This window comes from Notothenia rossii, assembly GCF_949606895.1.
Source record: "Notothenia rossii genome assembly, chromosome: 5".
In the NCBI taxonomy this organism is placed as follows: Eukaryota; Metazoa; Chordata; class Actinopteri; order Perciformes; family Nototheniidae; genus Notothenia; species Notothenia rossii.
Genome location: NC_136903.1, coordinates 12,355,260 through 12,494,750, shown reverse-complemented (window position 1 = coordinate 12,494,750; position 139,491 = coordinate 12,355,260). Strand labels below are relative to the sequence as shown.

General features: G+C 41.4%; 3 protein-coding genes across 13 annotated transcripts in view; all 3 read left to right on the top strand.

Annotated features, from left to right (window-relative positions):
- The window catches only part of LOC307041284 (calcium-independent phospholipase A2-gamma-like), a 21,137-nt gene extending 7,726 nt beyond the window's left edge, over positions 1 to 13,411 (top strand). Inside the window, exons 7-9 of the mRNA XM_079684592.1 lie at positions 3,000 to 3,159; positions 8,447 to 8,642; positions 11,308 to 13,411. Coding sequence (XP_079540718.1) covers positions 3,000 to 3,159; positions 8,447 to 8,642; positions 11,308 to 11,585 — 634 coding nt within the window. The 3' untranslated portion in view covers positions 11,586 to 13,411. The remainder of the gene's footprint in view (positions 1 to 2,999; positions 3,160 to 8,446; positions 8,643 to 11,307) is intronic.
- A 4,952-nt stretch (positions 13,412 to 18,363) lies between these two features.
- On the top strand, positions 18,364 to 94,421 carry LOC307038488 (neuronal cell adhesion molecule-like). 11 transcript variants are annotated; one of them, XM_079679906.1, is made up of 32 exons: positions 18,365 to 18,558; positions 49,421 to 49,508; positions 67,049 to 67,224; positions 68,730 to 68,835; positions 69,637 to 69,830; positions 70,202 to 70,324; positions 71,016 to 71,186; positions 71,951 to 72,007; positions 73,127 to 73,238; positions 73,341 to 73,525; positions 73,715 to 73,849; positions 74,971 to 75,114; positions 75,219 to 75,330; positions 75,409 to 75,575; positions 77,506 to 77,653; positions 79,221 to 79,345; positions 79,639 to 79,668; positions 80,423 to 80,524; positions 81,339 to 81,536; positions 81,745 to 81,815; positions 82,462 to 82,687; positions 82,810 to 82,925; positions 83,019 to 83,223; positions 83,735 to 83,857; positions 84,281 to 84,457; positions 85,515 to 85,550; positions 86,012 to 86,071; positions 86,322 to 86,441; positions 87,566 to 87,727; positions 88,351 to 88,482; positions 89,801 to 89,879; positions 92,372 to 94,421. In XM_079679906.1, exons 3-32 carry the CDS (start codon positions 67,140 to 67,142, stop codon positions 92,616 to 92,618), a joined length of 3,948 nt encoding a protein of 1,315 aa, XP_079536032.1. In that variant the 5' UTR covers positions 18,365 to 18,558; positions 49,421 to 49,508; positions 67,049 to 67,139; the 3' UTR covers positions 92,619 to 94,421. The 11 variants fall into 11 exon arrangements, with proteins under 11 accessions (XP_079536037.1, XP_079536034.1, XP_079536032.1 ...); XM_079679909.1 differs by lacking the exon at positions 18,365 to 18,558 and adding an exon at positions 44,883 to 44,993; XM_079679911.1 differs by lacking the exon at positions 79,639 to 79,668 and having other exon boundaries at positions 18,364 to 18,558.
- A 6,924-nt stretch (positions 94,422 to 101,345) lies between these two features.
- cntn1a (contactin 1a) overlaps positions 101,346 to 139,491 on the top strand; it is a 65,493-nt gene continuing 27,347 nt past the window's right edge. Inside the window, exons 1-3 of the mRNA XM_079682765.1 lie at positions 101,346 to 101,488; positions 131,311 to 131,445; positions 133,308 to 133,346. Of these exons, the coding sequence (XP_079538891.1) occupies positions 131,391 to 131,445; positions 133,308 to 133,346 (94 nt within the window). The 5' untranslated portion in view covers positions 101,346 to 101,488; positions 131,311 to 131,390. The remainder of the gene's footprint in view (positions 101,489 to 131,310; positions 131,446 to 133,307; positions 133,347 to 139,491) is intronic.

The following is a 139,491-nucleotide window of genomic DNA, read 5'->3' as shown; positions in this document are numbered from 1 at the left end:
AAGAGTGCATTGTGAAAAAAGAGATAAGAAAGCACAAAAGAACAATATTGCAAGTCACTATGCTCCACCTGTTTTATTATTCAGTCTAAGTAGCCTGTGTTTGACCTGTCACTTAAGGAATTCAATATCCACTTCAAGCAACATTCATAACACATACGGGGTGTAGAGACTGACGACTTAGACACATTACATGAGTGAATGAGCATGTGTTTGCATCAAAGGTAATATCCCATGTCGGCACGCTCCCACACTCTTAATTGGAAACTGTGTTAGTTACGTAGGTGAGTGGTGGGGGCTTCAGGGGGGAGGAGAATGAAAGAGACTGTGATGAAAAGCCACCTGTAGTGGGATTTCCCCAGCTTGTCGTCTAGCAGGTCTCCCCTTATACTCCGGGATGCATACATTAACGCAGTGCAGCGTTTCCCCTCATCACACACGATTGTTTGGGTGCCACATCCGCCTCGTTAGAATGAGACGACAGACAACCTTTTTATGGAACTGCTATTCCAAAATCTGTTAGCTGCTAGCAGGGAAACCTCATACTGTGAGAGGATGAGACACCATCAGGAGCTAAATATGTTATACATTTGATGTGAAATGTTTCACTATCATTTCATATCTGCGATAAAGAAACTTCTGAATAACAAAATAAATATGAAATGAGAGAAAGAGAGCTTCTGTCCTGATTTACTAACACGTTTTGTTGCTTTGTTCTTGTTTTTCTCCGGCTAGAGAGTATTTTAGGAGGTGTTTTGCCTTGACTGGTAAATCCTGTGTGATTTGTGCTTTTGCTCGTTTGTTCCACTTTCTATCCTTTTGATTTCGTTAAAATGTTTTACTCATGTGTTCACCATGACTGAAGGTATTCTACTAGCATTTGTTTTGCTATGCTTTGCTTTTCCAAAAGAGATTTGAACGTCAAAACATCAATATGAGGCCTTGAACCACTAAATTTGGAAAAAAGCTGAATTCCCACTCGAGGTGAAGTTATGTAGAAAAAGTGCAGCTTACAGTAATTGCGCTTCCTTCAAATATGTTTCAGTGAGTAGTCTTCACATATTACTCTACCTCCACAGCCTTTCCTTCTATCAGCCATAGCTGAAAAACATGATCTCATGTTTTAAGATCTTGTTTTGAAAACATTTCACAACCAGAAAAGCAATGGAAAACAGTATATAGAGATGTAAATGAAAAGAATAAAACAACTTGCAGAAGCATCCATTGTGTCTTTAGCGGCACCAAGAGATATAAAGAGACTCTATCAGTTTTGTATTCGTTAAAACTCGCTTAAACCAGGATGAAAATACTTAAGATATCATTTTTTTAAACTGGACTGAACAGTGTCATCTTGTGAAAGTCAAAGTAGAGCAGTTGTCATAACTTTCCTTCTAAAATACGTTTTCGCAGCGCTGTCAGCCAATTTCATTTCCATGTGAACTTCGGCAGCTTCAGACGGCCACCCAGCCTGATGGCTTTCTTTATTGGCTACTTGAGCCACTGAAGCCAGCCATGAGCATAACATGCTGTCTGTGTGATGTCAGGATTCCCTAGAGAGAGAGTCATCTCGCTCTTTTCCACAAACGCCCACAGAGTTTTCCACTTAATTCAAGCCCTAAACAATCATCCTTTTGTACGGTGAGCGCAGGAGAGTCGCGGCGCCATGTGCTGAACGAATGCTGGAATTCACAAGCAGCGTTTCGAGAAGGTTGTGATTGTTTCGTTGATGTTTTTGTGATTCCGCGGGCTGTAAATGAAAACGTACAATCATATCTTAAGATTCAAACTGGTAAACGGAGGGGAAAATGTGACTTGTAGCAAGACCTTTTGAAGCAGAACAGTCACAGTGTTATCAAAGCCTCACACTTGCTACCACAGCCATGAAGAAGAAGACTTAGCGAGGGGGAACAAGGGGAAAGGAGCAGCAAAATGAAGGAGAGATGAAGGGAGGGTGGTTCCACATTAAAGCTCAGTTATCTCTGCTTTAAAGAACACAGAAGAAGAAGACTTCAGACGTTTCACAATGGATGCCAGAGCATGCGTAGAATGGCGAGGAGGACCCAATGTTTACGCCTAGTTGCCATGGCGCCCCCTGAGTGGATGTGGAGGAATGGGAGCATGTTTTGTGCCCACCTCTGCCAGCATTTGATGGGAGGCATGGGATCAGTGGGCCACCACCCTCAGTGTGAGCTCTTGAGGGCTTTAACATGGCACAACGCTCAGCAGAAAGACTTCACACAGCCTTAAAATGGAGTAGGTCACATCGGCACTCCCATATTTGTGTTGCTTATAAATGGCAGAGGGATTGACAAGGGGTGGTGGTGGCGAAGTCCATAGGGACAAGTCCCAGAAAGACCAAGTGCTACCGAGATGTCCCCGAGCAAGGCACCGTTCCCTACACTGCTCCCCGGGCGCCGTACATAATGGCAGCCCACTTCTCCTAACACTAGGATGGGTCAAATGCAGAGAAACCGTTTTGTTACATAGTGCCTGTTAGGGCTGCTCGATTATGGCAAAAATCATAATCTCGATTATTTGGGTCAATAATTGATATCACGATTATTAAAAACGATTATCCATTTACTTTGAAAACATCCATTTATTGGAGAGAAATGTTTTGAACAGTATGATTTTAACAGTTGATTACCCTGAACTTTAAGTATAATTCAACTGAAAACCCCCCCAAAAAAAAAAGTATAAAAAAAAAAGTAATAATACGAAAATAATCGTTTTATTTCGATTACTTTGTTTTCGTAATTGTTGCAACCCATAATCGTAATTGCGATTTAAAATAGGATGAATTGAGCAGCCCTAGTACCTGTACTACATAATGACAATAAGTTCAATCTAATCTAAGAGTCTAAGGGTCTCAGAATGTTTTGATTCTGTGTGAGAAAAAAGAGGAGAAAGACGGTCTCACTTAATTGCCATTCCAAAAGTGCCATTCAAGAAGACATAACCTTTGGATCACCTTTTCTCAATTCCCTCTCTCTCTTGTAAAGGCCACTGGAGGCAAAGTTATTGCTCATAAATGACATGCTCAGCACCAAAGAGGAGGAGAGCTGGTGGATTCTGGGAGGCGAAAGAGAGTATCCATCTAAGCTTTTAGCCTCTTCCTCATCCCAGTCTTCCCCTCCCGTGTTAAGCCCAAAGAGCTCGGCTGTTGGAGGATGAAGCTCAGACTTTGAGCCTTGCTGCAGACATTTCGCTCCTCCCAGAAACACTCAGAATTGTTGTCCTTTAAGTATAAACAGTGATTCTCTCGATGTCACTCTGTTTCCTCCTCTGACTGCTCTTTTTGTTCTGTTGTATTCATGTGTTTTCAGTCATGCACAAACATTGCCACACTTGGCCAGTCCCCTAATTATGTTGCCCACATCTTCCTCTGTCCCTAAACCTTTTGTATTCCCACAATGCACCACACTTAGCAAGCATCTCACTGCAGCAGCTCCCAATGAGATTCCTTGGTATACATCACAGCTTTGAATCCTGCATTCAAATGCATTGATATGCAAGAGTGTGTGCGCAGCAGCCTCTCCTGTGTGCAGCAGGGAAATTAGCCTTACATTGTTCACTAGATGATGGACAGAAACATCATTCTTTCTAATATGAAGTTGTCAAATATACATTAAAGAGCCCTCAAGGAGATCTAAACTGAGTAAATATGAGAGCGGTGTTCCGACTGCACCCATTTATATCAATGCAGGAATTGTCACAGTTTAATCTGAATGGCTACAGCCGACAGGGATGATTCATTGTTTCAATACTGGATGCACATGTGTGGGCATGTATTCGCCGAATGTGTGGGAAAAGCTAACTGTGCACAGTAGATCTCAATTTCTTTGCCTGCCCGGGGCAAAGTTGGCCCTCACACATGGGGCTCTTCTTTATTGACAGCTTGGGAAGATGACTTGAACCTCCATGTGACCCTATGGGACCTATAAAGCAGAGAAGAACCGGTCGGTAATTGCATAATATGGCATGAAGACCTCTGACTCGACCTTAAGAGTCACCACACCGACTGTGTTGTCATTCTCATCTTCCCCGGTGACAATGGTATCCTTTGTGTGGATTGGATGCCATTTAAGCAATTCACTTTCTTCAATGAGCAGATTTATTTGACTGATTACATAGAGTGAGAGAACACTTTCTTTTATGTGCAAACTGCGAGGATTGATTTGAAAGACTTGTGCAAAGTATTGAGAGTTTTTCATAGCCGCCTAATTCTAGTTTATCGATTGAATGACCATCTCTGGGAAAACAGTGTGGTTATTGTCTCATAATCAGAAGTCCTGGTCTTATGTAATGCTTCCCTAATTAATCACTTCAGAGAATGGAGCCTCGTTGGCAGGGCCTCATAATAAATCACGACAGAGCTCAGTGCCCCTCAGTCCAGCTCGGTCACTGAAGCCGAAGAAGAGATCTTAATGACTACAGCTGCTCATTGGGACTGTGATGTGAACGCCTCCCCAGATGTATGTCCAAGGTTCACCTCATTTAGATTTGAGCAGGCACTCTGTTCTCTCCTGTGTTGGGGCCGCTCATTATGACCCTCACACAAGACGGCATTGAAGCCTTCCCTGGGTGAGAGAGGCCGGGAGAGACACAGAGGCACACGGTCTGAATGAAGAGGAAGAAGGTTGCTGTCCCACTTAATGGGGGCTGACATACACTGGTGCATGAAATGACTTTTACTGATCCTGGCGATAGCACCTCTTTCCTATTCAAATCAGCACTCACTCTCAAGACAGCTTAAACTGGCACAATGAAGATAAGCTCCCAAAAGTTAATGACTGCGGTGCAATTTTCCAACAGCAATGCAAGGGGACCTCATGGCTCGTATCATCTCGGTAGTTTTATTTGACAACACGCTGCAAGAACGGTTTCTTTTTAAAGCAATATTTCAGTTTAGTTCGTCATCTCACGCCTAGAATACTGCAACTCCCTCCTGGCTGGTCTACCTGCATGTGCCATCCGACCTCTGCAGCTCATCCAGAATGCAGCGGCTCGTCTGGTCTTCAACCTTCCTAAATGTTCCCACACCACGCCGCTCCTCCGCTCCCTTCACTGGCTTCCAGTAACTGCTAGAATCCACTTCAAGACACTGGTACTTGCGTACCATGCTGTGAATGGATCTGGCCCTTCCTACATCCAGGACATGGTTAAACCGTACACCCCAGCACGTGCACTCCGCTCTGCATCAGCCAAACAGCTCGCTGCACCCGCACTGCGAGGAGGACCCAAGTTCCCATCAACAAAAACACGTCAGTTTGCTATCCTGACTCCAAAGTGGTGGAATGAGCTCCCAATTGACATCAGGACAGCAGATAGCTTACACATCTTCCGGCACAGACTGAAAACTCATCTCTTTAGACTCCACTTCGAGCGATATAATTACTAACAAAGAACTGCTAACAGAGCACTTATATACTAATAAAGGACTGGCTTATCTAAAGCCAGTTGAGTAGCACTTGAAATGTTTTAGCTCTATGAAACCTGACGTACTTATTTAATGATGTCTTCTTCAAAGTTTGTATCTTCCTGGTCGAATTCACTTATTGTAAGTCGCTTTGGGTAAAAGCATCAGCTAAATGTAATGTCACGTAATGTAATTGGCCAATCGGAAAATACGAAACATGTTCCAGAAGGTGTCCTAATCATGGTCCTAATGAGTTGAATAGATGCTTTATACTAGCTACAGGAAAATGCGGAGCTGATTTGTGATTCAGCCATTAGAGCCTGAAGGGCAAAGGCGAGGCCAGAGGAACTGCGATCCTCTGGAGCATCAACAATCAGCCCCCGCCGGAATTAAGGAACGCTGTCAAAGGAAATCATTAAGCCTTTCAGGAAGACAGGATTCAAACTCGACTTACACTTTCCAGTCAGACTCTGACGTATAACTTCCGTCAGATGGTCTCCACTTTAAGGGATTGCTCTCCGAGGACATCAATTTGTTGAAACGTTCTTTTATTAGCATTATTACAGCTATAAATCCACATAAATGGAAGTGACCTTTGCCTTGCGTCATGCTGCGTGTTTGACAGGCAGCTTGTGTTTGGTCATTTTCTATGCAAAGCTTATTTGCAGCTTGTCCTAAGTAGATCATTGTTTCTAACTTAAATCTGTGTCCAAATATGCCTTGGCCTCATAAACCCCTTGTGTGAGAACGTGGCACCGGGCCAAGTGTGGAAATCTCAGCTTTAGCACTGCAGCTTCAGCATCTCAGTGTATGTTGAGACTAGTACGATTTCTTCATGACAGCTGTGGAAAGAGATGACGGATGCAAATGATCTTCTAAATTATTGATTCTTCGTAAAACTCCACTGACAAATAAAACCTACCTTCCAGTGGCACCACAAACTTCCTCACTGCCAAAGGATATGACTTTTCTTACATTTCTTCACAACTCTCTGAAGTGCTCTAGCAGGTGCACTGTAATGGAAACAAGTTATTGCATTCAAGTCCCCGCTCACAGCAGCATTGTGCACTTGGCTTCTAACGTTACATGCCTTTGCTCTGTGTGCAAGGCCGGCCACTTTGCTTGTGAAACTTGCCCCGAGCTATCGGCACAAAGAACCCGTGACTGGACCCAGACTGTTGCCATAATTGCCTCTGAGTTCAGAAAATGGAGCCTCTGACAGGGTGTGAGTGATAAGAAACTGCTTAGTTGTTTTGTTTCCAGCTGGGTTCGTCTGGTGTCTTCCACAGTCCAAGTCCCTCTTAAGTCTTCGTTAGGAGCAACTCCAATGCAGGCATTTTCTCCCTCTTCTGTGATTCAGTTCTTGCTCTGCCAGACCCCCCACCGGTTCATAATGACATGCTTTGGTCAAACAGCTGCCTCAGCAGTTCTCCTTGCTTTGTGGCCGAGTGAAACCCTCTTTGTGTGACTTCCATCTCAGCCTGTGAGCTGGGTGCTCTCTGAGGCTCACACAGGACATTCATTAAATAACTTACTATAAGGTTTTAAATGATTCATGCAGTTCATTATCATACCATTACTTCTTTGAAATTATTGAAAGCTTCCTCTATCGGAAAGTGTCTCCCAGAGGGACTGGAAGTATTTCCCTTTGTCATTTTTCCCATTTATTCATTTTTGCGACGCTTGTAGTTCCAGACTAAAATGTTATATATTTAGTTCAGACATTCATGGTTCTGAGGGGATGAATGTAGTAATTGTTTTAATACTTGGTCTTTTAATGTTTCAAACATTGGATGGTTTTTCATGAAAAAGAGATAGATACCGCTCTGCCAGCACTACATTGGTTTATGACCAAATTCCTGCAACACTAAGGGCATTTTCTTCAGGCCAAACTGCACTTTGTGTCTGTAAGATGCTGAAGATGGTTAACATACCTTCTAAAAATCAGCATCTTTTTATTGTCATTGTGAGCATGTTGGCATGCTGACTGTAGCGTTTAGCCCAGAGACCACTGCTCCAATCCTAATCGATCAGTAAATCTTAACAGAGAAACACGCTTCTTTAGACTTAGATTTGTCTTTATTGGCCTGCTTTGATGAATTCCTTGGTATTTCTTGATGTAACACAACATTGTTCTAAGCATCTGCTATCATGGGAGCTATTATTTGATGCAGTGCCCCCAGTCTAAATACAACATCCATCTCCCTTTGCAATTCTATGTTCCTGGTCTTCAGATTGATGATGCAATTCCTCAGTCAAGGTTCCCGGATGATTAGCAGACCTTTGCCTTTACACAGTATTCCCCATCACAACCTTGGCTTTGACGCGACTGTGTGTGCTGAAAAGATGTTCCCTCCCCTCTCGTCCCCAAGGCCCTATGTGTGTGCATCCATGTGACATATGCTGTCAGAGACACGTACCCACATTATTATATGCATTGACTCTAAGCAGTCTCTCGATCAAACATGCACATGCATACAGTCGTAAAAACAAGCACTCTTCCCTCCAGTGTGTCCCAAGACAATTGGGGCCCTGCGGCTCCCACCCCCCAGCCTGGCCTCTTTAATGAGGACTGGCCCCTGTGTGTTTGATCCTGCTGCCAGCCCACAGCCCTGCGGCCCCTCAGCCTCATGCCTATTCAACAATCCCCACAGCCTCTCCAGTTACCCCCCCCCCCCACCATCACACCACCCCTCTGCCTCGAGTACACTATGGATCCAAAGCAAAAGCACTCCTGGGCGGTTGTTCGATATCAAAGCGAGTTTGACTGAAACTGTGATGAAAAAGGAGGGGGAAAAAATGTAGCTCGTTCCTTGTACTGTTACAAGCAGCTCTGGAACTGCACATTGATTGGTTAATTTTGTATTGTCAAGGGTTCTTCTAAAACTTCATCTATTGACTGGTTAAAATCCATGAAGGTTTTTTGAGGTTTCAAATGCTAATGAATTACTGACTGTGGTCCGGGCACAAACACATTCACAGTTTCTATGAGAATTCTCTAACATGGCACTTCTTGTGTTTTGTGCACAGGATGGAGGTCTGCTGATTAACAACCCCACAGCCCTGGCTATCCATGAGAGTAAGTGTTTGTGGCCCAACACGCCTCTGGAGTGTGTGGTCTCACTCGGTACGGGCCGCGCCTTTGATACTCCTGGCAAGGGAACCACCTCCACGAGCCTCAAGACCAAACTCAACAATATCATCAGCAGCGCCACAGACACTGAGGGTAAGGGACCGTTAATGCAATATGATAAATATTATTATATATTATATTATATTATATTATATGATATTGTCATTTAGAGTTGGTTTTTCTGACTTATTGGACTGTAAATGTAAACATCATTCAAATGAACTGTATATTTCTTGTTTCTTTATCAATATAACGTGTATGTTTCTAAAGTCGCTCTACAGTACGTAGTAAACCTTGAAACTACTAAATAAACGTACTGTAATTTAGGGATATTCCACCAATTGTATAATCTCCTCTGTGGATATGAAGTTAGCTTTCATGTAGTTCATTTTTAAACAAATGCGTCTCTCATCCCACTTCTGAGTAGTGGAAGTGGGATAATAAATATTCACATTCCCCCTTTTGATCCCAATTATTAACACTACAGCAAAAATGGTTACATATTGTTGATTTGATTAACTATTAAAGAGGTCTGGCTCTCAACATTTCATTTGGGAACATTCGAAGCAACAAATGCCAGCTGGCACAGTGTCAACAACGTCTGCTTATTTTTGTCCAACATGTGGAAAAACTACTTAATATGCCCCAAAAATGATGACGCAACGTGCCAAATACAGACAAGCTGCGTCAACAAAGGCGCACACTGTTCAAAATATCAAACTTGCCAGCATGCATACCATCAATTTTGGCATTGGTTGCATTGCTGATTTAGTTACCTTCATTTTGATTTGGTCTGCACATGAAGATTAAATGAATACAGACTATAATCAGAATGTACAAAGACTTAAATGAATTATGCCCTTTGTCTCTGTCTGTTCTGAGAGAAGGAGCTGGGCTTTGATGTGTAGCACACACTGCACTGCAGCTTGACTTTGTTCTGGATACGTCCCATCCTGGCCCCCTGTAGCAGCCCCCTTCCGTCTCCTTATCACCTTTGGGCATGGGCACCTCTGCTGAGACTAAATTTGGCTTGGTCCCCCCCTGTTGCTGCTCCGTGGTGCTGAGGGTGACCTAGATGCCTCTCTGCACTTGTTCCTTCTGTATTTGGGATTAAGCTCCACACAGCTCTCCAACAGGCTTTGTTATTAAGAAACAGCAGATTAGCAAGAGTGTTTATCTCATATTTACTTTTTTTCAAAAGCTTCCCTCCTGTCTCAGTGTTCACAAACCTCCTGCTTTGTCATCGCTGTATCAGTAAAGCTTGTTGTTGTAAACAGATAAAGCTGATCTAATGGGGTTTTTGGATGTGTAAACAAAACTCCTGATGGAACTGGCTTGTTCTCGTTCACAAACTCGATCGGTGGAAAAATGAGATACTCCATAAGGTGGAGCTGCAGTCTAGACTTCCTGAACTAAAATGGAACAAATATGTTTTATAATTTGAATCTCTGTGTTTCACAAAGTTATTTATTGGCAATTTTTGTTTTTTTGTGGAAACATGCAATACCTGTAAACTATTTGCTTACATATTGGGATGCTCAGAGTGTTACGAGCCTGCAAAATAAATGCTAGCCTGTGGTAAAAGTCCATGGCAGTGAGCTAGTTGAACCCATAGATGCTCTGTAAATCAAAATGCAGGCTTTCTGCACATGTCTGTTTGTGCTCTAAACTCTTATGGAGTAGTAATTAAGTATCTAGAGTAGTTTTCCTGAAGTACAATATTTCTGAAGTCTGTTTGAATATTCTTACGATACAAAGCATGGCATTTTCTTCATGATTTATTTCATCAGGATAAAATAACCTAGCATTAGAAGGTGACTCACCTGTTCACTATGTAAACTGTAACTTTGATTCATTAAGTGAATATACAAGTGTCAAATCTGTGATGTAAGTGTTTTAAACAGCTGTGGAAATTGAGAGACTGCTGCCAACATGGTCATTTCTTTAGGCGACAGGGGAAATCAGACTCTTTAACAGTTGTCACCTAACTTGTTACGCTGATCAGTCTTGAGTTTCACACTGTGAGCTGAAAAGCAGGGACAAACTTTGGGTAGTACATTTAGAAAAACAGTGAATAATAATTGGATAGAAAACATATTACATCTCTAGATTAGACAAATGATGTTGCGTCATTTCAGAATTTAGTAAATGCTTATCTTATTTTTACTCTTCAGAACATATTCTTTCAAAATGCAATAATGTAATATAGTACGTGGAGCAAATAAAATAAGCAAGTCAAGAAATAAAAGTCCATAAAACCTTCTGTATATAACCTTTTAAATAAAACACTCTGTGTAGACTTATGCTCCTCCTCAGACTGAAAGGCAGCTAGTTCTGACTGAATCTGTGTCTGAACTTCTGCACTGCTGTGGGAACACAGACAGAAAAACAACCTCCGTCACCTTTATTGGATCCTTCAGGCATATTTACTCTGTTATTGCTACTCGCAGCCTGTTAGCATGCATTTGCATCTTGTTGATTTGAACCTCTCAGACGTAGCATTTGGAAACCACCGTGACTGACAAGCCAGACATTTTCACTTGGTATTAGCTCGCCATCTCAGCCTTGAGTGATTACTCTGCAACACATGTAAAGCAGACACGTTTTTACTTTCTCACTCGTTACTAAATATTTGAGTGCTTGTACATATTGAGACTATTAGGGACATAATCGTTTGTTTATAATCTTTTGTCTCGCTTTCAAATTGTATGTTTGTTTTTTCGTGTGAACTCACTCTCACCTCTCTTCCTCCCTCCAGAGGTTCACGTCATGCTTGATGCTTTCCTCCCCAACGGCACTTATTTCCGCTTCAACCCCTACATGAGTGAGGACATCTCGATGGATGAGAACCGGCAAGAGAAGCTCAATCTGCTGCAGACTGAGGGCCTTCGTTATCTGGAGAGGAACGAGGAGAAGCTGAAGAAAGTTGCTCGCATCCTCACCCGGGAGAAAGGCTCCGTGCAGAAGATGACAGAGTGGGCCCAGCTCAGGGCTGACATGTACAAAGGGGTGTCCTTTAAATCCTCCAAGGTGTAGATCCAACACAGGCCACCTTTTACTTCACATGGAAACTCTTTGCCTAAAATAAGTCATATAGTTCCATTATTGGTGTGTCAAAATCGTTAAGATCTTCACCTGTATCTTTTCAGAACATATAAGCATGTGGCCAACATGCCCAACACTACTTTCCGCTTCTATCATACTTCACACTTTGATTGTGAGTTTAGTGTTTAAGGGATGCAATTTGCATGACAATGAATCTGGTGGCCATTCTTGTTGGAAGCACTCAATTTATCACTGTGTTGCATTCAAGGACGTGTCTAATGACGTGGATTTGGGGGCTCCGGTAACAGGGATTCACTCTCAGCTTGCTAGCAAATGCAGCTTGTACATTTAAAGGTAGAGCTCAACCTTTTGGGAAAAAAGGCTTATCTGCTTTCTTGCCAGAATAATCTGCAACAAATGAAATGGTAGCGATTTTCTCATTTAACGAGGAAAGCTACCATCTAATTCTGTACGGTAAATATAAAGATATTTAGTGGTTGCTTAGTAAAAAGACTGAAAATAAATTGCATGTTCTCTTTAACTATTTATCATTTCTAGACTTTTTGATAAACTAAGCTAACTAGCTGTTGTCTCTAGCTAACCTTTTCATAGAGATATGAGAATGGTATCAATCTTCCCATCTAACTTTTTTCAAGTAAATATTGCTCTATAAAAATACTGTACACGTTCACAGTAGCCAGTAACAGACTGTTGAACCAAGTGATCCATTTTTAACCACTTGCTTTCTTTTATAAAGATTTGTTATGACCACTAGCATATCCTCCAAAAGTTGTTTTTTCAGAAAACGTGTAGATGGGATATATGTGGTATTGTGCAGTATTTGTCAAGCTAAGCTAGCAATCTGTAACACCGTAAAACTTAGATGTCAAGTAATGACAGAAAAAAAAGTATTCTTATTTTTGTAAATGGTAAAATCAAGGCCAATTTGAACACTTATTGCTAGAGACATTTATCAGAATCTAAATGTGCACCTTTAACAATGCAGCTATTGATCAAATGTGTAATTCCATACTGTTTAAAGTAACATTGGTACATGTGGGCCTACTTTATGCAATACAGTATGGTGTATCCTGTATGTAAATGCATGTTATATTTAAGATGTATGCACAAAGACAGTTTATATGGTTGAAAAATGCTAAGAAGTACGTTATATGTTGCAAAGATTTAGCCCAGTGTATAATCTACAAAATACCTTTAATAATGAATAAAATAGCAGATGTGTATATGTATATATATATATATAAGTATCCAACTGGAAGCTCGCTGTCAACAGGATGTACTTTTATGTGTTATTTTAAACCCCGGGTATTTTAGGTTCATTTGTTTCAAACGCTTTTATCATCGTGTGCTTGATTGTTTGGTTTTATGGATCCCCCACAGGCGATACACATTTTCTGCTCTGTCTTCAGTGTGCCCTCTTTCCCTTTGATGCCTCTTCTCAAAGCCTCTTCCTCCCTTTTTACCTTGAAGTGCTGTGTGTGTCGTCGTCCCTTCCCCGACTCTGCTGCACCATAACTTCTGTTTAAATCATGCAGGTCACAGCTGAGCGACTGCTTTAAACCTGATTGCTGCTTATTGATTTGTCATGGCTTAAAATCATTTTCATGACATGTACAGCATAAAAAATGCACTGCGGACATTCATGCCTAGACCCTGGTCAAGTACTGTAAAACCGATGCAGCAATGTGTCGGTCACTCCCAGAGGACCTGAGGATGTTACCCAGATGAATATAATTCCACTGTTGATCTTGTGTAAAACAGTTTGAGAGAGTATGTAATTAAAACCCATCACTGAACCTCGCTGCATCTCGCCTCCTCATTATATGAAGATTAGCTGATTGTGATCTGCGTAAATCTGCTGTTTCTCTCACAGCCTGAGGATCAAGGATATTCAGTCAGTAACATGTACTCTGCCTCATCATTCCAACACAGATCTGGACTGATATGCACCTACACTGCTCAATTTCCAAGACTTGATTAGCAGCAAATTCTGATTAGTAAAATTGCCAGTACGCCCTTTATCTTAACCTAAAACCGGTTCCTATGGGTGTATTATTTCTGTGTAACTGCATTCGTACAGCGGTGTATTTTTCAGGGGATGGTAATTTCAAGGTCCTTCCCTGAGCTGCCTGTCATAAAAGAAGGAAAGGGTGACATGAGATGACTGTGCAAGGCTGTGCTCAGGCACCTGGGAAACAACCCCGGCTGTGATGGATCACGCTTCCCTCCAGCATAAAAACCCTGCACTGACCCAGCTCTCCACCAACTGCTTTCACGCATGAACACACAGCGATGGCCACAGAAGGCAGAGGACACAACAAACAGCATCACCGAGGTCTGAGGGGGAAATAATGGAGGTCATTCGTGTAACACTGTTTTACCTGGAATTTAGAAAGTATTACAGAGAAAATGACAAGAGCAACATGTGTAAACTGGTGTATCCTAGATATTTTAAGTACTATAGCAGCATCTCTTGTTTTCCTGATAAAAATCACCAAACAATTAAGTGAATTAAGATACAATTGACTTATGTGTGGCAAATGCATGATCACAAATGACCTCAGAACAGCATTACCTGAGGGGGGAATTGATACAGGATGGAGGTCATTCACATATATTGATTTTCCTGGAGTTTTAAAGGTGTTACCAAGCAAATCGCTAGAGCTACATGCACAAGGTGGACTTTGTCTTTATATAGAATACAAATAAAGTATCCTAAATATGTTAAGTACCAACAGATGGAATATGATTACAAATATGTCGCTTTGTAGATTACAATACTAGCCTCATTCGAAAATGAAGTCATACTGTGTTGCGCCTGCAGTGAAAGTTGTTTTACACTCCTAAAATATCAGCATTTGGCTCATTGGGTTTAAAGACAAGGACCAAATAACAGAGAAAGCACTTTTATTGCTGGATGAAGAGCCTCTTCTCACAGAGATTCCTCAAGGGTCCTTTTGAACCTATAGTATGAGCCTATAAAAGCAGAAACCCTCAGACAAAGAGGGAGCTGTTATTTCCCTGATTTGGTGCTGATTTTTCCTGATTACTAAAAGTGGGATAATCAACAAACAGTCATCAAGTGCTTCTGTTGCTCATCATGACATCTTTCACCAGAGAGATATTAGGAGAAATACCTCTTCTCTCAATCAATCTGTCACTAGTATGGCATCTCAGTGGAATTGCTTTAACCTGAAGAACAATTCATTTGACTTTATTTCAAAGGGATGATCCATTCAGCATCAATATAGTCGGTGCAGTCTGTTTATCAAGGGTACTGGTGTTCATTTTCCTGTAAAGTCGTTTTATTCCTGTGTTTATTCCAGTTAGTGGCACAATAATACTGAATGCTCTTGAATGCAGCATTCCTGGCTCCAGGGATTTACTGGAGATGTTGGTCACACCTCTTAGTGGCTCAACTTGTGCCTCCATTAGGGGATGGTGGTGAATCCCACTAAGACAGCTTTCAAGCATGTGTTCCACAATGTGGCGCATTCATGTAGAAATCACTGACAATAGAGTTTCTTTAATTCTACCACACCGCATGACAGCCAGACTGTTCCAGTTATTTAAGAGTAAAAAGAAGATTATTGCAAATATTGACGAGGACTTTACTTTATACAAAAGTCTTTGCTTTGCTCATTTCTTACTTTTTGATCACTTCGTTGACCTTCCACTCAGTGAGGCCATTTATTAAAGGGAAATTATCAACAAGTTTCAGTATATCTTATATTTTTGAAAGACCATGGATTTTTGTGTTTGAGGGTTAAGAGACTAAATAACATGTCATGTTTTCTCACATACTCTTTAGTTTGGAGTTCATACTGTATCTTGACCTAACACTAAATAGCAATGTAAATGACCATATTTGCTTTTCTCACTCAGACACTGAAACGGAATTATCGACCTCTCAATGTTTGCCTTTAAATGTTGCCTTTATTTAAGACACATTGTCAGGGTCAAATGAAGAACTGCTCTGAGTGAATGGTGTCATATAAACACAGTCATTGGCCAACATATGAAAACATACAAATAATGATCCTTAACCAATTTGACAGTGATTCATATATTACTTTTGAATATGTTTTGAAAACATATGAAAAGCAGTTATAATCCACATACTAATCAAAAGAATTGCACAAATCAAACTATAAAATATATGCCTGGGTTTAACATAAATAATGATTGTACAGCAACCAACAACACATAATCTACGGAAACACAGGTGCTCCAAATTAGCTTATCATGTTGTATTTAGTGGATTTGTGCCTTGTTTTTGCCCCCTGTGTGTTAACACGGTTAAGCAGCCAGTAAAGGCTGCTCCCACTCAATATAGAGAAGTCATAATGTAATTACACAGCAGGCTGAGAGGAAATGCATCTCCCCCTGATGTAAACAGATCCTGACTCATGAACTTGTCCCCCAGCAGTAATCACTTCAATAATTTGATTTATTTTGCACCTTTGGCCAAACCTCCAGACTCTGAGTATTAAGACGTATCTCCAGTCCATGTTGGGAACATACTGTATCTCTGAGATGTCTTGACAGGTTGTGTGTTCTCCCATCTTTGTTGTCATGTCAGCTCTTATCCTGGAGCTGGCTGCTTCTCAATTACACATCACATTTAGCTGCTGAAAATACACCCAACTTATTAGCACGCAATTAGTTTTAGAGCGAGCGGCAGATACTGTGATAAGATGTGAAGAGTTTAATTGCAAAATATGATTGCCTCTCATGGAGAAAGGGACAAAGAACAAGTAGAAAAACAAACCCAGTCAGATGGAAGAGAAATATATTGTGACTTACCATCTGAATAAACTTCAACATAACAAATACACCACGTTGATATTGTTCATAATCATTGCATGTTATTCTGAATATCCGGTTCATTTAAAGATGTCAAGGTGTGAAAGTAGGTGATGTTGTTTGCGACTGCTGTGTTTTGATTTAAGTTCTGACTATGAGCTTGCTGATCTGTGTTGTATCTGTGTTAAATAATCATCACCTCTGTTGGGAGTCATTTAATGGTTGGCTTGCTGGTTCTGCATCTGTTATTAAGTTTGCTCTAAAAAAAGAATCAGACCAAATAACAATGAATCATTGAAGAAAACAGGCCGAGCAATGACTGTGTCCTACAAAACAGCCGTGCTATGTGTGAGTTTTTTTTACATTTCAGTAAGTAGAGGACTTCAATTATCCACTTCAATAATGGCCACGATAATTGGAGTTACCAGTGAGGCGGAGAGGAAGTCTTCTCTGGTGGGTTTGTGCATTTCAACACGAAGACCTTACAAGATTCACTATGCAACTTTGCTTTGTCCCCGTGGTGCTGTATCCTTGAACTTGTGAAAATCCCTCAGAGTATTTTATGGATAATATGCATGAGGGAAATTAAGAGAATATTTTAATGAGATTCAAGAGGTATGCAGACATATCTGGAGGCGGTCTGAAATGAGAGGCGAGGCAAGGAAAATTACAATACTTCCCAGTATGGCACTGATGTGGGTAAGAATCCCCTCGTCCCCTTCATGATGATGAGGGAAACTGGTTCCATTGGCGCTGGGGAATTAAACCCGGAAATTGACCTTGAACGTGTGTTAGCACTTTTTCTTTTTCAGATTTCAGTCACATATTAGAATGTAATGTCAAGCGAAGTCTTACAGAATTCTTGATAAATATGATGTGAAGAGAGATGAATAATTGTCGGTGTAGGGTTGGGGATTTTACTCTTTAAATAGATAATTTCTTCAGGCTTCTCATGATGAATTTTGGCTGATTTCCAAATGATTATTATCTAAAAACCCACTTTCATCTTGCCTCAAATCCGTGCTACAACCTAATTTCTGCTAATCTCTGTCAACCAGCCTCTGTATGGCAACTCAAACCAAATACTTGTCTACTTGCCAAACCAGGCTTATCACAGAAATAACTGCGTCACTTGCTCTCAATGTTTGATTCTTTAGCTGCAGATGGCTAAGCCTGAGATAATGCATGTGTGTAACATGCACTGAGAGAAGAGAGCATGGCTGGTTGACTGATTTACAGCAGATTGAACTAAGAGGAAATGTCGCTTTTAAGTCACGTGAGCTCATCCAGTACTCTTGGATGATCCCATAGGCTACTGTGTGGTTATTAGTGCAATCCTGCTCTCAGGGCAAACCGCTGGAGTGTATCAGGACAGGCAAATGGCTCCAAGTATATAAGGTCCAGAACAGCTGGAATGAAGTTCAGTCACAAAAGGTGAAAGCATTCACATTCGACAAATGGTTTACTGTGGATTTGACGTTTTATTTTTTTTACATTTTGTTTTAATTTCATCTCTCTCATTTTGCAGGCCTGATTAATAGAAATATACAGGATTATTAATCATGTAGGCTGGGAATTTGCTTAGTAGGCTACTAAACATTATTCCTGCTTGTGCAGTAGCATTTTCGTGATTTAATTTAACGATTACACTGTAGCTAAATACATTTAAAATAAAAACAGCTCCCTGCTGGTAAATAACACTAAATGGAATTGCTAAGAATTAAGAGACAACTTTTTGATTTTTTCCCCTCTTTATCCCTAAACCTCACCCAGCTGTTGTCCATCTGTGGATTAGAGCCGGTAGGGGGTAAAGTACATTTAATGTGTCTATTTGGTTAACATTTTTGCTAGAGTCGTTCAGTGCCTTGAGGCCACCATCCATCGGTAGCGGCGCTGCAGTGCGCGCAATGGGCGTGCGCACGCCCCGGAGTGCTGCTGCGCGCCCCCGCCTGTTGTGTTGGAGAGCTGGTGGGGAGAGGAAGAGAGGACCAGAAAGGCAGAGGAGGAGACAAGTGCGAAGAGGCTCGGCAGTGAACGGGACTCCACGTAAATAAACAGCAGACGGTATCGCTGTGTCGCAGGGGACTGAAGATAGAGAACAGGCTCCGTGTTTCCCACCGCCGAGGAAGCAGATAAGGTGAGCTAATTGATGCCATTCATAATAAACACGTGTCGTAGCTCTCAGTTCTGTCAGGAGTTTGTGGGAGAAAAGCAGTGAGTTGGATGCTGCAAGGCTGTCAATGAAAGCACTGTGCTCTTCAATGCATAAGGTTAAAGACCCGAAGGTTGTTGACAAGCTACATCTGGGACATCATTTTAAAGACACATTAACGCGTTAGCCTCCTGCGTGTGTTCTTTAGAGAGAGAGCAGGTGCATGTGTGCATATTACGGAGTGCGACTGTCAATCAAATGTGTGCTGCTTTGAAAGACGGTGGGAGAAATCATTGTCACCTGTCTTCCGGTTTGAACCTTGGATATGATCTGTGCCTTTGACTCATGGTGCTCACATTACACGTGATGAGTACATATAGATTGATGGATAACACGATGGATAGATCTGTTGTATTTGTCAGTTGTTGTTTTGCCCTGTTATGATAAAAAAAGCTGTCCTCTTACAGAAATCCCTCATGTCCTAAGCTGATTTGCTCCCCTCATGTTTCATTCCCTTCATATTCATTCTCAGTCTTGTTTTGACTGACCAGTCAGTTTGTTTAGTCTAATTTCCCCTCATCAGACTCAATCTGATTAGATAGCCCCCCGAGATTCTCCCATTACATCCCATGCCATTTATTATACTAGCCAAACAATTGCTTTCCTGAACAGAAACCCACACATTCCCACCCAAATCCTCTGCTTACTCCCCCCCCTCCCTTTTCTGTCTCCCCTTGGTCAAAGCTTTACTCAAGGGGGGGACTCACCATCACGCAACAACACCCCCCACCCCTCTTGCTCCAGACACTCTCACTCATACACACAACCAGACACACATGTCCCAGCTACACACTTTCACTGCCTGCTCTGATAGCCGTATTAATACAATGCTAATGACCCCTGCTTTATTGTCTTGTTCTAACTTTCTCTCTGAAAGGGTTGACACACTTTCTAGTGATGTTTATTCACTGCGGGCAGACTATTGTTAATCTGTCTAAGAAGATAACAATATCCCCCTATCCCTGCCTTATGTCTCGTTTGCATTCATTTACAAACAGGCGGCAAAATCTGTGATACCACTTTACGTACGCATATCGAGGACTGTGTGTTCACATATCTTCATCAGGGTACGTCAGGATGTTGCTGGAGCTGATTTTATACAGTCAATGCTTGAGTCAAGAGAGCCAATTCTCAGCGGCTACTGGAACTATTCTGACAGGACATTTCAGGCTCATTTGACCAATGTGGAGAAATGTAGAACAAGATATTGACCTACATTGTGCTGCCATCTTTACTTTCACCCTCAGCACAAACGCCACTAGGCGGGGAGATTTGCATAACTAAGGGATTATCATGACACACGTTGCTGGAGTTATTGTGAGAGCACCAGTCGGTCACATTGCTGACCTGAAACCAGTGGCGGGTAGCCCTGCTGCGGGGGCTATGGGAAAAGCTTGGGTGTTGGAGGGAAAATGCCACTTATTTCACTCTGTGGGCAGCATGAAACACGCAGACTATTCTGTGAGAAGTGATCAACGTTCCTTCTGTAAGCGGCCGTCTGTGGCATTATGAACTCCGCCAACCGCATGATGGGACAAAGTGTCTCATAGAAAGAAAGACTTGTTCTGTGTCACTTGTGTTGATCATGATGACATCATTTTTGAAAAGGAACTGAGCTGAACCTGAGTGCCTTTCTCTTTGTGATTGGTTTCTCCAAGGACAGACTTCATTCATGTCTTAGAAATGATGTTTCAAAGGTGTGAATTTTAGATCGATCTCCAACTGCAGCTGAAGTCAGAGTAGCAGACAGTAGTATTGTAGACTTTTGGAAACAAGGACCTCAAAGTCCTCTGTATTCTAAAGGATACTTCTGGATAATGACAACTTGGTCCTACTTTTGTATTTTTCACTGTGTTTTCTACTGTTTTTTGTTGTTGATTTGTTTGTACTTGTAACCTTATTGCTGATATCTGGGGAAATGACAACATTGCAGAGATTACAGGCAATAATTAAATATAGTGGATTGACATTAAATGAATATGCAACTATTACGTTTTATTCAGTCATTTTAAAATATTTCTCTGATTATCTGGTCCTTTTTTTTCGTTGGAGCTTCTGAAATATGACAACTTGATGCCCTCAATAATTGTAACTTGAAGTTTAAATGAGTCTAGCAATTTGCTGACATTATCTTGAGATCTTGGACATTGTAACAGGCAGTTTTCAATATTTTCTGACATTTTATAGACAAAAAGGATTTATTAATTGTTTGACAAAACGGAGAAACAGAGTTTCAGTACTGGATCAGACAACCAGACAGTTTTTAAACAAGACAGCAGGTTATTTAAACCACATTGTATGGAGTTAAGATTATGAACACCTGTATGCAAGTAGTATTCCTTTTATCCCCCAGAAAACTGTATGTGACTCCAATAAGTACAGTAGTGTTTTCGTCTGTTACATTTACTGGAAGTTTACAATGTATTGTTAGAGAAACAACATTACAATTAGCCTTTGTTTTATCTGCTTAAAGGTAGGGTAGGTAAGAATGGAGAAACCAGCTCGAGTGTGGTAGAATTTTAAAGTACACAACCGAAAAAAATCTGCCCCTTCCTTCAGACTTCCTTACAGAGCCCCTTCTCCAACACACAAACGCGCACATGACCAATGAGGGCATGAGATAAGTTTGTGCACAGATGGAAGACTGACAGGCAGGTAGGCCATCCAATTATCTGCCGCGGGCTGGGTCTAGCTTTGGTCTAGCTTTTTACAGCGCCACGGCTTCCACAGATAAAATATTTGTATATATTTATTGTCAAAGCATTTGATTTATTCATTGCTATCAGGATGTTAAGAGCATTCCATGGAATATAACAAAAAGGGTTTCTGAAGTGAATTACCTACACTACCTTTTAATGAATATGTCCAACCTTGTGGTTTGTTTACAACCTGTATGGTCATCTAACTTCTTGTGTTTCCTGCCCTGTTTGGCTTCTTTAAGCGCTGGTGCCATGCCCTGGTGCCATGCCCTCAGATCCCATCAGTTAAATGTGATCACTACCCTGTAACAGCTAGGACCAAAACTATAAAACGTATGCCCAAGTTGAAAAAAAACAAAAATTATTGATAAAATGTTGTTTAAAATGTGCTGTGATCATTTATTTTCCATTGAGAGTAGCACAGGCACAGTTAGGTTATGGATCATCATACAGTAGTTCACTCACTTATTGACTGGATGATTGACTGTGTCCTGGAGACACGTGTCGTGCCCTGAGCGCATTCGATCCACCAGCCGCTGTTAATAAAAGGCTGTGCTGCTCAGCTGTGATGGGGCTACATCTCCAGGGACCAACAGAGGCCTATGCCTGTCCATTAGTGTCACTGAGGTGTGGGTGTTTCTTCCCAGTGGGCCAGTCACACACAGAAGCCCAGCACACTGACATCGCCTGGACCTCCTTGTCAGAAGCATGTTCGTCTCAGTTTGGGACTGATGAGCGCCTCATTAGGGGACCACAGAGGGAATGCTGACTCCCCCAATCCCCCGGTTCACGGCTGCTTGAACACTTGCCTTGGCTGTAATTTGGACAAATCTATGCAGGGGTAAATGAGTACATGCAAAGAAGGACATGCATGTTCATCACACACACACTTTCCCTCTCCCTCTGTGTGTGTGTGGCCTGTATGGTTGCAAGCTGGTCGGTGCAATTAGAGTTTCACACTCAGTTAGGCAGCAGTCTCTAATGGGGATTGACGCGTTACTGCGAATCCTCTCCACACAGCTGCAACTGTTGATGTTTATGTACTAGACCTTTATTATAATTCCAGGAGTGGATGGTGATAGATGACTAAGGAACATTGATATTTATGGAGATTTATGTGGTGCTCATAGCCCAACTCAGACTGGTTTTCTGAGTAATTGGATCAAAAGATGCGGAGGTACTTCATACTGAGTTTTTGCTCAAATGATTAGTGAGTAGATTGCAGATAAAAATCTGTAATTTATTAAGAAAACATTATTAAGCTGTAATTCCCCAATGTGAGGATGTTCTGCTTTTTCCTGTTTTGTTAGTTTTTAATTAAACATCTAGTAGTTTGAGAGTTTTAGTTCAACATAACAAGCAGTCTGAACATGTCAAATTTGGAAAATCTTTACCAGCAGAATCATCAGTAATGAAAGATGTTTTAATTTGCAGTTCTTACCTAAAGCGTTGTCCTTACTATTACATAAGGATGCATTTTTTGGAGCAGGTAATTTGCACAGATGGTGGATAAGTAGCGGTCAGTGCGGATGTCCCTGTACGGCCCTCTGTGACGGAGTCGTTACACCAGAGCTTTTCACCATGACAGTCATCGAGCCTGATCACTCAAGGTTGCCCAGGGAACGCTGTTATCGCCTTGTCAGGTTATAACACCCCTTAGTGAGAACAAAGCGTTTAGAGATGCTCTTTTCTGTCCAAACCAACTGCCAGGGAGTGACAGCAATAAAGCCTCCTTTTGAAGTTGGGGTAATGGGATGTAATGTTGTGGGTTTTATGTTCCCTCGCCTCCCCCAGTAGAGCGCCTGACAGGTTAACTAGATCTGACTCCGAGTCAACCTTGAGTTTACTTGCTATGAACAGATGAAAATCAGACTTGAAATGTGCACTCGGGGTATATTATCTAAATGCCCATAAGATGACCTGCTATCTTGCCACCCAGTAGAAGAATTGGAGGGAGGGAAAGTAAAAGTGGGCGTGTTTTTAAGGCTATGAGGGTTGCAGGAGGGAGGAGGGGTGGATCATGTACCTCGGTCGACGCTGAGAAGGGGCAGGGGGAACAAAGGGGGTCTGTTTTCTCTGTCTGTACTGGCGGGGCGGTTGTCCTTGCCTCTTTTCTTGCAGTATAGGGGGGTGATGGAGGGTTATGCCTGAGAAGATCCACAAAAGAAACTTGGGTGTTGGAGCCTCGGTTTCAACACAGTTGTTCCTGCTGAAGAGGACTGGAGAGGCAGTCATTGCTACCGGCAGCATTGGGCCTGTTTTAAGCTCTGGCCAACTTTAGATGGGCAGCAGATGATAGAGAGGTAGTTGGTGGCCCGGTGGCATCACATAACAAGGAGCACTGCTTCCCTTTCCCGTCCTGAACACAACAGGAGGTGGGCATTGCTCCACCGGCAGGGAGTAGGCTCGCCAAAATAACAGAGAATTCAGGACGAGTGTGCACTTGAATGCTTTCTAGTCTGTTCTAGAGGCTCCATCCTCCTCCTATTTGCATAGAGCTTAAGAGTAACTCGGCCGCACATCCCACTCTCTGTTGGCACACCAATTCAGCCCACTTGTCTTAAGCAAATACATCGCCACTGCTCCTATTCTATTTGGAGATTTGAATAGTGGGCCCTGCCAGGAAATCCACCATAACCCTCAAATCTCTCACCAGCCTGTTGTTGAACGTTACATCCTATACACTTGTAGAAGCAGGAATCTTCAGAAATGGGTGTAGTGAAGGTGTAGATTATCTTTGTCTCCCAAGCACATGATGCAACAGTGATTGAATCAACAGGAAAGACAGGGACACTTAGGTGTCAGCCCATGAATAAAGTTGACATGGAAACACAAAGTGGCTTTTCCATGGTTCAGGAGTTTCGCTGACCTCAAGGTCTTATTTAGGCCAGACCTTCTAATGCTTACCCTCTGTTCAAACCTCTACCCCCTCCAACACCCCGGCCGAGGGTAAGACACCATGTTAGCTGCTCAGCAGCCACCACTGAAGGGCCCTTAATCCAAGTGGGATGACAGCTTGGCTCTGGATGCTGTTGCTGTGGCGCTGAGACCAATGGGCTTTTCTTTCCCTCTTTTTCATCTCTTAAACCCCCCAAACACAGCCACAGGAATCCTGGGAAAAAAATTCTCCCGGGGAAGACAAAAGAATGGGATGGTAAACAAATCCAAGTGTAGATCTGAGATTCATCCATTCATCAGAAGTTAATGTGCATATCCTTTTGAGATAGCGAAGGCAAACAAAGATACAATGATAGCTTGGGATGTTTTGTTGTTGAATTTTTGTTTTTGTCCTGGTGTTATGTAAAAACATAATCTATGCCCAGATAATCTTTGTCCAGGCTTCAAAATGATTAGGGAAGATTGAGGTCAGAAAAAACCATTAGTGTCATAGAATTTGGTGCCGTGGTCAAACCAGATCCCTTTTCCTTCCTGTACACCAATCAGAGCTGACCAGAGATCACGTGGAAAGCCAACCATTGGTAAAACAATGGCATCATTAGACAGTAGTGATCTGCCAGGCTGATACTACAAATTGTCCTTTTCAGGGCATTATTTATTTTGTCTCTTTGTTCAATTGTGAAAACTGTCAATTGTTCTGTTCAGGCGATTGACATTCTACAAGGGACAATGGCAAACATTTAAAGGTGCAGCTTCTCAAATGCGAGGATTTGCTGCTTTTCTCTGTTTTATATGAATGTATTTTGACTGTTGGTTTTACAAAATATCATCAATAATCTCGGACTGGATCTTGGATATCTGTTTGTATTAATTCCTGATATTCCTCTAATAATCAACAGTGGAATTAATCTTTACATAAAGCCCTAGACATCTGGGTTTAAAAGATTATTAATTGTATATCTATGATTGATAAAACAGATTTAACATTGAAACTGACATTCATAGTGTATACTTTAGCATTTTTCAAGATTCATAATAACATCACAGACAACATCTAAAAAAAGACAATTGGTTTCTAATTAGATTTATCAACAAAACTCAAGGACATCCACCGTGGAAATGACTGTGCTCAGGCCCTGTGCCAGAGCAATTTAGGATCAATCGTTGGCAATGGAATAGCAATCAGTATAATCTCCTTGTGGTCAGTCCTTTGCTGGTCTCTCAGTGCCGGGCGTCTTTAGGAGCTGGAAGAATGTAATTGTCACTGAGATAATTCCTTGCTGTGGGCTAGCTGAGCCCGGTGTGAGGATGGGAGGACGGACAAATGGCAACTTCATTTATCAGGATCTTGTCTAAGGCTGGCTGGCCTGATAACCCAATCAAACGTCGAGTGTGGCTGAAGCCTGTCTGGGCCAACACTGGGCTTTTTCATCTCTTTGTTTGTCTCTATGTGGAAATATCAATGAGTCTTTGTCAGTGTGCCATGGTTTATAGCCAAAGCCCAACAGTGGTATGAGCCTAAAGTCTCTCAAAGCAGAAATGACACTAACAATCTTTACGTTTCAAAGCAGAAATGGTCTTTTCCATGAGCTTCATTTCCTGTCTTCACACAATTACACCATTGTACAGTTGGACCTTGGTAATGAATGACGTTCTTTATGATGATTTTAGTTGGTATTGTCCTGGCAAAGGTTGAAAAGACTATTCTGAGTCAGACCTAATGCTCCGGTCTTCAAGGTTGGCTGGTTTTGGGCCTCTCTGGGCTCAAGTCACAATGACCACGTCTCTGTATGAGTGGAGCTATGGTGGACATGTTACTCAAAGGGGTTACTGCATGACAGAGTGTACGCCTCCACAGACCCTGTGAGAGGAAAATAGGACACTTTCACTCACTGGTCATTTGTGATGTGTCACTGAGGTGGAATTCATCTAGCTCTCGGTTCTGAAATGAGTATCTTGATTGTAGCTGACATTGGGTGGTATGTAGAAGGCTCAGCTCAGAGGCGAAGGGGCACTCTTTAGATGTGCTTTCATGAAATGTGATTGGTGTGGAATAATAGATGACATTGTTAACGTACTGAGGGGCTGCAGTGAGCTGCTGTACTCACTCTTCTGGGTTATGCATCTTTTTTAGCTTTTTGAGCTTTAATTTAAGTGCCAAGCTGAGGCTTTTTACATGATTGTCAAAACCGCCATCTCCATAAAAATGTGAGTTCCCTTTTTTTAAACGATAATGATTCAAATTGTAGTTTTATTTTTAGAGCCAGCCTTTCAGATCATGATATGAATAGTGCACTTATGGAATTATTAAAACCTGGCTCATAATCTCAGCCATGTGATTTAAATAAAAGAGCAGTCGCTGCCCTGAGAGCAGATTATGCTCTGATGCTCTGACTCTGTTCCTTTGTGTATTCCCTTTCCTTTCTAAAGCTTATCACTTTCAGAGTATATTTCACATGCTTTTCAGCCACTTGTAAATCCATCACCCTTTGCCATTCAGACTGCTTTTGATACATCTATATATCTTCTATTTAGCAATTAGATTAGCAAAGACATAGCATTACGCCAATGGCTTCAAGCAATGCATGAAAAGGTCAACATAATAAGTGTTGAATGTTTGTCCTTTTTTCTTTTTTTCCTTTTTTTAAGTGACATTTAATCATGCAACTCAGTGTTACTCACTCATTAGGGAATTTGATATAAAAAATATGTTTTTTCCCCCCCCAAAAAAATAGATAATCTGGCTTCCTGTTATTATAATTCTGGGGTCTTGCATGTGTCTACTGTCATGTTCAGAAGCCTAAGGAAAACTGGTAGCATTAATTATATCCATGCATATTTTATGAATTTAAAGATTTCCCTATTTTCAACATTGCTTTTAAATGTAGGCGTTGTTCACTGATATAGTGCCTAATCAGACTAGAATTGGGAAACCACACAGAGGTCGGACTGATTGGATTCTCCACGGTCATCGAAAGTGGAAAAAATCTAATTATGCCTTAGGCGTCCCAAGTCAAACTCCCCAGGATTACCCTGGCCCTGCACCCAAAACCCAACCCTGGGAGAGAGTGATAACTAGACTCCCATAATCTGAAGCTACGGCTGACTAGAGGGGGGGTGGGGTTGGTGATGAAATCCCTGCAAAACCTACCAACACAACTGCAAGGATGGCTGTCAACTCCACATGCTCAGTAGTATGTCAGTCACGTTGTCTAACGTCTAGAATCAGTGAAACATCAGGTAAATAAAGTTTAAATCACAATTTGAGAAAGTGCAGTCTGTGTTAATGGGCAACTCCACAGCAGGAAATAGCCGTATAGCTCCAGTCACATCGACATGTTTTGGGGAGATAATGATATAAAAACTGATTTCATGCGGAGTGTTATCCTTGTAGCTCGCAATCCCCAACGCTTTGAAGTCAAATTAGAAGTGTGTCTGTTTGGGTGGAAACCAGAGACAGATTAGAGAACAGAAAACATGCTTTGAAAGAGCATTCAACCCCCCCTCTCATCCACCTCTTTAAATCTTTTGAGACTATATAAAGCCCTGCAAAGTATCTTCCCTTTTGTCCCAACTATAGGATGTGGGTTGATTTTAAACTCTGCATTTTAGGGTTTGCTTTTCACTCGCTCCTTTGTTTTAGTGTCCGTTGAGTGAAGTACATGTTTACAGTGGTCATTGCTTTTTAACAGTCCCTGAAAAGAGTCTGTTTGTGAGGAGATTGACCCAAAACAGGAGCCCACTATTGATCAGGTGTTTGCCTAAAGAAAGTAGGGATGAAGGGAGGAAGAGGTGAGGAGTGTAAGGGGGTCAGGATGGAGTGAGGGAGAAGGGGAAGAGCCAGGGACCAGGATGTGCTCTCCCCCTCAGCAGGATGCCGCCTAGTCTGAAATATGGCTCCTTTCTTTTGATCAGGGAAACAATGCACCTGCTGGAGCCCTGAGAATATGTCCTCTCCTCATGTGTCCTTTCCCATGTCTCCAAGGTATCACTGACCTGTACCCATGTGAATAAGGTTTCTGATTTCCTATTATCGCTATATCAATGACTTTACTTGGAGAAAAAAAGCTAAAAAGCTGTTTGTCGCCTATTCTTGCCTTCTCAGGGGATTGTGTTTTATCCAGTCTAGCATCAAAATTCAGCCAGAGTGAGCGCTATTTTCTGCTCCAAACAAAAGTACCCACATTTGTATCACTTGCTCAGCTTTGATTCAACAGAAATGCGACTTTGGGTATGAATTTCAAGTAGAAGTAGAGCATCAGCAGTAGCGGCAGGGCCACGTCCTTGACAGCCCTATTGAATTAATTCCTTCCAAATGGCTGGTTTAAAGGAATGCAGGAGGTTTGAATAAAACCTACTACTGATCTAATGCAACACTATGATGGAGGTCCATTTCTACCCATATTGTCTCGTGAAACCATCCCTTTTTATCCCTTTGACTCCTATTGTGTGGAATTAAAGCATAATAGAGTAGGTGGCCACAGAGAAAACACCCCGGGGCAGCTCGTCATAGCTCTTCAGTTTGATTGACATAGAACTTCTTCTTTCACATCAGACATGGTAAAATAGTATAAAAGTGGCTCTTTTACATAACATTGGACAGTTGCATGGCTAACCTCCTTCATTCACCACTGGGCCTCTGTGAATTCAAACTGGAGCAACCTCAACATATCTGTGTTTTCTAATGCTAAAATTAGCAGAATTTGAGGCATGTGCTTGATATGGTAATAGGGCCGAACAACTCTGTTTGAGTAATAGCTTTCCATTTTATCATGGATATTTCACAGAATTGGCTTTAAGTTAGACTGTACTTTGTTGTTTTAGTTTGAAATGTAACATCAAATGTGACACTTTATATGAATGCATTGAGATTGAGTACTTTTTCTGGATTACAAATGAATATCATTTGGCATGAGGGTTCATTCAAGGTTGTTGTGGATACAATAACACAATCACATCTCTTTAGCTGCTTCATGTATTGTCTGCTTTCTCCTGAGATGATTTTACTTTTAATGGATAATTGAATACAATGTTGATCATTGTAAATGTAAACTGACAGGGATAATAATGCACATTGTCAAGTAAGCAAGTAACTAATTACATTTTTAAATCACTTTGTTTGAAGTAAAAAGTTAAACATGTATTTTCGTTGTTTTACCAAATCCAAGTCAGATTTAATGCTCATATTTACTTAAAGAGACAGTCTGAAATATTGCCTAGCATGTGGCGTTCTACATTGCTACTTCAAGCTTCTGGCGTTGCAACATAGCAGACTCTGTGGAACACTCCCTATGTAGATATTATGGGCATATGCTAAACTAATGAAACACAGCAAGTCTTAGTTGAACGTTAAAAAACGCTAATTAAACACAATGATGGATAATTGGATACATTTCTGCTAATAGATCCTCCTAAATGCTAAAAACTGTGCCTTTTTAACTGTTAATTTAAATGTATATGAGACATTTAAATAACAGCTCTAGCTGTAACTTAATCTGACACGCAATCTTTTCACACGCTACTTGATCCAAATACTGAAGTTCCTGTTTCATGTTATGTTATTTAAAAGTTTAACAGAGAATTAAACTTTCTCTGTAAATTCCTGCAGACGTGACCTGCTACGGATTAGATTTATAACTGGATTCGTTCCAATGAAAGAAACACTTGGGATTGTACATTGTTGTAACTGAGTATATGTTTTCCCCACCAACTACAACAACCCAACAACCCAAATTTAATGTATTTCTGAACCGATCAGAAACATTTAAGTGGGAAATTTGCTCAGCGTTAAACATGGATCCCATATGATTACCGGTACCTTATTCTGACCACATCAATTAAAGTGTGAGGATTAAACACAAGATAACATCTGAATAATCCTCATGAAGGCTCTGTTATGGTACTATGGAGAAATACTAACCAAAACATAACACAGAATAGTGCTTTTTGCCAGATGATATCTGATAGTCTCAGTAGATGTGGAATAAATGAACACTTTTGTGACACTCAGATGTGTTCACACAGACTCACAGTCGCAGCTCTCAGCTGTGCCGAGAGCAGCTCTAAATGTTTAATGGAGAGTTAAGGAATAAGGGGCATCTTCTGTCTCCGTCTGCATAGTATCTCATTCCCACCTGGCCAAGCTCCAGTGCTCACTGCAGCATTCTGACCCACAACGCTGCTGCATTGAGACCGGATACAAAGCCTCATTGGAGACTTTTTAGCTCCACTGAAGTTATGCAGTATATTGACTTGTTTTTGCAGCATAGGCTTCTGTTCTAAAAGTTGGAAAGGTTATAAAGTTCCTACTTCACTTGGCTCTTGTGCACCTTATTTTATGTCCTGGTCGCCTCTTCACAGCCTGGGTGTCAGAGTAGTATGCAGGTCGTCAGGCCGGTGGGTGGTGGTCAGTGTCACGGTCACAGCCTCGGCATTGGGGCGAAGTGTAGGCTGTCCTTCAATGGCTCTTTCACTACTGCCTGGTGACAATGCATTTTTTCCATGCCATAAAGCAGATGCTGTATTATAGCCGCACAATGCTGGGCCATCTGAAACTGTTTACCATGTGAAAGGCACACCGGGATCAGGATGCCTGCCACTGTGTGGGGCTTTTTGACTTGCCACTCTATAATGAGTATGCACTGGAAGGAAAAGGAGCAGGCAGCTTTAACTGGCATTGTGGTCACTGCATAGAGAGAGGAAATGCGGCAGAAAGTGCTGATCCAGGCTATTCTTCCAAGGCCGGGACTGCTTATACTTACTAGAATACAGAGATTACTGTGACATCAAATGAGCTTGTCAGCAGTTAAACCCACAACAGATAAAGAGGCCGGAAACCTGAAGTGTCAGTGTTTGCCCACCTAAAAAAAAGAATATCTTCCAAATGATTTAGTGCTAAATAAATATTTTTGGTGCATCTTTCATCACTGACCTGAGTTCTGCAGGAGGTTAATGCAGCTGCGGCATGTGGCCTCTGGATCAGGACACTGATCTTTTAAGACCTCTTTCACTTAAAGTCAACAAATCAAGAACTAAGAAGTGAAGTGAAAACAGCTTGACTACAGAGGCTTAACCAACTGCAAAGAAAAGCCCTGCAGTTAAATGTTTAGCCTCCCTTGTGTGACTAGTACCTGTCTTCTCTTGTCTTGCTGTTTGTTGTCGGAGAGTTGAAGAGGCCACCCCTTGATCCGACTTGTCTGCCCTCGGGTCTGGATTTAGTTCCCTACCAAACCACCTGCTAAAAACAACAAAAACAGTGTTGAACCAGCATTGCAGTTGGACTTACTGGTAGTCTGTCAGCAAGGCTCTTAGTCACTAATTGAGCACTCAAGCAGAGAGCGACCTTGAAAGGCCCGAGGTATCCGACAGGCTGCCCGGTCACTCAGACTGGTCTCCGCCCAAGACGGGATTTCAGGACCCTAGAAGGTCCTACTGGAGACAGGCAGCACTCAGACGCCCTCCTGAAGCTGAGGTCGCCTTGGCCCCCCAGCGCCTCTCACAGGGCTTATCCTCCCTGGAAAGAGCTCTCCATGGTCTCTAGTCCTAAACTGGCCATCAGTCATGTCAAGGACACACATCTATCATGTCAAGAGCCTTGAGAAATAAGAGCAGCACTGCACACATAAAAGCCCAGACGGGGACACATTTAAGTACATTAACCCAACCCTGGTCCCTCCTCAGAAGACAGATGTCACTAAATAAAGAAGTGACTGTGGGAGTATAAACCAATTGTTTGAATAGATTTCTTCCTGTGGGGCAGGTTGATCGCACAGCAGTTGGATTAATGTACTGCTGCCTCCAAAACATATTTGAGCAGAGTCGGGCCTTTCCACAAAAGACTATATATATTGGAAAATGTTACCAGTGTAGTGACAGAATGATAATGTCTTACAGTTGGTTGGTCCAGGCTGAAATAGCTCAACAACTTTGATGCATTGCCGTGAAGGTTCGTACACGTCGTCGTATGGTCTTTAGACATCTATTTATACTTTGGGGATCATTTGACATTTTCTCATTCTCCATCATGAGATTCACCTTGTAATTTTGAGTAATATACAATATATTCCCACAACTACTGGATAATGTGCCATGAAATTGGGTACAAAGATTTATATTTCCTGCCAGTTTAAATGTTACAACTTTAGTGACGCTTTTACATTTCTTTATATATTTGTTGAAAATACAGTATGTGATTAGTTGCGTTTTATCCCGTGTCTCGGTCAACTTAAAGCAGTAAGCAGGCCATTGTGTCACTTCAATGTGCTAAACTGCATCTTTGAGAGCATTTTTTGAATACCAATTCACAATTCGTCTGCCCAATCTGTCCATAAAGGGAATCTGCTGTGGATAAATACGTTTGGAGACACTTTTGAGAATGCTTCCAAAACATCAAGCTCGCAAAGAATTCCATAACTTTTCTTGTCATTCAGCTGTCTATGCTGTTATCGAAGTTGTTTCAGCGGTGAGAATCCGTCCCATTTCACTGTATCATTTCCCAGAAGAGTAAAAGGTGTCTTGTCACAACTGCAGCAATGTTAGTTTTGCTTATCAAGAATGATGCAGAGGGAAAACAGACCTCAGAGACTAACACACACACAAGCTGTGTTCACCATGGTTGTGAATGACTCAGCTTGCAGCACAGATACTAAAGAAATCATATCACTGAGAAAACTTGGTCCACAGTGCTTGTAAATGACAAGGATGTTGTTTCAAGCAAATCAAGTGGAGGCATTTTTTATTTGCAGCTTCTTCCTATCTTTTTTTCTGACATGGCGCATTCAGGCAGAGATTTGTCTGTCAGCTTCGTTTTGTTATTAATTGATTCATTCAAGCAGTGGCAGCCGCATTCAAAGACAATGGTGCTCAAGCTCTGCGTTGAATTAACCTCAATAATTATGCAGATTTGGGGAAAGAAAAGCCCAATTGTTACAAACTCCTCAAAATTCCTGCCCCCTCCTGTGCTTGGCATTCAAGTGAATAAATTACTAGACTCAAGAAAATGTTCAAACTTCCCCCTTAAGAATCCACTGCATTATTTTTGTAAGATTATTTAGATTGTACCCTCAAGATCAGCCAGTATGTGACCGTTTTCACATAGTCTTCAGTCTAATGGAAACCATGTGTCCATTATGAGTGCATTATCTCATGTCGCTAGTGCCAAAGATCAATTTTCGCAAAAACATTTAAAGGAATCCACTTTAAGTGTTTCCAATAACAACCTGGTTCACCGTGCTAATGGGTCATCTGATCAATACATGAGCCCTTCCACTGTAAATACCAAAATTGAAGCATTAGAATCCATTAAGTGTTCGCTTGAATCCAGGCGCCATTTGAGCTGCGATCTGATATTTATGGATGTTCTATATTTTGAGCTGAGATCATATCATAATGTATGCTCATCATGACATTTCATTGTTAAAAATCCTTATATTTTAGATGTACAAACATTAAAAGAAATGCGCTTTTAGGGGTCAAATGTACAGAATACCTTAAGGCATTGACAACATTCGATATTTCACATCATTGACATCAGCAGCAAATGTGCTCCCATACGACTTACCATCCATCCTAAATGTCAACGGTTGTGGTTTCTCCATATATCATCGCCACACTTTTTATTTACACAGCAAACAGAGATTCTCCTGCCATACGTATGTTGACCTTTCATTAGTAAAAATAGCGAACCAGCCCAGTGTTGTTAAGCAAATGGTGTACTAATCGCTGACTGATTTGTTTACCCTGAATAAATAAAGTCAGCCTACTGTCTTCCATACCAATTGAGCATTTTGAAGCTGCACATATCTTCCAGCAAACCTTGGCATGGTTCCCATCCTATGTACCACCATTTTGGTGCACATGTGTCCTTCGTAAACTACTGACTGATACTTTAAATTCATTAATCAATTTGTTGATCAGCTGAAAGTGAATTGGCAATTATTTTGGGTATCATTTAGTTATTTATCAAGAACAAATTCCAAACATTTGCTTTTCTCAGCAGCTCAAATGTTAGAATTTGCTTCCTTACCCTGTTTTAAAAATGTATAAAAATGTTCTTGGATGTTGGATTGTAAGCTGAAAGCAAGAAGCAATTTGAAAACATAAATGTTGTCCCTGATACTTAACTAAAATAGTTGTTACTCTTCCTAAAATTCAAAGAGATTATATTCAAAACTCAGCCGAAGTGCAGGAAGATGCTTCAGTGACGACACCTTGCTATATTCATTCACAGTTGAGATATAATAAGGTATTGGACAAATGGAAAAACAACAGACCAAAACAACAATATCAGGGCAGCTGTAATTCTGCCGGATGCACAACACAGCCAGGCAGATGAAAGCGTCTCCAGCAGCGTGTCTGGTACTCGGCCTGTCTCCGATGAAATGTAATGACGGGTCTGGAGAATAGGAAGCCCAGGGATGTTGTTTTTATTCTGGTGTTTCCAAGAATAGGACAGCTTGCTTCCAAAAAAAGTTTCCTCTTTGTCTGTGTTTACACAGCTCATAATTGGCTTAATTTCGGAGGTAATTTGTGCAGTTATGACGCAGGATCAGTCAGTGGGTCACGTGTTGACCTCTAACCACAGTTATCCCTTGCTTCCCTCAGTATAATTGTGCATTTGTTACCACTGCCGCCTCTAAATGCTATCGGTTACTCAAAGACAACCAGCGTCGAGTTTGTGTGTGTTTTTGTGTTTGTGCGTTTTGGGATATGTGAGGGTGAATTATTGATGCAATGTAAATCCAATCTGCCTCATGGCAGGTGCGCTGTTTGTGTGTGCTGTTTGCTGTGTGTGTGTGTGTGTGTGTGTATATGTATGTGTGTGAGATGTTAGAGAGGAGGAGGGAGCAGTGCTGTAATTAAAAGGCAGCACAGTCTGCAGTCCTGCCCACACAGCAACATGCACACAGGCAATAAGCTCAGTGTAGTTTGCATACACACATGACCACCAGTGTTCATACACACGCTGATGCTACAGATATCTTCCCTCCCTTCTCCTCCCTTCATCCTCTGATGAGCCGTACAGTTTGCTTCTCTTTCCTTACTCTCTGTCTCCCACTCTCTTTATACTCCTTCCTCTCTCCCACAAACTCCACAATGTGCCACACTGGAGCTGCAGCAGTCTGTTATTGTGCTGCATGCAGACAAGCTGCTAAGAGCCGACCAATGATATCATCCCATTGTCTCTGCGCTGTCACCTGCATCAGAGAGCATGGAGTCTGGGAAGACGGGAGGGAAGGAGGTGGAAGGAGAAGGGAGTGGGAGAAAATAGGCTGAGGGTGAGGAGTCCTGAGAGATGGTCAGCAGCTGAGTGGTCTTCCTCCAGTGGGCCAGTCAGAAACTGCAAAGACAGTCCTTTGGGGAAAACAATAGAGACGGTCAAGGCAAAATAATATGGAACACAGGGCCTGTATATTTATTTATATTTGTAACGTACTATAGACTAGAGATGCCACAGAATGTTTTCAACTATTTAATTATTGACATTATTGGTTGAATTTATTGAGGGAAAAAGTCTACCTTTTGACAGTTTATAGACAGGGGTGCACATAACTGGTACGCAGGTACGCATGAGCGGCAACAATCCGAAATGCGTACCGTCTCTTGTGTCACAAAGCGCATTTGCGTACCAAACGTACTTGTGAAGCTTTTCCAGAAGGCGGTTAGATCACCGGACGACAGAGTCGGTCTCCGTGTGCACAGACAGAGCTGCTGTTAACGTTGGTCTGTACAACGGAATTGTGCCAAAACTACGCCAACCGGCTGTGGAGGGAGACTCCCCCCCTTCACTGGAGAACTGCGCTAAAACAGCCGATCACAACGGTCACACTCTGTGGTCACAGAGTACTAGCCCCCCCGTCCCCGTCGACTTTCCTGAAGTACTCCACAACCACCGCCCCCCCCCCCCCCCCGTTGACGTTCGTGATACAGAGGGCTTCATCAAATAACTTTGAGTGGAGCCAGAAGTTGGAGTACCAAACACTAACTCCAGGTACTCATCTGAGTACCTCACTGAGAAAGTTATGTGCACCCCTGTTTATAGACCAAATGATTATTCACTTTATTGAGAAAATAATTGACGGATTAGTTCACAGTTAGTGGCGGCCTAATTAGAGAGAGGCACTTTTTAAATCCCATCAATGCCTTTTGTGTCAGCCTGTGTTTGTTTGTTCAGGCCATTTACCCGGCTGTTATTTGAGAATTGACAGTACACACACACAGATACACACTCACAGGGGGGATTCATGTTTCAGTGAGGTACTTGTATGACAAACAGACACACATCTTCACTCTTGCGGGTGTACAAACACAAACATTTGCGGACTCATGTTGCAGAAACATACACACTCATCTCCCTTCCCTCTAACAGTCACATATATATTGTTCATTCTTCAAACATAGCAGCTAACTAGCCGACACTTCTGCTTCTCTCAGTTGTTCCTTCTTTCTGTCCTATATTTCACGCTGTCTCCTTACCTCTGCATTTCTGTCGCAGCACCTGCAGTGTGTGTGTGTGTGTGTGTGTGTGTGTGTGTGTGTGTGTGTGTGTGTGTGTGTGTGTGTGTGTGTGTGTGTGTGTGTGTGTGTGTGTGTGTGTGTGTGTGTGTGTGTGTGTGTGTGTGTGTGTGTGTGTGTGTGTGTGTGTGTGTGTGTGTGTGTGTGTGTGTGTGTGTGTGTGTGTGTGTGTGTGTGTGTGTGTGTGTGTGTGTGTGTGTGTGTGTGTGTGTGTGTGTGTGTGTGTGTGTGTGTGTGTGTGTGTGTGTGTGTGTGTGTGTGTGTGTGTGTGTGTGTGTGTGAGTGAGAGAGTGTGAGACACCCTTCAGCGCTGTCTCCTTCACCACTGGCTCAGCACAGCTCAACATAATGCCACGTCACTGACACTCCCACACTGCCAGCTGTCTGCGGTTATCTGTTTTTATAGGAATATCTGTCAACTGTATTTGTGCTAAAGGAGAGAACATAAGTCAATTGTACCCTTGCTTTGTTTAAATTGAACGCAATAGGGATTTCAAATCAGACCAGGGGTAGGTGAAAGATACTATTTTAAGTTTTTGGTCTCATTAATAAGCAACCTATTTTGAAGGCCGAACGTATCCGTTGTCTGTGATGCAGGTGCTTCAAAGTTTCACCATTGCTTTGTCTTTCCACCTGTTTTTCTCAGTAGTTCCATCTCATGTGGTTATGTATTATTAAAGGTATTACAAAATGCTTTATTTGTATAGCACTTTTCATACACCAGGTGCAGCTCAAAGTGCTTTCACAACATGGCGCACATCACAAATGAAGTCTTGCAGTGAACATCATAGAAAGTAAACAGTTCCCTGCTCATTCAGTACGCTGCAGGTGTATTACTGCTTTTGTTGCCAAATGCTACATATTCAAATACCTGATGGAAACAAATTGGGGTTTCTTTTGCACTTATTGGTGGTTTTGTTTCCACACTGTTGACGATTGATCCACCACTATGGTCCAGAGTGAAATATCTTTGCATCTTTCAGAAGAATTGTCATCAACTTGCTTAAAGACATTTGGGATAACCAGAGAATGAATCCCAATGACTTCGGGGATCCCCTGAATTTCTTCTAGCGCCACTATAAGGTTGACATCTGTTGTTTTATGTTAAACATTTTTGACAATTGTTGGATCCATTGCCATAGAATTGAAAAACATTCATGTTCCCCTGTGGGTGAATTCACTTTTTATGTTGTGGCATCTTCAGGTCTGTATAATACATTCTTGACGTTCCCATCAGCCTCAGCCTTACTGTAGTAAAAAAAATATGCTCAACTAAGAAGGCAAACATTACAGTTGCAAAACATAAATGAATGCTAGTGCATGCTGATCATGCTGTCAGCATTTACCTCAAAGCCTTGCTGTGCTTAGATTCCTCCAGAGCTTCTTGTGTGGCTTTAGAGTCTCCATCTTATTTTTGCACTGAATACCTGACAGCTTGCTATGTCACTTCTGTAGGACTGTGTTTGTGTTTGTGTGCATATTATATGTGTCGTATGATCTTGGGAGGCTATGGATGTGCTGAGGAGACAGGTGGTGTGAGAGCTTATCACACAGTGTGGGTGAGGATGGAAAGAAGGAGGGGAGAATAGGAATCTCATTCCCCTCCTGCTGCCACAAACATGCACTTCAAAGATGACGCCAGGCTCCCTCAGCTGTTGTTATGGATTGCTAATGAAAGTAATGACAACTAAAGAAATGAATATCAGAAATGATAGTCGAGCAGCAAACTCAAGGTCTACTTTGTCTGTAGTAAAGGGTTAATGCTTTAGCACAGCGTTACATATAACTGATGTCCGGCGATTCGTGCGGCCTTGGCTGTTGTGCAATGCATCAGTGGGGCAGGTTGTTTATGCCTATGGCTGCAGTGTTGCCAACAGTAATGAACAGCCTGGATGACGCGCCCCGCGCAGCATCGATTGCGCACTCTCACACAGACGGCGGATGGAAATTGGTCCTGGTGGGGAAGCAAAGGAGGCGCACACATGCCTGCACCTTCTGTGGGCACATATGGATGCAGGGATCAGCACACATGTACACACTGAGAGGGAAAGAGTGGGTGTGTGTCTGCGCGCGTGTGGTGTAGTGTGTGTTTATTGAAGGCCGCGGGTGCTCGCTGGACCGAGAATGATCTTCTTATTGGTGACAGTATGGAGCATATAGAGGAAGAGGCCCCTTTCTCTCCCTCTGCTGCAGAAAGCTTTGGATCTCTTCCACCTCCCCTCACGTCCTCAGCTGGTGCTCTCTGCAGTTGGAGGCAAGCCCCACACACAGGCCGAATCAAACCAGGCTGCAGTGCTTCCTCTTCTGCTTCATTACCACATGAATGGCTGCCATATTGCCATATATTGTATGAGTATTGTTGGCAAGTCACTCAAAGTCATTGGTTTGAACATGGTGAGCTAACAATATCCGAGGAGGAGGGGTTCCTACTTCAGTTGGTTCCAAAACAGTAATGGTGGTCTATCATTAAAGCAACACTTTGATTCATTAGGTTTTTTTTATAAAATTTGTTACAATATTTTATAATTTATGGTGTGTAGTCATCAAGTACATTTTTGAAATAAGGGATCATAACCATGCTGATTATAAGACATGTTGTAAGGAAGAAAACAATCTAAATCAATTCATAGTTTAAACTAAACTAGCTGAAAATATCAGTGATAATTTATTCCCTGTGCAGAAAAACTAACAAGAGGGAAACGAACAATATACACAAACCTAAAGAGCCCTCCTGGGAACAATACAGTCAAAGTAAACAATATAGTTAACAAATGTATTTGCTTTTTTGTTCTTCTGAGATACAAGGCGCATGACATGGAAAACCATGGTTTACAGCAATTGTTTATTTTATTTATTAACTCCATTAGTTTCGATGGTCTTTCACAGCATTGTACTCACCATACTAATGACTGAGATCCAGGAACACAGAAGTATTGCCACAAGTAGAGAGGGGAAACAAACACAAGCACTCAGATAATCGTACAAGTTGGTAAAAAATCCCCAGTAACTTATTAGAAAAATATAGCGAAGGAGAACAGAAATATTATTTTTTAACTACTTGAAAAACATCTAGTTAAACTGCAATTTAGTCTTAAACTGGGCCAGAGGCTTTCTCTTGCTACTGATGAGTTAAACAACCTCATCAGTAGCAAGAGAACATGGAATTGGCTCCTATTAACCCAATGACAGGCTAAATGAATGAAGTGGGAAAAAAATGGAAATGTAATCTGAACAGGCTAAAAGGCAATGGAGCAAGCTACAAAATGGAACCACAGTTGTGATTGCAAGGCAAGTTTATTTATACAGCACCTTTCAGCACACGGCAACCCAAAGTGCTTTACACAATAAAATAAACAACATTTAAGAATAAATACAGTGGAAGCACATTATAAAAAGGCATTTAAAAACAGGCATTTTAAAAAGTCAAGGTAATAAAATAAACACAACAGGTATAAAATACATGGATAAAAGCCAAACTGCAGTTTGAATTTGAACAACTCATCCAAATGCAGCGTCAAAAAGATACGTTTTTAATCTCGATTTAAAAGTATCAACAGTTGCAGCTGACCTGCAGGATTCAGGGAGTTTGTTCCAGATGGTCGGGCATTAAAACTAAAGAAATATGCTATATGCCCATTCCTATTAGCGATTAACTTGGTGATTTATATTGTTTTAAAAATGATAGGAATTGCAGCCGAAACAACAAGAATAAATACAGTGTAATTATCCCACAATGCTCTAAATCACAGACACATAATTTATGGTTTTTACGGTTAGGGGAAAGAAAAAAAGAGACGAGTGCTGCTCTGGCTTCTGTTAAGTTGGACTATTGTGTGTTTCAAACTGTGTCAGTGAGGGTCTTCCCGTTAAAGAGAAATACGATACACAACACTACAGGTCCTTAACCTCCGGGACGGTCTGCTGCCTGTGTGGTAAATCTCTCCTATTCTACTCTTTCTTTGTTTTTCTTTTACTGCGCTCCTCTCTGCCTCTCTCTCTCTCTCCCTCTGTCCTTGCCTTTTTCCCTCCATCATCCTCTCTGTTGTCCGTGAGCATGTTAACACTCCAGCCCTGTCAGTGAGCCTCATGGCTCCATGGTAACCAGTCACACCATTCTCCACCAGTGTGTGTGTGTGTGTGTGTGTGTGTGTGTGTGTGTGTGTGTGTTTCTGTGTGTAGTTGTGTGTTGATGGGCGGGATCAGGGTCTTGTTTAGTTTCAAAAAGCTGAGGAGAGGTCGCGGCCGTTCCTACGGGCCTCTTTCTGTAATTCATGTAAATTCCCTTAAGACCTCTGCCGCTTTGTTTTCCTCATTGTCAGATCAGCTGCCCGTGTCATCAATGCAGCTTGATAGAAAACCTTTATTTGTTTGGTATTTAATGAGAATTTCCTTCACCTAGCTCCTTTGATAGTTAACCAGATACCTCAAGTCATCATGATAGTCTTGCTACACAATACCTCTGACAAATGATTATTGTGTTGTAATGAGTTCAGCCAGAGTTAACAAGGTGAACATTGATACAGACATGGACGAGGACAAAATGAAGCGGTTTCCAGAGGACAGTGCTGTTCTGCGTTATCAGGTTTATTGTCACGGTTTATTACTTTATAGAGAATCCCATTTAAACAATTACTGATTCGATGTGACCCGAAAACGTGTTTGCAGTACTCTAACAAACAAGCGTGAAAAATGACTTGTAGGTATGGGAGTGTTAGGAGTAATCTTAAAAGGGGTAAATCATCTATATGTGTCTGAAGTATTTCACATGCGCCCCCCTCCCCCCCCCCCCCACCCTGCCACGATAGCCTTCTGAACCCAGCCCTTCATGCTCTCCAGAGCCAATCATTTTTCACTCCCATTCACATTTCTGAAAAGGAAACTCGAAAGGATTCCTCACCATGAACACCCACTGATAGACAAATGAACACACACACACACACACACACACACACACACACACACACACACACACACACACACACACACACACACACACACACACACACACACACACACACACACACACACACACACACACACACACACAGCTCTAGTTAGGAGGGCTTGGTCTAGACCGCAGCATGAACTTTGTTCTGTTAAAAGTTGCCATTGAAATATTGTTATTCTATTGGTGTTGTGACAAAGAGCAGGGAGGGTGCCGGTCCTATCTCAGTGTGAGTCGGAGGGAGCAATGGGTCGGCGGGGTTCGCCCAATGTCTCTGCTCAACAGAGTCAGTGTGCAGAAATAATGCCCATTAGACTTGGTCAATCACGCCCCTCGCTCAATGAAATATAGCCCTTTCACTCCGCTCGTACCATAATGCATACACCTCGCCGCTATCCATCATCTCTCTGAGAGATGTCTGCCACCATGAATACTTTTATTTATGATACATTTTTTAAATGACTGGCTTCTCATGCAGTGACGTGAGATGCTGAGAAAGCTCACCGAGATGAGTTATGTGTCCACAGAAAACTACTGAAGCCGTTCATTAGTGAATTAGAGGTGGATTTCCAGCGCAGTGGTTTCAGGTCTCTTGACCACCAATGACGCTCTGATGCTGTGTAGGCTGAAAGTTTCATCATGGTAAGTGGGTGGAAATTATATACTCGCAGTTGCATGCAACAATGACCATGTTGTGAAGCCATTGAGCATGTCCCCCATTGGTGCAGACAGAATTCATATGCCTTTGTGGGATTATTAAGCGGCTATTCCCTAACCTGCAAGGAACACTAAACCAGTGAAAACAACTGAGCAGCGGTTGAAGAGGTTCTCAGATGAAAGGCGCCCTGTGGGGTTTTCTTGTCAACAAATAAAAGTTGTGTTTCACATTCAGTGTCACGCATAAAAAAGGGATTTTGTGTATCCTTGAGCATGAACAATTGTGTTCAGTGTATTTCCTTCTCCATTAAAACAAAGCAAAGCACAATCCAGCTAATCAATGTTTACATGCTTGCAGTCTTCCCTGCCTTTCCTGGCTCATTGGTGCAGATCCTGGTGCGTTTCTGCTTCGTGTAGTTCAGTGGAATTGTGTGAAACATTGAGCCGAAATGTGCATCATCAAGTGCATGGGGGGAAACAAAGAGGGCACCCATAGGTAAACATCTCCACAGCACTAGTAGAGGTTATAAACTCCATAGGGAACTTTTAAGTAATGGCCACACTCTCCAATGCAAGTGAAAGTAATGTATTCCAAATCCTTTTTAGGTAAAAGTTAAGAAACTACAGAAGAATTATCAGCAAAATGTGCTATTACTGGCTCAGCATTAACATTTCCTCAGTAACTGATCACTGCTTACACTGCATTAATATGAAAGCAGGATTTTACAGTTGAAGCAGGTGAAGGTGGAGCTAGATTCAAACACTTCATATATAGCATCAGTCCAGCGCCGCCTAATCTAGGGGTCAGGGCTCTCAAATGTGACCCTGAGGCGGGCAGGGAAGATAGTGGCCGACCCCTCCCACCCTGGACACAAACTGTTCGCCCCCCTCCCCTCTGGCAGGAGGCTGCGCTCCGTCGGGACCAGAACCTCTCGCCACCTGAACAGTTTCTTCCCCTCCGCTACCAGCCTCTTAAACAAGGCCCGGCCCCCCCGCTGACACTTTACCTCTGCCACATCATAGACTATTATGCCTTACATTAATGTACACAATGTCATACTCCTTTCTGCACATATTCTGATTTCACACTTCATAGTTTATATGCAAAAATTCATTCCATCATTCTATTTCCATGTAAATTACTGCTTTATTTAATTTTAATTTTATTGCTATTTAACTGTATTTTATTACGGTGTAAAAGATGTTGTGTTTTATATTAGATTTCTTGTTTTTTATATTTTATGTATGCACCATGACATCAAGTCAAATTCCTAGTATGTGCGAACCTACCTGGCAATAAACCTGTTTCTGATTCTGATTCTGAAAAGAAATGGTTATGGAAAGGGTTAAAAACTAACTTTTCTGTAATCATTGCTTTATTGTAAATGTTGGATAGGAATGAATTTATCACAAACCAAAAACATTGGGAACCCCTGGTTAGTCTTTTCAAAGCTCATGATATGTTTTTGTTTGTAAAAGTTTAACCGAGAAGCAATAATACCTGTTAAACAAAAGTAGTGGGGTAACAAATACATGACCTCCCACTGAAAGTAGAAACGGTGTAATGCAACACAAAATGGAAATACTAAAGTCAAATACCCCAGAATTGTACTCAAGTACAATACATGAATACATTTACTTTATTTACAGTTACTGACTGGGTAAATAAGTGTTTTAAAAATGTTTTTTAACCTCGATGGCAGTGCGCTTTGAGCCAGCTAATGTTACATTTTGTGTGCTTTTGTAATGAGAGGAGCATTATTTAGGGCCGGGCTGGGAGAATAGTGACTCTCTCAAAGGGATAGCTCCCACCATTGTTGCCCTCTGCAACCATAGCTAACGCACGTCAAAAGACCTTTTTCACATCTATTCTTTAAACAAGGGTGGCAATAATACCGGTGAGGAGTCGGCAATAAATAAGCTTCCCCTCGCCGAGTCAACTAGATTAGATTGCATGGGGACATCTGTTGAATGTAGGTGAGCACTTTCTCTCTCGCTGTATGGGAAAGGAAGTCCTTAGGATGTGCCTTGAGGCTTTTTCTTTTATAAACATAGCTCTGCTGGTTTACCACCACCTCCACCCTCTATTGAACATCCAGTAACGCTGCATTGACTCGAGCACAATCTACGCAGCTGACAGTTATTCCAGTGTACACCGGTACCATTTGATTGAACATGCAATTACACTGTCAATGGTGCTTTAATGCTGTGCCAAATTCATACCGCAGGATGTTATGCTCTCTCAAATCCCCTCATCCTGATGTCTGATACAAAACAAATAACTTGTTGAATATTTAACGCGTCTGAACAAATGTGTTTTAAAAACCCACCCGGTAATTTTGTTGATTTTGATAGCTTGTTCATGTGATACCAGGAAATGTTTAACCTCTATTGTAGAGAGACAAAAGGTTGTTTTAATCCCACTGTGAGAGGGGAGGGAGGGTCAGGGGAGGGACGTGGGAGGAGGGGGGGAGGGGTTGTGGGTGTGTTGTAGGGGGTGGGTGGGGGGTGATTTTGTGAGGGAATCGGCTCGTCTCTCTTACTGTCACTCAGTCCCAGCAGACACGTCGAGGAGTACAGCCACTGGGATTATGACAGCTCAACTCTCACACTGAAGGGATTAATGCTTAATGCAGATTCAGATAAAGGTGATGTATTCTCTCTATTGTTGATAGATGTTATATACCGTATAGTAACCTGATGTAACCTGTTGTGTAGAAAGTGCAGCTTGTGACGCTCTTGATCTGCAGGTGATATTTGATTTAGGTAAAATGAAAATCAGGAAAATGTTAAATATTGAATGGAAGAAGCCTCCTAAAGATGAGGATTCGCTGATGTTATTTCTTTTTTCATTTAAAATACAATATGGAGTTCTTCACTGCTGGCAATGGACAAACAATTTGAAAAAACTGAAGTAAGAAAAATGTAATCAGCAGCTAATATGATATTATTGTGCAAACCATTCCCTAGTTTAAACTTCTCAATTTTCATATTTTGCTGCTTTTGTTGGTTGTATGGAAAAGTACCTCTAATATATATGATTTGTTATGTATGTTGGTTAAGAGGAGATATTTTGAGGGTGTTAGGGAGCTAAAGAAAGTGTTATGACATGTATCACTATTTTTGGACATTCTACATTTCACAATGACTAGAATCATTAAGAAAAGTGTTGGTAGATGAATCAATAAGGTATACAATTGTCAGTTGCAGCGCTAGATGATAACCAAAATGTTTAATAAAACAGCAAACATGGTTGGTTTCGACCTCTAATTGCAGCCTATGACACATTGGTGCAGATGTGAGGATTTTTCTTGCAGGGTGGTATACATATTCATTATAACAGTCTTTCCCCTGAGTCTTCTATAAGAGCTGGCTTTCTCTAACAATCAGCAGTCCTATTTACATTTTCAAGGGTATCGTGTACTTTTTCTGCACTTGCATATCATCACATCATCTTTCATCTGTTGAATCATGTCTTTATTGTAATGGCATAAGCGCACATCTCTGCCAGCCGAAATGTAAATTCATCATATGGGGAGAGTGTTTGTTCCAGCTCTAATTATTTCTCCCCTCTTTGGCTGTAATGATGCTTCATGGGGAGAGCCGTATCGTATGCATGCACGCTCTTCCTCTCATTAGGGAGGACTACAATTAAACCCACAGGCTGCTATGCCAGTGCTGAACTTCCTTTTCCCCTGTCTACATGTGCCATATACACACACACACACACACACACACACACACACACACACACACACACACACACACACACACACACACACACACACACACACACACACACACACACACACACACACACACACACACACACACACACACACACACACACGCACACAGAGTCTCATTAGATAAATGTGTGACACTTCACCACTGTTACCTTATCAGCTGTTAGCAATTCTTATCCAACCTTAAGATTATCTCACTTTGCTGGACAGTCATATTTTGTGTGATGTGAAAATGAAAACATAAATCATTTCATTGGAGGGAAGTTATCATTTGCATTTACCAAGTCTTATAGGCAGCCTTACAGTAAAGTGAATGCTGTGGTTGAATGAAATCAACAACATTAATTCAGCTATGTGTCAACTCAGCACATCCTCATTACTACATACTAAATATTAATATAGTATTTATATTCATAGAGTTGTATTTCTTTGAAAATATTGTAGTAGTTAACCCCAGGATGAGCTATTTATGTTTCAATTGTATCGCATCCACATGGGGGCAGCGCAACAGGCTGTAAACACAGCACTGATAGATGATCTCCTTTTAAGTTAATATTTCTAACATGTTACCAAATATTTGCTTATTTACATAACTTGCAGTCATTTAGGGTCCTGTTCCTGGCCCTTTAATGAATATAAGCTAAATATCTTGATATGCTCTTACTCCTAAAGTAAATATGTGTGTCTATCTTTGTGTGCTACTACTGTTGGTGGGAAGGTAGTGTTCCGTGGATCCATCTGACCTTTTGCTGGAAACCCCGCCCTTATTGCTGCTGGTAACCACTGTTTGTGGTGTGAGAGTGCAATGAAACAGTGAAGTAGGCTGTAAAAACCAAAAACAGTGAAGTGAAGCCACTACGACAAAAACACTCAGTAGACCTGAGAGGAAGTGTAGGGTTGGGATTTATCCCTATGTTATAAATAGGAATTTATTAAATTGATCCATTGTAATGTAAAAATATGGCTTGGAGGAGCTTTCTTATAAGGATACATGAGACACATTTTCTCTGATAACTCTTGTTTATTCTCCTTGTAATTTATTTTGTGTTATCTATATTCATAAAAGACTTAGCGGTCTGTTTTGTTTGACAGCACTTGTGACACGAGAGTGCTCCCCGAGGCATTGAGGGCGCCGTGCCTCTCTTGCTGTGACATGTTTTGTAGTCCTGCTTGTTGCCCACTGTCGGCATCCGAGCTCAGGCTATTTTCAGTCTCGCTTCTCCGACCCTCTTCATATCACCATGGCAGCTGAGCTGGACTGAGCTGGACTCTGTGGGGTCTCAGAGGTGGGAAGGCTGGATGTCTGGCTCCATGTCATAGAGGGAGTTCGCTTTTGATGGGATCAGCCTTCAGCTCATTCAAACCGGATGTGGAAAGGTCATTTTGTTGTTGTGTTTTATTCATAGCTTTTGGCTGTCGTGAGACGTTTCTCTGCTGTCTAGTAAATGCACAGGGGGCAGAAATGATCCTGAGCTGAAAGAGATGATAGCTGAACTGTAGTTATGTGCACAGGTATGGTGTCAGCACAGGTGTCAGCAACAATACAGTGTTATGCTGTGAGTAAATAACACGTGTCAGTGTTTTCCAAAATCTGGGTCAAATCCAGGGCTGTGGAAAGACCAGGATTTCTATTGTCAGATTCTGTAAGAAGTATTATATTATTGACTGTCGGGGCTACGGCTCTCTGAATCCTTGAACTGTAAGAAAGCTGGAACTGGAAAAGTGTTTTTTTGGAGAATATCATGAGAGAAATAAACTCAAATGTTTTTAGACAAGCTTACTGAATTGAATTCCGTGTTGTGGCATCTTAAGAGAAACCACATCTGTTATTTGTGTGAAACAGACTTCACATAAACCCGTAGTCCGCAATTGTATCTGCGTAGCGGTGCAGAAAGCAGTGTTTGTATTTAACCGAGTGGAAACGGCGGCGTCTCTCAGTGGGGCTTCCACACTGTTATTCGGAGCAGCAGACTGAAGTCGATAAGCCTTTGCGAGAAGTAAATTGGATTGGCTTCTTCAATCATTTTGCCCATCGATTCACGTATTTGTCTGTATTTTCTGTGACAGTGAATAAGGAGAAGAGAGAATCAGGCAAGAAATGAAGGCAGGAAGGACATAATGGGAAGGTAGGGCGAGAATGGAAAGGTTAAGAGGGGATATCTGAGCCTTACCTGGCGTGTGACCCTATGTGAGGACAAAACCAGAGATGAGAATAAAAGGGAAAAAGTATTTAACCTCTAATGACCTTTAACCAATCCGAATTTCCGTTATCATAGTAAGTTGTCGTGTAAATCACACTTTATCACTTTGTTTCAACAGCATGTTTTATGGATTATTGTAAAGAAAATCCTTACTTTTTTACCTTATGTCAAGAAGATCGTTTAAAATACCTTTCTGCATGGGAGGTCTTCATCTTAGGGCTTACAAACTGTGCACTGAAAGACTGGAGGAGATTTAAGGAGAGGATTTGGTTTTGACTCCTGTTCTGAATGTAAGGAACCAAACTCTTAAGATATAAGAAGGGGAAGAATTGAAAAAAAGACATTAAAGACGAAAAGCAGATTTAGTTATAGCAAGTTAGAAGGCAAGAGATAATACATGGGGGGTGAGGAGACAAAAAGAAAATCAAGATGCTATTGAAGCGAGGAGAAGACAGAGAAGCAAATGTGGTGAGAGGGAAGAGGACAGGAGTGTGGCCGACGTAAGATAATAGGAGAAGAAGGAGAGAAAATAGAAGAATAGATAGAAGGAGATCAGGGCGATGAGGCAACGGGAGGAGGTGTGCCTCTTCATTTCTCAGCAACAGGCATTTGTGTCTATCAGTTTGGACCACACGTCCATGTTAACGTTGGGTTGCACAGCCTGAATGTTTGCTTTCTCTTCCCTATCAAAACATCTCCCGGTACGAAGTGATTTAAGTGAATTTTCGCACAGTCAACACACTCAAGGATGATTATGCATTAAAAAATAAATTGTTCTTTTCAGAAGAAGCGTTTGATAAGCAGGAGAGATTTCATGTCAGAACATCCTGCTGTGTAATCTGTGGCGTGACTGTGACAGGGCAGGAGACTTCCAATATAAAAAAAGGATTTTAGCAGATTATAATAAAATCAAACGTGGAGTAGTCGGCACATTGTGAAGTCAAATGATGTAGTGGGTGTTGGAAAATATGCATACTACAGCTGTCCTCCCCAGAAACGTGTTAAGACGGATTTTATTTTCCTTTCTGGTTGGTTAAAAGTCTCAGGTTGTTTCCATGAAGGGGGGGCTGTGAAATCTGAATTTTAAGCACTAAAATATATATTTCTCTGTCATTTTTGTTTATCCAGATTGAAGAAAACCACAGAAGAAGAAGAAGAAGAAGCAGCAGGGGACGAGCCAGGGCTGAGGAGGAGAGAGGATATTTGAGTTTCTCTGGTAAGTCGGAAACTTTTCCTTCAGGCTTTGAATCCATTTCTGTTCTCATCCCATCATCTCCACCAACATCATCATTTTCCAAAACAGTGTGAGCTTCCTGCCTCTCAGAATCAAACGTTCTTGTTCTTCTCAAAGGCCTTTCCCCTCCAGTAGGATGTGAACACACACAAATGTCAGTCTATTTGCCATGCCTGGCAAGTGTCTCCAGTCCAAATATCTCCATGCTGCTGCCAGAGCGTGAATGTATTAATATCAACACTCTCTGTAGACCTCTAACGTCCGTAACAACTTCCAGCGCTACGCTCCCTTTCTGTCTCTGCTGTGTGAAGCCTGCTCCTCTGCTCTAGCTGTAAGGCAAAGGTCACCGCTAGCTCCACTGGCATTTGTCCACTGGGAAAGGCTCTTTTTTGTTTTTGGCCTCCATTTTGGCCGCGAGGATTGGCAGGGAATTAAAAACTCTTGTGTTTCTAATGTCCGACTGTCTGTTTGATGCATATGGTTGTCAAGGCAACACACCCTCTCATCCTCGCCCACTGCTGTGACGGTGGGCGTCGATACTTAGAGATCACAAAATAGCACTTAGAGGCTATATATTGCTCAGTGCCTCTCTCTTATTGACACATTATGTGTAGTAATGGAGCACACAGAGGTAGAGAAAAGTTCTCTAATGGCAGTTCCACAATTAACAGTTAAAGTAGCGTCCCATAAGCACGGGGTATCGGCGTGCTTTAGAGCCCGGGGGATTGACTTGTTTTTAGTCAGAAACCTTTGGGCTCATCACATCGTTCTGCGGTGCTGAAAGTGTGTTTGGGATTCAGCGAGGAGTTGATCTAATGCTCTGGGATTGGAGGTGACACGGTGTGATGTGTGTCCACCACCCAGTGGAGCGTGAAGGAAGGATCCCACCTCGAATCAACCGCCTCACACCACTGTGTCGCGCGGGAAGGGAGTCACGCACAGCCGAGTGCAGAGCTGAGGGACTCTGACGGCTCGGAGCTCATCTCCCTCTGCTGCTGCTGCTATGCTTGTTTTATTTTGGGGATTGCGGGGTGGGCTCACTATCTCTCTCTGTGTTTATCCATTTATGTGCCTATTTCAATCTTTGCCTCTGCCTGTCTGTCAGTCTGTTTGCCTCTGAATCTCTCATTCTTTCCGTTTCCCTCTTGTCATCCCGCTGCGGCAGTAATGTTGTTGTGAATGTGTGCTGCAGGCCAGAGAGACTGAGTCCATGTTTTTCAATGAACGAGTCACACAGGGTCACACTTAGGAGCTGCAGACCATATTTTCGGTTTGAAACACAGTGAGCCGTGAAGCGCCTTTTGTGAGCAGCTGCATTCGGGTCCCATGCCCTTCAATAGAAGGCCGCTGAGGTTTCTGTTTACCTCCATAGTGCTGTCTTTCACCGGTTTCTCTCACACGGCCGTCAGGGAGTGGGGTGTTATTGTTTGTGTTTGTCTGTTTTAGTGCCAAGAAAAAGATTGGGGATCAGACAGACGATAGCTTAGCCTCTTTAGAAATTGCTACAATTGAGTTAACTCCACATAAGGTTATCTTTTAAATCAGTAGATAACACAGTCTTTTCATAAACAGTGCAGTTTTTTCATTCCAATTTTCCATTTCACTATACTCCGACACATTTGATATGAAATCAAAACATAACTATTTGATCAATCTGTGGTATGAAATTGGATGGTGCTAAGCCCACATTGTTGAAGGACAACAACCCTCCAAACACAGAGGAGGCAACCAGAGAGTTTTATGGCCAAACTCTAGATTGTCCACCGGACCTCAGGCCAACTTGTCATGCGTTTTACTTTTTCAATACCAGACTAAAGCCCCTGAAACCAGCAATAAGTGCAGATGGCTGCAGTGAAGGCCTGCAGCAGCAACACTGCCAATACTCTATTGTGGGTTGTGGCATCCAGCATTTTCTGCAACAACAACCATTTAAAAAAATGATGATTTTAAAGAATTAAAGTAGAGTGTAATGTAATTGAGGATCACGCCAACATTACCACAGAGACAGTTCTGGCTGTCATGAGTACTTTTTGACCTTGGCTAACCTTGTTCATACCTTTATGATCATCTGACTTCTCCTGTTTCTTACCCTTTCTGACTCTTCTTTAACTATATTAGGTGAGTACAATGTTGTAAAGTACAAGACTAGATTTCCCCCTTTTTTAATTGTCCAACTATGTTTTTCCCCGAATATAAGAAGATCACGTGTAACTTCTCCACAGTTCATTTGATGTAGATGGAAACACCTTCAAATTAAGGTACGTCTATCTTAATACCCCCTGACTAAACTCTACAGTACAAGCCTGTAGCATGTTGTTAGTTTTGAATAACTTAGTTAGCAGTCGGAGCCCTAAGGTCTCTCTCTTACAAATGCAGTCCTACCCGTAAAGGCAGCGTACATAAACAGTGTTGTGTTGTTAGTGAAGCTCCATCGTCTCCGCACAAGGTTATAAAGCAGCAGCAGTGCTGAGATCAGACAAGTCGTAGATGAGTAAAGGGATTCAAATGTGCGCAGAGGGCCTCTGGGCGGCTCCCAGCAGGCCTCGTTTCAGACGAACGCATCGAGATATTTCTAAGGTATCGCTTTGATACGAGCTTGACAATTCTCTGACGGTTCTCTGTGTCAACACTGCTGTCTGCGCATGCCACTGTGTGTGTGTGTGTGTGTAGATGTGATTGAATGAATGTGTGAGTTTGTCGGCGTCTCTATGAGAAGCAGAGACAGGGAGGTGCACGGAGACACGGCTAAAGTGTCAGAAAGAAGGACATGAATACAGAAACGGATGAATAGATGGATACAAAGACAGTGAGGGAGAGAATGAGGCTGAGTGATGTGAAAGAGGGTGGTGAGGCCCCTCCTGAGGGGATTCTGCTCCGCTTCTCCATCTTCCACCGCTGTTGAGAAAGTCGGCTACATGCACAATGACTCACAAACTGCTCCGAAGACAGCCTGCAGAGTCGGAGGAGACATCGGTCTATATGGCTCTGCATCACCATCTTTATTTTTCATTTCCCCAACTCTGTTCACCTTCTCTCACCTGCTCAACCTTCCTCCAGGCCTCCTTCTGCCTTCACTGCCCTCTGTGTGCAATTATCTGATCCAGCCTCTCATGTTCCTTATTCACACTGCTGAATGCATCTATACCCACTCCTCTATGTTCATTCCTCTGTGGTCCATGAGCTCCATATTTAACGACATACAAACACGAGTGGTCTTAATCTTCTTATCTAACTTCCACTGACCTAGCACGGCTTAGTACGGTATGGTTAGGCCTTGGTAGGCCAGGCTCACTTTATGCTGCATTACAGTTTAGGGACTGGGGTAGTAACTATAGTAACGCAGTGTAGGCGGGGCGATCGGCTGTTCGGCGGGCTGAGCAATGCTGCGTAAAACTGCCGTGACGTCATCTTCAATGCGAACCACAAAACCAAAACATCAGCTGTTAGCTGTTAGCATTCAGAGCTCACAGCTCCTCATATCTGTTCAGAAACGAGACAAAAGTTAAACAAGTACAAACCACAGACTGTCTGTGTCATGGTGAATACAGTCGCTGGTTTATTTATGTCTGTATAGGCCGTTGTTGTGAGAGTGGACGGAGCATATACAACGTTAGCTTAGCCTGGTCGATCCGATCTCCATTCAGAAAACACGCATTTTAAAAGGTTTTTCGCCTGCCTTCTTGTCTGCAGACCGGCATCATTTTGAAACGTGTATTACAATTAAATCACGGTAAAATAAGTTCATTTTGTTGTAGTTGTAGCCCCCTTGCCAGCGATTCTCTCTGACCATTCAGCAGTCGAGAGTGTTTACGTCAATAGTTTAGCATATTCAGCCCGGTTGTTGGCCCGGTAAGAACCTCGATTTTGGAGGGCCAGAAAAAAGGCGAAAAAGTGGCCCTGAGCCGGAACTACCCCTCGTGCTACGTGCTGCAGTGCAAAAGAGCCACGTGTATCTCTTTCTTATCTCTGGGTTTTCTGTTAGTTGACCTGGAGTTCTTCTTTCGAGTAGTCATTTATTTATGCTTTTTTAGTGTAAATGACTGATTTTAAAGAAACCTATAAGTACATCTCTTATGAACACAAGATATCAAGTGGTCCTTTTCATGGCTCTTTGTGAACAAACTCAGAGGAAAGCCTTTTTTTGAATTATTCCTTTAACAGATCAAAGGAAGTGGATTTCTCACCTGAGCTAAAGGAAAAAAGGATGTTCAGACAGAATACTTGACTGGCCTGAGAGGATGGACATTTCTTTTCTAAAGTACAAAGGTATAGCTAGTAGTCTTCTCGTTTTTTGTTCCTTGTATTGACAGAGCGATAGCAGTAGAGGAAATGGAGCCAAGGTTTTATTTGCCCTACATTTTTATTCGAGAGCGCTTTAATTGTCCGTGCCCAATTTTTTATCTCTAAGAATTTCTGCCTCATGATTAACAGTATTTTTCTTTCATGGTTTTTTCTTGATGTGCCTCTGAATCATTCTTCACACTGTGGTGTGGTCCAAGCATCGACATGGCTTCTGGACAGAGACGATTGTCCTCACACCATCTTAAGCTGCGGGGATCTATCTGTTCGGAGGGGGCCTCTAAGAAACCACATGATTTATGTGGCTGTTAGGCGTGGGTCCTGCTCCAAGGCCAAGTCTATCTGCTCATCAATATAAACAGCCTGCTCTCCGGGTGCTGCGTGCTGGAATACAAATGGCTGAATTTAGATGTAACCCCTCGCTCACCTGCGTCTCAGCCAATTCTAATGAGAAATCTCTCTGTTTACCTGCTGAGATAAAGAGAGCCAGAGTAAAGGAATGAGATAAATATGAAACATTAAAGCGCAATGAAATAACAAGCTACACTTGTTGGATCTCTCAGTCTTGTTCAATGAAATCAAATCTCTATCCACCTATCTGTTTCTCTGTTTGTAGATTTGTTGTATTTAGAAATATGAAGTATTGTAATGACTTCAATTCAATTTGGCATTGTTTTTCATACCTCTACATATGGATATGATTAGAGAAAAAATGTTACTTCCTATATCCAGTTAATTTGCATTTAAAAAAAACACTTGCATTAAACCTGTATACTTTTATCACAGTGACCCAGATTGTTATTTTTTTCTATCCTTTAAAAAGCACTTTAACTACCCCATGAAAAAAGAATCTGTAAATATTAGCATTAATATAGAACCCATTCTAACGATATCCAGCCCTGCTCATAAATATGTATACATGCAGGGTTCAATGTTTATTCTATATTTAGCTGACCATAGAGTGCATTTAATTTGTCCTGTGATGAAGGCTGAGTGTGAAGTGGTTCCAGCAGAAATACTGTGTCTGTTATCAGTGATGGCAGGAAATAATTCTCCTGTCATGTTGGACCCTGAGGGCAGAAACGCACAGAAACAACTCTGGTCTCCTTCCCTGGAGGCGAGTTGCACACTTTCCAGCCGTGCTGCTCAACCTCAGACTGACAACCTTTTTTCTATACATGCACTGAGCGATAAACGCAGTCAGTCAGAAAAACCTTAACTACAGCCTCGCCCAGCCATTATCAAACACTCAGCCTATACTTCTCCTGCATTAGCGAGCGGTCTCCTCCTGTCAAACACAGACACAGGACAGAGGCTGTTAGCGGAAGCCGGGTGGACTGTTAGTGTTAAACGGGAGCAAGGTTTCCTCCGGATTCACAATTTGACAAATGATGGCTGATGGTGCAGTTCTTGGCAGGGCCATTATTTCTGCCAGACGATCTGTAGGGATTGAGCACTGTTTATCTGAACTGCTACACCCTATGGGCCAGCCCACTCGAAACATACTCAAACTCTCCACTTGATGGATGTAAGAGGGAAAATCTCTGAGCTGTAACAACAAGGAAACTTTATTTTTTATTTTTTTCAGTTTCGAGTCTCTGGTGAGTGTTCACATTACATTTTGACTTAACTTGCAAAGAGGGCACATAAGAGACTTCCTTTATGATAAAGCCAAGTCCTTCATTAGTATTATTAATACTCATTAGCCAACATTTCAGTCATCCAGACCCATGAGACACAAAGAAACATGTTCACACTAAGCCTTGGTGAAGCGCCATGAGTCCGTCACCACCAGAGGCTTTTCCGTTGTTTTCTTTAATCTTCAAAAATCTCTCTTTAATTCACAAGAAAACTGTGACTCACATAAAATGGGGTCATCCAATTACTTCCTTACACAAAAATACTTCTATTCGCTTAAGAGAGATGTTATCTTACCCCCTGTTATTTCATTTTTTGTAATATATCCAAAGTTTGTCAGCCTCGGGGCTTAATTGGTTCAACTTCAATCAAAAGACTATGGATGTGGGAGATTTAAAAATAAAAAATACACAGCGGCTTTCTTCGGTTCAAATTCAGTCACAGGAGTTTATTCATTGCTTTTGATGGATGGTTTTATTTCCCCGAGTTGTTTGTTGAGTTTTAGCATATGAAAACCTGACTGGTGAAATAGAGTGGCCATAGCTCATGCCAATGTAATCAAAGCTCATTCAGACTTGGCTTCAAGAGAGTGTTTGGATCAGTGAAGCTGGCACACATTTTTCGCATTAAGTCGCATTTCTGCATGTGTTATTTTGCGGTCTCATGTGGATTCAATTCTGTCTTTTTAGTTCTTATGCATTAACAGGTTGGGGAAATTCCATGTGCCTGATTTTGCATGAATATAATGAATACACAAGTGATGGTCACTTTAAGCCCATTCATCAATCAGTGCATTTATGGACTTTGAATTGAAAATGATTTGATGACATTTATCAATCAACATCACCAACACAACAAGGTATTTGAAAACAACAGGTGTTTCAGCACTTTATTGCTAAAATGGTTAGTCGGTTAATCAATCTGTTTGTTAAAATACAATTGACTTATCAATCATTTTTGATTCTTGCTCCAAAGTGTCTCTTCTTTTGTCTGCTTTTCCAGTTGCACTAACATACAGGATCTTACATTTCAGTAATGGTGTGCCACAGCTATTTAGTTTATATATTTTTTTGTTTATTTATTTATAGTGTCGTGGACAGTCCCCATCGATGAACTGTCACAAAAACAGTAAATGGTGCAGCTTTAGCCGACATGGCTAATTTCCAGCTGTTGTTCCTGGCCAGATGGTAATAGACACCCTTAAAATTACAATATATCAACAGCATTAGTTATAAGAAAATATAACACACGTTACTATATACAGTACATGTCACATATAGCACATCACAATCACATAACAGAAACGAGGGGCAACATCCATGATCACAACATGTAACACAACATGTAACTCTCACGCCATACTCAACACAGACTAGTGTGTGCAGGTGTAGTTCTCAGTGAACCATGTTTTCAAGTGAGCTGTGAAGGTGGTATGTGTATGTATGTCTTTGATTTGAGTGGGTAGAGAATTCCAGTTTTGTATTGTTATGACCGAGAATGATGACTGACCAAAAGTACTCTTCCTGAATGGGACTGATAGGTCGCCACGTGTGGAGCTTCTAGTGGTCAGTCTGGTGTAGAATAAAAAGTGGTGATGGTTAATAAACAAAATAATGATTAGTTGCTGTCATATTTCAAGCTTTTATACTTTGATTGTGTGGAAAACACCCATATCCTTTTATAATTTCATGATAACTTGTGTAGCATTTTGGAAGGGTTAACTCCTGGTTGTTTCTTTCATAAAAAAAAAAGACCTTGATTTGATTTTCTCACAATTTGAAAGGACTATTGTTTGTGTCCTCTATGTCTGAAATTGGATGGTGAGTCCTTTTAGAAAGCAGCGAAGGGGAAATGATTTGTATTCACCTGCCGTATCTGAATGGAGCTGAGGAGGGGCTGAGAAAGAGGGGGGGGGGGCAACTACATAGTGCTTCCTTTATGTGATAATGGATTGCTCTGACATTCACACACATTGTGGTGTGGTGTGTCTATCAGTCAATACTCGCTACCTCGTGGGATGAATGGCAATTTTTAAAAATGTCCCATTAAAGAACTGTCTTCCAGTGACACCACAGGTGACGGAGATATATCTTGCATGTGTCTTTCACGTCTAAATACGTTGCGCTAAGTAACACATGTGTCTTGTCTTCATCCTGTGCTGCAAATGAATCCTTTCTCTAACTTTTTCTAACTTCTTCTTAACTGCACTCACTTTATTGGCCCAGCTGGGCAACTGGATTCTTCTGTCAGCTGCACAAAAGAGACAAAGTGGGACGGGCGGTAATGAGCAACTCCTCTTACAGTGTTACATATAGAGCGTTCTCGGTGTGGGGAAGCCTTCCGGAGACAATGGAGGGTTTTGAGAGGTCTGGAGCCCTCTGAAGCCCCTCTTTGATTGAGTTTCCTGGCACTGGGATTCAGTGTTGGGGCTTGTTGTGGAGTGGGAGCTGTGGGTTTAGCTGGGGGGGCGAAGACCCTCCTCTGCGCTGACCTTTCACAGACACAGGTGGGGTGGAGTGGAAGGGGCTTGCGGAGGAGGAGGAGGAGGAGGAGGAGGAGGAGGGGCCTATTGTTGCAGTCTGTGAAAGTGGAGGTGCCACTCAATAACACTAGACCTCGTTGCCTCTGTCCACCTGCCGGGGATTTTCTCACCATTACTTTATCCCAGCAAATGAGTGGTTCTGGTAACAGATGATCCCTGCACAGCACACTGCCATTTTAATGATGCTGTGGGTATAATTTGCAAGCATATTTTGATATTTTTTTGACAAGCTCTGGTCTCTAGGTTTGTCATTTTTAAGTGAGTCAAATGCTTTGGTAGAAACTGACCAAATAACTATTACATAGATCGCCATAAAATTGCAAGCTTTCATGGTCCCCAGACAACTGGTCATAGCGTTGTTGGCTTTAACTTAAATCCCTAACAATAAATCCTAAAGATTCACTGATCAACTGATTTACTTATCTTTCTGTAGCACCAATATGAGATTCACATGCTTTGTTTTTGAGTGAAGATGCTTCACGTGGTTTTGGCATTATACCTGCTAAACTTGAGCATGTTAGCATATTGATATTAGCATTTCATTGAAAGAACAGCATCTCAGTGCTGCTTGCATGGCTGAAGACTCTTGTGTCAGCCCATTTTAGATGTCAATGTATTCTTACATTCTTACTTTCCAATAACTATTTTTTCCCCCCTTTTTATCTCTCTTACTTGAAAAGCCTCTGAGTCCCTTTTCACACTGTGGATGAATTCCAGTATGATGTTTAGTCTTATCATGAGTCCCAGACATGACCTCAGGGAAGAGTAGATCGTACTCGATAATATCAGCCCTCCCTTCCTCCGTCCACCTGCTACTTCTCACTGGCAAATTACATGTTCTGGTAAAGTGCAGCGGCTAAGGGATTGTTCCAGCCCACAGTCAGTGTTCATGCTTTGTTGTCTGATGTTTGGCAGATTTTGCTAGACTGAACGGTACCAGACAAAGCTTGGACGGCTTTAAATGACTCATCGCTGCCTGCCAGCCAGCCTGCCTGCATGTACTGTATCAGCACAATTCAAATTCCAGCAGAGGAGTGTTTATTATACAGTAGGGCTTTTCTAGAAAGGACTGGTTGCATTAACTGTTGACTCTGAGCAATCACACCTGGACACTGTTTCTCTGTGTTTCCTCAGCTGACATTTCAAAGCCCACCGCAGTTCATTTGGCTGCAAAACATCACACCTGCCACTTTTTGTGTGTCTTCTCTGAGGTGAACATTTCCTCCAGTTTCTGTCTCACACACTCTTTTTGTTGCACCCCTAAGCTCAGAGTAAACTCCACATATTGGCCCCATCGTGAGAGACCCTTCACTTGTGGAGTAAGCCATCCGGTGCGGACATGGTGGCAAACTGAGATTCTAATCATACCTCTTTTGTTGAGCTCAGTGGAGGTTGAGACGTTTTGGGGGACAGAGCAGATGCCAAGCGTACAGTTTCTCTCCAAGGTTACTTATTAGATGACAAATGGGTTCTGGGCCCCTTTGTCCTTGTTTCCGTCTCTATATGTCTGTGTTTGATGAGAGGGTTGACATCTCTTTGTCGGTAGGGAGATCTGAGAACAAGAGGTGATTGCCATGGATACAGAGTGCCCTTTTCAAGTGCGATTTTGAGTGGCTCTGCTAAAAGCTGTATAAAGTGTCCCTATATTTAGCTAAAACATATTTTCCTTTTGTAGCTTATGGATTGTATAACTATAATAACATTTGTCTCTCTTTCCACATATGCACCAGTGCTTTTGTCCACTGTCTCAAAGGATTTGCTTGTCTTCCCCTAAACAGATTGGTATTATGTTGATTACTTTCGCAAAGCTGTTATGTTTCTGTAGCTTAAGTGTGTTTTGTGACGTTGTATGCCGAGGATTTTGAGAGTCCTTTTAGCTATTCAGGAAACCAGTCTGCATTGCATTCCTCCCACTCTCCTGCATTTGCTCATGATAATGAACTTCTGCTCAGCATATGAATGGCTTCACCCATAACACACTCATGTGGCAGGACAAGTGTACTTAAGCTCGAATGTCTGACGTCCCACGCTGAACCATAGACTCTGTGAACACTCACAAACAAGGAGAATGCAAATGGGAGTAAGGGAGTATGAATTCACATGCAACATAACATGAACCGGACTACTCTGGGATACAAAAATATCCTTTTTTAAGGAGTAATTACAGTGCAGGGATCAGCTATCAAACAAAGGTCAAGTTCAGATCCACAGACTTTGCTGCATCCCATTCTGATCTTATTTTAATGAACGCTTTTGAAAAGTGCCTCCAGTCGTTTAATTCTCCAGTAATGATACTGTAGAAGTCCGGTGTCAAACAGGCACGTTGAGGACTTAGCTTTTGCCTCATGCTGCCATTACTACTTTATTAGCTAATCATTTATAGCTTTTGCTGCATTGTGAGGCTCCGAAAAGATTAAAAGACCTCCAATTTGCCAGCAGCAATTATCCTAAGGAGATGGATAGGGCCTCATACACCAATCCAATTCAAGAAGGCTCTCAAAGGCAGTGTGGGTACAATGTGAGGACGTGCCTCACCGACTACATGTCATATTTAGCTGGTCTGCAGCGATAAGATGAAAGCGAACCACCTTTCAGTTTCATTCAGGGTGAACACGCAGGGATTTCCTCCTTCACACTGCTGTCCCATCTAGTGGTGCTGCTTCCATCTGCATGCTAAAGAGGAGCGCCCTCTCAGAAGTGCCGGCGCCGGCAGTGATTTGCATTTGGGCAGAGGGGACAGAGAGCGAATCTCGGAGTGTTTTTGGCGTCTACACGGAGGAAGCTTAGTGAATGCCAATGTGCGGTGCTCTGTAAAAGGAGGAAGAACGAACAAATTGCCGGACGCGTTGCATTAGTAGCAGATGCCCATTAGCCTTAGGAGTGGTGGCAGAGTGATAGCTGGGGGAGAAGTTTTGTAAACAACATATCTTTGAAGGTCTGCTTTAGAGATTACATATTGCATTCCCATCAAGTCAGTTTACCGACAGTGCGGCAAAAATAAATACACAAAAAGCTGAAATAAAATCAGACTCTTACTTCCTTACAAATGTCAAGCTTAAATACACCAGAGGCTACACTTCCCATCATGCAACCCTGATTGATTTTTCCTGCAAAAAGCCCACTTCTTTAACTCCAAAAAGTTTGTATGCGATATATAATTTGAATATTTGTTGCCTCCAGTCAAAAACAACGTTTAGTTTATAATCCTGTTTTAAAAACACTGGAGTGCCCTTTAACACATGATAGTTGCAAGCTTATTTTTAGGAATAACAAATAAAGTGATTTGGATGTCTCAGAGACATCCAGCTAGACGGAAACGAGAAAGACATACTGACAGTGTAAAGATCCTCACTTTATTGTCAGCCATTGTACAGTGCGGATGAAAGGGCTGCGGCGTGTTTTTGAGCTGTGGGGTCTCCCTGAACAGCAGGACCCCAATTCATATGTAAACCACACCAATTATTTGCATACGGTGCCCCAATTATAAAAGCTAATGAGAAGATTATGGGAAAAGCACGTTGAAGCCGGCCTTTGGAATTTCCATTGTGATTCTGTAGCTGCAGATACGAGGCCTGTGAGAGGCATTAGTAAAAGCCACTGAACATCCAAGCTCATACATCATGGATATAATTCATATCAGTGCTTCGCTGTGAAACCTCATGGAAGCACAGCAATTAAAGACAGTCAAACGTTATTTAAGCTTTTGTTTAAAAAGGACTATTTTGCAGAGTGAGAACTTCATATTCTAATCCAACACGGTTGTGACTTTCCAAACAGTTTGTAAGTACATGAAAGACCGTCACATCACAATATATTTTACATTAGGTCCTTCCAAGCGACCTCCTACTCCCCCATAGATGCTTAATGGCACAAAGCAATGGGCACACATATCTTGACTGGGCGTGAAAACCATGCAGTGACATCTTGAGCTGCAGCCAGAGCACCAGTCCGCCTCAGAAAAATAAACTCTTCCAACCGTATCCGTTTTCTCATCACCACCTTCCTGAGTGCAGAGCCATTCTCATCATTATCCCCCCGCATTCAGCCGTCTGTAGGGGATCCCTGCTGCTCCATTAAGGCCATACCGAGCCTCACAAACCCCTGATTGCATGAGCCATCATCAATAGCGCTGATTATAGGAGTTAATGATGGTGCTTGGCATGAGAGGATGGCTTTTCTTTCATCATGGATGTTAAAACTTTACAGTACTGATTAGGGGTGGGCGATATTGAAAAATATATTATCACGATATTTTTCAAGCAGTATCACGATAGACGATATATATCACGATATTTTTTCATGTCGGTTATTATGGTTATTTTTCAAGTTACTTAACATTACAACCACCTACAAGGTAACAGAAACTAAAACAAAAAGGAGTAACAGACCAAAATAGCATTTCAAGCTGGTTTTATTTCTGAAATGAATCCCTGAATGAACAATTCAACATTTTGATATGGCTTCAAGGCACAGTTTCTCAGTATAAAAATGAACTTTCTGAGGTAGCACCAGCAGTGAACATCAATAAACATGAAAAGGAGGGTAAAACATAACTAAGTAAAACATAAAACATCAATGAGGAAAAGTCAGTGCCAAACAATTAAAATGTAAACTTTAGACTTGAAGTTCAATAAAAGACTTTAGCATAACTGAAGGGAAAAACTATATAAATACCTTATTGATTAAATAAAATATAAGCTAACAGAATCAAACAAGACAATAAATAAAGTGCAATACTGTCTGAATCCTGACTAGACAGCTTTAGAACATGTTTTTCACATCAGTTTATTTTTTTAATAGTTTTTTTTCCAATCTTTTTTTTTTCCAATTTTTTTTTCTCCAATTTTTTTCTCACGATAGATTCGATATCTCTGAAAAAGCATATTGTGGAGACCTAATATCGTCACGACGATATATATGGTCATATCGCCCACCCCTAGTACTGATGCAACACAACTGATTCTGTCAGTGTTGCAATATTTCATCGCTATTGTTCGGCACGGACAATGACAATATCTTCGCAAGTGGTTAGCAAAAAGTGTATTGAGTACTAATAGCTGTTGCCGTAAGGGAAATTCAATTGGGTGTTTTTCCCCCGTTGCCTGCTTTTCATTCAAACTGTGGTGTGCTTGGATTCTCAGAGCTCGTGCCCCTGTCAGCTCCATCTGTGTGCTCAGACAAGTCCTGACCCTCACGTTCTGCAGCCAGCTTGCATGAATATGTCTTTGCTTATGTGTGTGTGTGAGTCGCTGTAATGTGCTACGTGTCTGACATGTGCACAAAACCAATTAGTTTTGGGATGGCGAAGTAGCTGGCCATGGGAAAATGACAATGGAGTAATTGAAGAAGCTTGCTCAATGAGAGGCCAGACAGCTCAATGCAGCTTTTACAAGTGCCGAGTGTTTTCTCCACGGACAAAACGAACAGAGAGGAAAGCAAATCCTGAAACGAAGGTGGTCTTCTGTAGTTGTAGACAGTAATTAACATTACTTCCTTTAATTTTGCTGAAATTGATTTTTACTCAAGAAATACAACTAGTTAGGTTGTGCAGTGGCATTTAAAGGTCTCTAACAGTGGTTTTACAAGATTTAGCTTATTGCATACAATCAAATTGACCTTGCACAGCTTAACCTTTTGCAAACCATGCTGTTGTTGTGTCCCAGGATTTTCAACCATTTCAGGCACCATTAACTTGCACCATCGGACGGCAGTTAGCAACTAGCTGGTAAACATAATGGTGAAACCTTATTAAACGCATGATATTAGTGTTGAGGCTCACCTAGTAGAGCGGCACCTCATATACTACGGCTGATTCCTCACAGCTGCACCCTCCCTTTTCAACTTTTCTGTAATCTTTATCTTTGCTGTCCAATAAAGGCAAACCCCCTTTCTCAAATCTTTTAATAACAGTGCAAGCATTTCAAAATGTCAACTTAAGAGGTGATCCAGCTAAATGATCGACCAAAAAGGTAGATAATGCTGTTTTGAAGCACCGGTTTGGTTGTTCAAATTCTCATTAAGCAGTCTGGCAGCTGTCGTCATGAAGTAGTGCCTTTAATAACTACCGTATTGAGTTTTTAAAGTGACACAGTGTATCAGTTTATCATCATCTTGGCCTCATCTATGTTATATATTTAAGATATCTGGCTGCAAGTGTCCTTTCCAACTTGCCATGTTTCTTTCTAAGAGACCCTTTTCTGTTCGATTTTATCAGCAGCCGGATCGCTTTTGGCACAGCACTCCAGACAGAACCCGGGTTTTATCTCGCCCTCAGCAGTCTGCAGTGAAGTGAGCATTATTGACTTTGGCTTTTCCAGTCCCGTCGGCACAGGATTCATAGGAAAGTTTAATAAAAGTGATGAATATTTTCTGATTGCATGTCCACTCGAAGAATTGCATATTGAAATGAGAAGTGGGTGTTGGACTGGAGCTTCTTCTTTATGATGCAGGGCTTCTCTTGCTTTAGCTCACAGTACTGCCATTATTGCAGGCTTCTGCTTCTCCCTACATTGGTAAAGGAAATGTTTTTAAATGAATGAAATAAATACCCCACTACTTATTATACATAGGGTCATATCTGGTTGTTTTTAATCATTTGCTTCCTCAGTGTTCAGGCAGGAATTCAGTATTTAGCTTGCTCTCACATCTTAAGAGCCCCACTTGGGTTTCCACTGTCACCCTACTGTGAGAGGGATGTTGGTCCCCGTATCACTGCAGCTCACAGGGATAATTATAGCACACGTACACACACATGAATATTATAGTCACACACATACAGTTTGCACACAGAGACACACACATGCTGACCGGCTTGAACTGAGCTGCTACACCTCATTAAATTGGGAAATGAATCCTGGATGAAGTCCTGGCTCATTTCCAGATAAGAATCACCAGACTCTCAGGGATCCACCACAAAATGTATAATTAACACATTTATTCTCTTGCCGTCGCAGGCTGTCCTTTCTCTTCACTTGTCTGTGACTGCTCGAAGCTCAGACTCTTATATATTTTGGTTTACAAATCTTAGTGGTCTTAACAACTTTTAACATTCAGACCAGTTTAATTCTCCACCGTCTTCTATCGAGAAATGTAGCTTTCACAGTACAGAAATTATATTTAAAACAAGGTCCACTTTGTCCCCAGGCAATTTAGAGAAGAACATTTCACATCAATACAATTTTTAATTGGCACTGAGAAGTCATTACAGCCCAAAACATTACTAATCTCCACAAGTAGATATTTTCATTAATGACATCTGATTGTAAATTCCGAGCACATTTGTAAGCAGAAAATAAACATTGATGAACAGAAATGATCACCAGGTTTTCCGCTCAATGCAGATGCAGCGCCCCCTCCTGCAGCCTACAGATGAGCTTGATGAAATTGCCCCCTGTGGATCTTTTGGTTGGCTTGGTGTTAAAGCCAGTTCTGCCTGATGTGTACATGGCAGAATGATTGGCTGCCCTAGGCAAAAAATACAGGCCCTCCCGAGGGAGGTGTAGTGGAAGCCGGGGGCAGCGGACGTTAGCCTTGGTCTCCTCCCATGCCACCAGACTCTGAATCATGACTGTAGGGCAGCGCTAACAAATACACCAGATCCCCGAGGAGGCGCAGGCCAGAGTCTGCCTGCCTCGCCTCTGGTCCCAGACTCCGCTCCCCCCCCCCTCTACCCCACACCCAGAGGCAGGAGAGCAGCTCACATCTGCAGCTCCATCTTTTATGCGCTCAATTTGATTCTTTTATGCATTAACGGGTAATGATATCCCACTTTTGATAGTGTGGTTTTCCTATAGTGCAGCAAATTAATCTGCCTGAGCTCTAAATTAAGCTGTGACGTTTTAATACGGTGCCAGCGGAGGCCTTGGGTAAGACAGGCTGGAGAGCAAGATCAAGACAGGTCAGGCTGCAGTTGTTAAAAGACAGAAAACGACTCCTCCTAACTTCTGTTTCCTATTTTCTTTTTCACTCATAATTTGCATACTAGCTGTGCTCACATTCATGGGAAATGAATGAATTAAACTGCTCACTCCTTTGTGACAGTGTTGAATTATGCAGATGAATATGAATTAAATTGAGCAGTCATAATTATTAATCTTTGAAGCTTCGGTCGCTCTGGTTTTAATGACCCTTGCAGCGATTATTTCAACATTTGCATTAAGATATCATTCCTTTTGATTTTTTTCTCCGAAACAGAATTGCTTCTGGTTGGATGAAGGTGCGACATAACACTGAGCTGCCTAGCAACACCAAGAGGCAGATTTCAAACCTGTTATGTTCAATACATTTCCGTTTCCAGTCTATTCACAGCCTGTTAACAATAGTGTTGTGTTGAAGGATAATTAGATTTTGTCATGTAACAAAGGAAATAGCATACCCTCATTTAATTAACAATTATTCAATAACCAATTAGCCTTCCAACAGTTTGTTAGAACCTGTGAACATTTCACCTCTTGAACTTAAGCATCCTGATGAACTTCTACCATCTGTCCCCCCCATTGAACTAAGGTCTGCCCAATCACACATGAATTCCCCACTGCAACGGTCCCATGATGGTTCCCTGTCTGAAATCCGACCTCATTGCGGATCAGTTTGCTGCGGGCGCAGTCAGTCAATCAAACTGATAAAGCTGAGAGTGAAATGGAAAGTAAAGTGTCCCCGTGTCTTGTCCCTTGGCATGTCATTGGCTGATGTGATCGATATGGCATAGAGTCCTAATGGCATCATGGCCACAGCGGTGATAGCCAGGCAAAGTGAGCCCATGTGGGCCATGTCGGTCCGTATCGGAGTGCACTAGATCAAAAAGATAGCTTCCAGCAAACTGCACTGCATGCCAACTAACATTGATCTGTGGCCAGAGCTGTACAGTACGTGTTGTTCTCTCCCCTCTCTGCCTCTCTCTCAGCTGATGAACACAACAGAATACACTCGCTTCTATGATTGATAGCCGCAGTAACCGGATGTGCCATTCAACTCAGTAATCTCTGTTCCCGGCTCTATCCTCTTATCTCTGACGCTCTCTCTTTCTTTCTTTCTCTCCCTGCAGTTGTGGATGTGCACGTGTCCTCACACAGTGTGACTGAGCAGAGGGGCGGGGCGTCGCTGTATTTGGGGGCAGACCTTCGCATCAGACACAGATGATGGAGAGGAGGAGGATGGACGCGGCGCTGCTGGTGCTGTTCCTGGTGCAGCTCACCACTGCGCTGGAGGTCCCACTAGACCGTAAGTCTACACAACGTATTTGTATCCAAGTTTAAAATGTGGTATGACAGGTCCAAATCTATTGGAAAAAGTGTTATTTGCAGTTTCTGAGATTGTCATGATTTTATTCATCATATATCAAATAAATGAATGTTTGGACTGTTATTGAAGAACAACAAGCAATTTTCAAAGTTGTACTGTAACTTTGCCTGTTCTGATTCGTTAATCGTCTGACAGGCTAGCTGTTTCCCCCTGTTTCCAGTCATTGTGCTAAGCTAACTAGCTGTCTCTGGTGTCATAATAACCATACAAACAGGGTGCCAAGAATGGTACAACGCTTCTAATTTAAGTCTTGATAAGATAGCTAATACAAGTATTTCCCAAAATGTTGAGCTATTCCTCCTTGAAAAGATTAATTTATACTTAAAATAATTGTTAGTGTTTTTGTCAAAATTTGAATTAGTTTGATTCCCCTTTTTTTGTAATACTTTTAGATCAAAGCAGCTTAATAGTTGGAAATGCCATCATCTGTCCGTAACTGTGTTTTAGTGATTCGTTAAGGCCTGCATCAAAAATGTCTAGGTCTAATCACATTTGATTCTTACCAGCTATTATAGGGTTGGCTATCTGTTTTCTTCACAGCTGATTTTATTTCTAGAGGAAATGTTGCTTTGTTTTTTAAGCAACCAGTGCTTCACCTTCTGGCTGATGTGAAACAGGAACAAGTCTCAGATGGACTTGTAGCCCCGCAGCCTGATGTCATGGCGGTACTCTAGATCTTGTAAACAAAGCTTGGCTGGAGCTGTTTACCAATGGAGGCCTTGTTTAAACCGTGTCTGAAGCCAAAATAATGCAAAAATCTATTTGTCACCACTAATGTCTGGTTCTCTTCACTGTCATGATGTGTCCTTTTTGTTTGCTGATTCTGGATAACACTAAAGTTCTGGAAGGATGTAAGTCTCAAACGAGTGTGAATTCTCTGCAGAGGTTGTGCTAGCAGTTTTTTTGTTGTGCATTGAAGGTTTTATTTGATCTTTTGTTATATTTGTGTATTATGTTTTCTTTGTTTTTAAGTTTATAAGATGCTGAGTGTGATTTGCAGTGGACTTTTATACATTGCATGCATTGATGTATTTTGTTTTCTTGTTTGCTGTTATCGTTTCTCTGTGTTTCTGCAGTGGTTCAGTATTTTCCATAGAGCATTATTGCAAAGCGCATGACTTGTTGTTTCATTTGTTTTGTCATAGTCCATTAGTTATTTCCCAGCACTGACAGGAATACATTAAGCATTGGATCATTACAATAAAGGGAAATGTGCCTGAGCGTGCTGCATGGTCTTTTTTGCTGCTGCACGTTATGAGAGTCTTTTGTGTCTGTCAGCAAACAGCCGTCCGGTTTGATTCAGTGTGGTACGTCTGCATGTGATTGGTAATGACTGCTTGGGTGGTCAATACAGCAACAGAAAGAGGCTTAGTTATGCAGTAACGGTCATGATTAAATATCACCCTCTTTCTGATCACTTTCAGTGCCGCAGCCACCGACCATAACTCACCAATCCCCCAAGGATTACATCATTGACCCACGAGAGAACATTATAATCCACTGCGAGGCCAAGGGGAAGCCTCACCCCAGGTAGGAATCTGTGAAGTGTGATTTTGCATTCATTATGCTGATACAGAGAGAGATGTTCCAGGTTTGGAATCCACCACCATCTGTTAAAAGCCTCAGCTGACAGCCAGTTTCCAGAAATGTCAATCTAAAACATAATAAGTAAAGTTCCAGTTTATTCAAGCTATAAATAAAAAAAGGTATTTTATTCATGCAGATGCCGCACTCTACTGAGACAGATTGCTGCTAAAGCTTTTGAATGTTCTGCTCCAAATTATGCCATCCTCTTCCCTCTATCTATCTTAGTGTAGCACCTAATTAATTTGAATACACACACACACACACACACACACACACACACACACACACACACACACACACACACACACACACACACACACACACACACACACACACACACACACACACACACACACACACACACACACACACACACACACACACACACACACACTCTCACTCTCACACTCACACTCACACTCACACTTTATATGACCTTAACACTTAAATCAAGTCTTCCTTCAAACATCCTTTTGAAAAAGTGAAATGCAGGTGAAGAATTTGAATCTCTTGATTGAGATTGGCTTCAAACGTTGCTAAACTGGGATTGGTGCACAGAAATATGACATCTCCTTTCTGTCACCAAACTCTGCTACATGTTTTCACAAGAATGTTGTAATTAAACACACATAATACATTTTAAAGCGACTTACTACAATACAGCATGGTGTCTGTATTCTTCACCAGATTATCATAGCAATGTTTTCTTAAAGTCTTAATGTCTGTTTACCCCCCCCCTTTTAGTTTCTCCTGGACCAGAAATGGGACCCACTTTGACATTGACGAGGACCCCAACGTCACCATGAAGCCCCACTCTGGGACGATGGTGGTGGACATCAGCAGAGCGAAGGCCGAAAATTACGAGTCTGTGTATCAGTGCACGTCGAGGAACAAACACGGGACTGCCGTTTCCAACAACATAGTCGTACAACAGTCCAGTAAGTGCAGGGATACAAGTCTCTATTATTTCTATCATTTCATTTTTCTTCCACTTTCTTAACGTCATGCATATCTCATATCATTCTTTTTTTCTTTTTCAAACACTTAAGTTGCATTTTCCTTCTTAAGAGAACTCCTGACAGGTAAAGGTTGCATGTCGAAAGCAGCACGTTACTCTGAGGGATGTAGCGGTAGATGGAGCGAATTATCCTCTGTGTTTCTCCTCTTGTGTTTGGTTATTCAGTCAGCCATCATCCTTCTCATCCTGCCTCGTCACCTCTGTCATCCTGTCAGCAACAGTCCATTAGCAACCCATATTTACTGTCTTCTACAAGACTCCTCTTCCACTGACGTGTGTTTCCTTCTCCAGGGTCCCCCTTGTGGTCAAAGGAGAAGCTCAAGGCCATGGTCGTTCAGGAGGGCGTGTCCATGGTGCTGCCGTGTCGCCCCCCCGCTGGCCTGCCCCCTCCCATCATATTCTGGATGGACAATAGTAAGTGCTTTAGTGATAAGATAAGAGGGGGATAGGGTGTTAGGGTCATACATGAAGACATTATAACACACTGTTGCTGAAGTGTCTGGAAATCTCTGATAAATATGTCCTTGTAGCAAAATTGTGTCTGATCCCAACAAATCCTCAATAGTGTTTCTTACCATTAACAGCCTGTATTTGGCTTTTATCATTAACATGCCTCTTTCACTAGACATATTAATTTGAACAACTGTGAGCATCACTTGCCCTGTTTGTGGCAGGGAGTTAAGGGTTTTTGAGAAATGTGGTCTAAAATTTGAGAAGAGTATTTCATTAGAGGCCATTAGTCGTCTCATCCTTGGTGCTGTTTATTTAATGCCATCCCACTTAGTATCACCCTCAATTAGTTCATGATTACTTGAATCGTTAATTGTGTTAAAATGTAACTGGTTAGTTTAAAGTGATTCAATTTAATGTTCAAATAATGGATGGAACTTCTGTTGAGGTCAAGAATAAAAATGATAAGTTTTATCTAAATGTATCATATTGATGTATGCACTCAGTAGAGACTATTTATTGGGTAGAAACACATTCCATGAAAACTTGAAGAATATAGCAATAATATTTGATCCAGAATTTGACCTTATAACCTTAATAACATTTGTTGAAATTGTGGTATGCTTGTAAATATTGAATGTGCTGTACATTTCAGACTTCCAGAGGCTGCCTCAGAGCAGCAGGGTGTCCCAGTCCCTGAATGGAGACCTTTACTTCTCTAATGTACTCCGAGAGGATTCCCGGAACGACTACATCTGCTATGCCCGCTTCCCGTACACACAAACCATCCAGCAGAAACAACCCATCTCCGTCAAGGTCCTCAACAGTAAGTGTGACTGTGTGTGTGTGTGTGTGTGTGTGTGTGTGTGTGTGTGTGTGTGTGTGTGTGTGTGTGTGTGTGTGTGTGTGTGTGTGTGTGTGTGTGTGTGTGTGTGTGTGTGTGTGTGTGTGTGTGTGTGTGTGTGTGTGTGTGTGTGTGTGTGTGTGTGTGTGTGTGTGTGTGTGTGTGTGTGTGTGTGTGTGTGTGTGTGTGTGTGTGTGTGTGTGTGTGTGTGTGTGTGTGTGTGTGTGTGTGTGTGTGTGTGTGTGTGTGTGTGTGTGTGTGTGTGTGACCAAGATCAAGGAAGTCAAATGTAGGCGTTATGAACTAGCATGACGAAGACGCTGGAGTGTGTGTGTCATGAGGCAGTTCATTCACAGTAGTATGTGCTTGTATGACTGCGTAGGAGGGAAGCAACATTTCCTATCTCTGAGACCATCCTAGGAGGCGCCTGCGCTCGTCATCCCTCTGAAAAGACATATTGTCAGAGCTCTCATGGCTCCCAGCGCTATCTGCGAGGCAGCCGTTATTTTATTGAGACGTTCTGAATACGCACACTCCACCAGCAACAAAGAATGCTCTCATTCACGGAGCGTTCTGCTGTTGACATGATGGCACGCTGTTCCCACAAGCATCTTATTGTCATATTTGAATCATCTTAAACTTTTGTTTTTAATTCTGAACACTCATGTTTATTTGTTTTTATTTTCTCCATGTGCCTGATAATTTCACTTTGTTTCAACGTGTGTGATTTTTCTGTTGTGTTACAGTGGATGCAATCAATGACACAATGGCAGCTTTTTACAATGAAACTGATTTATTTAGTGGTGAGTTTTGGCATCCTCTGGTGTCCACCCCCCAATCTCCAAACTCTAGCTTATACCCACTAACACTAACCCTTCCACCCAACAACCCAAAGCTTTTCACTATCTCACGGGTTCATTCAGGGCTGGGATCTGGCACCCTCTAGTGTTTGCCCCCCAACATAGAGCTCTAAACTGTAGCTGAATCCTAACCCCTAAATCTCTTTCCTTCTGCCACTCCTGCTCTATCCAATCAAAAACCTTTTATTACCTAATCACTTCCTCCTATGAACTGCTTAAACCAGTACTGTATGATAACTCCAGTAGAGATTGAACTAATTGTTTAATCAGAACATGTTACAACATTTGTAGAGTTTTTTTAAGCTTTGAAAACGACTTTTACAATAAAAGAAATCTAATGAATGTTAAGAACTGTTATCATATACGAGATAAACAACTTGCTCCTAAAATATAGATATTTCAAAAGGTCTTCCTAGTTGCATTTCCTCCATTTTCCTGTCAAACAGCCAGCTGCGATCTTCATTTTCAAAATCACTCTTCCCCACTGCCCCTCCAGTAGTTAATCTCTGTCACCCATCATTTCCATCTCACTTCATTTTTCATTTCTCAAAAGATAACTTGTTTTTATCCTTGTCTCAAGATTACAACACCTGTCCAATCAGAAACGTGGAAGCAGTTTCTCAATGAATTACTCAGAAGCCAGTGTGTTAATGTGTCCTCAATATCACTATCATAAACATAAATAATGATTATTGTATTATTATTTTATGACAAGCATTTTACTTATCTACTAATTCAGTAGCAAAAATCAGATGCTTATGTATTACATTCTCAATCCTATATTGTATTCATTATGTTATCTCAAAAGGGCATTAATTGGCTCTAAATACATACAGAATGAATAGCCATAAAACACAACATGGCAATAAGATTTACATCTACTCATAAATCTAATCATAAAATATGAGAATGTGGTCTGTCGAAGTGGTTTAGCCCTCATGCAGAACAGACTCACTGAAGAAGGGAGAGAGAGCAGAGAAGAAAGGACTGGGAATGTGAAGTGCCTGCAGAGGAGATGGTAATATTTTCTTCTCTGTGAATCTGTTCTGCGCGTAACTATAGAAGAGCCAGCCGATGAGAGGAAGCCAACCTTCCTCATCCCATCTGGCCCCTCCAGCTCCAAGATGGTGCTGAGAGGACAGGTGTTGGAGATGGAGTGCATTGCCGAAGGACTGTAAGTAAAAGAATCTGCCATTACTTCAGCCCCGAAAAGCCTCAAGTGCCCACCTGCTCGAGTGTCATCAACACTCTTTGTCTTCTGTCTCATTGAATTCAGGCCCACCCCCGAAGTCTCCTGGATCAAAGTGAGCGGCGATCTCCCAGCAAAGCGCACGTTTTTCCTCCACTACCAGAAAACCCTTCGCATTGTGAACGTGTCAGAATCGGACGCCGGAGATTACCGCTGCACCGCCAGGAACCGTCTGGGCTCGGTGCACCACACCATCAAAGTCAATGTCAAAGGTGTGTCTCTGATGGAGCGTACAGTTTCCCATCAGGCCATTCGTTCACCATGTGGCGACACAGTCAATCCTTCTTCCTGTCTCCTCATTCTCCCTCCATCTCATAATTGATTTATGCACAGATGCCAGCAGGGCAGTGGGTTCAGTGATTAATTGTCCAGCCTTCTGCTTCGCTCCATTCTATTTTCAGCCGCTCCATATTGGATCAGCGGCGCCCCGAGGAACCTGGTCCTCGCTCCGGGAGAGAGCGGCGTGCTGACCTGCAGAGCCAGCGGCACGCCCAAGCCCTTGGTCACCTGGGCCATGAACGGCATCCCCATCGAGAGTGAGTGCAACCTGTTCCTCTGACTGAAGTATTATGGCCTGTTTCAGTTTCAATCTCAATCTTTATTTATACAGCACATTTAAAACAACCTCAGTTGAACAAAGTGCTGTACAGGCAATAAATACAATATAAAATAACACAATGGGAATAAAATAATAAAACAATAATTAAAAACATGATAAGAAGCACAATCTAGAAACATATAAAAACACACAAGTTTTAATTTGATATAAGCTGATAATTGTTTAAATAATATTTTTTTATTGAAGATTTGTGAAGAATTGATACGGTGTAGAATTCTCTTACCTATGGTGGAGTTTGAGACTGATATCAAAACACTTATGAATATTAACGTGTTTTTCTGAACAAATCCTTTCTCCGATACAGTGAGTATTATAAATGTGTTTTTCTTCTGCATCTTTTTTCTATTCCCCAAAATAAACAAAACTAAATTGCATCAGTGTTTCAATTTGGTATCAAATGCAAAGTTCAGCATTCTTTTGGAGAACACAACGATTATGTTCACCTTAAGATAGCTAGGCAACCAGGGGAGAGACGACAGGAAGTAACTACACCTAGCCAAAATTAAATCCTGCACATTGTCCCCTGTAAAACCACAACTTGACCATTTTACACTTTGCTTTTTGTACAGGTTAACAAGAAAGATACAACGTTTTAATGAATGTGCTGTTGGGAGATTCTGTTGTCCTATTTGTTATCCCCACCACGTTTCCAGTCTTCATGCTGCTGCTGGTTGTTGCATCATATTTGGTGCAGAAACATAAATATTCTCTCCCTACTTACAGTGCGTTTTGATTTCCCCAAAATTCATCATCTGTTACTTTAGCACAGAGCAGCAATGGACAAACTGACAAATTACAATTGGAAATGATTAGTATAAGTATTTATTTCATTTTTTAAATAATCTATGCTACGGTAATATTTTAGTTGCCACTCAAAAAGTGTGATATCCAGACCTTTATGTTGGATACATAAATGTTTAAAATCTTAAGTTACAGTATCTGTTTAGCAACACAGACCCCCAAAACGTCCCTTTAGCATGTTAGTGTCACCCAGAAAACAGAGAGCTGCCTCTGTAACCCCTGTTTTCCCATGAACAGATTCCCCTAAGGATCTCAGCAGAAAGGTGGAGGACGACACCATCATCTTCACCGATGTGCAGACGGGATCCAGCGCCGTCTTCCAGTGCAATGTCTCCAACGACTACGGCTACCTCCTGTCCAACGCCTTTGTCAATGTGCTCTGTAAGTTCATTACACAAGATCCATTTGTGGTGGAGTGCTGTTTCCATTCCCATTGATTTCCGTAGTGTAATAACGCACCAATAATTGCTGCTGCCTCATTGCAGCGGAGACGCCCAGAGTGCTGACACCATCCAACAAAGTCTACCAGGTCATCAAAAATCACCCGGCCCTGATAGACTGCGCTTCCTTTGGGTCACCCATCCCTAAAATTACATGGTGAGTTAATGATCTTTTAACAGAGGAAAGTGTTTTATGTTTATTCAAAAGCCTAAAGCGGCTTTCTCTCTGTTTAAGGTTCAAAGACAGTCGCTCCAGCACCCTGGATGGAGACCCCTACATCGTGCATGACAACGGGACTTTGGAGATTCACGTAGCTCAGGCCAGGAACAGTGGCAAATACACCTGCGTAGCCAGAAACACCCTCGGTAACTACGAGAATCACGTCTACCTGGAGGTCAAAGGTGAGTGTTTCTGCACTAATGGTGTGAAGCTGACAATTGAGCGGCCCAACCAAGCAAGGAGGCAGAGGCAGAGAGTAGTGATGTTACGTATTGTGCCGAGGCTTCGGAGCGTGTGTCGAGTAATCCCCGAAGCTTTTTGTGAAGCATGTGTCGATACCACGTGACTGCTTCAGGAAGCGATTCAGATCGGTTGAACCGTTGAACCATGGTTGAACCACAACGCTCATAATACCCATGGATGGATAATAAGAACCATATTACCCCTCCTGTACCCGGGCCCGGTGACACGATGGAATTAAGAGAGCTCAGACCCTCACTTATATAGAGGTCGGAACATGTCATAAGTATAAATAGATACAAGCATAAATAAATGTAGGAATAAAAACATATATAAATACAGGAATAAATATGCTACAGTGTTTTCAGGGAGATTCAGTGCGTGTGCTGTGGCTCAGCTAGAAAGCAGTTGACTCACGACCGCAGGGTCCCCGGTTCAATGACTCGTCAATACGTATTTTTTGTTGTTTATAAAAGCTAGGGCTAAATGAGATAATGTAGTTGATAAATGTATTCTTTGATATGGTTTAGCCTTTCTCAGGCTACAACATGGTTAAGTTTATGAATATTAGTAAGGAATACAAATCCCTCTTTGCAATGTTTACCAGCCTCTTTAGGCTTCTCAATCACAATCAACTGGAATAAAAACAATATTGTTAACATGAACATATGATTTAATGTTCGTTGTTTAGAGTTATTCTAAGGCTTTACTCATTGGGAACTCGGTATGAGATACAGCACACTGTTGAGATGTCCAATCTGCCTGTTTTACACAGTTTGACCAACAGGTGGTTTGTGTTCAAATGAAGCCCATGATGAAGCCTCATGAGATGAACCCTTTTGCGAACCAATTGGCTGGAAAGCTTCAAAGCTTCATAAGGCTTCATCTCGCCATCACTAGCAGAGAGTTCAAATACAACCCGGTGTGGGCATTTATTCCTCATGGGCACATGATTCACAGCCTCAATATGACTGTCCTCCCTGAACACAGTCAGCAGCCACAAGGATCTCACACACACTAACAGGAAAAACAGCACCTAAATACACACAGACTAATCAAACCAACAAGACACAGGTGAGGGGGGAGGAGACAACACGGGGCACCAGGTGAACACAATCAGCAGCAACAGACAAAACGGGAGGGGGAACACTTTTCAAACACAAACAGGAAACAGAGACAGACAAACTAAAACACAGACAGATCGCGACAAACGGATGCACAAATGACACTTCGCTACCAACGAAGCTATACAATCCGTAACGGAGGCCGAGATCTATGGCCCCAAAGATCACCTCTGTTAAAAATTGTAATAATATTATCAGCCAGGGAGTGCGTAAAACTAGTTGACAACTCGCATAGCGCTATAACAGAGGGATGTTTGTGATAAAAGCTTGTACAATTCTATTATTTTGATTTAAAAAAAATTTCTGGTAAAGCAGAGTTTTAGGGTAGAACCAAGACTAAAATCAGGAAAGTAATCGCCTATCAATGAGATGTCTAATTTGTTGACACATTTTATATTAATTCTTTATGACAGCAGATATGACAGAATGAGTCTTCAGGTTACAGCTACCTAAAAGTAATTGCCTCTCTCTTGATGTTATTTTATTTTGATCACAAAACCAACAATTTCATGAGATACCGTTGTTGTTGTTGTTGTTGTTGTTGTTGCCTTGACTGCAATTGGCACGTTTTAGTATCCTCAATAAAAAAGTGTGTTGTTAAAAAATAACAGTATCAACCCTAACACTAACCTTTGAATTCAAGCCTTATTCAAAACGGATCCTATATGTTTGTTCCTCTGTTGAGGCTTAATGTTTCAAATGATTGATTTTAGTTCTTTAAAACTGAAGCTTCCCCTCCTCCCATCAGAGCCCACCCGGATCCTGAAGCAGCCGGAGTACAAAGTGGTCCAGAGAGGCAGGTCTGTGGTGTTTGAGTGTAAGGTGAAACACGACTCCTCGCTCATCCCCACCATGACCTGGCTCAAAGACGACGGAGAGCTGCCCGATGACGAAAGGTCAGAGCTGTCTCCTTTTTAAGAGCGCTAACACTTGCTTACTGTCTGTCTACATTACTTATGATGGATCCAGCAAGACTCCTATAGCCATTTCACCTTTTTTATATTCAATATACTTAACTGCAAGATTCAAAGGCTTTATTGTCATGTACACAATAGCTGAGCGTAGTTGTTGTTAGTGATGTAAATCCTAAATTCCAGGTTTCTCCTACAGTGAAAAAAAAAGTGGAAATGTAAGTGACACAATAGTAGAATTTAAATAATAAAATGCAAGAATAAGGAATGAGTAAACTAGATACATGTAAAAATATAATATGATTAAACTAAATATAACATTATAAATACAGAGTGGAATAAATACTGCTTATTGTAATTAAATATAAATATGTTAACTCTAAACAAATACATGCGCCATAAATAAGACATTTTACAGAGCTCAGGAATTTAACAATCTTATATTTATTAAATGAAATATAAATCTTATAGATCACTGGTATATACAGTATGTGACCCGCTCTATCTATTCGCAACGGCTCATTTCAAAATAAACGTGGATTTTCATAAAAAACTATTTTTTCGGGGTTTAGGTGTTTTGTTTGATTTTAAACAAACAAAGTCTTGGCTTTCAGAATATGAAACTTTTATTTCCAAACTCACACCATAAATGCATTCTTTAAGCTTGTAAAGGGAAGATGACAGGCAATCTGCTTTTCCGCAGCGCCGCCCCCCCTCCCTCCGGCTGACATTATGAATGTAAGCGTAGAGTAATCATAGATAACACGGCAGGGTATGTTACAGTTTGTTTTCATCTGATTTCAATTAAACAAAGTCTTGGCTTTCAGAATATTAAACTTGTTTCGGCAAATTCAGATGATAAATACAACTTTGAAGCTTGTAACGGCATAATTACAAGCGGAGAACGGAGTAACTTGACGTCACAGCTGGCATAACAACAGCCGGTGTGTCTCGTGAGGGTTTTCCCCGGGAAACAAACACAATACACACAAATGCAAAAAGACACACACACACACACACACACACACACACACACACACACACACACACACACACACACACACACACACACACACACACACACACACACACACACACACACACACACACACACACACACACACACACACACTCGCCAGCTTCCCCCAGACCAGTAATCCAAACGAAAATATCTTCCCTCCGTAGTATTTTGATCATTTGCTAATAACCAATCAGATCGATGGATTCCAGAGAAGAGAAAACTTTGAAGGCCTTTTTCTCAAAATGATGACTCGGTGACAGTCATTCTATAATGTGACATATTTCGCTTAATATTTGGAGTAAAAAAACAATCCTGATATCATTAGAAAGCTAGGAATATCCTCTTTCCAACAGTGTATACAACTCAAAATGTGTCTTCGGGTCAATGCGACTGATTTCGATAGAGCAGGTCACATATATCAGTGTATGGGTCTGTTTCTTTACTTATGTAATCAAGTCTCTTGGATGCTTATTCTCGTAGACTACATGACATTGTTGATCTCAACTGTCTGTATGAATGGTTTGTTTCCAGATTAATCGTGGACTCAGACAGCCTTGCCATCAGTGATGTGACGGAGAACGATGCGGGGGTGTACACCTGCATCATGAACACCACTCTGGATCATGATTCAGCCAGCGCTGAGCTCACTGTTGTCGGTATGTTCAGCTTTGCAAACAAACTCACAAATTATTCAAGTGTAAAACTCTCTCCGTTCCAGCTCTTCCCAGAAAAGTGAATCCGTTCAATAACTGTGCACAACAGATTGCCTTTCAGCGCTTCAAGGTTAATTACCTAGAGTTTACCTAAGAGGGCCGGGGCGGATTTAGCCAGCTCTTGTCAGCAGCATGAATATTTGATTGTTGCCTTCTTAGCGAGACAGATAATCTTCTTTGCTTTCTTATGGCTGACTGACCACTAAACTCTTTCACTCCTGCCCTCGTCCTGGCAGAGGCCACGCCAACACCAGCGGTTGCTTACGGTAAACCTGCAGCACACCTGAGCATCCTTCTGGCTCAGCCTACGTGGACCTGCGTTGTTTGTTGGATGTTTTAGTAAAGTGGTGCATGCTGTTGCCCGAATATTTTATTTTGTATTTCTTTTTCATTATGATTTAGCAGCATTTATTCATTGGTTTTAACGTGTTTATTCTTTAAAATGTACTGTATGTGTTTCCCTTTGTCACAAAAGTGGATACATTTGAAATGCATTACACACTTAACCTTTCTGAGAAGCAATTTTCCACTCACGCTTGAATGCAAGGATAATTTGTAAAGCAGACAGCGCCCCGTTGCACCACTTGAGATCTTTCAGATGCACCATTTTCATCATCACTCATTTATTCCAAGCATGCGATCCACTTTATCATTACAATTCCAAAACATGAGCATTAATTTAACCTCTCTAGTGAGCCTTAGACTCTATTTCATGCAGAGTGATTATTGAACACGCTCAGTTGAGCATCAGCCGCTTCATATGCATGATGCAGTGTCTGCATGTGTATTATAGGGCACATAAGATTGCCAAATGGAACATGTAAGGAAATGGAAAAGTAACTGAAAGGAGTGCTTGGTTAAACAAACATATTATCATATTTTCTAGTAACACAGAAACAGATTTATGTCACTAGTTATCCCCTTTTGCTTTTGCTTCATCTTCTCGTGGCATGCACCCTCCTGATCCTGAAGCTGTTACTTTGTGCTAACGTTGCTGCCTGTGCTGTTTCTCCTCTTCAGAGCGACCCGACCCCCCGACTGACCTGGAGCTGACGGACCAGAAAAAGAGGAGTGTGCAGCTCACATGGACCCCTGGGGATGAACACAACAGTCCTATCCAGAGTATGTTTTAAGTGTGTTCATGATGTTGTCTGAATTTGTGTCTGTTTGTGATTTATGTGTTCACCCAAGCCGTTTGGAAGTTTCACATCCCCTTTTTCATATTAATTTAACTCTTATTTTATCTTTTAATAGAAAGCCTTATATTAAAAACTGGTGGTGTGTTGCTTGAAAGAAATAGGAATGTAGGAGATAGGGACAGTTAAAGATGATTTTAAGATGCATTTTGTAAATTGTGTGATCATTTTGACATTTTGTTTTACATATCTCTCTCTAGTGAGTCTCCCAAAATTATGGAAATGCAAAGCTAGTCACTGCGGTATCCTTTTTAATTAATTACCATTTTGACATTTAGCTGGATATGTGAGCAGAATCCTAATGATCTGCAAACCTTCGGGCTCCATCTAATTACAATCAACCAATATTCCAGTACTAAAAAAAGTCAGTGAAAGATCCCCAAATATGTATTTTAGAAAAAAAACAATTGACCCTACAGGCCTGAAAGGAGGCTGTAAAGATGTTTTAGTTTTGTTATGCCAAAGTACAGCTGAGGTCAGCTAAAAACACACCAAAACGTCCATAGAAAAACCACTACTTCAGCATTATCTACTTCTAATGGCTTAATCCACAATGTCCTTTGAGCCCAAAGTACCACCAGATGTAGCATATTTAGACATGATCAGACCTTTTGACTTTTTGACTTGCAGCATCCAAAAAGAAATCATATGTAGTCATTCCAGTTGTGCAAATGGACTGTCAGGCAGTGTATAAAGTGTTCAGTTGTATACAATACTTTTATTTTTCCTATTTTGCACAGAATTTCTGATCCAGTTTGAAGACTCGCTGCACCACCGAGGTCACTGGCACAATCTTACCGAGGTCCCTGGGAGCAAGACGACGGCTCACCTCAAACTGTCGCCCTACATGCACTACACTTTCAGAGTTCTGGCCTTAAACGCTGTGAATTTAAGCCGCCCCAGTTTTCCCTCCAGGATGTTTAAGACCGAACCTGCAGGTACAGACTTAATGTGGAGATTCTGATGGTCTTGTTCTGTAAATGTCATGTTTTAATAGTAATTCAATAATCAACCAATCTAATGATGATTTCTACATACGAATTATCTTTAAAATGATGTTTAAACTTTTATTGAAAGTTAATCGGTGTTTTCATCTGGGCTTCACTGGCGGTTTCATATTGTCTTTTTTTTTTTTTTTTTCTTTAGCTCCAGATGAGAACCCAACAGGTGTACAGGGACTGGGGACGGAACATGATAATCTTGTAATCTCATGGAAGGTAATAAAGTTGAAGCCATCTGTTTTATCACGTATTTACTGTAGTCCATGGAGTACCACCAAATATTACCATGTCGGTACCACTTTACAATAAGACTACCCTTATAAAGGGTCTACGAATAGTTTGTAATTCATTTATTAATTAGGTTGTGAACACTTTATAAATCATTAATAAGCTTTTATAAGACATGAGATAAACAGGGCAACTGTGACCGGTTGCTTGCCAAATAGTGAGCCCACATTTATCTGTACTGCTGAGCCTTATATTGGCTACCTAGCTTACTTCGTCTTCTTCATCAGCCAGCATCCTTGGTATCTGTTGTTCACCGAGTTGATTCACGCTAAGTAGCCAATATAAGGCTTAGTAATCTTGCCAAATAGTTAGCCTGTGTTGATGTATGAAAACTATGTTAGAACTGGTTTATAAATGGTTCTTAATGATTAATAGAGTGTTTACAACCTAATTCATAACCTAATTATATGTCATTGTACCATAAAACACTTTCAATTGCTTTCTTAGTATTCTCTCCTCGTTATCAACCACCAAAAGTCCACCATATTTACCAGTCGGTCTTTTTCTAGAAAAGTATTGTATTGGTTATTGTTTAAGTGTTGGAAAATAAGTTAACATTTCTCTTTCTCTGCAGCCGCTGACAGGCCTGCAGTCTAATGGTCCGGGGCTTCACTACAGAGTGATGTGGAGGCAGAAGCTGATGGACAGTGATTGGACCACAGTGACCGTGGCCAACAACTCCAAGTTTATTGTGTCTGGAACGCCCACATTTGTTCCTTACGAGCTAAGAGTTCAGGCAGTGAACGAACAGGGAGCTGCAGCTGAGCCGCAGACAGCCATCGGCTTCTCTGGAGAGGACTGTGAGTTAGATCCATTCTTTCCACCCTTAAAAAAAAAGTGCAAGACACCGGAGTAACCTTTAACATGTACTTAGTATGTTTCCTTTGTATTTACCTGTCGTTGTGTTGCTTGTTATGTGCAGTGCCAGTGGCAGCTCCAGAAAATGTGCAGGCCATGCTGCTGAACAGCACTCTGGCTAAGGTGCACTGGGAACCTGTGCCCGCCAGGTCAATACGAGGACATCTCAAAGGATACAGGGTACAGTACAGAAGACCACATGCAGTGTAACATGTAATCAAACCTACAATAACACACACTCAACACTCACTGTATGCTACCTGTGTCCTGTAGGTGTACTACTGGAGAGATCGCAGCCTCCACAAGCACAACCCCCATCATGCGGAGAAGCAGATCTTGACCTTCAGCGGGAACCACACCCACGGCATGCTGCCCGGCCTCCACCCCTTCAGCCTCTACTCATTCAATGTCAGGCTTTATAACGGCAAGGGAGAGGGTCCGCCCAGCCCCACCCAGCAGTTTGAGACGCCTGAAGGAGGTAGGAGAAATCTTTCTTTCTAACTGCAGTTGATAGTCCGTTATTGACACATATACAATCTTTTTATTTAAATGCATATCAAAATACTCTCCGTGGAATAATATTTTGTGTTTTGCAACTCATTTTCCACACACAGAAAAATCAGTAACATAGTTAAAATTCTTGAATTCACATCTTCTCCATCTCCCTCCAGAATATGTGAATATGCAAATATGTTCTTGTTTACTTACTATACGCAAACAATTATTTTACTTTCCTGAGAAGTCAATTCTTAGCTTGTGAGCCCTGGAGGTTTCAAATCTTCACAGCAAACTAGTTTTTGATTATGAGAAATAGTGCTCATACTGTACACACTTAACACTCTTAGTTGAGCACTGAGAAATGTTCCTCTATAAACTTATCAAACCATGCACATACGTCATCCAGCACAGTAAAGGTACAAAACAATCATAACATCTTGTAGTGGAGAGGGACACGTGTTTCAATGTTCATGTTTCTGTGTCTTCTGCAGTGCCAGGGCCTCCTACTTCCCTGTTGGTGACAAACCCCAACCTGGACTCTCTGACCCTTGAGTGGAGTCCTCCTCACGACCGTAATGGACACATCACCGGCTACACCCTCAAATATCAGCCAGGTGAGGCTTAAGAAAACAGCTGAACTTATAAATATCTTCAAAGCAAATGTCACCTTCTTTCATGTAGTGTGTAGTTTTGTATGTTCTTCTTTGTCATGTCATGTACTGTAGTGTCATCCTGTTCAGATAGATACAAAAAAGTAGTACAAAATAAAATAGACCGTAGAGCATTTTAAGTTATTGTTCCTAAATAACGACACAAATTAACAAACCTACTTTTGTCACTCCCGCCTTCTGTTCCTAAACCCTTCACCTCTGTGCCCCAAACGTTTCATTTCCACCTTTTCTCATCATTGGCCTTCATCCAACTTCATCTTCGCCCCCTCCTCCTCCTCCTCCTCACACCTCTATTCGACTTACCTCAATACTTCCAAACTTCAATCTCCATCCCATTATTCCTCCCATTCATCCTCCACCCTGTAGTCAATGACTCCAATGAGCTGGGCCCGTTGGAAGAGCTGGCGCTGCCCGCCAACGAGACCTCAGTCACTGTGTTCAGCCTCAAGTACAGCACGCGCTACAAGTTTTATTTGAATGCGATAACAGTCAGTGGAGCAGGCCCGGCCATTTCTCAGGAAGCTGTCACCATCATGGATGAAGGTAAGTCAGCAAATGCAGACAGCAACAATGAAATGATCTGAATAACAATCATGTCTCCCTCAACTCGAAAGCTGATTAATATGAATTGTTTCTATTGCTCAGGTAAGAGGATTTGAACACAGCTTTTTTCTACAGAATAGTATTAAGTATTAAGTCCATGCAAACGTATTGCCAACTCTTCAGTACACTTTACTATTCTTCAAATGTTTTTGATTATCTTGCCTTCATCTGAGGAAACATGAAGAAGATGATTGTAATTTTCCTTTGTCATTTTTTGTTTTTATTTGATGTACAATTGATCTTCATTACTTCTATGAACTTTATACAGAACAAGAATCAACCTCATCCAGATTACAGAAACACTCATTTATTTGATTAATGTATTGATTAGTTCACAGCATTGACTCAAATACTTGTTAAAGTGATTTATTTATACAAAAATGGCAAACACTTGCTAGTTCCAGATTCTCCAATGTTAAATATGCTGTTTTTTTAAGTTTCATATCATAGTCAATTGAATATTTTTCTAGCTTGTGGCTGCTGGTCGTACATTACAAGCAATTAGAAGATGCCCCATCTGTGGAAAATCATGATCAAGATATTCTTAATATTGTCTGACATTTTACAGACTAAAAACTTAATCAATTAACTGAATACTCAAGACAATCCATTTTTACAATGTTTCTTAGCAACAGCCCTGCTTTGAAGACAGAACATTGTCATGTGTTTTGTGTTCATGTGAAATCCTACATTGTATGTTTCGCAGTATTATGCACAGTTTCATAGCACTATCTTTTATGTTAAGCATTTTATATAGCATGAAGTACATAAGCTCTTCATCCATGTGTAGTGGGACCTGAGTGTGATCCAGTTGCATTGTTACACAAGATGACTCATGCTGTTATAAACCCTCAGCCTCATCATCTCTTACATTACGCGGCATGACCTACATACATGTCTCACAGTCACTGTTACCTACAGTGGCAGAGATGGCGGGGGGTCGTCCCGTTGTGAACCTTCTCCAGTTGTTTCTCTGTGTCTTTTTTCTCTCTACAAGCTCTAATATCACAGCATGAAGTAGATGTGGCCACAGGTACTGTTGTATCTACAGTCGTGCATGTTTTACAGATCCAGCCATAGCTTCAAAACCCAACGCAAGCATGCACTCCTTATCACTGAGCAACTTCCCCCTCGTCCCTTTCAAATGCTGCAGCCCGCCAAAAGTCTCTGGCTGATTTCAAAGCAGAGGAAAGTTCAAAGCAACACAGATAAAGATGCTGTGTGACATGTGCTTTTTAATGTCATGTGATAAAACTCTTTTAAAGAGTCTTTTAAAAGCACTCGGCTGTTTATTCACTGTGCCTTTGGAGACTTTGACCCCCTCCTCACTTCTTCACGCTGGCTGCTAGTGATTCTTTCCGCTGCATGGCAGGCGTTTGCTTGGCATGTCAATGAACTGTGTGCGCAGTGTATGATGACTTCAGTGTCTGGTGTCTCTGCCGTGTGTGTCTTGTTTGTGGTGCGGTCTTTACCCCCTCTCCATGTTGTTTACAGGAAACACGCAAACCCCTCATCCCATTGCACCATCTCCTCCACGCCGTCCGCCCCACAAGGGTACAGACACTGCTGCCATTTCCGTAGACTTCATGCCTGAGTTGTTAAATGATCAGCTTTGTGTGTTCTTTAGTTTGTTGGTATAGTGTCCTTAGTTGACATATCTATTGTGTAAGGCTATGAGGGTCTAGATTGGGTGATGCTAATAGCATTTATGTGGACTATTATTCATCATTTAATTACCATTTATTGGATTGACCTTTGACCCACGGATGGATATTGATGGTTGTCTCTTCTCTTGTGTGCTCAGCTCAGCCTGCGAGTCCTTTTAAGAACATTAGCTCCTCGTTCGTAGAGGACGGCACCCTGATCAGTTGGGAGTACTGGGGCCCGGAGAGAAACGTTTATGTAGAGTACATAGTGAAAAACAGTAAGCAAAGCATCTCATCTTTTTTATTTCTGTCAGTTTCACACAGAGGTGTCAAGAGACTCCTACTTCATTGTTGGCTCATGCAGGTGAATATAAATATTGGCAGTCACGTTGAAGCTGGCTCCTGCCAACGTGGACCCAGATGTAATAAACGAGGCTTTCTGTGATTGATTTTCTAATTACCCAGGCCTCGTATTGCCTAGAGTTGCTTGCAGCTCCCGCGACAATCTCATTGGAGCTTATGTAGACAAACATCCCAAAAAGCAGCACAAACATTCTTGTTATGCCAATTAATTTTTGACTGAAGCGGTCTCCGTTGTTTTTATCCACCTGCAGTGAGGATGAAAAGCCCTGTTGTATGAGTATGGCTCTCTCACACCTACTGTTTAATAGATTCAATTAGCGAACACGATAATCATAGATTCGCAGTCATTTAGACAATGTTGTTATCAAAAAATATTATCTTGTGATCATAAGTCAAACACATTTCATATTAAGCTCATCACCACATGTATCATTCATGGTGGCCCTGAAAGATCAACGCACTACAGCGTAAGGAAACACACACAAACAGAGGAGAAATAATGAAAAGATATTCAGCAACTTCACAAGACGTGCTTAGCAACCGTGGCTAAAAATGGAAAGGGATCAAATGCTAATAAATGCAGACAGCAAAACCTAATACAGGAAACACAATGGCATACTAAAACATTTCAAGTCGCACAGAATGCAAAACAAATGAGTTGCAAAGCATCACTTCAGGGGACACTAAATATTGCAGGTTTGTTCATCACTTTTTATTGTCCCCCAGAAACATATGTTTTCTAACTCAGTTTTGTTGTGCAATTTGCAGCATTCTTTAAGTGCTTATGTTGTCTTTTTTGGCTTCAAAAGTTGTTGATGAAGGTGGTGAAATGTGTCTTCTTAAGTTGCAGTGTGCGTAACTTTCAGGGCAATAATTCATTAATAGACTCCATCATTTACAATTAAGATCTAATATAGACCAAATTAGCTGCAGTGTAATCCCATTTCAGTAGTTATTCACATCCCATGATGTCACGACACATCTGAAGTTGTGTGTGCTCCCTCAAAAGTGCCTCTCTCCGTGAACGTCCCTCCTGCAGGTGAAGGTGAAGAGGAGTGGCAGAAAGAGCTTGTGAACGGCTCTCAGAATGTAACGCTGAAGGGCTTAAAGGGGGGCCTCTCCTATAGGGTGCGTTTGGTGGCCCAAGGTCACCACGACCAGTCGCTCCACCACTCTGAGGAGCTTGTGGTCTCGGTCCCAGGTGAGGCAGTTCCTCGGTGGTCGCCTCCCCCACTGGCCTGGCATGGCCCTGTACCGTGCATTGTGTAGTATATGTGTAGTTGTTTGTGCCGTTGTGTAATTATAATCCAGTCTAGCATGGGTTTAACAGATGTGTTGTGGTCACTCTGTATGCCAGGCATGAACTGCAGAGATCTAGAGACAGTGTGTAGCAGCTTGCATGATTGTGTGGTTGAATCTTTAGCGTATTGAAAGTCAGTCCATGGTAATTCTCATATAGAAGTTGTATTTGTTTCTATATATATATATATATGTTTAGTGGTTTAATATCCAACCTAATATCACCCACAGTAATCCTGCGTGTACAGTGTGTGTGTGTGTCTGTTTGTGTGTGCACTTGTGTGAGAGAAAGAGACATTTTGTACTAATGAGGCTTCAATATTGGGTCCAAGTCACCATTAGCTTAATCCAGGAGATTTCTAACTCTTCTAACATGATCCACTCATGAAGTGAAATCTCTAACAAGTAATTCTTAGAGAATGTCTCGTTTCATGTTTGTTTTAGCATATTATTATGGATACATGTGTTCTATTTCACCAATCATAAATCATCCAGGCCTAAATGTTGAGTATTGTCCTCCTCCAGCTGTGGCGAGCAGACAGGTGGACATCGCCACTCAGGGATGGTTCATCGGCCTCATGTGTGCCATCGCTCTGCTCATCCTGATCCTCCTCATTATCTGCTTCATCCAGAGGAATAAGGGAGGGAAGTATCCCGGTGAGTAGAGGCACACACACTAATATATAAACCCGAATGCTTTGTTTGCCACGTTCAAATTTTTTTTAATAGGATTTTAAGATTAGATTTCATGGTTTTGGAATATTGCTTTGTTTGTGCACTGAAAGCATACTAATCAGCCCTAAGACAGCTCTTTATGACAATGTATGGCTGCTAATGGAAATGGCTCTGTTTATTTTTGGAAAGAGATTTATCCTTAGAATATCTTGATAATGGATCACTTAATATCTTGCTAAATATTTTCAAGTTATTTTTAAATATATTTCCCAATTAACACTATGTTTCCTTACTGTTACTCTTACCATCCATTATGTATTAACCTGAGAACACTTACTGTAAAGGTGGGGTAGGTAAGTTTCAGAAACCGGCTCGAGATACACTTTTTGTTATGTTCCATGGAATGCTCTTAACATCCCGATAGCAATGAATATCTTAAGTGCTTTGACAAAAAATCCATAAAAAAATGTCATCTGTGGAAGCCGTAATACTGTAAAAACTACAGGCTAAACGGATTGGATTGCCGCCCTGTCTGTCAGCCTTCCATCTCGTGCACGCACAAATGTATCTCGTGCCCTCATTGGGCGTGCCGTCATTGGGCGTGCATTGCAGCAGTACTTCAATGACTCGCCAGCAACAGGCGGCCACTTTCACCATGGCAGAGTTAGGTTCAACATCGTCTACTGGTCGCAAAAGAAAAAATGTAACGGAGCAAAGTAAGAACAAAAAGAAAGTGGAAACTAGGAGAAGTCAAACCAGAGTCAATATCGGAGTTGCTTTGGCTGTGTAGTATTGCTAACCTAGATGTGTTTAGCTTTGCCTGATATGTAACGTTACTGCAGCCTGCTCTCGCGGAGGAGGTGCTCTGTAAGGAAGTCTGAAGGAAGGGGCGGATTCTTTTTGGCTGTGTACTTTCAAATTTGACTGCATTCGAGTCAGTTTCTGAAACTTACCTACCCCACCTTTAATGTGATATGTTGATATTTAAAATAGGAATGTTGTTTGATATAACAAGAAAACATTATATTTTGATATACCGGTAATTAGAAGGTTTCTTGTTAAAGCTGAACAATTTGATATGTTGTACTGATAAAAAATGTATATTGTCTTGTTTACAAAAGGAAAAGAAAACATGTTTGGCATTACTCTGCTTTGCTTTTTGCTTAGTCTGAATAATGAGCATTTGTGATGACAACAGCTTGTATACATTATTACACATACTGTAAACCCACATGATTGTCTGTTACTCTACCTTATCAGCGGTTTTTCACATGACTTTCTTTTTCTTTTTTTGCATTAGTCAAAGAGAAAGAGGACGCACACACAGACCCAGAGTTCCAGCCCATGAAAGACGATGACTGTACTTTTGGGGAATACAGGTGAGAGAAAGTGCTCCGGCCTCTGGAGCTCCCAGAGCCTCATTTTACCCATCAACCCCTCCTGCCCCGTCCCCGCTCTCTGCCCAGATCTGCTCTCTCTGCCTGGGCTGGAGCTCTACACTCCCTCCTTCTTCTCAACCCTTACAGCTGACTAATAACTGACCCAGGACCACCAATAACAGAAATCAAAAAGAAGAAGAAGAAGAAGAAGAAGAAGAAGTGTCCCTCACCTGAACTTCTACGACCATGAAGCACAAACGTTTTCTCTCAGTTCTAGGACGTCCTGGATACTACTTGTGTCGGACTCTTGTGCGTGTATGACATTGTGGTGTCTTTTGAGAAGCAGGATTCTTCAGGTTCAAGTGATTTAGGGGTTTGGGTGTTTTACATATTTAGATAAGACTGTCAGGAAAATATATATAAGCTAGAGTCATGTGCAACGCAACCTAAACTGGTTCCAAGCATCGAATCCCATTCCAATAATAAGCTCCTCATATTCATCCTGTGTACAGTCTATATAGTATTAACACTTTGCCTAGTGTATTGCTACTTACATACACACACCTGATTGAAACTTACTGAATGATCATTCCTCCTGACTTACAGCAGTTACACAGACATGCTTGTTAGCATCCTCATTCTAGGCTGCTTCTCCAATCACACGCAGAATAAAGAAAATGAAGCACTTTACTTCTGTATAGCTAGCATTTCAGAATTGTTTTTTACAAGTCGATTTATAAGATGGTCTTGCTTTTATATTTTATATTCCTTTTTGTATTATGTAAACATAAATATGTTCTATGGATTTTATGCTGTGATAAATACATATCGATATATAGTATATATAAAATGTGACATGCATGGTGTGAATATCTGCTATATGGAAATTTGCTCTAGGCAATAATGTGTTGAATGGAAATATTGTTCATATATAGATATACAGTATATAGATGCATATGGATATTCTATGAAATTATCAGCATGTTTGAGGGAAACAGTCATAACTGAGTGTACAAGAGCTGGTTAATGCTGTTTAATTTAGGCCAGTAGCCATTCTATAATAGATACACTTCTTAAAGGATAAAGCTGCTGAAATTCTGCATTGATATTGTCAACAATTTGTTTAAATAGAACAAAACCCACAATGTGTTATTCTTTACCACAATACTTTCCAACTTCTCCTGCTTGTTTTTGGCTCTAAATCAGTTGTTGATGTTGGCCTTTTAATAGGAACAAGAAATGTAGATTATCACCAGACTTGTCCTTTAAAACTCATGTAGGGACCTATTTACACTGCAGGGGAACCTCCATTGGGCACGGACTAAAGAACACAGTAGACAATAAAACACAAGGCAAAGTGTACACATATTATAGTGCCTTTGTGAGAGAATACTTTCTATCCATGCTGTTTTATTAAACTCAGCTGGAACCTTACAATATGTCAATAAAAGGCATAACTTCACTCAACTGAGCTGTTTTTGTTTGACTGCAAGACAAAATACTGTCAATCCAGACGGTGTGTAAACGGCGTAAGTGCCTGTTAAAGTGTAATCCTTCCGAGGAGTGTGTGTTGTGTTGTGGGATCTCAGCTGGATCTCCTCATCTGATCGCAGGGGTGTAGGTCTCAGGAAAGGTAAGGGGTTTGTGTCAGGGCTGAGGGTCAATGTGCTGTACATCTAGCATGAGAGGAGGGTCAGCAGACAGTCGAGTCACTTTGGAGAAAAACGCTCGCTGTGTAAGCATCCCAGGTTCTTTCACGGCTGTCATAAAGTCTTCATCATGTAACCCACTTTGCATGGATACATATTTTATGGCTTTAATGTGCTAGTTTTATCCATGAAAATGCTTTTAAAAACTGATGAATATCTACTAAATTTAAAAACACTTCAACATTATGATGGCTTTGTGATCTTATCTCATTGATGTTCAACTCATGTATGTGGAATGTTTTTCGACTCTTATATCCAAAGAAAACCTTCTTTGCAGATTATTCATGCATTTTGCCAATTTGTGATTATTATCATGCTTGCTTTGGGGGGGATGTTTGGCTGAAACCTTGCTTTCCAAGTTTTAATTCACATCATTGCCTTGGACTTTCTGTTTGTCATCACAACCTCTTTCTTGGGGCGGGAAATGCTTTATGTCAGACAATACATTTACCACTTCATATTTGGTTTCAGGGGGAATTTGAACAGGGTATGATTGCTTGAGCTTTATTCCCCTGTTGCCTGATGGAAACCAACTAATCATTCATTGCTGCTGTTTTTTAGACATGGAGCGAGCTAAATTCAAATTTGCTTCTAACTGATGCATATTCACGATCTGACATTTTAAAAAGTTTAAAAACGACTTATTTTGAATCTGGAAAAAAACGTTTACCACTTACTGAATAGGTCGTTCAGTCAGTGCTCCATCTAAAAAAAAAAAAATCACTTTGTTGCATCTGTCACATCATCTCACCTGTAACACCTGCATGTTATTTTCTCCTTCAGTGACAATGAGGACCATAAACCGTTAAAAGGGAGCCGCACGCCGTCCAATGGGACAGTTAAGAGAGACGACAGTGACGACAGTTTAGTTGACTACGGGGACGGAGGAGACGGGCAGTTCAACGAGGATGGCTCGTTTATCGGCCAGTATAGTGGGAAGAGTGCCAGCAGGGAGAATGCTGAGGGCCACGAGAGCTCGGAGGCCCCGTCCCCCATTAATGCCATGAATTCCTTAAACTCTTTTGTGTAGGCCGCTGTGAGGTGCTGCACTGACTGCTCAATCCCTGCATCTCTCTGAGAGGGGTTTCCCAACACCGCATGGCTTTATGATCTCAGTCCCCAGTGCCACACATGAAATACACACCACAGCAAAGACTGTTTTTCCTTTGAAATCTTTATGGAGACCTGTGGCTCGATATACCTTACGCATTATTTAGGAATGAAGTAGCTCAACCAGATTTTTGATTTTAACAGTGCATGAAACATCTGATAAGACCTAAATCCATATTTAAATTAACACTTTGATATTAACAAGTGTTGCATTCTTACCAGGAATCTCTTATGGACTATGCAGTGCTCGTCTGAATTATATTTGTTTTTGTTACTATATTATATACTATGTTCAAATAGTAATCAGTGTCGACTATTACTCCATGTATTTTTTTTTCCAATACAAAAGCTTGTACAGGAACCTGTATTTAATAATGTAAATCCTTCATGTCATTCCATCAATGCACAAACTAGATCATGTACAGTGTAAATATATATAAAGTGAACTATCTTAATATTTGGAGCATTGCACACAGCATGCTTGGGATACATCCTCATCTGTCACCACCTCACCTGCGAAGGAGGGGGCGCTGAAATGCTGCATGGCCTGTCACATGACCTCATGACCTTTGCCCTGCATGTAACTTCTTGTTGAGCTTGAGCTGAAGGCCAGTGGGAAATGCTGAGAGGGGGTGACAGCCTGCCTCAGTTCCTGCAACGCTCCTTCAGGAGGTAGTGCCTTTTTTTTTCAAAACAACCATTCAATCCTGAAGTCTCTGTCAAGAGTTCAGTCACTGGAACAGAGACAGTGGTAGGACTGCAGAAGTCACATCCAAGGAAGGATAAGATAAGCTTAAGAGGACTGTGTGGAGGGAGGAAAAATCCATACACTTGTCGTTTTTTTTTTTTTTTAAAGACATCCCAATGCCTTGAGACACAGGACTGGCTTTGATTCCTCCAAGAAGTTAAGCGCACTCACATAAGATCAGACTAAAATCATAATTAAAACCGTACCAGGTGCATTTTCAAAGTGTGCACTCATTATGTACAGAACCTGATTGTATTTCTGCAGTGTATGAATGAATGTATGGATATCTGAGTGTGTGTGTGTGTGTGTGTGTGGGAATACATCAATCAATTCCTATTAGGCAACAATTGTTCACTTGTACTAACTACACTTGAGGGCCTTTGGAACAGATCAAGGTTTTTTTTCTCTTAACTTGCATCAAGTTTTTTCTTTTTTAAGTGTAGAATATTTGTTTATTTTGTAAATACTTTAATTGATTGTACAGGGACAAGCAGCTTATAAGGCAGCCTAAGAGGCAATATTGTGCATGATATGGTTTAACTTGATAGGATTGTATTAAATATAGAGTACTTGTAGAGAATATATATATATATATATTCTTTTTTTCTTTTCTTGCTGTGCACAGTGTACATTGTATTGTAACTAACTGGACAGAAAATTGCATATACATTAGAATTTTTTGATTGTTTTCGGTTTTGCTTGTCAGCGACTTATATGACTTTGGTATTGTACAACATGTAGGATATAGACAATATTAACTGAATTTTCTGATTTGTATTGGTTTTACGCAGTCCCAGGAAACTGCCAAAACGATGCTCTTTTCTGACAGTATTGCAAATGGTTTTGTATTTAAGAAACAGATTTGTACTAACAGATACTTTCTTTGTCTCTATTTAAGTTTCTCCTTTTAGTGCAAGTATGAAATTCAAGCTACTGGAAATATAAAGAATGAATAAAAAAAATATATCTGCTTTAGTTTCAGTTTTCAGACTCTTTATTCAAAATGTCATTGCCCTCTCTATAAGTTGAGTGATGCTCTGAATATCAGAGGATTCAACACGTTATAAAAGCCCTATTTATCAGTGTGTGCATGCTTAGTGCTACAAAATTGAATTGAATGATATTCTTTGCCCAACAAAAATGACACTACCATATGTGCCCCCTGATGCATTGGAGCAGGATGTTACTGTTGCTGCTTGTCAGGTCCCTCCAAAGGGTCACATGATACTTCTGAGAGTAAATTAGATAATTCATGTTGAAAAGTTTGTTTCTGTGAAATAACAGAGTTTAACTGCTTTTGACTTCAAACAGTTATTGAAAAGGGGACATTTATTTCTAAACATGAGTAGGAGCCCCAATCAGACAAGACTCTTTTGTAAATGGCCACAATCAAAGTCAATCAAATGTCAATAGGGTTACAAAACATACTCTGTTAACCTAAATGGTAGTGAAATAAATAAATAAATAAACAGTATTATATTAATATCCTCAAGTATTGAAAAATACGTGAAATATGTTGCTTGACTACATATAGGCTACTTAGTTACTTTCTACCACTTGTGTGGGTGTGTTGGCATTGGACTAACATCATGTCCTGCCGCACATGCCTATAAGAAGAGCTGTCGGGAGGCGTGTGGCGCAGTGGAATAGTGTGTCGGTGTTTGAATCGGGAGCACAGGTTCAAACCCCAATGCAGTCAGCATGTCGTTGTGTCCCTGGGCAAGACACTTCACCACAAATTGCTCCTGTGGGGATTGCCCACAGCATTGAGTAAGTCGCTTTGGATAAAAGCGTCTAACATGTAATGTAATATAAGAATCTAAAGGCAATAATACCAAACACATTAGATTTCCAAAACCTCCTTGCATGCGTAGTAGTAAGACCAACTTGCACACACAACCACGTCCCCAGACACATACATTCTCAATACTAACACTACTGTGCACAGTGAGCAAAAGCCGAGGGCTATGTTAATATGGATGCCTATACACCTGCCTCACTCCACTAAGTGTGAAGCAGCTATAGAGAGACCTTATGGAACACGACAGTTGGGCTCCATCTTTTTGGCGCTCACTTGTGGCACTTCCACTTCCATTACAGTCATATTGTCAGGGTAATAGCGAGAGAGCAGCTCACCATCTGGTGCATTATCACACAGCGATGGTATCAGGAAGCGGGGGAAGTCTGGTATAGTGTCTTGGAAATACTTTCTCCCTCTGGCAAGGACTTTTCGCCTTCTGTTCACTCAGGTACACTAATGCATTTTCCCAAGTAAATTTGTTTGGGTATATCTCAGGAGTGTTGGCACTTAATAACAGCAGTGATGGAAAGTGGATTGCTGCTCCAAATATAAATGAACCATTTTTTCATCCTTTCCAAAAAGAAGCCAAATATATTTCCATGAAGGAGTGGTGCATTAGGAACTGCAGCTGTGTGGAAGATTCTCCATATTATTTCAACCAGAGCAAATGAATGCCACACTCACAGCAATGATCGGATGACCTTTAGCTACCGGTTGATGATTCATCGATCTCCATTTATTTTTGACAAATGTTCCCTCTTGACTTTACTGCCACCTATAGTTATATGAGGTAACTGCACCCATGGCTGAAAGAGCAACAGGCTTTTAAACACTTAAAAGGAAGTGTCATACATGATTTTAACTGTCAATAAATGTGTTGTTTGTCATAGACAGCAATACAAATATCTCACATAGAAGCCAAAGTTCATGCCATAAAATATTGTATTCAAACTATAATACTGAATAACCTCACATGTTAACTGACAATCTATGAATAGTCGGACCTCTGTTGACATCCCTGGTCCTCAATTACAAAGGATTCATGTAAGAGGATTAGCTCTTTACTTTCATGGCAACAGAATCCCATTATTTGTCTGTCAATTGGTGATCATTGGCCAAACAAGCAGCTGTCCCATTACCCTGCTCAACTCCACCCACCGTCCTTCCTCTAGCGCTGCAACAACCCCTCCCTCCACCCTCTCATCCCTCATCCAATCCTCTGTGGATTCATTTCGTGTCAGCCATGTGTCTGCCATGGCATCCATTATCCATTCCCACCTTAACTGTGTCCAGCTCCCTGATTTACGGCAGGGCGGAAAGCCTGGTTAGAATTGATCTAGCGCTGGTTTAATGTCCACCTTCAGTCTGCTTTGAATAGGAGAAAAAATCTATGCATTATCAGATGCTCTTTTTCCAACGAACCTGGGGGATTTAAAGCACATCATTTGCATCCCAGATGCTCAATTGAAGGCATGAACTTCCACTATCAACCTTCCTTTTGAGACATAATGTAGAATAAAGGACATCAATATTAGAAAAATCATTTAGTTTCTGATATTTTTGAAGTATGAGATTAGCTTCAGGGAGTTCCTTAGATGTAAGTGGCAGAGCCTTTGTGTGTTTATGTAGATTTGCCCTTTTCTGATGCTCCGAGCGCCGGGGAGGATAATTGTTTATGATTACTCTGTGACATTTCCATATGGCTGACAAACGGTCTGCCAAAACACACACACAAATACACACACATCTGTCAAGACCAAGCTTTTTGGAGCCTGAATGGAAGGTTTGGTCTGCTTGAAATTGTATCCAAATTGTACGACTGAAATCACCCTTTCCTGCATAGCAATCTTATTTCTTCCCTGGTGTTTCTATCAACTCAAAGAGGCTGTTTTCCCTGCCGGGGGGGAGGGGGATGAGCTGATCTGGTGGCAGATATCATTGAACTCCTGTTGGACGGATGCTACATAAAGTGAGAGTGCTTTGTTCTATCGATCTGATACTCTCTATCAAACTCCCTTCCCCCTTTTTTTTCACGACAGCCAGGATTATAACTCTTTCCGAGCCCTGATTCTTATTCCCCATGCACCTCCCTGCATTTCCCCTGTGTATTTTGTCTGAGTGGGTGGGGGGTTACCTATGGATGAGCCCCCTGTGGAGATCATTGGGGCTAAATCATATTTACCCCTCCCACCTCTTCCTCTTCCTTGCTCCTCATCCCCCTCCTCCTCCTCCTCCTCTGCCAGGCAGATAGATGACAGCCCCCTATTCTTCCCTGCAGACAGCAGGGTGTTTGCTGTTCCTCTTATCCACCCCAGAGACCGGCCATGTAACAGTGTTATTCAGCAGCAGGATCCTTCTCTATTTGCACTGCCATGATGTAAGAGGAACAAAAGTGTTTGTCTGAGGCTTGAATACCCCTCTTGGATAACCTGCATACAAAATAATATTATTTTGGGTCTTGTATTATGCCGCTCTATTTAGATATCATGAATTTCCTCAATGTTAATGAATCCATCTGGTTTGGCTATTTTCTGTGGATTGACATATTGTTCTTTTCCCCTGGGCTGCAGATAATGTCATTTTTCATTGTGTATTAACAGCAGTTCCCATCTCAAAGGCAGCCATACTTTTTATGACTAGTAAACTGAAAAATAACAACAGCCTTAGGGAACAAAGCATTAAAACTCAACTTGCAATAAGGCTATAACCTTCATGTAAAGTCAGTTTCTGATCACACAATAAAAGAACTTCTTTGATATGTTAGCCCAAATTCATTCAAGGGGGCTAAGTCCTTCAATTAATTCTACCCTGCTCTATTTCAAAGATTCCTGAATTATTTATGGGCCGCCGCGACAGCAGATTATTATTTGCTGTGTGGTGTTTACATCTGAGATTTAAATCTAATCCCTGGGGATTGAGATGGTCTCATGTTTGGACTGACACACCAGCACGGCTCTGTAATTAGGAGAGGTGCCCTTTTGATATCTGTCTGATGAAAAACAGGCCGACGGTTAACATGCAGAATGCAGTCTCACTCACCGCTCCCTCTACCCCTGCTGGTGTCTTGTCATGCAAATAGATGTATCTGGTCATGAGAATTTGTTTTCTCAGAAACTTTTTCTGTTCCTACAAAACAATGGAATGGATTGTAGTTTGTCCAGCTAAATGGCAATACAAAATACGTTTGATTGGTTAAAGCAGTTTTTGTTCTTTTTTACTCTTTCCTAGCTGGTTAAAAGAAACACTCTTATCTAATACAACAAATCTGACTGTGCACACTCAGGAAGAGTTTGATAGGCAAAGCAGTGAAGCTGGCAGACAAGACCAACAAAATAGAGGTCATACATGCAACAAAAAGGGCTGAGGCAAACAATTTGGGGAAAGATTATAACTTCATGGGGAGTAAATGGGGCTGATGACTAATCAGAAGCAGGTGTGTGGGCAGGAAACACAATGAGGACAGCTTGTGGGCAGGTGAGGAATGACAGGGAAGGACTACAGAGGTATGAACAACCTGGCAACTGAAGTCAGGACAAGATGTATTAGATAAAACCAATACATATTTATGGTATAACAGATGATGCATCAGTTATTAAATCCAATAATTGATGCATCCATTAAGTGCCGGACCATAATGATTTGTTGGCACTTGGTTATAACTTCAATATCATTTTGGAAATACAACACACTCTGCCTTTGCCTGAACAAAACAAACGTTGAGTAAACACATTACATCTCTAAAGAGCTTTTTATGACTTATTAAGTACGATTGAGTTTCAGAAGCTCTTATATCAACTTCCATTAGCAGTAACAATGCTTTGATAAACTGAATCATCCCTGCCTAGGCTATATAAACCAAACGGCAGACAAAGTCAGTTAGATCATCGAAGTGAACACAGTACAAAGTTCTTATCAAAAGAGGAGACCAGACCTCATTTCGTCTGATAGCTGAACGTCGACTTCAGATGGATGCTTGCAAGTGTCGATCCCAAGGTGGGCTAACTTTGCTAACTTCTACTTGGAATACGTACAGTAGCTTGTGTTTCTGCCCGCAAGAGTGGCAGAAAGATTGAGTAAATCAAATGGTTAGCCTAATTCCTCTGTTCATTGAAAACTATTTAAATGGACAGCAACAAATTCTGACTTTAATCTCAGAAATTCTGACTTTTTTCTCCCAAAAGATATTTTTGTTTTAGCTCTGAGAAAAAAAATCAGAATTCAGAGATTAAAGTCAGAATTCTGAGATTAAAGTCAGAATTCTAGCTATTGCTATCAACTGTATAATTGTATGGATATTATTTCACAACCATTCACTTATTTAATGAAATTAGAAATAACAAGGACCTTGCCTATGAATAAAATATGTTTCAGGCTGCTTATAAACAAAATAGTCAACCCTGTTCATGATTTTTACATGTGTTATTGCCTATGTAAAGCACTTTGCCTTTGTGTCTGAAAATGTCCTAAATGAAAAAACGAACCTTAAAGGTAGGGTAGGTGGGTCATTCTACAGAAAAGGTGGAAGTACTGTCAATGACTTTTGCAGAAACCAAAATACATGACGTTGACCTAATACTCACATTCATTATATATGTTGAATAAATAAATTGTCTTTGTAATGGTGTTAAATAAAAAAAATTAAACAATTGTTTTATACATAAATTACAATTTATTTAAAATGCCAAGTTCAAGGAACTGCCTTGTCACTTTGATCATACATGGAAGTGGAGCCTATAGTTTTCATTTAAAAAATTTTTTTTTCAATAAATAAATCTCATTCATATTTACATAACATTAGATACATTACATATAACACTGAAATGGTAAAAAAAAACGTAAATTATTATGAATAATATCCAATAAATGTCAGTCACCCAAAATTACATCATTGGTGTTACTGCTACACAAAACGCTTGTATTTTGAAGTAATGTACTGTCTCTGAAGTGCCTCCTGTAACAAGAGATCATTTGAGGCAGTGCAGTGGACAAAGACATAAGGAAAGTCAGATCCTTCTTACTTTGTTAGTTAATAAAGGTGTCATTTTATCTTCAAATGTTACGTGCGTCTTTCAAGTCTGTCATTAGTGTTACTCATTGCATAGCCCTAGGGGTGAACATTTGAATGGGAAGATGTATTGTATTGAAGAGTTAAACGATTTTGATATTGACTGAAGCCATATTTGGTCTGACACATGGCAGCAAATTTGTTAAAATTGTAGTGTTATCTCCAAATTGTCACTGCTGTTACTCTTCTTCCTGGTAACACGTAACACCAGTTCGTATATAAATAAGCTTCGTATAATGTATACAAATAATAAAAATACTTTAAGCTCTACTTGTTGTGGATGCATCAAGTTAAGAGTTAGTTATTGCTATTTAACAGGTTTTTAGATGTGTTTGGAAGGAATATATTTCAGCAGATTTGTATCACCCAGATTCCACCTTTTCTGTAGAATGACTGTAAGAATGTAGAAACCAGCTCGAGTACGCTAGAATTTGAAAGTAAGCATGCCAAAACAAATCTGCCACTTCCTTACAGAGCCCCTCCTCCAACACACACGAACGCGCACGTGACCAATAATCATTATCCACGAGATAAATGTGTGCATGATATGGATTGGAAGGCTGACAGGCAGGTAGGCCATCCAGTGATTTTAGCCGGGACGGCTAAAATAATTGGTCCCTTTTTACAGCATTATGGCTTCCACATATGAACTTTTTTAATGTATTTAGTGTCGAAGCATTTAATGTATTCATTGCTATCAGGATATTAAGAGCATTCCATGGAATATAATAAAAAGTGTTTCTGAAGTGAATTACCTACCCCACCTTTAACATGTTCATATTTCAACAACGAAATGTAATAAAAAAATCTGTGAAGGACAACTCATACAATTTTGTCACTTTAGAAGCCAGACAAGGTCCTACACTGGGGCAAAGTCGTGTCATTTAATGTAATGCGTGTAGATTTAGAGATATTCAATGTTTTATAAGATAGCTACACTTAAATGTTTATCAGGTCATCCTCCAATGATGGAGCAGAGGAAAAAACGGTGGCAGCCTGTGCCTGCAGAACAAGAGGGTCTAGCGCCCCCTCAGTTGACAGCCATATCCAATCCCGGGGACAGGACCGCTGCTCCGTCACTTTCTTCCCCGCTCTTGAGCGCCCGGCGATGCGGTGCTGAGCAGGTGTGAGCATCGTGAAGGACACACGGACGGACGCATTTGCCCTCTACAGAAGGTAAGGAAACCGGGCAGATACAGTCAAAACCGAGTCTTTGACATTATTATCAGAGAAGCCGGGCGCTGCATTTTGACAGCTCCGTCCATCCCACTCAGTGTTGTTTACAACAGACTGAGTGGGATGCACGGAGGGGATGGAGGAGCTTGTGCAGCCCTCCGCAATGCATAATTAGTCGATACAGGGAACTGCGTTTTATATTTTTTGTGTCGTCTTGACAGATGCAAAGGGCTAGTGTGTGTGCAAAATCTGACATGGCGTGGTGGGGATGATGCTGTGTCAGATCTGCTGCAAATCCCACGAATTCCCTCCCACAAGATAGTCGATTCACGGGTAAGATGTATGGATATGTTGCAGCAAACAGCTCCTTTCATGCAATAAGTCTGAGTGTTAAATGCAGCGTTTTATTTGACCACGCCAGAGGCCAGAGCCCTATCAGCGTCGCACATACCGATGATTGAAACTGCCGCCTGCCTTATTACAGCCAAAATATTAGGAAGCAGCCGACGACTGTAAACACTTTCATTTGGGCGGAACTAAAACGCATGTCTTGGTCTTAGTGTGGCGGTCGATTGAGGCATATGGTTCGGCTGTGTCATAATCACTGGAAGATTGAACCGTAGTGTTTAGTAATGGCCCATCGCAGGGTTAGTCAGGATGTCAGGTGCTGGAAAAGGTGTCATGGGCGCGTCCTGACTCACCAGACTGTAGGCTTCAGTGGAGAGAAACTGTTTATACAACATGTTGCTAAAGTAAAGACTTCCATAAGTCCCATGTTTCGAAAGGGGGTCTTAATTATGTATTCAAATATGAAGGAAGATTTTTTACAAGTGAACTCAATAATGACAAGGTGAAAAATGATGACTCAATCATCCTCATATTCATAGGGAATCACAAAAATCCCAGATGGTTTTTCAAGTTTTAGGATATTACTTTGGCATCTATGAAAGGGGGTTGTTTTTTGTTTTACTTGTGATCTCATAAATATAGTCCATGAATAACTCCCATTGGGAAGTCTATCTGCAGCTAAATGTGTTTTCCTATAACCGCATACTGTGTTGATATTAACATGCAAGTGTGGTTATGTTATGGGTTTGGCACAGCTCCCTGCAGTAGACAGCAGAGTCAGATTTAAGTCACCACAACTTCTCAGTGGTCTAATGAGCTTGCAAAGCATGTGTTTAATGTGATGTAATAAATGTCAGCATTCGAGAAGAGAATTATGACATGTCAGGGGATTGTTGTTTGCTGATCACAGTACTAGAGTTGTTTTGCTTTTGTGGTGGGCAGAAATAGCTTAATCGGTGCGTGGTTTTGGGGTTATTGGTATACGATTACCATACAATAATGTTCCTGTATATGTGGGCTTTTATCGTAGTATAAACATGTGTACACTCTCAGATGATTTATCGATACCTGCTTGACCCCTTTCTGCTCCTGCAGCTGTCCATATAAATATCTGCGAGTAACATTTGTATTTCACCTTATTTTTCCATACCATGCCATTCTTGAGATTCTTCTATTGTGTGTTTGTCCTGATTGAATCAGAGTCATAATATTGTCACAAAATGTCAGAGGAATTCCTTTGCTGCCTGTCAGGTGGAGCACTTTATGAATCCTGTAAGCTCGAAGGCTGCTAATGCATCCTGTGCTGTCCTGTACCCTGAGGACAGTCCCTCTCCTTCATGCTAGCATTTACTCTGCTCAGAAGTAGGCTAAGCAACTGCATGCAGGGCATCATCTCACATTTATACCACTTGCCCCACAACGAATGATGTTTGAATGTGGAGTTTTGAATTTTATATTAAGCTGTTCCCAGCCAGCATTTTAGCTGTAGAGCCCAAGTGGCTTGAGGAGCATGACAAACTTTACATAACACAGCTCCCTGCAGGATGTGGCTGTTCTGTGGTGCATTTCAAGGCTACAGCCTCAGCCCCCATTAGTGTCACAGTCAAATGACTCAACATAGCCGTACACTTACTTGTCCTTTGGTTAGAAGCTTCAGTTGCACACATCTGTCATGTATTGGGTAGACAGGCTAACTTCACCTGAGGCAGAAGATAGAGCTGTCTTCAATGTTCCTATCTCTACTTCACCTCAGTCAGCATGTCATTTATGAACATTAGGAAACACACTGCTTTAACATATCCGGTGTACGAATGTTTACTGCAAGTACGTCAAATGTATTCTGTTAAAAATAATCAGCAAGACAAGGATTTTTCCATTTCCCAATTAAGTCCTTCTACAAGCTGCTTGGTGCTCAAAGCAGACATTTGGATGTTTGCCATTTAAGATTAACCAATTTGAAAGTTGTTTTAGGAGATTAGATTTGTTTTCCAGATGTCCTTTGAGCCCTGGGTGACAAATTATTGGGCAGAGAGTCAAAGCAGGATAGATCTTTTGAAAAGACTCTTGAACTTAAGCGTTGGCATTTGCAGGCAGCAGGGCGAGTTTGTTATGTGCTGTGTGTTCTGTCACTGAATGCAGTGTTGGTCACGCTGGAAAGAATATAACTGCAGACTTGTTTCATTGTTAAATTGAATGCACTAGGAGAGAATATATCCTGATGAGAGAGCCTTCAACATTTATTTGCAGAAACACACAAACACTATCCCTTATTGCTGCAACTGTCTTCACTGCATGTGCAAGTGCTTTTCTCCGCCCTGCTGACAAAACATGCCATGCTCTCGTCTTCATCCTTCAGTCTAGATTGCTCAGCAATTTACGCACCGGGGATCAATAGCGAGATCCACTAATGGTACGGCAGTGAGGCGGAGACATGACGTCTTCTATGTTTGCCTGGAGACAGACCTCTCCTCTGTTCATGCCTGTGGAGGAGAAAGGGTCCCAGTCCCCATCTGCCATCTCTGGCTGTCTGAATACATTTTGCACTAGACCTAGCATTGATTCTCCCACTGTGGGCGGCCCTCTGCTATCCACAGGCACGTGACCCTCATCTTATGTGTGAGAGACTGAGCCATTTCTTTCTCACTTGTTGACATTCCATATCATTTGGGAAATGTAGCCCAAACTGTGTGGTATATTATTTTGGTAGGCTTTCAGATATGCAAGGTTTTTCATGTTTCATCATCTTGTATAATGGTGATATCACTGTGCAATGTATAGCCAATACTTAAAAAAGAGAGCCATGCTGAAGTGACTTGTGAATTCATTGATCGGCAGAGTTGTTAATTGGTCTATTTTTGATATTTCTTAAATGATTTTTTCATGCAAAAATGCCAAACTACTGTTTTCGCTTCTCGGTAGTAAGAAAATGCTGCTTTTCTTGTCTGATGTGGTAGTACATTGAATTGTGAGGGTCATTTGTCAGCTTTTTAGTGATAAAACAGGCACATTCATTATCCTATTTAACACAGCTACACTGCTTGATCTGTGAAGCACCTTACATTGTTTTGTGTAAGTCTTTTCTCTTGGTCACTTTGTTGGACTGCTTTTGTTGCCAGGGCTGATTTCTGGTGCCACTGTTGCTTTTGCTTGAATCTAATGATCTTGCATATTTGCTCCTGGCACATCAGGAGGCTAGTTACTTTTAAAGGCAGACCCCAAATGAATCATTATTTTTGTGTGTTTGTGTATGTGCACCATACAAATGCATGTCCATGATTAATTTCTGCCATATCTCTAAGATGCGGATAAAAATACTGTCTGCATAGATGACCCCTTGTTGATTCACACAAATGTAGCACAATGCTCAAGACCAAAATAGAACATTTTTTATATCCACTTCTGGCTTTTGTCTATTTATAGCATTAAAGCTCCCCGGAGAAAGATGTTATTCATTTACTGACAAGGTAAACAAAGTTTTTAAAGATGTGGCTAGGCTGTAAAATCATCAAAAACAAATTTCCCCTAAAGATATACTTAGTGTATTTTATCATAGAACATTTTAATCCGTTCCTCTTTCCTTATCAGTGTGATTTTGTTTGTGATAAAATGCTGAGCTTCCTCTGCGGCTCTTACAGTTTGTCTTTCTGCCAAAGTGATGTCTCATTCAGAAACAGATTAGTCCCCTTCCGTTAAGATAATGTTGACCGGACAAGCAGGTAGTGTTCGGAAATTGCCTGCTATCTCCCCCTGTCACTCATGGGGGAAATAAGATGACATTGATCAATGTCATTGGAGTGTTGTCTTTTAGCGGGACAAGTTGTGTTCTGTTTAGGCAACTTGTGACGAAGGTAACTTCGTGGACTGACGGCTTCGGGCCTTGTAATATTGCACATGTGGTTTAGTTTGAAAGTGTTCCCCCTCCTGTTTTGTCTGTGGCTGGTGATTGTGTTCACCTGGTGCCCTGTGTTGTCTCCTCCCCCCCCACCTGTGTCTTATTGGCCTGATTAGTGTGTGCATTTAGGCTCTGTTTTCCCTGTCAGTGGACAGGTAGTGTGTGTGAGATCCTTGTGGCTGGTGACTGTGCTCATGTGAACAGCGAGATTGAGGCTGTGTCATGTGCCCGTGAGTAATAAATGCCCACACCGGGTTGTATTTTGGACGTTCTGCCTCCTTGCTTGGTCGGGCCGCTCAACGGTCAGCTTCACACAACTGAAGAGTTCTACTCCCCAAATCACATTTTAAATAATATTGAAAAAGATTGAAAATAAGAAGTCACTGATGAACAGCGGAAACGATTGATTTACTGAATAATTTATGTATTGGTTCACAAGCCATCTGTGCGTGTCTAATGCGTTTGATGTACAGGTTAAGTTTTCAAAGACGTTATTTGGGCTATTTTAAAGAAGAATTTAAATCTGTAACTAGGTTATATTCTCAAGACTTCTCTTCTTTACTCTGATTCGCTGCTCCTTTTTTTCCCGAGATATTTTTAGACTTTATAATCAAAGTCAATCTTTTGGGATTTATGAACTCAATTAGAAGGAGATTACTAATGTGTGCCCTTCGCCTGTTAATCTGTCGGTTACCAGCATGATCCTTTTACATTTTTTCAGATAATATTTGACTTCCTTCATTACAATGTCTGCACAGACAACTGTTTCTTTGCTTATTACCAGGACCAAACCGTATCGTGCTTTCCCTGGGATACATTCCATTTCTGCAGTTATATCTAGAGCGATTTGCTCATCAAACAGTTCATTGCATTTTGCGCGTTGTGAACTCGTAGGGAAGAAGTTTGTTTTTAATGATGACACGCAGTAAAATGGACGGCACTACAAGATGAGCAAGTTCAAAGGACAGTTTTCTCTAATTAAGTAGTCCATTTTAGGCATCTTAATGTGAATGGGTCTTAATTAAACTACTCCTCAAAGGGTCGGATCACCTCTTGTGTATTTGTTTAACATTTCATGAGCAGATATAGCATTACACTCAGTGGACTGACTCCTCACAAGGGAGCCCTGAGCCATCTGTTTTTGCCCCTTCAGAGGAACAGTAGGATGCATTGTTTACGCTGCTGTTGGGAAGCTGTGCAGTCACTATCTGCTATTTTGGTCCTTTAAGAGATGACTTTCATTTGCACGCAACTTGAAAATCAGTGGCGTGCATCTTATTTGTTCCCTGGGAGTTTCAGCCAAACCAGAAAACTTTTTTAAAAAAGTGAATCCGTCTGTTTTTGTTCCTTTTTATGTCATTCCAAAACAAGGTTATGCACGTCAGTCCAGATCATATTGATTTAGAGACATTGTTTATGAAGACTTTTTCAGCAAGTTGCACAATTGTAAGGATGATGAAAGGATGATGAAAGGTTAGAAAATAAAATAGGCACCTCTGATGCAACCTATACAGCTATATCCCCGCTGACAGTAATTTATTCCATAATCTCCTCACGAAAAGCTAGTATTTAGTATCATTTTGAAGATTAGATTACCTCTGTGTTCGTCATTCATATTCTTAGAAATATGCTGCATTGTTTTGATTTAATCCTGTTTAATCTGTGTTCATCATGGGCTCGTGGGCGCTTACTGTAGTTCACCCGCTTGCATTGTAATCGTATATTGCTGGGGACAAAGAACAAGCCCAATTGTGCAAGGAACTGTCCAATTAGGTAGAAGCAAAGCGTCTTCCTCATTGGGGCCAGGCCACTCTTGGGGCCTGTGAATAAAGCCTGTTGCTATGGTGCCGGAAGCATCTGTGGTAGACAAGAACACGACTTCACAAACATGCTAGTTCATCATCATGCCAGCTCCTCAGCTTACACCATCACCTTTCAGTTACCATATGTTGTTTTTCAAGCTATCCCAGCACATGTTGCTTCATAGTGATGATGCAGCCTGTATATGGTTGACAACTCTAGCCCGGTACTGGGATAGCATACCAAACTAAAGTGATGAACTCCCCACCAGTGTTTAAAATAATGAAAGACGGGGGATCAAAGGGTTTCTTATACTAATCACAATTGTCCTTGGTGAGAAGCATACCAGTTCTTTAGCTGGCTGACCTTTAGCCTTCTGAAGGAGGGACTGTATGTGTGAAAAGTGTAGGGAAAGAAGGCTAATCGTGGAGAGAGCCCAAAGCCGAAGGCCCCCTGGCACGTGGAGCGAATACTGAGCACACCGAGCTCTTGGGAAGTCTCATTATACATTTAGGGGCGTACTGTTTTCCCTCTCTCTGGACAGCCGGACAGCTAAATTGTTTGTGGATCAATAGTTTAGCTTCCTACTGGCTCCACAGAGTGAGTGAAGTGCATTTAAACCCAAGAAATCCCATTACCCTTGGCAGAGAGGGGAAGCATAGCACTAGGGGCCTCAGCAAGTGCTCTTGCTTTGGCCATTATTCAGGCTCCCTGTTTGTTTACCTGCAGTGCTTCGGCTGAGACCACCCATAGTCATATTATTCTCAATATCACATTTTCTTCGATTTTCGATTTTCTCTGCCACACAGTTTTGTCCATACATATCCAATGATATCACTATTCGGTGATAACATTATTTTTTAAGTGATTTTGTTTGCTCTGTACTTTAAAGTCATTCAGTGAATGCTGTCTCTTCCGGGACAGATCGATAGAAAGTTATAACTTGTGTGAGGCAAGCTGATTGTATATTAATGCTGCTTATAATGACCGGAGCCTGGCTGCAGCCTGTCTGTATTGATTCAACACTTATTTAGAATGCCTGTTGTTCTTCCTTTCAACTCTTTGGCTATGTAGACAGAGAGAGTGAAGGGATGAAGAGAGAAAGTGGGGGGGGGGGGTTTGGGGGTATAATGAGAAACGTCAAAAAACAAAACATTTGGAGCTTTCCCTTCATTCCTTAGATCAGTGTAACCAGAAATAAAGGATGTGGCTGGTGCCGGCTCTGGGTTGCGGGCCGCCGCTGTCCTCTCCTGGCTCTCGTTTGTGTGGCGCTGGTCAGCCTCCGAGCTACTGTGCTCAGGGCTGTATGGCCACATGAAGAGCCCATTGATGTGGGCAACATTAGCATTCGCTGTAGGCGAGCACGACAAACAGGTTGGTTTTCCGTTTCACACTAACAAACCTGTTCTCTCTGGGATCCTCTCAAAAGGTCTCAAATCAACCCCTCTTGTTGCATTGCTAACGAGCGTGGATAAAAGAGGTCAAAGAATGTAGGCCTCTCCAGTCCAAGCAGTGTACTCCCGCCAGCTGCATCGTCAGGAAATACTGTCACATCTGGCTCACAAACTCACAAGATGATGAAACAATCTGCGTCATGTTTTCTGTAAGTGCTAGTGGGGCAATACTGCAGCTGTAATAGCTTCCGACAAACTACCCTAAAACGTCCCTGTTCTTTTCGGTTGGCATATCATTATTCAGATCTGAACCCAGCATTCGGAGGGAGTCTGGCTGACTTATGCATGAGATTTGTGCACTAATTATTCTGCAAATTCGTTTCCTTGGCTTGGTTTGTAGCTGCAGGAGCTTTTGTTGCAATCTGCTAATTCATGCTGCTCAAATGATCCTCACGATTTAACTTAGAAACAGCAAAATTGCCCGCAAGAAGAAGTGGCTAATATTACCCCGTGAAAAATAACACATGTAGTCCATCTCTATGTTTTAATTGGGCGACCATGAGTCACACTAATGCTTGAGCAAGTCGTACTGAAGCCAAGAGAGAGAGAGGTCGAGGGTGCGAAAGAAGCACAGGGAGAGTATGGGATATCAGTTTACTAATTACAGATCTTTTTCTCATCTCATGTAGATTCGTAGACTCACTGTAGGGAAATGTATACAAACAGTAAAGAGGCAGCAGATAATGAAGGTGTGAGGGAACAACACAACACCCCTTATTATTCTCATTACTGGCTGTCTAGACTGAGGGAGGTGCTAGCAATCACAGCATCAACTCCCTGCTCGATGGAAATAACTCACATTATTCTATGGAGAAAAATAAGCCATGCATGCATATTAATATGACATTTTTTCAGTTGGACCAAGGCAAACCTCCATACTCTGTGTGGGCCTGGTGTTGAAATGTGCCCGTAGTAGCGGCCAGTGTATCTGGTTGGATTATTCATGAAGAAGGTGTAAGGACAGTGAGTGGAGGAAAGGGCATCCAGAGGTGAATCTGACTGTGAAAAAGGGCACTGAATCATTTTTTTCCCTGTCTCCTTTCCAAACACACACACACACACACACACACACACACACACACACACACACACACACACACACACACACACACACACACACACACACACACACACACACACCCTCCTTTGCAGTACTACAGTATGACTCTTATCTGCAACACACAGCTCCACTCATGCTGCTCACACAGGGCCGTAGTGTGTAGAGGACAGAAGGAGCGAAGGGCACAGCGTCGCAACAAGCACGCACGCAGGCAGGCATGCACACACATACACACACACACACGCAGGTACACACACACACACACACACACACGCACACGCACACGCACACATGCACAATGGATAGAAAGAGGAGGGGGGGTATTTTTCTTAATTCCCCTTCAACAGAGGACAACAAGGCAAAACACTGCTCTTCTATATGACTGAAGGGGGTGAAAACTACTGTGTGTTTAGAGATTGCTGGAGCACTTGATGTTATTCACATTGACCCATCCAACTAGATTATAAATTGACTCTGGTACAGTGAAATGAAAAGGTTGCAAAAAAGGAATGCACAAACTAACTGTATACATGGTACATGAAGATAAATGACATTTGAATCACATTTCCCATAGATTTTTCAAAGAGAGTAGTATAATGAATGAACATTGCAGTACAATGGCAATACACTTCTTATTAGATAAATAGTTTGTGGAACGTTGAGATGATCGATAACACTGTAATGCAATGTCTGTTGAGAGCTTGCAGCTGGAGCCAGGTACCCCGGTTAGCTTAGCTGAGCCTGGAAGCAGGGGGAAAAAGCCAGGCACTGTCCAAAGCAAAACAAAACATTAAAACAAAGTCTAAATTTGACAATACTGTGTTTAAAGGCTATTTATTGGGCAGGGTCAGTGACTTTTTGAATTCCTGTAATCACTATGAAGTTGCCAGGCAACCAGCAGAGAGGCCAGATTACATTTAAGCGAAGCTAGGCGACATGCACATGGACATTTTGCAACAATTTAATGGTACGATATATATATTTATAGCTAAGTCCATACACTATGAGATCTGCTTGGTAAGTAGACGATATACATGTGTTGAGTGTCTCATAACAGTAGCTGCTAAGTAAGGCAGCAAGAATCATGACAAATATAGACTTTTAAAAAAGTTATTAAATGAATGCTTGGTGCTACAGTTTTACTGAAGCACTTGCGTGAATAAAAGTCAACAAGAAGTAGGTGAAGGGGCCCTGTGAGTACACTCTTAAGGCATTCAAGCAAAAGCATCTATTTGCAGCATAATATATGAACAGTCTCTTAACCTACATTAGCTCCCTTGCTGCTACTGTGAAGAACACAAGCTTGATTGGAAATGCTGTAAACCGTGTATCTGCGTGGGTTGTTATCAGACCCGTGTCTTCAGCAGCACTCAGACTGCATTGTGGGCAAACAGCTTTATAACAGTGGAGAGATGATTTCCTTATGATAACGTTGTGATCTGAATGCCATAAAGCTCCCACACACCTCTACGTCTGACACAGACATAATGTCAGGAAGTACCGATTTAGTTTTGCAAATGTCAATGTTTAAAGAGAGAGCACTTCAGCATTATCATAGTCGCAGAGTTACCTACTGTAAAGAGTTATTAGATCATGGTCTGGCATCATGACTGAAACACTTTTTTTTCCTTCTGTTCTTCTCTGTTTTTTTTAAGTGGGCACCTGTTCTGTCTTATAAGCCATGATCACATGGTGTGACTTGGCTAAGAATCACCACATGACTCAGGTCTTTGCCCAGGCTGTGCTCATTGTCAGTCGGCACACACACTGCTCTCCAACCGGCCGTCTGACTGTGGCCATGTGCTCAGCAGTAAACACAGGTGACTGGCTCTGTTGACATGGACACAGTGTTCCGGACGTGAACGTATACATGTGGAAGGCGTGGTCCCTATGGAGTGTTTATCCTGCAAATATCCCTGCACTTAAAAAGAACAGAATATTTTAATTAATACAAAGAAACCTCCAATGGAGAAACAATTACTTGGATAGTCTTTTCACACTCTGTAATATATCGGCAAATAATATCTTGGCCCGCTGTCATACTCAGGTTTCTGGCAATTTAAATAATAGCTCATGCTGACGGTTTTAAATAGTAAATGCAGCTTTTCAAGGAGAACTTGAGTGCCAAATAACAGGGGAATATGATTTTACACATAAATGCACCCATTGAGAGGGAATGTGGAGCTTGCAGTGGCACAAGAAGTGGAGGAAGACTTCCTGATGGGCAGGCATGAATATGCATGGCACTGCTTAAAAGCACTGGCACACTGATACAGTATGGCAGTCAATGGATTCACAGAGCAGCCTTTGTCTTGTGTGCTTTCAACTCTGGAGGAGGTGTCTGAGCCTCTTGTGTGAACTTTCAGACCCAGAGTGCCTCTGCATAAGTATCGGAAAATCTCTAATGCTGCTCAACATCTTATAAATGCAATGAGGATCCTTAGTGTTAATTATATCACCTCAGTCACAACATAATTACTTATTTATCAGTGAGATCGTAGGGTGTTTACTTCCCTCTAAGTAACTTGGAATTATGACATTTCATTTGGGGATTCATTGAATTTGATTTGGTTTAATGAATTCGCTAAGTAATTGGTTACCAAAGTAAACAACTATGTGTCACTTGAGATCTGGTATTATGTTGTCATAAACATTGTGTGGTCTGTACATATTCTAGACAGGCACCAAAGCTGTTCAGAGACCAAGCGGCAGGGGATTTGTTTCTCTCCTTCTCATTTCCCGAAATAATGTGTCATCCATACACAACTGCCTTGAAGAGAAATGTTAAAATATGAAATATCAAGAGTAAACTAATATCTGTGTAGCTTGCTATCAAGTTCTTAAAGCTGCAAATTGGTCCACACTACCCTTGGCAATAGGGCTGCCGTTGCATCAAAGCTACAGAGGCATGGGGAGTTACAGTAACAGCCACACTGGCTTCTGCAAATTAAATCATCGCTCCCAAAGCTTCATCACGTCCAGCCCAGGCATAAATCTCGCTGCCTTTCTCATGGCTCTGTTTTCATCTGCTCTTCGACAGTCTGTTTGTAGCTATGAGCTTTGACATGATAATGTGAGTGAAGCTGCGGGTCTGGCTGTTGGGCGGATCCAGACGCATGGTTCTTGTGCAAACATACAGCAACACACTGATTATGGAAAAGAAAAACCTAAGACTTCAGAATGTGTATACTAGTTTTTACTCTCAGCAGTCCAAATATGGACGCCCACTGCATAGGAATTTAAGACTTTATTGTTATTGCCTCAAATAAACATTCAAACGTTTGTATGCCGCATACATTGTCTTACTGTGAAAACATCATATAGCAACGAGTACACAGCTTGATTTAGTCATTTTATTAACCAAAAATACCGTGTTTAGCTCGGTTTGGCTTTTTTTCATTTTGAAATGATGTAACTTTGACCAGGTTAAAACTTGGTCAAAGATATAAAATCTTTATATTCAGTGGGAATAAATGGGCTCGGGCTGACAGCCACAGATTGGCTAGGGTATACACAAAGTAAACATTATCTTTTTAGGCTTTTCTCGGGCTGTGCTAACAATAAGTAAAGTGTAGAATAAACCCAGACTTATCCTTTCTTTGTGGGAAACAATAGAAAACGTAAGCAATGAGAGAAAGGAGGCTTCCTCTGTAATCGTGCTAATTATGAGGTGCCAAGAAACCGGGGTATCAGCCCGGTATTAACTAATCGATATTGTGCTATTGATCCAGCCGCCCTGACTCAGATTTACCTGAGCTTTACTGACGAACATCGATTTATCTCCTGATGGATTCCATTTCTCAGGACCTGTGTATCCTAACACACGAGTGAATTGATTTATAAATGTAAATGATTAGCTGGTGGCTCGCCCACCTCCTCACATACTTTGCTGTATCTCTTGCAGTGAAAAGCATCTCGTTTGGCCTGTGACCATCACTGACTGACTCACTTCTCATATTATTCCAATCTGCTCGGAAGATACATTTTTACAATCAATATTGCGGGCTGGGGAAAAGTCCACCAAAGTGTTGATGCGGGGAAACACTTGTCTATTCAGCTGACTTACAGTGCAGCGCTCACACACTACACACCCACACACTCCCTCACTCACCCTTTAGTTGCTGGATTTCTCTGAGAGAGCTGAAGAAAAGCGTGTGGAACAGAGGATTGTTTGATTTGACTTTATGTCAAACCTCTGTTGAAGAAGGTAAAGATTACAGCCAATCCACACGTACAGCTCTGTGTCTGCTAATAGTCCCCACTTAAAAACTCCTCCGCCGAAATCTTTTCACCTGCAGTTTGTTCAAACAGTCTTCTGAGCAGACGTAGATAATGAAGACAGAATAGCCCAGAGTTGAGATGGTGCTTATGGAAAGGTAAAGGAAAGAGTGGGAAGTTATCTGGCAATGGACACTGTTCTATGATTAGGTTAATGCTTTGATGTTCAGCAGTAATGAAAAGGCAGCCTGGTGTTCACTTCCATTCTGTTTCATTAGAATGAAAGGGGTCAGGATTAGTTTGTAGTGTCACATATGCTATGCATAGATTTAAATGTAATTATTATGCATTGACAGGGCTAAAATATATGCAACACATGTAGAACGCTGCCTTAATACCTGGACATGTCAACATTCAAAATGTCTCAATATTAAAATAACGGTCCCTTGCCATGAGTAATCCTCTATCACAATATTGATTTATTCTTTAACTCGATTTGTGTAAGGATTCAGATTGAGCTGTGCTGTGTGAAACAGATGACTGGAGTCAACACCCCTGGCAGCAAAAGTGACATTTTAGCATCCTTATACTGTGTTGTTACATCTGTATTCACAGCTTCATGCAGTATTCATGAGCAAGAGCAGCCTATACAGTAGCATAATGATACTGCTGACTTGTATTCACATACACACATGCTCACACACACACGCAAAGAAGGGGACCCAGAGGAGCCAGCCAGCAGTAGCAAAATGTGTGTTCCCATCACCTTCTGGCAATCTCACCCCTAATATATGAGATTCTTTCTCTGGAGTGGAAAAATAGGTCTGACACTTAATTAGCAAATAAAGTCACAGGCAGCAAAGAGCCCAGGTCCCACGTTTATGTCTCGCACTGTCCTTGAGATTTGACACTCTCCCTCTCTCTCTTTGCAAAGCCCTCAAATGCAAACATGCACAATATAAACAAAACATGATCTCTTTCCCTCTTACAATAGCTAATGGAAGTGTACACTGAACACAAGGCTGTCTGTTCATTATTGCTGTACATTGAAGCCTTTAGCTTAATCTTATTAAAGTGCCGGTGTACAGCTAAACTCTGGGCTATTCTGTCTTCATTATCTACGTCTGCTCAGAAGATTGTTTGAACAAACTGCAGATGAGAAGATTTCAGCGGAGGAGTTTTTAAGTGGGGACTATTAGCAAATTCAGAGCAACTGTAAGTGTGGATTGGCTCTAATCTTTACTTTCCTCCACAGTGGTTTGACACAAAGTCAAACCAAACACTCCTCTGTTCCACAAACTGCTTGATTTATGTGGTTTTTCAGAGAAGTCTAGCAACTAATGGGCGAGGGAATAAGGGCGTGGGTGTGTATTAGTTGTATGTGCGCGCTGCATTGTGAGTGCAAGTCAGCTGAAGAGACATTAGATCCCGTCCCTCTTTGGAAGCAAACATGTACCGATTTCAAATTTCAAAATGGGAATGTTTTCTGGATAACAAAACCTCCTATGAAATATCACTTTGTATTCTTGTGATTTGTAGATTGTAAAAAAAAGCACTTTTTCTGACATTCAATGGACTAAGAAATCAATTGACTTAGGATATATAAATAGGCTAACGGATAAAGTATGTTGTATCATTATACCTTGCTGTGGTATTTGTTTATCCAATAAATGTGTGTTTGCATGTACTGGCCAAAGCTAATTTATAAAATCCATAAATGCTTTTTCATTTGTTTTGCACAGAAAATGTACTATATCACAAAATATATTGCTGTTTAGTTGTAAAGAGAAAGCCACTATGGTAGAAATGTATCAATAGCTGAGCCTTATACATAAACATAACTATGAGAAGCTGTAGCTTAAAAAGAAATGAAATATATATCATTTACCATTACCCTATTATCAGCTCATCAAACCGGCTTGAAAAGTTGTTTTCTTGACATATTTCCTCTTGTCTCTTTGCATCTAGCCGCCTCCTTTACATTGTATGTGTTTTGTTCAGCGAGCATGAACATTGCCCTATTTAATGACACCCTCCCATGTGGCTCAAGATGCAATGCCTCTTGAAGTACTGAGGAGAACTCACTGACCCTTCCTCTAAAGGCTCCTAACCCAGTAGAACATGTCAATTTAAGTGAGCAACATATTTGTGTTTTATTCCTATGGTACTGGACATTGTTGTGTGCTAATGCTGCAGGGCATAAGTGATTGTCTGTCCAGTCCTAAAAAGAGCAGCACTGTGCCTCTGAGACATGTCAGTCACTTCAATGCCAATGTTGACCTATATATGAAGGCCTGGATCAAGGGAGGGGCAGGCTAGCCACAGCATAGGGCAGAGCTCTAGTTTAGTGAGCCCTAATGTAGCGCTCAGTGACACGACATGCGTCAGACTGTGGCACACATTGATCGCTAATGGAGACAGAATTTCTGTGGTACACATTTGTATGTTTTTCTTCTGTGTTTGTTGTGTAACACCGCCACTGCCTTCTGGGTGAAAATGACACACATAAAAACCTCACATTTACTAAAGACTCACTATCCTCTCTCTCGCTCAATCTTTTCCCCATGTCTTCCCCTCCCGTAAATACTTGCAGATACACTTCCAGGTTGGATATTAGCTAATTGAACAACCTGTATTGGGATTTCTATGCATGTTGAGTTGGACAAAACAGAGAGATGACGAGAGAAGATGGACTGACACCCCAAGGATGCAGAAAATTCTGTGTGACTCTAAACCTGATTATCTATGCCTTGATGACTCCTCTGGTGCAGGAATCAATACAGCCTGACGGGCTCCGGGGGCACGGGGCCCACTACAGGAAGCGGATATCTCCAAATTATCCATTATGGATGAGAGGAGTGTAAGGGTGGGAAAAAAAGAGCAGGAGAATGACAGGGCCATAAGAGGGGGATAAGAGGGTGGGAATACAGGAAGTGGAAATGTGGAGGAAGAGCTGGTGCACAAAAGGAGAAAGGGAGAGGAAGATGGGGATGAAGGTGGAGATTGCAGCAGGGAGCCTTGCAGCTGTTTTTGTGTTGTTATAGCTCAGCTGCTTCTCTTTGGCTGTCTCCTGCTATTCCTGCAGCGCGGCTGTAATGTTTATTTCCAGCTGAGGGGATGGACGCAGACAACACAGCATTCTAAATTAAATTGTCTTCTTCCCTCCCTCCGTGAGTCTGTTCTCACCCCTGCATCTTTTTGTGTTATGTATTTTTCTTGTTCTCCTCCTCACAGCAGCAACATCTCCCCATGGTGCATAACGTTTTCGTCTTCCTTCTCTATCTTTGCTGTCATTTGTTTTCTTCCTCACTGTGGCTGCAATGCTTTCTGGCCATATACCCTGTAACCCCTCGCACATGCAACCCCAGCCCCCTCCCCTTTTTTCTCTTTCTCTCTCATCACTTTCCTTTTTCCTCCCCCTCCCTTAGGTTGTGAGGTCACAGCTGGGGAGCCCTATGATTTGACAGCTAAATGTTTATGTGAGTGTGCATTTGTGTGTAAGTGATGGAGAAGGCTCCTGTGCCACTGAGTGGCTCTGATAGAAGGAGGCAGGATGCCATGAGCAGCAGTTGCTAACCAGCACTAGCAGACTTGCAGTTTATCTTGAGGCGAACTGTAGCAGAGATATACAGCCGGCTCCACGGCTGCCAAACCCAACGCTAGCAGGACTGCGGCTGCAGGCGTGTTGGGGTGCAAGCTGCACCTCGGGGTGTGTGCTCGGGGACAGAGGTGGGTAGTGCGGTGGGCTCGCTGTTTGGTTTGTGTGTGTGTGTGTGTGCTGTGTGAAGGAGCCAGAGCAGGGCGGAGAAGTTTGCTAGCTCGTTTTGGGGTATTGTAAACTGTGTGTGTCTACTGTATGCCATGTGTGTTCTGCAGCACAACCCAACTCTGCTGGCTCTGTCATTTTGTCCTCTGCAGAGGGAAGAGCTCATTATCTGCCTCTAAGAATGAAACATCCTGCCTCAGCACTGCAGAACTGAGAGGAGAAAGCCTATTGAAGCATTGTATGCTTGCTCTATGTGTGTGTGCATGCCTGGTCACTGTGCATATGTCTGTTATAGGTTGTTAAAAAGAAATGATACGTGGGTTTCCCAGCATGTGTGTTCTATTTTCTGTTCTGTGCATCATGCAACTCATGTTTACATTTTTCCTTATTGAGGCATAACTTGCACATGTTTGAGCCAACAAGGGAGCCATTAGTTAAATATTCATTGCTTGTTTTCCGTCTTTTTTGCATACATGACTACTGCATGACTAACACATACATGTAAGTAGTGAGTTATCTTTCCTATATGCCCAGTCTAGCCTATTAATGCAAATAACGGTCAAGCTTAATCATCATGTATGCCACTATAATGTTATGGCCTATATGTGCATTGCTCATCCATGTATGTTGTGTTTGTAGGTTTTAAGTACTTGAACAGTGTTGGAAATGTCGCTCGTGGCCATGGTTTTCTTCCAGTTCAGAAGCTGCTTCACACCATACGATGAGAGTCTCTATGACCTTTCTGTAATGACTTTATTAGCATAATTTGATGTCATTGGGCTTATGCCATCAACCGCAGAATGACATGCTCCCCCTTACACTCAGAAATCAGCCTCTGTGCCTCTAAGTAATACTATAAAAGCCAACCCTGCATATGCATAAGGTGTTATTATCGGTAGGTTATGGTTATAGATGGATCCTTTTCAGCCACATGAGCAAACTGCATATTAAGCCAAGGTGAAAAGACTTTGGCTTGAATTTGCCGAATGTGGCTGCCAATTAAAGGCCCCAGAAACCCATTTTCTTTATACCGTCTTACTATAGGTAATGTGGTTTAACATGAAAACTGAATTTTGTGCAAAAATGTGAACACTTCTGGGTTTTTTGCATGTTAGAAATGCCAAAAAACACACCTTTGAAATATATATTTTTTTGTTTTCTCTCCCGTATCAAGTAATCAAAGTAATCCAATTGTGCTGCACTCCTTACCCCATTCCCCAGCTGACTTGTTAAAAAAGCTTTGCCATGAGAGCTGAATGCCTTTCAAGGTAGCTTCATTCACACAAACCTCTCAGCGCTACTCATATTAACATGCACACAAAAGCTCTTTGGGCAGGTTGGACCAAATTGAGGCTCTTCCCCTAAGTCACAGGTTGGCCAGCTTGTCTGCTTCTATTCTCTAGGACTAACTCATTGAGCAACAATAAAAGGCTTAGACAAAGTAAGGATCAGATCTGGGCAATCAGCGCCAATTTGCGTTGGCTTAAACTCAAGCCTTTTAAAGACTGTATTCGTGCGAGTCCTATTATCAATCAACCGCAAACAGTAGCAGTAAAGCCCTATTAGCCGTATGGAAGTTAATTTATTCGAGTGTGGCACGTAAACAAGGCCTTATTCACTGACCTGCTCTTAACTTGTGGTGACAGTTCACTACATATTGAGCTACTTACTCTGACACCCAAACATCTACATGAACCAGATCAGAGCTAAAGAAACACGAGGGTTTTTGTGAGAATAAAAGTCAAATATGTTCAACAACTGCATGTTTGATGGTAAAACTTACAATGAAGGCCAATGTATTGAATTCAAAAGAAACCTCAATTCTCTATAGAAATTCAGTTTGAGTAAAAGAAATGCTCATAAGAGCTATGAAGAGTGTCATTGAATATATATTTCTGTTCTTCCTTTCATGCATTCAGTGTCATTATACTGCTGACATGCAATACCACATCAAATGTGATCATAGGGCGCAGGAACCAGGGCATGGCAGCTTTGTGACGGCTAAAAGACAAACCACAAATGATGCTCACGTGCCCTGCGTCGTTGTCAAATATAATTCAAATAACTTTACATATTATAGTTTCAGTAATTATAGCGATTTCCTTACTTCACAGTAAGATGCTTTATCAGCTACTGATCTTCATTTGCTGATCGAATCTCCTAATGGATAATTGGTAAGAGGTGAATGATTTTTAATTTCACTGCTTATGATCTCAAATTACAGACAGTTTAATCTGATGAATTGAAAGCCAAGTTGGCAATGGAAAACGCATCAAGTGTGATATTGAAATGTTATCGTTTATGCTTTCTGTGCACTTTAAAACAATGTGCTGTTGTCTTGTATCATTCATTTCATCCACCATTGCGTATAGATATAGGGAATAAGGTTGACTGGGGTATGGCATTATTTTATTTCATACATTATAATAAGCAAAGCTAGATAATTTGTCACATCTGTGTTTTTTACGAGACTGTATCAGGTATAATATTAAGTCTATATTCCTTTAATGACTACCTTCTGTCTTTTTGTGTTAAGTTACTATGACTTTGTCCCATCTAAAGTTGGCCACGATATGAGAACATCTCATGGCGTCCTAGTATAAAAAGTAGAATCAAGTTGAATGAGTTTCAAAATACAGAAATACTTCCCTAATCTAAATTGCAGTTGACATCCAATAAGCTCTCAGTTGCAGACTTTCCAAAAATGAAAAAATCCCTGCCCATCTGATGCCACAGATCATATATTCCCAACTGTAACAAACACCAACAATTATCTCGCTATTTCTGTCTGTTGTGGTAGGAGTGGTATTGGGAAACGAGCACAAACTCTATGTATCCACTCTGTGTGCTGCTTCTCTGTAAAAAAGACACAAGGCAGGAACTTATCCTTTCTTATTCCTGTCAGCGGTTGGATTGTGCCGAGTCAGAAGTCTTGGGAACATTTTATTGAAAGAACAAAGCTGGAGCACTGAAGCCTTCTGCTCAGACACTGCCCTCTGTTCCACGTGATTCTGACTCATGTGCACTGTTTTGATTAGCCAGGCCGCTTATGGTTAATGAATAGCAGTGGAGTGCTATCCAAAAGAAAAGAGTTGTACTTTTGTCTGTCTGGTCGATCTAAATGGAAGCCATTAGGTTGGCTTTGGTCTCAAGCCTCATCTGCTGCAGCTCTCTTGACCTGCTCCATTAGCTTTGATGACTTGAAGGTTAAGTGCAGACATTTGTAAGTAACATATTTATTGGGTTCATTTTAGTATACAAATGCAATGCTTTCAGCACTAAATCACGCAGCTCTCACCACTTGCTCTCCATAATCCCTTTCATTTTCTGTAATCACTTATGTAAGTTGAATGACCCACAAAGTTACTCTCACTCACAGCCTTAGATAATGCTACAGGATCTTCTTTTTCTGCCTTTAATGCTTCTTCATTCCTTTCTGGGTCAATCCAAATCCCTCCATGACATAACTTAAGTCCTTAGGAGTGAATCAAGATCATTTAAGATGTGTTTTCTTTCTGTAGAGCGCCAGCCGGACATACATTACTTAGTAAGATAGATGGTTATAGGTTATCTGGAACTCTGCATGATTGAACACCATGAAATCCAATAATGTGAATCAATGCATTGCTATGTGTTCTGTTGTCCCAGCACAAAGCCTTTTATTTATTTATTTTTTAGCTTGAACAATTGATCATGTTGTCAAAACTGGCTCGGACAGGACCAATGCCAAATAGTTTGGTTAAAAATGCTGCTGCATGTGTTTATACAGACTTGCTCAAACTCCACCTAACTGGTTGTGTGGACCATACTAAGGCCTCTTTACCAAATCCCTGCCATACTCCAGTTCACAAGAAGGGTGGCTGCCTCCTGTCCTTAGGACGGAGCAACAGCACTTCACAACAGCTAGGTACAGCGGACTGTTACATCATCATGTTGCTGTCAGCCAACTAGTAGCTCCACTGGAGATGTGTAGGGTTCAGTGTCTTGAAGAATAGCTTTTCTCTACCTCCTTTGTTTTATATTTTAATGGACGGGTTTCTTCAGTTTACCGTAGTTGTCTATAAAATGTTTATATGTTGATAAACACAATAAAGTAAATGTAGACCTAGTCTTATTTGCTTTATGGAGGGTATAACTTTATATAAGAGCTATTACATGGCTTTCTTTATTAAGAAATAACAGACAGAATAGGAGCAGGGAATTACATAAAAAGGAGGACAATTAGCTTCAGATTGTGTTTTGGATTAGGAGAAGGATATCAACTTTCAAGTTAGCCTCCACATCCCAGTAACAAGCTTATCATCACTTTGTTGCCGTACAACAGGATTGCACTCCCTTTTTTGCAAGGCCTGCATTTGTGTGCCTTTTTCAGCTCCTCAGAAATGGGCATCAGTTCCAGGAGGAGATATGGCTTTCTGTGCGACAGCAGATGATTTTTACGACAGTGCTGATGATACGTTTGGCCCGCTGCCAGGCTAATGGAGGGTGGGGTTAAAGTTGGGGTGCTGGTGGAAAAAAGGGATATTTTGTGTTTGTGTGTGTGTGTGTGTGTGTGTGTGTGTGTGTGTGTGTGTGTGTGTGTGTGTGTGTGTGTGTGTGTGTGTGTGTGTGTGTGTGTGTGTGTGTGTGTGTGTGTGTGTGTGTGTGTGTGTGTGTGTGTGTGTGTGTGTGTGTGTGTGTGTGTGTGTGTGTGTGTGTGTGTGTGCGGTGGGAGGGCTTAAAAGATTAAATCCCCCAGCCTGGCCACGGTGACGGGAGAAGACCCCTCCAACGAGCGCTGCAGGGAGGCTTCTTCCAGGCGGCCCATTTGCATGGCTCCCTGTCCTACTCAGGGAATTAGCCTTTTCGTTTCCCACCGTCCCTCCCTCCTCTTTGCACCTTGGAGAGAGTGCTCCCATCCAGCAGCAGCACTGCTCATTTCTGAGGGAGACAATGGAGCAGAGTATTTAGGACACTTGGCAGGGTAGTCATGGTGGAGGGGCTGAGTAGCTCATCTTGTCACATAGCCACTGGCATGATAGCTCTCCACAGCAAGGTAAGCTCTGAGCCTCTGAGTCACACTACTCTCCATGCCCTGATTGTCTTACTGTGTCTCTCATAGCTTGGAGCGGTGGTTGTTTCTGACTAATTGGTAACCTCCTCCTCCTCCTCTTGACCGCAATTAAGCAGGCTGTTTGTGCCTTCTTTTCTGATTCACCTAACATTCAGCTCGTCAAGTTAATCTGTAGCCTAATGTTGGATTCATACCAACTAATCCAATAAGGGGATGCATGGGAAGTGTTGGTTGGAAGGATCGACGATTTAGATTAATCTTTCTATTGTTTGCCATTTGTTGTGGCTATATGCAGAGTAAATGCATTCCTTTCTTTGTGCAACCGGAGGGGATTGATTGTTTTCTCAGTATACAGGATGAACAAATGGCGTTATACTGTAAGAACCCTTCTTCCTTATCTGTACAGTTTGACATGAAGTGTAACTCTTGTCACTTAATCATAACAGTTATTCACAGCAGAGAGTACGGCCTCCAGTGAAAGCATGTCACTGCTGTACTATAGAAGCCAATATCTTTATTGGACAGATGTCACATGAAGTAATTAAGCCGAGCACTCTTTCTCTCTGGAGTGAAGTCTCCTCTGACCTTTGCCTATATGGCACACTGTATCATACAGGATGTCACAATCTTCAGAGACCATTTAGTATTTCTTATCTGGGGATTTTCTTTTGAGTTTGATCCTTCCGTAGAATGTATCACATTGTTTATTACTGTTGCACTGAAAGGTCAACACATTGATGTTTTACGATTAATTACATTTACATAAATACAAACTAAAAAACAATTGTATGTTGTGACACCGTTTTCAGTAGCATCTAAGTGTCCTGCTCTGCATTCTTTGGAGTAGCATCTTTAGTATTGTAAAGGATCATTTGGAATTTTCCTTTTTTTTTTAAAGAAAAATGTGAACCACTCTTTGAAATACTTGTATTAGGTTCTGTGTGAATGGCAACATCCATTAGCTTATATGAAGGGTCAGATGAATGAAAGAGCATATCTCTGCTGTGTGGTTGCAGCGAATAGCTTCCTCATTGCCTTACAGTAAACACATCTGCACTGTAACATCAAAGGCAAGATATCTTTTTTTGATTCAAGTCACGTGTGTGCTGTTCCCCCTCAGACATTATCTGATCTGGGGTTAATGTAATGCATACAGCCATCCAGATTTCCTGGAGTGAGCGACTGGTGTCATTGATATTCAGGTCAGCTGAGGTCTCTGAGCCTGTGTGGCCCTGAGGGGGCATTGTGTTGACTGCAGGGGTCGGGATAAATAGCTTACATTAGCACGGCTGCATCTATTGGGTGAGAGACAGAGAGAATGAAAAGACAGAGGGAGGGGACCGAGACAAACTGACACAGTGAACGAGCCATGACTGCAGCTGGATTACATCACGACTGATACTCCATACGGGCGCTGATACTGTCTGTCCTCAGGGAGATGAGGTCTTGTCGCGGGGAATGGGACAAACAAAGCATTACATTGCATAGAGCACAACAGCCTGAAAATGAATAAAGATAACAAAACATTTTCAATCCTACAAAATATTTGTCGCAGGGGTCTCTCATTACAGGGATTCACAATTAGTCCATGTTTAATGTGAGTGTACCATTTTCTTTACCTTCTATGTTACAGCCCGGCTCATCGGCTGCAACAAAGACATGACACAAAACTGATTTATGTACAAGATAACAATACTTTATAACTTAACAGACTTAAGCAAATGTGAAATGAAGTCATCAGTAATGTATGTATGCGAGTCAGCGTTCGTGTGGGATGTTGTTTGGCTTTTTATCCAAGCCTTTCAGGTGTGGCTCATGCTGACGACAAAACTGAAACAGTAGAGTGGAGGGGGTCGTAACATCTCTCTATGAATAATAACAGATAATTGGACGGTTTCTCTTTTTATTTTTCAAGAATAAGACACACTGGGTTTCAGCCAATATGAGATTTTTTTTGGATGGCTCTGCTATTTGCTGTCCTAGATTGCTAAAAAGAAAAAAAAGTCAACTCTGACTGCAGAATATATCAAGCTGTTACAATCAGAAAAATACAGTTATTTATTTTGTTAAGTTCTGCTTAGCTACAGGGGGCCTGTGCAGCACAAAGCGTGTAGAGAGCATTGTTATCTGCAGGTATAGTTTTGTGTGTGTGTTTTTGTGTGTGTGTGTTTGTGTGTCTTGGGGTTACTGCTTTATTTGATGTGTAATAGGCTTGGATAGCCTATGTCTGTTGATTGAATCATTCTGTCGGTCTTCTGGGAGATAAAACCGGTTGGTCCGTAGCCAGTCCAGTCTGATTTTCCTCACAGAAGGAAACATATCTCAGAGCTCAGGTTGAGGAGACACACTGGCTGCCTGTGTTGCACATTTTGGAATGAAAATCAATGATTTTGTCATGAATAAATTATAAGTAAGCATAAATGTATCACCACTGCTTTGTGGTAAAATATCACTGATTCAACATAAAAACTCAAGGGATCACAGCATGCGTTTCATCCTGGGATTTCAACTCACTCACAGTATGTAGTCATATCAGGTGTCTGCTCTCTTCACATGTGATGCGGTTTGTGCCTACTATTCCTTGCTTTCCATTAAAGAGAACATCTTGTCAAAGTACATTTCAAAGTAATACTTTTGAACACTTTGGCTTTTTGCACAGAGCAGAATGTTGTATAGAAGTACGCAGAGAAAGTACTGTATAGTTAGTGGCAGATATTTTCTTTAAAAATAGAAAGGTTTTGGCAGCTTGTAAGAAAGAGATGTTCTTTCGGCTGGTAGACTTGCTTTAAATATGTGTCTCTGAATTATTAATGGCAAAGTCTAATTATCATACTTCCTGTCTGCTTTAGATAAATAGCAGTAGTAGTAGTAGTAGTTGATGTACTTATGACATATTTGTATATACTTATAATGAATGGGAATCAGGAAATGTTCTCAGCAAGCTAAGGATAAATAAAGTTACAAAGAGAACAGTCATGCCCCTGAAACCAAACCAAACACACTCCTGCCTCTCACAGATGATGTCACACCCAATATCTCAATGTTTCATCTTCATTTAAATCAGATCAATATTCCTCTCCCTGTCTCGCTTGTTTTTCCCAGTAGCATTTCGGTGATGACACTAAATCTTATCTGCTCTATCACGAAATGTGTGATTTTAGAATGAGGAGTCATCACAAACCTTATTAATATTGGATTCTACATCTTGTGGCTCAGTATAAGCACTAATATGCTGCCCAGCTACGGTACTGTGGAAATATAAATAAATCTTCCTGAGAGTTGGATGAAAAGATCGATATAAGTTGAATTATGAAGCTATATCCAGCACCCTTTGTTTACCTCACAAAGATTTGATAAAATATAGATCTTGTCAACCATAGGTGTCCAAAGAGCCGTTGTAGAAGCTCATTGGACTTTTCCTTGTACATGTGATGTTTTGGTGTTGTTGTTTTGTTTCTTTCCGTTAACTGTCAAGTGGGAAATAAGTATTTTTTGTGTTTCTCTTATTATCCTAAGATACTGTTATGTTTGGCTGTGAAAAAGAAATATGAAGGACACACCATCTATTTCTATTTATTATTTTTTTTTTAGAAAGTGGCAGGTAATATAAGATTATTTTCTTCTCCCTGCTCCTTTTCGGTCAATGGTGTGTTTACAGAGACATGTTTTGTTAACGATTATTATACATTAAGATTTGCATACCATGAACGGAACAAATCAAAATGAAATGAAATGGTGGGTAACTCAGCCTTCACCATCTTGGCAGTCACCTTCTTTCTAAAAATGTGCATCGTGGGTGCAACTGAGTCATGTCAGGGTGACGTAGCAGAGCAGATAGCAACCACCTAGAGACTGAACACAGAACCCACCCGTCACTCAAGCTAAATTCAGGTCTTTTTTTGGGGCTACACGATACTTTGTTCTTACTCAGAATTTCGGTTACCAACCCTTTCTCCATCCCCAGCTTCACTACTGGAGATGTTTTAGAAATGCACACATATCTTGGATGCTGCAGTAGCTGATGCTGCTCAGCACTCTTTTCTTCTCCTACCGATTAAGATCAATCCACCGTTAACCCCCTCTTTGCTTCCCCTTGCCGGATTATTGTAAAGCTGTGGTTAATAACTGATGGTGGTGACGTAGTTGGAGGGGATTGTGTGTGTAAGGAGTGACATTGGTGGTGGTGGTGGTGGTGGTGGTAGGGGGGTGGGGTTGTTGGAGAAACGTCTTGTTTTTTAAGTCTACCACTCCCCGCTCCCTCCTCTCCTCCACCCTATCCTCTTTCCAATCTCTCTCCGTCTCTCCTCCCCCACATCACAGATCTGCCCCTTGTGATCAGAGAAGACGTTACTCTAAAGTTACCCACTTGATTATGCAGCACACATCAGGGCAAGCACAGAAAAGGAGGGGTTTCACTCACTTTCACTTGAGCCTGAGGTGCCCTTAGGGCGGTATGGGGTCAACAAAAGCACAAATGACAGTATTGGCCGTTGAAGTGAAGCAGAAAAGTATTGGCCCCCAGCAACGTCTCGTCTTCGTATTATGATCTCTAATTTCTTAGCAATGAGCCTGACAATTCTAAGGGGAGTTTAAGGGAGACATTGAAATTCTGCGAGCAAAGCAAAGCTTGGAATGCTGGGAAAAAAGACTTTGACAAGAAAACACACCAAAATCAAAGCAGAAGCAGTAATAGCTCTGCCAGCGTCCAGCGAGTGATTTATGGGGGAGAAGAAATGGCCTTGTTTGAGGGCTGTTCTGTCTGGGTCGTGTGATTTACTGTGATGACAGCATTCAGCCCGGTAGGACAGGAGGGAGGAGGCCCATTAATACTGATTATAAGAGCATGCTGCCTTTCTGTGCGGTGCTGGTCTGGTGGTTTTTACACTATATCAACTCAGTGACAGTTCTTAATGGGAAGGATGGGAATGGTTCCTTCAGTATGTACTGTGACGCTATAATGAGACGCCGTGCCTTTTTTTCAATCTCTTAAGTGCATCTATTAGATCATTTATGTTTAATGAGTTTCAGAAGTGATATAGTAGCACTATAGCCGTATAGTAAAGTGCTGCACACTGACAGAAAGATGGAGGAAGTTTTCTTGAAGTTATATTTGTTGGGCTTTGTTTGACTGGAGATGTCACAGACGAGCAGGGAACCCTAAAGGGTTTTTGTTCCTCAACGGCAGATTTGTTCCAGGTTATAATAGTGTTTGCATAGTTTCATTGGTGGTCACAAAAGGCCCCCCCGCAGCACACTAAACTGCTCCTTTTGAAAAGTGTTGCTAGGATACAGGCCAGCGTAAAGATGGACATCTCCTCTGTTTTGCTTTTCTGCAGCTGTACAGTTTGACCATTATGTCCAACTTGTTGTGTAGTTGTACAGTGTGTCGGCCCATTTGTCTCAATCCTTTCTTCTGTGTGTATCCAAGCGTATCCGTGTGTGGATGTTCAGCCGTACAAGGGCAGTTTTGTTTGTATCTCGGAAAGCCTGCATATTAAATGGCCTCTCTTCTATCTCATAATCCATGTTGCTGTAATAAGACTCTTCTTTTTTTTTTGGTGAGCGCTGAGATCTCAATTCTGCTGTCACACCTCTGAGTCTCGGCCAGCTGACACCTCAGTCTGCGCACAGAGAATTAATGGTGTCTGCCTCATGTTCAATTACACTTTAATCAACACACACCAGTCCAGCACGACCCGGGAATGAATGGGCAATATTGAACCAATGCTCAAAACTGTGATGCCAGTAAATGAATATATAAAGGTGTTAGATTTGGTTGTGAGTTTTGGCAGTCTTCCCTGAAAGACTGCACAGGTTTTCAAGCACAGAAAAGGCATTCAAAGCAGATTTGATTGACACTAGGAAAAGTCATGGTTTGAATTATGCATTTTTCCCCTGCATTACTTCTCTTTAAGACATTTAAATATCAAAAGACTTGATAACGATGCTCCACATTTGCAAACTGTGTTGTCTGCAAGCTGCTTTATACGTTTACTAATATATTTCCCCTGAAGTTTCTCTCTATGACCTGATGGTCGCTTATTCTTCTGTTTAATTAAGTTAAAATAAGTAATGTGGTTAGTTGGATACCACTTAATACCAAGTGCTGTCACAATAGCTGAAATGGTTTTCTTCAGTCTTAGAATCTTTGCCTCCATGATGGGTCTCTGTGCTATTTTTGATCAAATATATTATTCGAAACACATGATTCATCTCATCTGATTAGTTTCAAATCCCATTTTCCCCTCCACCGTGGAGAAATCCTCCTTCCTCTCGTCTCCGCCAGTTATCCTGACTCACACAGCTGTTGCTCTTCATGTTGTGTTACTGGGCGAGATGCTGAGAGCTGGTTCATGCTGGTGTTTACTGGTGTGGTGTTAACGTCTGGGGGGCTGTGAGTAAGCAGTGAGGTGCCAGCTCAGCTGAACCAGAGCTCGGGGATTTTTCTGGCCATGTCAATCATCAGGCATCAACCTATCAACGAGCTTGTGCCTGGGAGGCTGACAGGAAGCAGAGGCGGAGTAAAGACTCGTCGGCACTGTCTGCCAGAGATCCACAGGAAGGCAGGGATTGGCTTGTCCTTCGCTATGACACAGGTTGATTCGAATGTCAGAAAGGCCGACATTAAACAGCATCATCTTTGAGATGATTAGTTTAAGGCAGGGGTGGGGAACCTTTTTCCTCTCAAGGGCCATTTCAATTTTTACAACATCCTTCGAGGGCCGTACAAATTATTGAACTCAACGTCTGCTTAAAAAACTCAAATCACAGCCCATTCATTTCGCCTTTCTTTCATGCTGTGCAAAGAAAAAGCAACCTCTTAATCCAGATATTTGACCATGACCCGCGCATTCATGCACCGTGGCATGACCACCAAAACAGAAAGATATGGACAAAAGATGTGTGCAAATGTATTTAGTTTCATATCCATGTGGACATGATTTAAGTGTGGGGGGTGGTGGATCTAACCTCATCTAGTGGGGTTTGGGGGCATGCACCACCAGGAAGATTTTTTTTAAATGTTGAAGTTAAAAGCATCAATCTGGTGCACTTTGAGAGCAACATGAAGAGATCTATGGATACATCTCTCAACACCCATATGAAACAGAACTGCAAGCAGATTGTTTTCTTTATGGATATTTTACAAATCACTTCCCTTTTAAACTGTATTCTTGTTTATTAATAACAACTTTTACTGTCATATTAGTATTGTATACCTGTTTACTTTATTCCCTTATTTTTCTATAACTATAATGATCATATAAAGTTGTGTCTTTACCTCACTGGTTGGAGAAAAAGCTTCTTATATTCGTTAGCATAGCTAGCTAACCAGATGCTAATAACAACAACGTTATTGACTGTATGATCAGTATGACATATGAACAGATCGCCACTGGGCTTACAACTAAAGACACAGCCACGCAAAAACTGCGGCATGTGTACAGCTCCTTATGGGTATTGCAATTTGTGAAGTCCCGGCCCGGAGCCGCGTTTTGGTGCTCTCCGTTAGAACTACACTCCTGTCAGACGAGACATATACCACGTGATGACACGTTAGGCTCGTGTTGTGTTCAAGGACCCTGACCTTGGCCAGGAAAAACAAGCTTGTTTAATTATTTTGCGGTCTAGATTTCTTGAATTTTTTTATTTTTTGCGTGTCTTTATAAATTACCTCGAGGGCCGTACCAAATGGTCTCGCGGGCCGTGTACGGCCCGGAGGCCGGAGGTTCCCCACCCCTGGTTTAAGGCATTGGAAACTAGCTCTGGGATAATTTCAATTTGGACATACAGACTCTGTTATTGATCAAATTGAAACAAGAATTGCATTTATTCAACAGATTCATTACAAATACAAATAATAGTTAGTTGCAGCTATACACAAACACTCAAAGTTTTTTGGTGTTTCCGGCTCATTCATGCAGATTCCTGACTTTTTACTTTATTTTTAAGTTCTTTATTGTAAGTAAAGAGCTCCAATAACCAAATGCTGCTTTCTATTTAGCACAAGTATGCTCTTTTGTATTGTGTCTTAAACCCACTATAATCACTACATTGCAAAAGGTTAAAGAGACTGTTTTTGAAGAATGTTATCATATATTTACATATAAAGAAATTGACTATTTATATTTATTCAAATTCACATTCATTCAGACTCACAGAAATATGTTCTTCGCTGAAGGCTTTTTTCCATGTGTTGACGTCTCTTCTTTTTATTTCTTCCTCTCCTTAAGGAAAACCAGGCGGTCCTGCTAATGTTCCATCAGCTGAGCTTCTAGCTGTTACCCCACCAGGTGGTCCTCGTTTCAACATCATGCTGCAACTCACCCTGCTCCTCCATCTCCTGGTCCTCCCTCTCTGCTTTGCAGGTCAGTTTCACGTTCAGCTGAAAGGGAATGGCTACATTTATTTATAATGTATTAACTGAGAGACTGAGTCACTGCCTTTCCATGAAAGCAACACATCTATTTACACTGAGCCCTTTCAATTTAAAAATCATGTTATTTGTGTATAGCTAATGAATGTTTGTATGACCCTGTGAGACATTTCATTTCTCAGCTTAGAGCCACAATAAAAACATAATTGTTAATTGTAAAAAAAGTGAATAAAAAAAAATGAGGATTGTAAGAAAAGAGGTCCAATAACCAATTGTATTTTGTTATTTGTTCAGCAGTATGAGCAACACTTCTGGACACATTTCTGGAAAGCAGCCCTCAAAAACACTTTGCTAGTTTAGCTTGATTCTTATTCTCACGTGTCCTTTCTCTTTCAGGTATCACTATCAAATCCATTTGTTAAAAATGTATTTGCTCCGAAGAAACTATTAATGCAATGAGTCTCATGAACTCATATAGCAACTACAGAAACAGACCATAACTTTGTCTATTGGCTCCAACTACCAAGCATTAAACAAATCAACCAGGTGGATAGGCAAGTTGTGAAAGCACACATCAAAAGTGGACTCTCAGGATGGAAGATGCAACAAAAGAAAAGGTGCTAACCGCCAGCTTTAAACAACAAAAATATATTGAGACTGGCAGGGATGGCAGCGAAGAACATTTTATTCAGATCGAGATACGCTTAAGATATGATACACATGCTTAGGCCAACTATACAAAGAAGCACACCTTTTAGGAAGAAGCTACAGTAGGAACATCTGATGGGTCAGGCTGTACGAGGTGTGCCTCTCAGGGTCTGTTTTCAGATTTCCTTTCTTTGTGATGCTGCTGTGCAATCAGCCGTGTTGGAAACAAAACAACGTTGTCAGAAAACTGCAGGCCTGAAAATGAGCTACAACCCCCTCTGTGTTCTCATACCTTGGGCTATATTCACTTGTTTCACATTTGATTTCACATGAACTGAAAGAAGGGGAAGCTTGGATTGGGAATTCTTCAGGTTCCCACCACATCTTTCTCAAACAGACTTTGAGGAGATTTATTTGGCTTGTTTTCCCTACATGGGGAGCCCATCAAAGCTTTTGGCAGAACTACAACTAAAGCTTAGAATACCCTGTTGCAAAATGTATTTAATGAATTCGTAAGAAAACACATAAAAACACCACATTGTTCCTTGGCACACATACACAGTAGAGTTCACCTCTATCTAAACAGACAGCAGCCAACCAACAGACGCTGGTTGTTAACCTGGGGAGAGAACATTGGCCTGACATTTCTGTTTAGCCCCAACTGTCCTTAAACTAAAGTGTAAAGAGTATGTATTTTCCCTAGCTCAACTGGATCATTGTGGGGTTTAAACCAGGACATACAGTACAGAATAAGAATACCTTATTGAACAGGAATATTGTTCAAGTTAGTATGATCTATTATCCCTTTTCTTATTGTACATGGTTGAGCTTTTGTTTGTAGCATCAGTGCGTATTGAAACCTACAATCATTCAAGCCAAACCCTTGAGTTTTCCATTTTATTGTGAAGGGCAGGATGTGGTGGATTCTACAGAGGTGGCCCTCAGCCAAAGATAATCTTTCAACACAGGGTTTTCGGACATTCATCACACCCTCAGCAGCGAAAAGGAATTCTATTATGGGCCTTTCCTCTCTGAAGAAAGTCTCATGATGATTGGTTCTGATCACTTTTTCTTGTTGTATCACATGAGAAATACGAACAAATACCTACAGTTTAGGTACACAGGAAGTACTTCAAGTAGAAACATCAGCAGTGGTGTATTTGCCGTGTCATGGTCTGATATGTTGACATGATTTCCTTTTTACAGATGCATCAACGCATGGGGAGTTACCTGACTTTTATAGAGGTAAGACTCATTCTAATTCTCAATGATAATGGTCACTTGTTTCAATGCTATAAAAAAACCTTCCTGAAGTGTTAAAAAACATTCCAATAATGATGAAAATAGATGCTTCTTGGTTTTGGCCAGTGTTGCGTTATGACACATTCATTAATAACACACACGCATACACGCACTTTCGCAAACATTTGGTATTTATTACCATTTCACTCTGCTAAATGTGTGTACAGTACATTGAGCATACCAGCACAAACAGTCTCCCAGAGGAACTCAACCACATTCTCTATTCAACGAGAGAAATTCTAATGGAAATGCAATTTTGAGATTTCTTCCTACATTCATGCATTGCATACATTTTTTTTAAATGTCCCATGTCATGGCCATTTCTACTGATCATAATTCCATTGTTGAGGTCTACTAGAATACATTTATAATGTGCAATTTTCCAAACTCACATTGGTTTCTCATACAGCATCTCTGTATAGTATGTGTATTCACTCTCTGTCCTAAACGGCTTGTTGGAGCTCCTGCCCCCCCCCCCTCCCTGTCAGCCCAGTGGACGTCTGCGAGACAGCGAGACACAGCGAAACCCATCCTGAAACACACACACACCCGCAGCCTGGCTGGGAGTTTGTGTGTGTGCCCAGGCTGAGTTCCGCGATGTCTTGCTGTCTCGCCGACCCCACACCAGTGAGCCAGCTCACAGTGTCCCGCTCCTCGCTGCAACGAGCCTCGCAGCGTCCCGCCGAGTGTATGTGTGTGAGGAAGTCCGCGGATTGGTCCAAACGTAACGGCTCCGCGGACGTAACGTTACGTCACTATACCCGAAATACCTCACTATACCCAAGAAGTAAACAATGGAAAAAGATAAATGTCCAACGAGGCGTTCTGGGGCAGCATAGACAGGTCTTTTCTGTGTTAGAGTTTTACTCGCTACAGGGTGTACTTTGAGGGTTTGAGACTCTGCAGACCGTTTACATGCAGAACAAGCTACATAACACACTAGGGGACGGGTAATAACCGGAAAAGCATGACATGGGACCTTTAAATAAAATAATGTGCATTCAAAGTTTTCGTGTATGCTACAAAAATGATTCAATTTAATTTCAGTGGTGATAAGGTTTTAAGTTCAAGGCTGAGCACAAGGTTACAGAGATGTTTTAAACCAGAAAGGTCACAGGGTTTTGTTTTTATGAACGTCTATGTGTTCTGATAAAGTCCCCTTGAGGATAGCGAGCTGATTATAATTAGAACTTACGATTAAATACCTGAAACGTATAAAAAAATGGCTTACTCCTTTTTGATTTATAGTCTTCGAATCGGACACAAACACGCTGCACCTGTTGACTGTCAGGCTGGTGACGTGTGGCCTTGCTCTTCAGAACAGGAATCAGGCTTTGATTCATGGATTCTGCACGGCGATATGTTTGAAAGCCCTGCGACTTGTGATTGCTTACTGCATTATACTCTCAAAACAACCCTTGCACAAGCGATGTGACTGTCAAGGTGTTTTGAATTATATTTTATGTTAAGCAAGAAACACTCAGCATTGACATTTACTTAGAAGTAAGATCGTGGATGCCAACAGAGGGTTTTGATTTGTATAAAAGGACTAATATAATTCACATGTGAAGTCTTGTTTTGTTAATAACAACCCTTCCAGTTCTGTTCGAAAACTAGAGAAGCACTAAAGCTACAGTATTAAGCAATAATAAGCGAGAATATTGCGTCATCAGAATATTCACCTCTTCTTTCATGAAACTCACTATTCAAGCTTTTGTCGTGTTTTACTCTCATTTACTATTCAATGAAAAGTAAATAAAAGAAGTATGTCAGATCCAAAAGAGCTTTGGGTGCAGCTTTGCCCGTCTCCTGCCCGCTGCGGCCCCTGAGGCAGTAAAACTACAATCTGCCTGTCTGCATGCGTTAGGTGACAAGAAGTGACAGATGGCTCGCCTTCTGAGGGTCCACAATAGACCAGGACTAATGAAATTCTGTCTAGAGGTCACGGTTCCTCGAAATGCTGCTATTTCTGGATTTCTCCTACTTACAGATGAACATTAATCCTAATGGAGATGGTTAAAGTTCAAGACATTAAACTGCACTGGGCAGATGAATCCAGGATGATCATTAGAGCTGGAAACTGTGTTAGAGCTGCCATGCCTCATTGTGGGCTCTTATTGGTATGATGGATGCCACAGAAAATGGATAATAGATAGCGGTGTGAGTCATTCAAGCACCCAATCATGCTGTAGATATGCATTGTTTTATATGTATGTACAATGTATATCATTTTTATATAAATGTCATTATTTGTTCTGAACATAATGTATCACTTTAGATATTTAAAAACCAAATCCACATTATTTTAGATGTTAGGGGAAAAAAGTAAGACACTTTTTTGTTCTCTTGCCAATACTTATTTCAATTTCCATCTATGATTCTATTAATGTACAGTATGCTAAATATGCAGCAGCTACAGCCATCAAGAATAGAATAGAATATATCCGTATTGTCATCAAACAAAGTACAACAAAATGTCTTTGGCAACTCTCACTGCAGTAAAGAATAGACACAAATAAAGAAATAAGAGTGGTAAAAGCAGAGGTAGTAGAGGTGACAGTGCAACGAGATAAAATGCAATGTCAATGTGCATATTTACACTTACAGTCTCCATCCATCCATCCATCTTCTCCCGCTTATCCGTGGTCGGGTCGCGGAGGTAGCAGTTCCAGCAGAGAGCCCCAAACTTTCTTTTCCCTGGCCACATCAACCAGCTCTGACTGGGGGATCCCAAGGCGCTCCCAGGCCAGAGAAGAGATATAATCCCTCCATCTGGTTCTAGGTCTACCCCTTGGTCTCTTCCCAGCTGGACGTGCCTGGAACACCTCCCTAGGGAGGCGCCCAGGTGGCATCCTAACTAGGTGCCCGAACCACCTCAACTGGCTCCTTTCGACGCGAAGGAGGAGCGGTTCAACTCCGAGTCCCTCCCGGATGACCGAACTTCTCACCTTATCCCTAAGGGAGACACCAGCCACCCTGCGGAGAAAACCCATCTCGGCCGCTTGTACCCGCGATCTCGTTCTTTCGGTCATGACACTTACAGTCTAAAAACGTTAAATGTACAAAACTGTATAAATGTAGTGTATTTTTGTGTGTTCATAAAGGGTTATAGTAACCAAAGGATGCAAGTAAAATAGCCATACATATTTCTAAATAGTAGTGGTTGCAGTCTTTAAGGGGTGGAGGTGTGTTTATGAATGTTCACAGTTGTTTTAACCCATTAGCTTAGCACTAAGACCAGTGAGCAGGATAATAACTAGCCTGTTCTAAATGTAACAACATCAGCAAAACATGCATCTACACTAGAGAGCAATAAGTACCATGTTATATCATTATATTATTTTATCCACTTCAAGACACTGGTACTTGCATAGCATGATGTGAATGGACCTGGCCCTTCCTACATCCAGGACGTGGTTAAACCGTACACCCCAGCACGTGCACTCCGCTCTGCATCAGCCAAACAGCTCGCTGCACCCGCACTGCGAGGGGGACCCAAGTTCCCATCAGCAAAAACACGTGGGTTTGCTATCCTGGCTCCAAAATGGTGGAATGAGCTCCCCATTGACATCAGGACAGCAGAAAGCTTACACATCTTCCGGCACAGACTGAAAACTCATCTCTTTCGACTCCACTTCGAGCGATAGAATTACGAACAAAGCACTTATATACTAATAAATGACTGGCTTATCTAAAGCCAGTTGAGTAGCACTTGAAATGTTTTAGCTCTATGAAACCTGATGTACTTATATGATTCTGTTTTCTTCAAGTTTGTACTTTGTTGGTTGAATGCACTTATTGTAAGTCGCTTTGGATAAAAGCGTCAGCTAAATGTAATGTAATGTAATCTGTTTATCAACCAAAGTGTGTAAACGACAAGTTGAGGTTTTACAGTGGGATATGCAGCACTCGCACATTTCCTGCGAGGTTGCTGGGCAACCAGCAGAGACTGCAGGAAGTCGCTGTGCCCAGCCAAGAAAAGGTCCAGAAATAGTCCATATCGATCTTTTCATCTAACACCCTGCGAGAAACTAAACTACGTTTTCCCAAAATGTCTTTAAGTTGGGCAGAAGCAGCTGAATTAGCATCTAATCCTCGAGGCCCAAGTGTTATTTTCAAAGGTGCTTTCAAAAATATGAAGATATAAATCTCTCCATTTCCCAAAACGACTGTGTCGATCTTAATTGTTAAAATAATATATTCAGAAATGTTTCAATGTCAGAATCTTCATACCAACGGTTCTTTACCATGTGTGTTATTCTTTGGGAGAACATTAAAGTAGAGGAAGATTGTTGGCTAGGGGTACATTGGAAAATAGGAACGCTTGCTGATTAGTTTTTGGGGAAAATGATGTGATGCTGCGTGCAGGTTGAATTGTTGATGGATTCACAAACAAAATGTCTCATTCTTGGTAGTCTCTCATTCGTTTTTTTCTTGCATTCAATCTCTTCTTTTCCGTGATGTATCGACAGTACATGACTTTTAAAATCTGTGTGCCTGTAGGAGTGTCACCTCCTGCACATGTTGACATTACCTCCACTTGTCTGTAGAAATAACACAGCGTGATGCAAACTGTGCAAAATGCTTTTGATTCTGCACACGTCAGTTGGATACACTTTTTAAGGTCACTCGCCACTAATAAATGTGAGAAAAATGCTGCTCAGGCTTTATCATTTTGAACGCTTTGTCAATCTTGGACAAAGATGAAGGTGTAGCCATACGAGGAGGCAGAGTCGACTTCACACTTCTCGAAGGTCAGAGCATTGTGGAGGCGGACCTCCAGCTGGGACACACTGCAGACTCCATCGTTTCTTACAAGTGAACTGCTTATCATTCAGCCCGTATCTATGCTAATGCCCATCTGATCATTCTGTGACAAACAGGCCCCGCAGGCTTAAAAGATGGCTGTACGAAGTTTTCTAGTTTACACAAAAGTGTCAAAAGAGAATCCCTTCAGTTTCCCCCCCCCGCCATATGGTCAGTTCTTTTCACTCATATCCCTCACTCATGAGTACACCACTCATCTACATTTTGAAGCATGATATTGTTTAGCATGTGGGTGATTTGGTTTGACTTCCTGCCCTGTAGTGTATTCCAGTTTACAATAGGCAATCAGCTTTCCAAAAATAAGTACTTTTTGAAAGTTTAACAGTGCTGGTTGTTTGTTTTTTTAAATGTGAGGATTTAGCTTATTGATGTACATCAGGGGTGCCCACACTTTTTTGGCTGGTGAGCTACTTTTGAAATGACCAGCTCACCGAGGTCTACCAACCAAAAATAAAATCCCAAATTGCAAGGGTTGCTGAATAACACGTTTTATTTATACATGGGATAACTACAATAGTGCTGCAACAAACGACTAATTTGATTATCGATTAATCTATAGATTAATGAAACGATTAATCGACTATTTGGACTACTACTGTGTGCCTTGCACAATTTCTCAAACGCTCTTATTTAGCCATCAACTTTTAGATTTAGCTTGAGGTTGTTTTAGGCATGTGGAAACTAACAATGAAGACAATAAAGATGAATACTTGATTCAAAATACATATATTATTAAATTAACTTAACAAATTGTGAACAAAATTAACATTGCTTTTTATTCGAATTAAATAAATAATATTTCACATCAAAAGAAACAACAATGTTTTAACAAATCTTATTAAATAATCTGATGACAGAACTGTAAACAGAATAGCTGAAACTTTAACAAAATAAATAACTCAGTTACCTCTAATCATTAACCCATGTTTGTATAACTGAGTTAACTCCGTGTGTTGCTGCTAGCATACATAACACCTGACGTGGAAACGTTACTCGTGGACGGGGCTACAGAGCTACTAGAAAGACAGTCGAACCCGGTGCATTCCTCCGTCTGAATGTGGAGCACTTTTGCTAAATGTTTAGACAAATTGCTCGTGTTACCGCCCTTACATGCTAAACACTTTTGGTGACGAGCATTGTCCACCTCAAGACGGGTAACATGTAACCACACCTTGGAGCGCTTCTCTCCACCATCTCCTCCGTGTGTTGCTGCATGTAGCAGCTGCGTGTGTGTAAACTGCCCCGCCCCCTCGCACACAGA

Bases quoted from the DNA above. Each gene is read 5' to 3' on its own strand.
- LOC307038488 (XM_079679906.1), top strand. From the start codon at position 67,140: ATGATGGAGAGGAGGAGGATGGACGCGGCGCTGCTGGTGCTGTTCCTG. The intron at 75,576-77,505 runs GTGAGTGTTTCT...TCCTCCCATCAG, and splicing joins CGTCTACCTGGAGGTCAAAG to AGCCCACCCGGATCCTGAAG. The intron at 81,816-82,461 runs GTAATAAAGTTG...CTTTCTCTGCAG, and splicing joins ATCTTGTAATCTCATGGAAG to CCGCTGACAGGCCTGCAGTC.